General features: G+C 43.2%; 10 protein-coding genes, 2 long non-coding RNA genes and 2 pseudogenes across 16 annotated transcripts; 10 read left to right on the plus strand and 4 right to left on the minus strand.

Annotated features, from left to right (window-relative positions):
* Nucleotides 1-1,413: 1,413 nt before the first annotated feature.
* On the plus strand, nt 1,414-3,888 carry slc10a3 (solute carrier family 10 member 3). The gene has a single exon (XM_029696209.1). It carries the CDS (start codon nt 1,972-1,974, stop codon nt 3,370-3,372), a length of 1,401 nt encoding a protein of 466 aa, XP_029552069.1. The 5' UTR covers nt 1,414-1,971; the 3' UTR covers nt 3,373-3,888.
* A 5,632-nt stretch (nt 3,889-9,520) lies between these two features.
* Nucleotides 9,521-12,730, plus strand: LOC115151280 (Fanconi anemia group A protein-like). Its single transcript, XM_029695227.1, has 7 exons — nt 9,521-9,647; nt 9,759-9,822; nt 10,772-10,815; nt 12,147-12,194; nt 12,308-12,399; nt 12,552-12,612; nt 12,710-12,730. The coding sequence occupies exons 1-7, from the start codon at nt 9,633-9,635 to the stop codon at nt 12,728-12,730; spliced, it is 345 nt and encodes a 114-aa protein (XP_029551087.1). The 5' UTR covers nt 9,521-9,632.
* A 540-nt stretch (nt 12,731-13,270) lies between these two features.
* Nucleotides 13,271-15,135, plus strand: LOC115151301 (uncharacterized). The gene is made up of 3 exons (XR_003867262.1): nt 13,271-13,544; nt 14,162-14,261; nt 14,469-15,135. It is a non-coding gene; the product is annotated as an uncharacterized LOC115151301 (long non-coding RNA).
* Nucleotides 15,136-15,202: 67 nt separating this feature from the next.
* LOC115151302 (uncharacterized) lies at nt 15,203-18,905 on the plus strand. Its single transcript, XR_003867263.1, has 4 exons — nt 15,203-15,701; nt 16,162-16,335; nt 18,539-18,679; nt 18,817-18,905. It is a non-coding gene; the product is annotated as an uncharacterized LOC115151302 (long non-coding RNA).
* A 2,285-nt stretch (nt 18,906-21,190) lies between these two features.
* znf276 (zinc finger protein 276) lies at nt 21,191-33,783 on the minus strand. Its single transcript, XM_029696210.1, has 12 exons — nt 33,594-33,783; nt 33,186-33,467; nt 32,740-33,055; nt 32,577-32,623; nt 32,108-32,470; nt 31,849-31,930; nt 31,670-31,753; nt 31,354-31,470; nt 31,144-31,219; nt 30,918-31,035; nt 30,290-30,389; nt 21,191-22,003 (listed from the first exon to the last, which is right to left on the minus strand). Exons 2-12 carry the CDS (start codon nt 33,454-33,456, stop codon nt 21,736-21,738), a joined length of 1,842 nt encoding a protein of 613 aa, XP_029552070.1. The 5' UTR covers nt 33,457-33,467; nt 33,594-33,783; the 3' UTR covers nt 21,191-21,735.
* A 524-nt stretch (nt 33,784-34,307) lies between these two features.
* LOC115151889 (VPS9 domain-containing protein 1) lies at nt 34,308-64,731 on the plus strand. 2 transcript variants are annotated; one of them, XM_029696212.1, is made up of 16 exons: nt 34,308-34,496; nt 34,832-34,904; nt 35,606-35,791; nt 35,875-36,037; nt 36,374-36,488; nt 38,809-38,871; nt 39,256-39,308; nt 39,855-39,942; nt 40,047-40,132; nt 40,252-40,718; nt 40,816-40,945; nt 42,093-42,298; nt 45,754-45,832; nt 57,434-57,538; nt 61,201-61,317; nt 61,780-62,656. In XM_029696212.1, exons 1-15 carry the CDS (start codon nt 34,341-34,343, stop codon nt 61,310-61,312), a joined length of 2,082 nt encoding a protein of 693 aa, XP_029552072.1. In that variant the 5' UTR covers nt 34,308-34,340; the 3' UTR covers nt 61,313-61,317; nt 61,780-62,656. The 2 variants fall into 2 exon arrangements, with proteins under 2 accessions (XP_029552072.1, XP_029552071.1); XM_029696211.1 differs by lacking the exon at nt 61,780-62,656 and adding an exon at nt 62,794-64,731 and having other exon boundaries at nt 34,309-34,496.
* Nucleotides 64,732-68,397: 3,666 nt separating this feature from the next.
* Nucleotides 68,398-75,628, minus strand: LOC115151892 (uncharacterized). Of its 2 annotated transcripts, XM_029696217.1 has the most exons (7): nt 75,235-75,628; nt 74,243-74,350; nt 73,973-74,112; nt 73,641-73,737; nt 69,470-69,594; nt 69,074-69,239; nt 68,398-68,622 (listed from the first exon to the last, which is right to left on the minus strand). In XM_029696217.1, exons 1-7 carry the CDS (start codon nt 75,317-75,319, stop codon nt 68,555-68,557), a joined length of 789 nt encoding a protein of 262 aa, XP_029552077.1. In that variant the 5' UTR covers nt 75,320-75,628; the 3' UTR covers nt 68,398-68,554. The 2 variants fall into 2 exon arrangements, with proteins under 2 accessions (XP_029552077.1, XP_029552078.1); XM_029696218.1 differs by having other exon boundaries at nt 68,398-69,239; nt 75,235-75,627.
* A 1,152-nt stretch (nt 75,629-76,780) lies between these two features.
* Nucleotides 76,781-80,216, plus strand: spata2l (spermatogenesis associated 2-like). The gene is made up of 3 exons (XM_029696216.1): nt 76,781-76,942; nt 77,554-77,876; nt 78,531-80,216. Exons 2-3 carry the CDS (start codon nt 77,559-77,561, stop codon nt 79,776-79,778), a joined length of 1,566 nt encoding a protein of 521 aa, XP_029552076.1. The 5' UTR covers nt 76,781-76,942; nt 77,554-77,558; the 3' UTR covers nt 79,779-80,216.
* A 467-nt stretch (nt 80,217-80,683) lies between these two features.
* On the minus strand, nt 80,684-83,275 carry LOC115151893 (peptide deformylase, mitochondrial-like; annotated as a pseudogene).
* Nucleotides 83,276-83,780: 505 nt separating this feature from the next.
* LOC115151890 (uncharacterized) lies at nt 83,781-94,532 on the plus strand. Of its 2 annotated transcripts, none has more exons than XM_029696214.1 (7): nt 83,781-84,337; nt 88,562-88,785; nt 89,003-89,101; nt 89,204-89,305; nt 91,350-91,463; nt 91,584-91,692; nt 91,808-94,532. In XM_029696214.1, exons 1-7 carry the CDS (start codon nt 84,211-84,213, stop codon nt 92,866-92,868), a joined length of 1,836 nt encoding a protein of 611 aa, XP_029552074.1. In that variant the 5' UTR covers nt 83,781-84,210; the 3' UTR covers nt 92,869-94,532. The 2 variants fall into 2 exon arrangements, with proteins under 2 accessions (XP_029552074.1, XP_029552075.1); XM_029696215.1 differs by lacking the exon at nt 83,781-84,337 and adding an exon at nt 87,371-87,505.
* Nucleotides 94,533-96,312: 1,780 nt separating this feature from the next.
* LOC115151894 (tyrosine aminotransferase-like) lies at nt 96,313-107,694 on the plus strand. 2 transcript variants are annotated; one of them, XM_029696219.1, is made up of 12 exons: nt 96,313-96,427; nt 97,259-97,580; nt 97,696-97,800; nt 98,202-98,269; nt 98,426-98,584; nt 99,535-99,673; nt 99,804-99,856; nt 102,945-103,097; nt 103,255-103,383; nt 103,518-103,601; nt 106,037-106,135; nt 106,883-107,694. In XM_029696219.1, exons 2-12 carry the CDS (start codon nt 97,304-97,306, stop codon nt 107,021-107,023), a joined length of 1,407 nt encoding a protein of 468 aa, XP_029552079.1. In that variant the 5' UTR covers nt 96,313-96,427; nt 97,259-97,303; the 3' UTR covers nt 107,024-107,694. The 2 variants fall into 2 exon arrangements, with proteins under 2 accessions (XP_029552079.1, XP_029552081.1); XM_029696221.1 differs by having other exon boundaries at nt 96,327-96,427; nt 97,291-97,580.
* Nucleotides 107,695-117,217: 9,523 nt separating this feature from the next.
* Nucleotides 117,218-123,722, plus strand: zgc:56622 (aldo/keto reductase). The gene is made up of 10 exons (XM_029696222.1): nt 117,218-118,166; nt 118,368-118,541; nt 119,865-119,981; nt 121,720-121,797; nt 121,946-122,062; nt 122,496-122,608; nt 122,760-122,847; nt 122,951-123,034; nt 123,313-123,395; nt 123,495-123,722. The coding sequence occupies exons 1-10, from the start codon at nt 118,083-118,085 to the stop codon at nt 123,526-123,528; spliced, it is 972 nt and encodes a 323-aa protein (XP_029552082.1). The 5' UTR covers nt 117,218-118,082; the 3' UTR covers nt 123,529-123,722.
* Nucleotides 123,723-125,327: 1,605 nt separating this feature from the next.
* Nucleotides 125,328-127,763, minus strand: LOC115151281 (kelch-like protein 36; annotated as a pseudogene).
* Nucleotides 127,764-135,314: 7,551 nt separating this feature from the next.
* LOC115151899 (coactosin-like protein) lies at nt 135,315-140,067 on the plus strand. Its single transcript, XM_029696231.1, has 4 exons — nt 135,315-135,765; nt 136,290-136,372; nt 138,708-138,865; nt 139,042-140,067. Exons 1-4 carry the CDS (start codon nt 135,689-135,691, stop codon nt 139,150-139,152), a joined length of 429 nt encoding a protein of 142 aa, XP_029552091.1. The 5' UTR covers nt 135,315-135,688; the 3' UTR covers nt 139,153-140,067.
* Nucleotides 140,068-141,028: the final 961 nt, after the last annotated feature.

Here is a 141,028-nt window from a genome sequence, read left to right on the forward strand (position 1 = left end):
CACACACTATGCTGAACAAAAATATAAACGCAACATGTAAAGTTTTAGTCCCATGTTTTATGAGCTGAAATAAAAGATCCCAGAAATGTTCCATATGCAGAAGAAGCTTATTTCTCTCAAATTTTGTGCACATATTCTTTTACATCCCTGCTAGTGAGAATTTCTCCTTTGCCAAGAAAATCCATCCACCTGACAGATTAAACAGCATGATCATTACACAGGTGCACCTTGTGCTGGGAACAATAAAAGGCCACTCTAAAATGTGCAGTTTTGTCACACAACACAGTGCCACAGATGTCTAATGTTTTGAGGGAGTGTGCAATTGGCATACTGACTGCAGGAATGACCACCAGAGCTGTTGCCAGATAATTGAATGTTCATTTCTCTACCGTAAGCTGCCTCTAATATTGTTTTATAGAATTTGGCAGTACGTCCAACTGGCCTCATAACCGCAGACCACGTGTATGGTGTTGTGTGGGTGAGCAGTTTGTCAACTTAGTGAACAGAGTGTCCCATGGTGTGCACCATGGTGGTGGGGTTATGGTATGAGCAGGCATAAGCTACGGACAACGAACACAATTGCATTTTGTCGATGGCAATTTGAATGCATAGAGATACCGTGACGAGATCCTGAGGCCCATTCTCGTGCCATTCATCCGCCACAATCATGACAATGCATGGCCCCATGTCACAAGAATCTGTACACAATTACCTGGAAGCTGAAAATGTCCCAGTTCTTGATTGCATACTCACCAGAGCATTGAGCATGTGTGGGATGCTCTGGATTGACGCGTACGACAGCGTGTTGTCACGCCAGATACTGACTGGTTTTCTGATCCACGCCCCTACTTTTTTTTAAGGTGTCTGAACAACAGATGCATATCTGTATTTTCAGTCATGTAAAATCCATAGATTAGGGCCTAATTAATATATTTCAATTGACTGATTTCTTTATACGAACTGCAACTCAGTAAAGTATTTGAAATTGTTACATATTTTTGTATTTTTGTTCAGTATAAGAAAACAAGCCCCCCTGCCCCGCTTAAATGCATTATTTATTGCTTAAATCGTGTGTGATGCCACCCTTACAAAAAAGATTGCAGTAATTTTGAAGTCTAACTACAGTTACAGTGCAGTACACTGCAGTTATTCAGCAATTACTGCTTCCAAAATACCACAGTCGACTGCAGTTACTGCAGTTTTACTGCAGTTTCATAACGGCAATCTTTTTTTGTAAGGGCAGAATAACTAAATAAAGGAAAATACCTCCAGCCTCAATGAACTGCAGTTTATATGTTTTGGACTATGTTTATCTTATTCCACCATTTTCCTTTAGTCAACATAGCATGACCACAGCATTTTGCAGTGGGTCCTCCCCCATAAATAAACGGTGTATCCTCTATGATGCTGAGAATGCAGCCCACGCATGGAAGAAAGAACACCCCCGCAATTAGATTTTCTCAAGTGACGTTGGTGCTTATTTTGGTAAGGGACCTAGAGAGTTAACGCTAGGGGCTTCTCTGATTGGATTAAAATAAGTCTTAGCGAGTGAGTGAAATAAGAGAAGAAATCAGGGGGAAACGGCGGTGGTGACAGTTGGCATCAAACAGAGACAATTAAAACCGGAACGCGAGGCGACGGTTCGCCGAGGCAGATATTTCTTCTTAGCACGAAAAAATGAGTCGTGAATCGTCTGATATCGGTAAAATATGACAGCATTTTTTTTATTGGAATTTAAGCAGCGTTCAAGTCGGATGGGGCGGGGTGATGTTTAAATTCCGGTAGAAAGAGAGCAAGAACACGGGTGAAGCTAAATGGGTACCAGAAGGAATGTAGACCCCGCTACCTACGTAGCTATTGTATCAGGGGATCTGAGAAGTTTTTAACGCGTTCTGTAAAAGGGAGGCGGTTTAAGACGGACTGTGGAGATCGCAGGCTGGGGAGCAGCGTGTATTTGCGGCGCACCTAACAATGAGGACGCTATTTGCATTCTGTTGTCTCTTCTTGATAACGAGAGGAACAGATCCGCCGACGGAGGGCAGGTCCCTGAAAGACAACAACAACATGAACTTGACGGCCGACAGTAACAGAAGGTATATACAAATCGGGGACGGGACCTCCCAAGAATTTGAGTTTCCCGAAAACACTAAGGGCGTGATTGTAATCTCCAGTCAATACCGAAGCGCCGTAAGTACGAAGGGCCGCGAGAGCTGGAAGCAGACGGTCAATGTAAGCTCCTTGGACTCGGAGGTTCTTTCCATCCTGAATGTAAGTGACAGTCATGCGGGACCCGTGAAGAGTTTCATTATCAGCATAAGGTCTGGGTTGCCGGGTCGGGCACAACTGCTCATCCAGCTATTGGAGTTGGACCAGGATTCTTTCCCTGTTGTAATTGAAGAAAGGACAGACTACTGCATCAGGGTGGCGCCTGGAAGGGATGACCCAGCTGCCCGGCTCATACAGTCAGGCGTGCTGTCCCACTTTTCTGAGAACCCTGTCCTATTTGCCTTGCTGCCGCTCATCTTCATCAACAAGTGTGCCTTCGGGTGCAAGGTAGAGGTAGAGGTGCTGAGGGGTCTCCTGCGGAAGCCTGTGCCCCTCCTCTTGGGGGTCGCAGGGCAGTTCCTGGTCATGCCACTGTACGCCTATGGTCTGTCCCGGCTGGGCTCCCTGCCAAAGGCCCTCTCCCTGGGCCTGGTCATCACATGCTCTGCCCCGGGCGGCGGTGGAGGCTACCTCTACAGCCTGCTACTGGGCGGGGACGTCACCCTGGCCATCTCCATGACCCTGGTGTCCACAGTGGTAGCTGCAGCAGCCATGCCCCTGTCCTCCGCCCTGTACGGCAGGCTACTGGGTGTCCACGCTGCCCTCCACGTGCCATTTATCAAGATCCTGGGCACCCTTCTCTTCATTGCCATCCCCATCTCCCTGGGCATGCTGGTGAAGCTACGCCTGCCCAAACTGACCCGCGTGCTGCTGGCACTGATCCGGCCCTTCAGCTTCGTGCTCATCGTGGGCGGCATCTTCATGGCCTACCAGATGGGGGCGTCTATCCTGGCCAACGTGAGACCTCAGATAGTGGTCGCGGGGGTGACTGTGCCCCTGTTTGGGCTGCTGTTAGGGTTTGGGATGGGGAAGCTGGCAGGACTAGCAGTGCCACAGAGGAAGACGGTCAGTATTGAGGTGGGGGTGCAGAACAGCCTCCTGGCGCTGGCGGTTATGCAGCTGTCGTTCCGGCGGGCGGAGGCTGACTTTGCGTCCCAAGCGCCCTTCATAGTGGCGCTCAGCAGCACCTCTGAGATGCTCCTCATCGTCCTCGGTCACTTTGCCCATCGAAAGTTCTGTACCCCCACCACCCGGACTGAAACCTGATTGTAGACAGAGTTTCTGTTCTAAACCAAACCTGTGGAGGTCCCAGAGTGTTGGCTACAAACACACACAACAATATGAAAACAATCATTGACTTTGACACTGTGTACACAGGACAGCGAATGGACATTATAAGTATGTTTTTTTTTTAATCTTCTTGAAACCAAAGGCCTTTTCCCGCTAACCCCCTTTTTTTCTTTCTTTTTGTTAATGAGATTGTACTGAAGAGTACCTCATGTAAATAGGCCGAAGAAGAGAAATACCTATAAAAGAAATTATATTTTTCTATAAAACATTTTTGTAAATGAAATTATTGATTTGTATCATGTTTACAAGAGGTCTATGTGTCAAAGGAATGGGAATGGTTTTGAAAACTGATTGTTTGTCGGATGGAAATGTATGGTGTTTGAAAAGTACTGTTACTAAGTTTTTTTGTTCTGGATTCAAAGATGGTTTTCTAAGAGTCCATGTACTTTATAAAGAGGAGACATAAAAAAAATAAAAGCATTCCTAAAAGCAGTCTTGTTGTCCAAGGAGGATCTTTATTTAAAGAAGGAATCTTAACACTGAGACGTACTAAAGTAAAGATTGTGCTGCAGCACAGCTGAGCGATATAGCCAGTACCTTTGTTTCTGAGGGTGTTTCCGTGACAATATTTGCCTGTGCGTAATATTTGTGGACTGATTAACAGGTTTCTTTGTGTGTGCCAATGTGAGTACATTTGCATGTCTCTTTGCATTGTGTATTTGCATTTGTGTTAAAACAATCTCATAACACATCTATGTTTGCATGTTATGTGGTTACCTTTTTTAAGGTCTAATGTGTCTAATGTGCCTTTTTACTCCTGAAATGGAGGTTGTAGTTTTCAATCTATTTTTTTTGTGTAGTTCATAGGTCTTTGTGTGAGCGGGCATGTTATGACTGGAATGAATGTGATTTTTGGCAGGTGTTGGACTTGAAATATGCTCATACAGTCATAATAGCTGCCTACAGTGCTTTCAGAAAGTATTCAGACCCCTTGACTTTTCACCCATTTTGTAATGTTACGGCTTTATTCAAAAATGGATAAAACAATTTTAAAAACTCAGCAATCTACACACAATACCGCATAATGACAAAGCAAAAACAGGTTTTTAGAAAATGTTGCTAATTTATAAAAAATCCAAAACAGAAATACCTTATTTACATAAGTGTTCAGACCCTTTGCTATGAGACTCAAAATTGAGCTCAGGTACATCCTGTTTCCATTGATAATCCTTGAGCTGTTTCTACAACTTGATTGGAGTCCAGCTGTGGTAAATTCAATTGATTGGATATGATTTGGGAAGGCACACAGCTGTCTATATAAGGTCCCACAGTTGACAGTGCATGTCAGAGTAAAAACCAAGCCATGAGGTCGAAGGAATTGTCCATAGAGCTTCGAAACAGGATTGTGTTGAGGCATAGATCTGGGGAAGGGTACCAAAAAATGTCTGCAACATTGAAGGTCCCCAAGAACACAGTGGCCTCCATCATTTTTAAATGGAGGAAGGTTGGAACCACCAAGACTCTTCCTAGAGCTGGCCGCCCGGCCAAACTGGGGGAGAAGGGCCTTGGTCAGGGAGGTGACCAATAACCTGATGGTCACTCTGCACTTTGACAGACCTCCAGAGTTCCTCTGTGGAGATGGGAGAACCTTCCAGAAGGACAACCATCTCTGCAGCACTCCAACAATCAGGCCTTTATGGTAGTGTGGCCAGACAGAAGCCACTCCTCAGTAAAAGGCACATGACAGCCCACTTGGAGTTTGCCAAAAGGCACCTGAAGACTCTCAGATCATGAGAAACGAGATTCTCTGGTGTGATGAAACCAAGATTGAACTCTGGCCTGAATGCTAAGCGTCATGTCTGGAGGAAACCTGGCACCATCCCTACGTTCAAGCATGGGGGTGACTGCATCATGCTGTGGGGATGTTTTTCAGAGGCAGGGACTGGGAGACTAGTCAAGATCGAGGGAAAGATGAATGGAGCAAAGTACAGAGAGGTCCTTGATGAAAACCTGCTCCTAGAGCGCTCAGGACCTCAGACTGGGGTGAAGGTTCACCTTCCAACAGGACAATGCAGGAGTGGCTTCGGGACAAGTCTCCGAATGTCCTTGAGTGGCCCAGCCAGAGCCCGGACTTGAAGCCGATCGAACATCTCTGGAGAGACCTGAAAATAGCTGTGCAGCCACACTCCCCATCCAACCTGACAGAACTTGAGAGGATCTGCAGAGAAGAATGGGAGAAACTCTCCAAATACAGGGGTGCCAACCTTGTAGCGTCATACCCAAGAAGACTCAAGGCTGTAATCGCTGCTAAAGGTGTTTCAACAAAGTACTGAGTAAAAGACCTGAATACTTATGTAAATGTGATATTTGAGTTTATTTTTTGTGCAAAAATTTCTCAAAACCAGTTTTTGCTTTGTCGTTATGGGGTATTATGTGTAAAGTGATGGGAGAAAAAACAATTGATTCCATTTTAGAATAAGGCTATAACGTAACAGAATTTGGAAAAAGTCAAGGCGTCTGAATACTTTCCGAATGCACTGTATGTATTCATTTTCTGGCAAAAGCAAAACTGACACCTTAGGGGAGTGAACGTTTTGTAAAAGGCATTTTTGTACGTTTTTTTCCATTTTACACCACTCATGTATTTGAAATACTGTGTTTCTCTGCACATTTGTAGTGGGAAACGGCATTGGAGCTTGGTTTTGGCACAAGACGTGGGAGCTCAGGAAAGTAGCATGTCTGCTAAAGTCTATGGGCTGAACTCCGTTGTTTGAAGGGGTTTTTCAATATTCACATACTTCAACTGCTGTGCGAAGTGGGGAGCCACTGTATTTTGTTTTCCTGTAAATGAGACGTGATAGTTAAAACAGTCAATTAAGATAACTCAACTACCCCCAAAATCATTAACTGTTTCCTTATTCCTGTCAATTATTGACACTTTTCTATTGGAAAACAGGTAGGGGTTTATGGGTAAAGTTGTATTTTGGGAAACAATAGTAAAATCCTAGAATATTTTTGTGGCAAGTCCATCTTGTGTTAACGTTACAAATTGCCATATACTGAAAACCTGTTTTGTTTTCCAATCGCAACTAACCCTAATCTAAAACAAATGGATTAACACACATTGAAGCCGATGGGAAATGTTTACATGACTCTGCTTACATTGTGTTCTGGACCCTCCTGTACAGTGTCATAAGCCTTGCATATCAATTATACTCAGATGCACAACATATCGTCCATTTCATTAATATTCCTGCTGTTAGACCTATTTTTAGCCAAAGGTATTTTAAGGATTTGAAGCTTTGCATGAAAATGATGTAAATTCACATGGTGAGTTACAATCATGCCACTACCAATGGGAGTCATCAATTTTGTCAATGCATGCATGTCTCTTTCCCTCTCTCACTGCCATGCACCCCCTGTCTGTAATTTCAATGAAAGGCTCTACAGCTGCTCAGCCTCACTTGCAATGGTAATTTGACCTTTGATAACCACAGATTTCAGCCCATGCATTCCACCTCGTATTTGGCTGCACAGAGACAGACGGAGACATAGTGCCTAAGCTATTTCACAGATACACACTATATACTCTAATTTACCTGGTATGATATTTCTCTTCTTGGTGCTACAGAGCCATGAGGTTACCATATGAGCTGTGTGGTTTGTAAAATCCTACGCAAACTAAGCAACGTGCCTGTTTGTAAGTTGTACTTTGACGAAATGCCTAAAGTGTCACTTCCATTAGAGAAATGGGTGAAAGTACCAGCTGTGGGTGCAAGGACAGTGTCACGTCCACTTGAGCGACAGCTCAGATTGTTTCTCCCAGGTAACAGTGTCCACTGTACTTTATAGGTTGACAGGTGATTTCCTGACACTGTTCCAGCAGCTGCAGTATTTACACTTCCTATGTTGTGGTTTAGTGACACAATAGGAAAAAAACACTTAAAAATTCATGACACAGATGGGATTACATTTTAATGAGTTGTTTTCACCTTCTATGAGCAGGTTTCTTGCCGCAGTGCCAGGGTGTCCAGGAAATCCTCAAAAATATTCTCATTCATGTGTGCTTTTATCTCCAGTAGGCCTATTTACTGGAACGACAAACAAAGGAAGACTGTCTGAAGGGCATACAATTCTCTCATCTTATGTTCAAACTTTTGCATATGAGCCATTCTCACGCAAAATAGAGACAGATACAATTATGAACCAGGACTAGTCTCATCTGGTCCATCGACGGTATGGATGGATAGCTCATAGTCATAGCTGTACTGAAATTGCCTTCAAGTCGATGTTCTTGCAGCATTGGTGCTGTCAGGAACAACTTAACAGAGGAACATTCTGGTCAGTGACTAAACAATGTGTCTATTTAGAGTAATAAACTGTAGTACCTCACATTACTGCTGTCGCAGACACTTTCATCATCCCAGTGACAGTGTAGCTCTAATGGACTAGCTGGTGCCATTTACCTTCAATGGATCGATCAGCAAGATAGACAGAGACTGAAATGTTAGCCTTGCCAACCCTGATAATACATTGATCTGTTTGTCCCATGTCCTATCTGAGGAGATTGATCTTTAGATGGTCATTAAAATTGCCTCTGTTCATTGTGTTAAGATTAATTTAATAAAAATAATTTGCTATTAGTTTGATTTCATAAATACTTTTGGATGGATACATGTTGGATCGGTGCGGTTGGAGGGAATTTATTTTCCTGTTAATACTGAATGTATTATTAATTATTAAACTTTACGTATTTCTTACTGTATTTTTTTATTTTGAGTGGCAGCCTACAGGTTCTGTGAACTTCTAATGTGAAATGGAAATGTACCTGTAACATTATCCATTTTTCCCATTATTTTCTGCAGATCCTCTCAAGCTCTGTCAGGTTTAGATGTTGAGCGTCACTGCACAGCTATTTTCAGGTCTCCAGAGATGTTCGATCGGGTTCAAGTCCAGGCTCTGTCTGGGCCACTCAAGGACATTCAGAGACTTGTCCTGAAGCCACTCCTGCATTCTCTTGACTGTGTGTTTATGGTCGTTGTGCTGTTGGAAGGTGAACCTTCACCCCAGTCTGAGGTCCTGAGCGCTCTCGAGCAGGTTTTCATCAAGGCTCTCTCTGTACTTTACACCGTTCATCTTTCCCTCATTCCTGACCAATTTCCCAGTCTCCGCCACTGAAAAACATCCCCACAGCATGATGCTGCCACCACCATGCTTCACCGTAGGGATGGCGCCTGATTTTCTCCAGACGTGACGCTTGGCATTCAGGCCAAAGAGTTCAATCTTGGTTTCATCAGACCAGAGAATCTTGTTTTTCATGGTCTTAGAGTCCTTTAGGTGCCTTTGGCAAACTACAAGTGCGCTGTCATGTGCCTTTTACTGAGGAGTGGCTTCTGTCTGGCCACTCTACCATAAAGGCCTGATTTGGTGCAGTGCTGCAGAGATGGTTGTCCCTCTGGAAGGTTCTCCCATCTCCACAGAGGAACTCTGGTGCTCTGTCAGAGTGACCATCAGGTTCTTGGTCACCTCCCTGACCAAGGCCCTTCTCTCCCGATTGCTCAGTTTGGCTGGTTGGCCAGCTCTAGGAAGAGTCTTGGTAGTTCCAAACTTCTTCCATTTAAGAATGATGGAGGGCACTGTGTTCTTGGGGACCCTTCCCCAGATCTGTGCCTCGACACAATCCTGTCTCTGAGCTCTACGGATGATTCCTTCAACCTCATGGCTTGGTTTTTGCTTTGACATGCACTGTCAACTGTGGGACCTTATATAGACAGGGGTGTGCCTTTCCAAATAATTTCCAATCAATTGAATTTACTACAGGTGAATTCTATCAAGTTGTAGAAATATCTCAAGAATGATCAATGGAAACAGCATGCACCTGAGCTCAATTTTGAGTCACATAGCAAAGGGTCTGAATATTTATGTAAATAAGGTATTTTGTTTTTTATTGTTAATACATTAGCAAACATTTCTAAAAACCTGTTTTCACTTTGTCATCATGGGGTATTGTGTGTAGATTGAGGAAAAAGAATTATGTAATCAATTTTAGAAAAAAGGGAAGAGGTCTGAATACTTTCTGAATAAACTGTACATATATTATTATCTGCCATTCACCTCACATCAGTCTGTATACATCCAACTATGTATTGTGTTGCAGCTGTGGTAACGGTGTTGGTGCGAGCTGGTTTTGACGAGACCATGCAGGAGGCTCTCCCTGGTTTGCTGTTCAGTGCTGGATGACATGCTCTCCTGTGAGTTTGAATGTCTCCTCTCATTGCAGCTCGAAACTGCATTCAATAGACAGAGGCTTTATCTTATCCAACTGCTAATATTCATTTCTGAACCTGTGGTTTTTTTTTTAGGTGTGCTGGATACTTTGGATAGCAAGCAGACCCTGCAGTCTGGTGAAACAGAAGCTGAATGATGGTGAAGTGGAAAAGGCTGCTAATCAAAGAAAATTATAGAACATGCATAATAATCCATAATATTCACTCTTGTATGTATCTCTTTTTGTTGGAAAAGGGTACAGATGTTTGATGCTTCCTTGTGTGGTGTGTCTATCACCTGCACTGTGCTGTTTCTCCTCCCACTCTCTCTCATACACTCACCTACAGACTGAAAGTTGAAATCACAGAATATGTTATCATTGACATCTCTTTAATATAGGGCCTCTTGTAAAACAGCCATCTATATCATCTATCTCATCGCTGTTCTCCTCTACCTATATTCTACATAGTATCTGATGCCATTGCCATGCAACGAGAGTGGGGCTTTGCTAAAAACCTGCATACTGTTGACCTCCTTGTTTCGTAATGTAAATGGCTGGTGCTCTGCTCTGTTCTAAAGAAACATCTATAAATACCTTAGTACATCTATAAATACATTACCATGTCTGGTTAATGTGAGCTGCTCTTCCAAATATGTATTTTGTCATGTAGTTGTTTGTGAGGTATTGTGTGTATGTGTGTGACTGAGCACATACATCTGAAGTGAATGATGATGTACCTGTGGGTGTGAGTTATGACATTAGGGTGTTTTTACAGGACATTGAAATTACAGTAGTGTATGTTAAAACCGGTCTATAGAATAACAAGTGTGTTGGTAGAGCATGGTGTTTGCAACGCCAGCATGGTGTGTGCAACGCCAGGGTTGTGGGTTCGATTCCCACCGGGGGCCAGTACAAAAAAATATATATATTTTTTTTAAATGCATGAAATGAAATGTATGCATTCACTACTGTAAGTCGCTCTGGATAAGAGCGTCTGCTAAATGACTAAAATGTAAATGTAAATGTAAACCTTATAATAGAGCGTTTTGATGTGACTGTATCTGTGGTGTGATATAACATCTAGCCCTTTCTCTTTCTCTGTCCTAGTTGGCAGTGATATTCAAGGTAGAGGAGCTGCTGTCTCAACTGCAGTAAGTACTGGAGACTCATGAGGTTAACTGGAAGCATGTGCTCTTCCTGTCTCTCCACCCTGCTCGTGTACAATCCAAACACCCAGCCAAGCCTCAAAGGTACACACACACACACACACACACACACACACACACACACACACACACACACACACACACACACACACACACACACACTCACACACACACTCTCACACACACACAGACACTTAGTTATTTCCAACAATGCTCCAATGGGCTCCCGAGTGGCGCAGCGTTCTAAGGCACTGCATCTCAGTGCTAGAGGCGTCACTACAGACACCCTGGTTAGAATCCAGGCTGTATCACAACCGGCCGTGATTGGGAGTCCCACAGGGCGGTGCACAATTGGCCCAGCGTCGTCCAGGTTTGGCCGGTGTAGTCTGTCATTGTAAATAAGAATTTGTTCTTAACTGACTTGCCTAGTTAAATGAAAGTAAAATAAATCAATAAAAAATGACATTTCTCTTTGTACATCAGAGCTCCTGTCCAGGTTCCTGAGCTCAGCATTTGAGGGGTATTTGTTTTATTTAACCTTTATTTATCTATGCAAGTCCGTTAAGAACAAATTCTTATTTACAATGAGGGCCTACCCCCGTTCAAACCTTCCCCTAACCTGGACGATTCTGGGCCAATTGTGCGCCGCCCCATGGGACTCCCTCTAGCACTGCCATGCAGTGTCTTAGACCGCTGCAACACTTGGGAGCCCTTGACTTGGAGAACATGATCACTGCTTTCCTCCTGGCCCGTAAGGGTGCACTGGAAGGGCCTGGTGTTTTCCCCCTCGTACAGCGAGTGGTTTAAGGCTAGTCCGCTCAGAGTTTAGTTAGTGGCTACTAGAATACCAATATGTTGGTCCCCTCTCTTCTTATGTTTGGGCCTCTTAGACAAAGTTGACTTCTCTCCTGTCTTCCTGGATATGTTTTGGCGGTGCCAGCAGTTACCATTGGAACAGTAAGAAGTCTGTGGTTTTCCTGCTGAAGTTCCTGTCGGACATAGTGTCCTTTGACCCCTGCAGTACCTGAAGGTCAGGTGACAGATACTCTGGCTCTGCTTTAACACTTTACTGCTGGACTGGGCCTTTAGTCTGACTGGTTCCCTTGCCAAGACCAGACTGGCTGAGCTGAAGGTAGGGCCTAGAGAGTCACTGAACCAGTATGTGAGGCGTATATAGATCAGCTGAGACAATGCAGTTATTCCAATGTAACTAACTCTGACTGGTGACTTACCATACCACAAACCCTCTCATTCAGCAGCTCATTCATCTCCTCTCCTCCAGCTGTATAAACAGGGTCCCCTCTCTCTGTCTGCAGGAGATTGGCCTTTATGAGGATGTCGCTGGGGCAGGAGCTCTTGTGCAGGTTTGAGCGCCCTCTGCTGGTTGCATTTGTGTGCCATCTCTTCAATTCATGTTTTTCATGTGTTAATTATGTGTGTATCAGTCTGTGTGTTTGTGTGCAATCTGCCTTCTCAGCCCCAGTGTCAGGCGGGTCAGGATGTGGACAAGGCAGTCTCTTTGTTTGATAGCACAGGAAGGATATCTGCCACAGTCCTCATGGAGGCCTGGTAGGTACCCTAAAAGTATAGCATCAACATGCTACATAACGCTCACAAATCACCTATTGAGATCAATGTACTGATGACTTACATATCGTATTGTGTTCTGCACTGTGTCTTTTTTTATGTGTCGCCACACTTGCACTCTTTTCCTACTCCAGCATTTTCAGAAGGCCATATTTCCTGACTCGTTTTCTCCCTGCCCTCCTAACTCCACGTGTGGTAAGACTTATGCTCTCTTGCTTTGAAATGAATGGATTTTATTGAATGGTGTGTTCACATGCTCTGTCCAGGTATTGTATTCTTTGTTTCTGTCCAGTCAGCTGCATGTAAAGCCTGATATCAGGATGAATTTCATAGATTCACTCAAAAAGTCAGTTCTGGTATTCACACTCACAGCCATACAACTACTGACTGACCACACAGTTTTCTGTTATCGCTTTGAGTCTGATACAGATGTTTTGTGTATGTTGATTCCAGTTGTTTGTTCAAATAGTTCAACAAAAACACACATACAAATCAAACCAGTCTTATTATCTTTGACTTGACAGAGTTGTCTGGCCAGGATCTCCCACACGCTGAGTGTTGAGGAACTGGTCAGCCAGACAATCATCAAGCTTTATGTAGATGAGTCGACTTCCCCTGAGCTGCACAATGAAGTCGGAAGGAATGCCAGGAACCGCCGACTGTCCTCCTGTCTCTGCATTTCTCCCTCTCTTCTACTGTTTTTCTCCTCTGCTCCGTCTCAACTATTTAGTTTCCTACTCTATTTGTCTGTCGTTCTAGTTATTTCTAATGCCACACTCATGTTTCGGTCTGTCCTGTCTATGTTCAGGTGGAGAACATGATCCTCAGGAGGTTCTGCCAGAGACTTTTGGACGCCTCCGGAATAAGCCCACCAAATAATACAGAATTGTCACTACTTGATTTTCTTTCCAGTCCATCTGCATATAGTTGTGTATATTATGTTCTTCTTAGCCTCCACAAGTGTAACTGCAAGTCAGTTTAAAACTGCACTTCTCTCCTTTGAGCTTAATGTGCTCTGTGACCCAAGACCGAGCCCCTGGGTGTCTCAGTTTGTCAACATCCTGCTGGGACCCAGACAGCTGCTCACTGCCCTCCTGCACCGCATGTGGGACCTGCTCCACAACAAGGTGTCCTTATATTTTTTTATCTGTCTCGCTCTCCATCTAATTTTCCCTCTCTCTCGCTCTCTCCATCTCATTTTCCTGCTCTCTCTCTCTTTCTTAACCCCCTCTCCTTTTTCTTATAGCCTCTTATAGTCTTATTTTTTTCTTCCCTATGGGGGGGTCATTGAATTGTGCACCTTCATGCCTCCCAGGCCCAGTGCCCCCTCGTGCAGCTGTGCCCACCCCTGCTGCCCGGCCCAGTGTCTGTTCCGGAGGCACTGGTCACTGCCCTGCCCTGCCCTGCCCTGCACTGCCCTGCCCTGCCCTGCACTGCACTGCACTGCCCTGTCCTGCCCTGCCCTGCACTGCCCTGCCCTGCCCTGCACTGTCCTGTCCTGTCCTGCCCTGTCCTGTCCTGCCCTGCACTGCACTGCCCTGTCCTGTCCTGTCCTGCCCCACCCAAACCAACATGCTCTCCTGTGTTAGGTGGGTGAGACTGGAGAGGGACCCTCAGCAACTAGGATGACATGATACTAATTATACAGTATATTGTAAATCAAAAGGCACAGTTAACTTTAGCTCAATACGACAGTGCTATCATAATATGTATTTATGTGGACTGCTTTGTTTTTGTTGGCCAGATTCTGCGTGGCTGCAGTGTACTATGGGCTCTGCAGGATTGATTCACAGTTTGAACCTCAGCAGTAGTATAATCCCTGCATCCACAATAAAAAGCTACCGGTATGCACATCCTTTTCCCAGTGTCTCTGAAATGATTGTTATCACCCAGCCACACTCTGAGATGCCCGTTATGCAAGCAGCAGGGGGCTGCTGTTTTAGCAGAATGTCACATACGCCTACAGTTGTACCTCTCTGCTTGACTGCACAGAGACATGTCCTGCCTAGCCCTGAATTGGTGTGTGTGCATGTGCGCGTGTGTATTTGCAGATGCTGTACCTAATTTCCAGACTAATGCCAGATACGAGGAGGTTGCCGATTTGAAGTGAGTGGGGAATCTGAGCATGTGGAGGCAGACAGACAGGGTGAGCAGGAGAATCATGGGTTGTGGAAGAGTGTTTCTGACACAAATACGACTAGGAGGAAATCTGACTCGGCGCTATGGAAACACGCCCCCCTTCCGTCTCCTAGTAAAACTCCCAGAATACCAGGTGAGGCAACAGATTAAAACCTGCACAGTCTAAAACCTTGCCGTAAAGCATAGACTTCCTCAAAGTTGTCCGTGCCCCTTTGGAACACATTGGCTGATATTGATGATACATTTTATAGCCATTTGTTGTCTTTGTCAAGTTGTCATTTTCAGAGTGGCTTGCAGCTGAACTCAGAGTGCAAAGGAGTGAGGATGCCCTGTCTGACCCAGATAAGTGAAGCACATGCCTTAATAAGCAACACACAGATTCATTTTGGTATATGTTGATGTGTTGAATATGTAACAGAGCCTGTGTGCAGACGGGGTCAGTATTGGACTGATCTCTAATCCAGATCATTCTAATTATCCAATAGACATTTTTGAAGTCAGTTCAGTATCAGTATTGTTTTGAAATCAGAGTGAAGAGGACTCTGGACTGTGAGACCATCATGGAATATATCAACTAGTATCAGGTGTGTCCATATGGGGGTTAAGAGAGGGAGGGAGGGACTATAACAGAGCAGGATGATTCAGTTAGCTACAGTCTGAATACATGTGTGAATCCATAGTTCAATTCTCATCTTGACCAAACCTGTCGAAATCAAGACCCTTATTTATTTTTACAGAAATACTATGATGTGTTTCCAGATTTGATTATTATTGTTATTCTGCGTTTCTTTGTGTATCAGAAGAAGGGCAGCTTCCAAGCTGGCCTGCTGCACTACCATCTCACAGCACACTTCTTAACAGTAAATTGGTTCCATTCTTAGATTATTAACTGTACTGCTATAGACATGGGTAGGCCGTCTTAACAACATATTGTGATATTTATCATAAAAAATTGGAATATCTTCCCTCTTTTTATTTTTCATAGGCTGTGCTCATGGCAGGGGCTGTCCCCTGAGCTGTAACTGTCCATCAGGAGAAGTGAACAAAACCAAATCCCTGATCAGTCTTCACTGTCCACTGCTCCTCGTCTCTGCTAGTGTACAGTACATTATACTACCAGGAACACATCTGATTGTTAGTCTGAGGTGAAGTACACCTTAATCTGAGAGTTTTAATATATGATGCTGACTGAGTGTAATTTGTGTGTGTGTGTGTGTGTGTGTGTGTGTGTGTGTGTGTGTGTGTGTGTGTGTGTGTGTGTGTGTGTGTGTGTGTGTGTGTGTGTGTGTGTGTGTGTGTGTGTGTGTGTGTGTGTGTGTGTGTGTGTGTGTGTGTGTGTGTGTGTGTGGACAGCCCTAGTGGGGCCGTCTCTCCCCTGTGTTGGTGTCTCTGGTGTCGCCTTACTGACGGACAGCCCCTGCCTCAGCAGCTGCAGGTCCTGGCTGAAAATCACTTGTGGGCCTACAGATAAAACAGGATCATGTGTACATGCCTGTGTATATAGAACATTTACTGATAATACTCCTATACAAACTAAATGTTTACTTTTATTTCAATGTTATTTTTGAGAGTGATGATTGAGTTCATGTGCTGTCTCTTTGGCAGTTCAAAGAAGGGGTGTCATGCCCTGTTCCCTCTGCCCCGCCCCTCCTCCTGGCAGCCTGTCTGCACTGTGTATGGGCGGGCCAAGGGAGTGGCCAGGGGAGTGGCCAGGGGAGTGGCCAGGGCATCAGGACAAGCCTGGAGGTGTTGGGACAGCTGGCAGAACAGCACAGACAGGTGAGGACACTTCTTTACCTATCATAAAGTTTTTCAAACTCAACCTAGATGTTTTTTCAATAGATTCACTAGCCATGTTTGTAAGCTTTGACGGAGTGGACACGTAACACAGCCAATTGAGAAAATCTTTTTCACACCACCTAAAGGACACAGGTCAACGTGCAAAGAAAAAGAAACCCACACATACGTAGGTTTCTTAATATATACAGTTGTGGCAAAATATATTGGCACCCTAGTACTTTGTTAAAATTATTCCTTATTTCTTCTAAAATAAGTTGACATTTAAAAAAAAGTTTGGTCTTCACACCTTATTGAATTTTCAACATTGCAATTAGCAACCCAAAGCTAGCACTTGGTTGCACAGCTTTTAGCCAAGATAACGGCTAACAAATGCTTATTGTGGCCATCAATGAGCTTACTGCACCTTTCTACTGGCACTTTGGTCCACTCACAGCAAACTGCTGAAGAGGGGTGGCCTCCACCAACTGCTGTTTTCAGATTTTGCCATAGGTTATGGATGTGATTCAGATCTGGACTCTTCGCTCACCACTCCAGATCAGTCCAGTGCTTCTTCTTGAACCATTCCAGGGTGCGTTTTATGTGTTTTTGGGGTAGTTGTCCTACTGGAAGACCCACAACCTTGATCAGAGACAGTTTTTGAACACTGGGTTGAACATTGCAATCCAAAACACCTTCATAATCTGCTGATTTGTATTTATTATGGATCCCCATTAGCTGCTGCCAAGGGACTGGCAAAATTAAGGCAGTTATACAATTTTAAAAACATTAAAATAAAAACATCAGGCCCATACTCCACTACCACATATCTACAATGCAAATTCCATGTGTACGTGTGTGTATAGTGCATAGTGCATATGTTATCATGTGTTTGTATGCATGTGTCTGTGCCTATGTTTGTGTTACTTCACAGTCCCTGCTGTTCCATAAGGTGAATTTTCACCTGCTTTTTAAATCTGATTCTCCTGCTTGCATCAGTTACCTGATGTGGAATAGAGTTCCATGTAGTCATGGCTCTATGTAGTACTGTGCACCTCCCATAGTCTGTTCTGGACTTGGGGATTTGGATGGACTCTGTCATTCCTGTAGAGTATCTTCTGTTTCCAGGAGGTGTCAAAGTTAACAATAAAAGTGACTCCAGCAGAGCTCCAATAATTTCAAGACGTCTTGCACACTTTCAAGGCCCCCAGTACCAGAGGCAGCAAAGAAACCCCACAGCAATATCGAACATCCTCCATAATTGATTGTAGGGAGGGTGTTCTTTTCTTTGAATGCTTCATTTTAAAGAAATTGGGAATTATTTAAGAAAAGTGAAAAGGTGTCCATATATTTGGCTGCAACTGTAGGATTCTTGGAATATATTATTGGCTCTCACATGCTCTGCACTAAACTTTGGCTTCACACAAACACAGTTTCTGATTTATCATTCAGGAGCAGAGACACTCAAATGAAAAGGGAAACGACTCGAGTTTTCTATCAGAGACATGTAATCATTGTCACGAGACTCGCTTTTAAGTAATTAATTGGGGAAACTGGCATGTAGGCTCACATCGCCCTTCTGCTGCCATTTCTCCCCAGCTGCTGGTGTTTCTGCTGTTCCTCTGTGTGATTGACCTCCTCACAATTTATCTCACACCCTAGGTACACTTACACATTTTTGGCATATAGCAGATGCTCTTATCCAGAGCATTTGTCAGTGCCATCATCTTAAGATAACTAGATGGGACAACCACATATCACGTTATAGTAAGTACATTTTCCTCAAAGTCAGTGCTAGTAGGGTTGGAGGGAAAGGTGGGGGCGCTGTGGGATTTAGTCAATGCCAGGAGTTTTTCCTGGTTAGGTTACTCCTAGCCCTACATACTAAACAATGTAATGGTAATGTATTCAACAGACTAAAACACCTTTTACACTAACAAAACACCACATAACTGTAATGTTTATCATACAACATTTTGTGTCTCTGATGCTATATTGGGTATTTATATATTGTTTTTTAAAATCAAGAACAAGGCCCATACCAGCCTGTAGCCATGGTAACATTAGAGGAATACACAAGACTGATGCCTTTATCATTTTACAGGTATATTTACTTGGTCAAACTGTCAGTGCTGTCCTCAGTGTCATCCATTTTCTTGTTTATATGAGAGTTCTGTATGTGTATTGTGTTCTGTTTCCCTTCCAGCCTGGTCCCCCATCTTAACTCTGAGATGTTGGAGAGGACATTGAAGGTCCCAGGGTTCCTGTGCTCTGCTACTCATCCCTTATCAAGCTCTTTATGGATGGCCAGACGTCTTTCCCTGTGACCGAGCACCCAACTGATGAGGTGAGCTTACTTTGATTTGCAAAGAAAGCACAGATAATCATGTTTAATAATCATACATCTACACTATGGTTGACTGGTATGTGGTCAACAAACTACTGACAGTAGCATTTTTCTGAATCTGTGTTTTGGTCTCACAGATGGACCCCTCCCAGATTCTGACCCGGGCCCAGTAGGTGCTTCTGAAGACTCTCTGACATCCCCAACCTCACTGTCTCAACATCAGCTGAACCAGGTAACACATTAGTGCACTGACCACCCAGCGCAAGGCTGATCTTAGTTTGTGCAGTGGCGGTTCTAGACCATTTCAACTGGGGGGGCCAAGCTGGGGCCAGTTGTACTGTTAAAGGGGCCAGTTACATTAGACGTTATTGTTGTCATATCGCTTTCTTCACTGCATTGCAGGCATTAGCAGGCAAAAGACCATGTTCATTATGCAGATGCATGTTGTACAATACTGTTGTGTTCCGCCTAAAGCAGTCCCTCTAGAAAATGTGTGAGTTAAATTAGTGTTCCGCGTTGCCACTGTCTAATAACGGATGTAAAAAAAGAACGATAGGAAAAATTTGTTATGTAAAAATGATTTCATACTCCACATTTAGGAGGGCCACAAGGGGGTCCAAAATTGTTGTCACAGGGGCACCGGCCCCCCTGCCCCCCCCCAGAACTGCTAGTGAGTCTGTGGCCCATAGAGTAGGACTGGGTTGAAATCAGCTGGATATGACATAATGATACATTTATTAAGATTTCACAAACATCAAACATTACACAAATACAGCCTATGATAACTTTCTGTGCTTCACCTCATGTCAGACTCTGCTTTTTACCAATGGCTCTCAAAACACAGCAGATTGATATACCATTGTACTTTCTTTGGCCCACATAATACCCTATTGAGTGACCCTCTCTCTGTCCCGTTCCTTAGCTGGAGGTCTTATGTGTTGACCTGGACCTGGCAGCAGCTCTGGTCTTTCAACTCAGCCCTTCCAGCCTCAGCCAAGAGTTGGACTTCTTCTGCGTTAGGAAAGTATTCAGTCCCCTTGACTTTTTTCATATTTTGTTACGTTACAGCCTTATTCTAAAATTGATTCGTTTTTCCCCTTCAATCTACACACAATAGCCCATAATGACAAAGCAAAAAATATATATCACATTTACATAAGTATTCAGACCCTTTACTCAGTACTTTGTTGAAGCACCTTTGGCAGCGATTACAGCCTTGAGTCTTCTTGGGTATGACGTTACAAGCCTGTATTTGGGGAGTTTCTCCCATTCTTCTCTGCAGATCCTCTCAAGCTCTGTCAGGTTGGATGGGGAACTTTGCTGCAAATCTAGTTTCGGGTCTCTCCAGAGATGTTCGATCGGGTTCAAGTCCGGGCTCTGGCTCTGCCACTCAAGGACATTCTGAGACTTGTCCCGAAGCCACTCCTGCGTTGTCCTGGCTGTGTGCTTAGGGTCGTTGTCCTGTTGAAGGGTGAACCTTCACCCTAGTCTGAGGTCCTGAGCACTCTGGAGCAGGTTTTCATCAAGGACCTCTCTGTACTTTCCTCCGTACATATTTCCCTCGATCCTGACTAGTCTCCCAGTCCAGTCACTGAAAAACATCCCCACAGAATGAATCTACCACCACCATGCTTCACCGTAGGGATGGTGCCAGGTTTTCTCCAGACGTGACGCTTGGCATTCAGGCCAAAGAGTTCCACCAGAAAATGTTGTTTCTCATGGTCTGAGAGTATTTAGGTGCCTTTTGGCAAACTACAAGCGGGCTCTCATGTGCCTTTTACTGAGGAGTGGCTTCCATCTGGCCACTCTACCATAAAGGCCTGATTGGTGGAGTTCTACAGAGATGGTTGTCCTTCTGGAAGCTTCTCCACAGAGGAACTCTGAAGCTCTGTCAGAGACCAGCAGGTTCTTGGTCACCTCCCTGACCATGTCCCTTCTCCCCGAATTGCTCAGTTTGGCTGGGCGGCCAGCTCAAGGAAGAGTCTTGGTGGTTCCAAATTTCTTCCATTTAAGAATGACGGAGGCCACTGTGTTCTTGGGGACCATCAATGCTGCAGAAATGTGTTGGTACCCTTCCCCAGATCTGTCTCTTGACACAATCCTGTCTCAGAGCTCTACGGACAATTCCTTCAACCTAGTTGTAGAAATATCTCAAGGATGATCAATGGAAACAGGATGAACCTGAGCTCAATTTCGATTCTCATAGCAAAGGGCCTGAATACTTATGTAAATAAGGTATGTTATGTATATTTAATACATAGACTAACATTTTAAAAACCTTTTTTCGCTTTTCGGGTATTGTGTGTAGATTGATGAGGATTTGTATTTATTTAATCCATTTTAGAATAAGGCTGTAACGTAACAAAATGTGGAAAAGGGGAAGGGGTCTGAATACTTTCTGAATGGACTGTGTGTGTGTGTGTGAGAGAAATATATATGGGGCTACAGGCACACCCGTGGACTGTTACTGACGTTTGGCTTCCTTGAATCATGACAACTTGCCTTCCTTAATGAACAATATATATAAAGATGTATGGGGGAGTTTGAAAACTTGGTCTTTGTCCTCCCATGAAGAATATACTTGGCTAGCTACATGATAATGTTGCCTTAAGGACATAATTATAGAGCAGTACAACACTAAAGTAAGTATCACACAGCTTACCTGGCTTTGAAAGAGGATCTGCTAGCTGTGCTCCTTTTAGAAGTACTGTCATTTATACACAGTGCACGTATAACTTATATTAACCTTATTCTCTACCTCAAGTTAATTAGTCACATTAGCCATGACCATTCTACACCAGACTCCTTATAGAGTAGGGGTCGGCAACAGGCGGCTGGCGGGCCAAAACCGTCCCGCAAGTGATTTTTTTGCCTTAGTTGTGGTCAATTTGCAGGTGTTCAAAGTTATTAGAATTATGTACTGGCTCTCTGACCATCCGCTCAGACAGAAATCGTCCTGCAGCTGAATTTAGTTCCCTAGCCCTGTTATACTTTGTGGTTTAGGGGACTTTGTGGTTGGTATATCTCCTTGAGGGTCACAGGCCTAATCAAGTCGGTCAACTGGTGTAAGGGTTCAGTTCCCCAGTCTCTGTGATGGTCTCTATGTTGGTGATAGCAGGGTTGGAGGGGCTGTCGATGTTTCCTCCGGCAGCTGCTAGTGTGAGGGGATGCACCATGGACATGTGGACGTTGAGGTTGTGGGCCTTCTCAAAGCGCTTTCCACACAGTTTGCATGCAAATTCCAGATCAGCTTCTGCCTTGTGTTTAGTCATGTGGTACTTTAGCGATGCTCTCTGGCGGCACTGGAAACCACACACTTCGCACCTGAAATTGAAGATAAAAAAGTTTAGTGAGGCCATAACCAAACAAGAAAATGCTCACCCAGAAGCCGCGCTCCTAGTGGCCGGGGACTTTAATGCAGGAAAACTTAAATCCGTTTCACCTCATTTCTATCAGCATGTCACATGTGCAACCAGAGGAAATAAACTCTAGACCACCTTTACTCCACACACAGACATGCATACAAAGCTCTTCCTCGGCCTCCATTTGACAAATCTGACCATAATTCTATTCTCCTGATTACAAGCAAAAACTAAAGCAGGAAGTACTAGTGACGCGCTTAATACGGAAGTGGTAAGATGATGCATATGCTAAGCTACAGGACTGTTTTGCTAGCACAGACTGGAATATGTTCCGGGATTCAGCCAATGGCATTGAGGAGTATACCACATCAGTCACCAACTTCATCAATAAGTGCATCGATGACGTCGTCCCCACGGAAATCGTACGCACGTATCCCAACCAGAAGCCATGGATTACAGGCAACATCCGCACTGAGATAAAGGCTTGGGCTGCCGCTTTCAAGGAGCGGGACACTAATCCGGACACCTTTAAGAAATCCCGCTATGCCCTCCGATGAACCATCAAACAGACAAAGTGTTAATACAGGACTAAGATTGAGTCCTACTACACCGGCTCTGATACTCATCGGATGTGGCGGGGCTTGCAAACTATTACGGATTACAAATAGGTGTGTCCAAACTTTTGACTGGTACTATATATGATGTGGATATAGTACATGTTGGATTGTACATGTGGATAATATGTTGGATTATGAATAAGGTGACTTAATTATCTGACTGATTTTCATGCAGTGGACCATAAGTTTAAAAAAATAGTGTAGATGAGCTAATTGACTTCTATGCGCGCTTCAAAGCAAGCAACACTGAAGCATGCATGACAGCACCAGCTGTTCCGGACGACTGTGTGATCACGCTCTCCGTAGCCGATGTGAGCAAGACCTTTAAACAGGTCAACATTCACAAGGCTGCAGGGATTACCAGGACATGTACTCCGAGCATGTGCTGACCAACTGGCAAGTGTCTTCACTGACATTTTCAACATCTCCCTGACCGAGTCTCTAATATCTACATGTTTCAAGCAGACCACCATGGTCCCTGTGCCCAAGAACGCCAAGGTGCTTTAAAAGGCAGAGATGGTTGTGGAATCATGTAGTAACCAAAAAAGTGTTAGACAAATCAAAATATATTTTGTATTCTTCAAAGTAGCCACCCTTTGCCTTGCGGACAGCTTTGCACACACTTGGCATTCTCTCAACCAGTGAGACATCTAGAATGTTTGAAGGAGTAGCCCACATACAGTATTCTGAGCACTTGTCGTCTGCTTTTCCTTCACTCTGCAGTCCAACTCATCCCAAGCCATCTCATTTGGGTAGAGGTCGGGTGATTGTGGAGGCCAGGTCATCTGATGCAGCACTCCATCAGTCTCCTTGGTCAAATAGCCCTTACACAGCCTGGAGGTGTGTTTTGGGTCATTATCAGGTTGAAAAACAAAAGATAGGGGGACTAAGCGCCAACCAGATGTGATGGGGTATCACTGCAGAATGCTTGGCCCAAACAAGTCTCTTCTTCTGATTGGTGTCCTATAATAGTGGTTTCTTTGCAGCAATTCGACCATGAAGGCCTGATTCACTCAGTGTCTGAACAGTTGATGTGTCTGTTACTTTTATTTGGGCTGCAATCTGAGGTGCATTTAACGCTAATGAACTTATCCTCTGCAGCAGAGGTAACTCTGGGTCTTCCTTTGGTGTGAGAGCCAGTTTCATCATAGCGCTTGATGGTTTTTGCAACTGCACTTGAAGGAACTTTCAAAGTTCTTGAAATGTTCCGTATTGACTGACCTTCATGTCTTAAAGTAATGATGGACTGTAGTTTCTCTTTGCTTATTTGAGCTGTTCTTACCATAATATGGACTTGGTCTTTTACCAAATAGGGCTATCTTCTGTATACCACCCCTACCTTGTCACAACACAATTGATTGGCTCAAACTCATTAAAAAAGGAAAGAAATTCCACAATTGAACTTTTAACAAGGCACACCTGTTAATTGAAATGCATTCCAGGAGACTACCTCATGATGCTGGTTTGAGAGAATGCCAAGCGTGTGCAAAGCTGTCAAGGCAAAGGGTGACTACTTTGAAGAATATTAAATAGATTTTGATTTGTTTAACACTTTTTTGGTTACTACATGATTCCATATGTGTTATTTCATAGTTTTGATGTCTTCAATATTATTCTACAATGTAGAAAATAGTAAAAATAAAGAAAAACCCTGGAATGAGTAAGTGTGTACAAACTTTTGACTGGTACTGTACGTGAGAATGCTGTTCATTGACTACAGCTCAGCGTTCAACACCATAGTGCCCTCAAAGCTCATCACTCAGCTAAGGACCCTGGGACTAAACACCTCCCTCTGCAACTGGATCCTAGACTTCCTGATGGGCTGCCCCCAGGTGGTAAGGGCAGGCAACAACACATCTGCCATGCTGATTGTCAACACGGGGCCCCTTAGGGGTGCCTGCTCAGTCCCCTCCTGTATACTATGTTCACCAACGACTGTGTGGCCAAGCACGACTCCAACACCATCATTAAGTTTTCTGACGACACAACGGTGGCAGGCCTGATCACTGACAACGTTGCGACAGCCTATAGGGAGGTCAGAGATCTGGCAGTGTGGTGCCAGGACAACAACTTCTCCCTCAACGTGAGCAAGACAAAGGAGCTGATCATGGACAACAGGAAAAGGAGGGCCGAGCACACCCCCGTTCACATCATCAACGGGGCTGTAGTGGAGCGGGTCGATAGCTTCAAGTTCCTTGGTGTCCACATCACCAACAAACCATCATGGTCCAAACACACCAAGAGAGTAGTGAAGAGGGCACGACAACAACTATTCCCCCTCAGGAAACTGAAAAGAATTTGCATGGGTCCTCAGATCCTAATAAAGTTATACAGCTGCACCATCGAGAGCACCGCCTGTTATGGCAACTGCCCGACCGCAAGGCGCTACAGAGGGTAGTGCGTACGGGCCAAGCTTCATGCCATCCAGGACCTCTATACCAGGCGGTGTCAGAGGAAGGCCCTAAAAATTGTCAAAGACTCCAGCAACCCATGTTATAGACTGTTTTCTCTGCTACCGCACAGCAAGTGGTACCCGGAGTCTAAGTCCAAAAGTCTAAGTCCAAAAGGCTCCTTCATAGCTTCTAGCCCCAAGCCATATGAATGCTGAACAGTTAATCAAATGGCTACCCGTACTATTTACATTGACCACCTTTTTTACGCTGCTGCTACTCGCTGTTTATTATCTATGCAGTCACTTTACCCCTACCTACATATACATATGACCTCAAATAATCCGTACCCCTGCACATTAACTCGGTACCGATACCTCCTGTATATAGCCTCGTAATTGTTATGTTTTTATTTTTATTTTTTTACTTTAGTTTATTTAGCAAATATTTTTCACTAGAGGTCGACCGATTTATAATTTTTTAATATATATATAAATAATGACAATTACAACAATACTGAATAAACACGTTTATTTTAACTTAATATAATACAAATAAAATCTATTTAGTCTCAAATAAATGAAACATGCTCAATTTGGTTTAAATAATGCAAAAACACAGTGTTGGAGAAGTAAGTAAAAGCGCAATATATGCCATGTAAAAAAAGCTAACGTTTAAGTTCCTTGCTCAGAACATATGGAAGCTGGTGGTTAACTATTCCCAGTTCTTTAATATTCTCAGTTAAGAGGTTTTAGGTTGTAGTTATTATAGGAATCATGACACGTCAACTATTTCTCTCTATACCATTTGTATTTCTTTGACTATTGGAAGTTCTAATAGGAACTTTAGTATTGCCAGCCTAATCTCAGGAGTTGATAGGCTTGAAGTCATAAACAGCGCTGTGCATCAAGCATTGCTACGAGCTGCTGGCAAACGCAGTAAAGTTTGAATGAATGCTTACAAGCCTGCTGCTGCCTACCACCGCTCAGTCAGACTGCTCTATCAAATACAAGCCTTTGGTCATTAATATGGTCAAATCCGGAAACTATCATTTCGAAAACAAAACGTTTATTCTTTCAGTGAAATACGGAACCGTTCCGAATTTTATGGAACGGGTGGCAACCCTAAGTCTAAATATTGCTTTTACATTGCACAACCTTCAATGTAATGTAAACTAGTTCGCAACGAGCCAGGCGGCCAAAACTGTTGCATATACCCTGACTCTGCTTGCACTGAATGCAAGAGAAGTGACACAATTTCCCTAGTTAATAATGCCTGCTAACATGAATTTATTTTAACTAAATATGCAAGTTAAAATATAAACAGTTGAAGTCAGAAGTTTATATACACCTTAGCCAAATACATTTAAAAACTCAGTTTCACAATTCCTGACATTTAATCCTAGTAAAAATTCCCTGTCTTAGGTCAGTTAGGATCACGACTTTATTTTAAGAATGTGAAATGTCAGAATAATAGTAGAGAAGGATTTATTTCAGCTTTTATTTCTTTCATCACATTCCCAGTGGGTCAGAAGTTTACATACACTCAATTAGTATTTGGTAGCATTGCCTTTAAAATTGTGTCAAATGTTTCTGGTAGCCTTCCAAAAGCTTCCCACAATAAGTTGGGTGAATTTTGGCACATTCCTCCAGACAGAGCTGGTGTAACTGAGTCAGGTTTGTAGGCCTTCTTGCTCGCACACGCTTTTTCAGTTCTGCCCACAAATTCTCTATGGGATTGAGGTCAGGGCTTTGTGATGGCCACTCCAATAGCTTGACTTTGTTGTCCTTAAGCCATTTTGCCACAACTTTGGAAGTATGCTTGGGGTCATTGTCCATTTGGAAGACCCACTTGCGACCAAGCTTTAACTTCCTGACTGATGTCTTGAGATGTTGCTTCAATATATCCACATAATTTAATTTCCTCATGATGCCATCTATTTTGTGAAGTGCACCAGTCCCTCCTGCAGCAAAGCACCCCCACAACATGATGCTGCCACCCCCGTGCTTCACAGTTGGGATGGTGTTCTTCGGCTTGCAAGCCTCCCCCTTTTTCCTCCAAACATAACGATGGTCATTATGGCCAAACGGTTGTATTTATCTTTCATCAGACCAGAGGACATTTCTCCAAAAAGTATGCTCTTTGTCACCATGTGCAGTTGCAAACCGTAGTCTGGCTTTTTTATGGCGGTTTTGGAGCAGTGGCTTCTACCTTGCTGAGCGGCCTTTCAGGTTATGTCGATATAGGACTCGTTTTACTGTGGATATATATACTTTTGTACCCGTTTCCTCCAGCATCTTCACAAGGTCCTTTGCTGTTCTGGGATTGATTTGCACTTTTCATACCAAAGTACGTTCATCTCTAGGAGACAGAACGCGTCTTCTTCCTGAGCGGTATGACGGCTGCATGGTCCCATGGTGTTTATACTTGCGTATTATTGTTTGTACAGATGAACGTGGTACCTTCACGTTTGGAAATTGCTCCCAAGGATGAACCAGACATGTGGAGGTCTACAATTATTTTTGAAGTCTTGGCTGATTTCTTTTGATTTTCCCATGATGTCAAGCAAAGAGGCACTGAGTTTGAAGGTAGGCCTTGAAATACATCTACAGGTAAATCTCCAATTGACTCAAATTATGTCAATTAGCCTATCAGAATCTTCTAAAGCAATGACATCATTTTCTGGAATTTTCCAAGCTGTTTAAAAGCACAGTCAACTTAGTGTATATAAACTTCTGACCTACTGGAATTGTGATACAGTGAATTATAAGTGAAATAATCTGTCTGTAAACAAATTACTTGTGTGGAGTGGTTTAAAAACAAGTTTTAATGACTCCAACCTAAGTGTTTGTAAACTGACTTCAACTGTACTTCTGTGTATTGATTTTAAGAAAGGCATTGATGTTTATGGTTAGGTATATTTGTGCAAAGATTGTGCTTTTTCGGGCAATGCGCTTTTGTTAAATCACCCGTTTGGCGAAATTGAAGTAGGCTGTGATTCGATGATAAATTAACAGCCACCGCATTGATTATATGCAACGCAAGACAAGCAAGTTAACCTAGTAATATCATCAACCATGTGTAGTTAACTAGTGAATGTGAAGATTGATTGTTTTTTATAAGATAAGTTTAATGCTAGCTAGCAACTTACCTCGGCTCCTTGCTGCACTCGCGAACAGGTGGTCAGCCTGCCACGCAGTTTCCTCGTGGATTGCAATGTAATTGGCCATAATCGGCGCCCAAAAATGCTAATTACCGATTTGTTATGAAAACTTGAAATCGGCCCTAATTAAATCAGCCATGCCGATTAAATCGGTCGACCTCAACTACCTACACCTGCAGTATTTGGCGCATGTGACAAATAACATTTCATTTGAGGGTGTCACAAATCAAAAGAGTACCACGCGCTCTCCCAAAAGCTTGGATGGTGTGTAAAACCCGCAAATTCAGACAAACAGAGGTAATGGATTGCATTCAAATATGTCAAAGTTTACTTCATATTCAATGTTTTACTGCATCAGGGATTTCGGCACAGAGGTATCGGCTTTACAGCTACATATGTCCTTATCCAGTCCCAATTCCTCCTTCCATTAATTCTTATTAACCCAAATCATACCACATACAGTGCATTCGTAAAGAATTCTGACCCCTTGACTTTTTCACATTTTGTTACGTTAGCCTTATTCTAAAATTGATTAAATTGTTTTCTTTCATCAATCTACACACAATACCCCATAATGACAAAGCAAAAACAGTTTCTTTGAAATTTGTGCACATTTATTTTAAAAACAAATTCACTGAAATGTCACATTTACATGAGTATTCAGGACCTTTACTCAGTACTTTGTTATAGCACCTTTGGCAGTGATTTACAGCCTCGAGTCTTCTTGGGTATGACGCTACAAGCTTGGCACACCTGTAATTGGAGTTTCTCCCATTCAAATCCTCTCAAGCTCTGTCAGGTTAGATGGTGAGCATCGCTGCACAGCCATTTTCAATCGTGTTCACTTCTGCATTGTCTTGGCTGTGTGCTTAGGGTTGTTGTCCTGTTGGAAGGTGAACCTTCGTCCCAGTCTGAGGTCCTGATCGCTCTGGAGCAGGTTTTCATCAAGGATCTCTGTACTTTGCTCCGTTCATCTTTCCCTCGATCCTGACTAGTCTCACAGTCCCTGCCGCTGAAAAACATCCCCACAGCATGATTCAGTCACCGCCATGCTTCACCGTAGGGATGGTGCCAGGTTTCCCCCAGACATGACGCTTGGCATTCAGGCAAAGGAGTTCAATCTTGGTTTCATCAGACCAGAGAATCTTGTTACTCATGGTCTGAGAGTCCTTTAGGTGGCTTTTGGCAAACTCCAAGCGAGCGGTTACTGAGGGGTGGCTTCTGTTCGGCCATTCTACCATAAAGGCCTGATTAGTGGAGTGCTGCAGAGATGGTTGTCCTTCTGGAAGATTCTTCCATCTCCGCAGAGGAACTCTGTAGCTCTGTCAGTGACCATCGGGTTTTGGTCACCTCCCTGATCAAGGCCCTTCTCCCTCGATTGCTCAGTTTGGTTGGGCGGCCAGCTCAAGGAAGAGTCTTGGTGGTTCCAAACTTCTTCCATTTAAGAATGATGGAGGCCACTGTGTTCTTGGACTTTCAATGCTGCAGAAATGTGGTACCCCTCCCCATATCTGTGCCTCGACACAATCCTGTCTCGAGCTCTACGGGTTATTCCTTCAACCTCATTCCTTGATTTTTGCTTTGACATGCACTGTCAACTGTGCGACCTTATATAGACAGGTGTGTGCCTTTCCAAATTATGTCCAATCAATTGAATTTACCACAGGTGGACTCCAATCAAGTTGGAGAAACATTTCAAGGATGATCAATGGAAGCAGGATGCACCTGAGCTCAATTTCGAGTCTCATAGCAAAGGGTCTGAATACTTATGTAAATAAGGTATCCGTTTTTTTATTTTTAATAGATTTGCAAAAATGTCTAAACCTGTTTTCGCTTTGTCATTATGGGGTATTGTATGTAGATTGATGAGTATTTGTATTTATTCAATCCATTTTAAAATAAGGCTGTAACGTAACAAAATGTGGAAAAAGGGAAGGGGGTCTAAAGACTTTCCGAATGCACTGTAATCAAAGGCTTGGCTACAGTATGACAGACTCATCAGTGCTTGAACCCCTCATAACACATAAACCAGCAGAACCTTGCCTCCTGATATGAGCTTTATGTCCCTCTGTACTTACTGTAGTGGCTTGACCCCTGAGTGGCGCATCTGGTGCACAGACAGGTGCTTCCTCTGCTTGAAGGTCTGACCACACTGGTCACAGATGTAGTTCCTCACCTCTGGAAAAGGGTGAAACTTAAAGGTCCAATGCAGCTGTTTTTATCTCAATATCAAATAATTTCTGGGTAGCAATTAAGTACCTTACTGTGATTGTTTCAACTAACATTGTCGCAAAGAGCAATTTCTCAAGCAATAATTTTGCTTGGACTGTTTGGGAGTGGTCTGAGTGGGGAGGGGAAAACCGAAAACTATCTTACTGTCAGACAGGTTTGAAACTCTATTAAATAATTCACTGGCTGGTGATGTCACTAGGCAAGCCAAAACTCCATCCCACCAAAACAGGCAGTCTTTTCAAACAGCTCTTACACTAAAAGGGCATCATCATTTTCACAATTTCACAGTATTATTATATAAAACAGGGAAATCACATTTTTGACTGCACTGGGCCTTTAATACAAGCACACAAACATCTCTCAGGTTGTGCCCAAATGGCACCCTAATCCCTATATTGTACAATATGTTTGACCAGGGCACAAAGAGATCAGCCTTAGTCCTCAGTATTAGCCCCGTCTGCAGTCCAAACCTACCTGTGTGGATGAGTTTCACGTGTCGCTGCAGGTAGCGGTCAATCATGAAGACCTTGTTGCAGCCAGGGTGAGGGCAGGGTCGCTCACGGATCTCTTCATGGTGCTCCTTAATGTGTTTCTGTACCCCACAGATAAAAAACGGCCCTCAGAAAACACTTATGCATTAATAGAAATGTTCATGGCCATAACTGGAAAAGCAGTGCCGTAAGGATGACTTGTATCTGACCTTCATGCCGTCTGCTCCTCGGTACACAGCTGAGCAGCCCTGGTACGGACATTTGTAGATATTGGGCAGCTCCTCTCTGAAAACAAAAAACAAACATGGATATTTCACATTCATTACTCTCCACTACCAGCTACACTCCAATTCAAGATTTTAACATCTGTTCTACTACAAAGATCTGGTGCTTTGGCCCCCAGACAGCTTCTATTGTACCTTTCTGACTTGATTGGCTTCTTCCAGCCAGGCTTGGGACCTGGCTTCTTTCTAACTTTAGGCTCCTTGGGAGTTTTTGCTTCTTTTCTTCTGGTTCTCTTCTTCGGGGAGGCAACTCTGCGAGCCGTGGGAAAGGGGAGAAAACACTCATGCATTTGATGCCCTTTTTTCCGCTACCAATGTTGCTCTGATAAGTGCTCATACTGCCCACTTATGTGTTACTATGTTATTACTGTGTGTATCAATACGAATTGTTCCATGTACATTATTTTGCTTTGATATGCAAAATAGCTAGAACCCACATCAATCCACTCACTTCTTTTCTGGGTATGGTTCAAATAATTCATCAGAGGATCCACTTTTCCTTTTATCTTCCAACTCATCCTCACTGGACATGTTCCTAAGGTTTCACATGAACACACACAGCCTATAGTTTAACCAATCTTAACTTCCCAGAACTGTAGAACTGAACCATGTGTGTCATTGTTGACTCACCGGTCATATAGGTCAATGTCACCTGTCCTGTCCATGAGTGGGGCTGGTGCAAGGGAGGGTGTCCCCTTACCAAAGAGAAATTCTAGGGACAAGAGGGTCAAACAAATTAATTTGGACTGGCTCCAGACCATAAGATGGTAACCACCTACAAAGAGTCACATTTCAATGCAGTCAAGACTATACTTAATTGAATACTGAAATGAAATACGGTGTGTTCCCGTTTCTCAGCATAACTTTGAGGCACCAAAAGCCGTCTCACCATCTGCACTGGTGGTAGTAGCATCAGTGTTGATGGAGCTCTGAGTCTGTGGGGTAGCAGCTGGACTGGCCTGGGGCATGGTGGTGTTGACAGGGATTCGGTTCCCTCTGGGCTGCTCCTCAGCTTCCAGTAGGGGATCACACCCAATGTGTCCAGGATTTGCTCTGGTCTGTGTGTCCATCATGTAACTATGTCCATCCATACACCCCCAGACAGCCCTTACTGAGCCCCAGCACTGCCCCTCCAGCACTTCTTTCAGGTCAGGGCAGGAGCGGCAGTCCTCTGCATGGTGGTGGGCCCAGGACACCAGGCTGTGGAGACACTTGGGATCGGAGGGGATGGAGAATGCTGGGAGAGGGAGTGCTGGTTGTCAGGTTGGAGGAAAGAGAAATGGGACATTTAGTAAGTGGTTATCTCTGCGAATCAAAATCTGGTAATCATCTTGTCCTGGTGGAATGTATCTACTTACACAACAAGCTGGGATGCACTGTTGATTGAGAGCACTCTGAACTTTTCCTGAAACCAAAATCAACATCATGTTTTGGTTTCACTGCTCATTACTGACCCTCCTATAGGTTTACAATCGCCGCTCTCTACCCTGTGACATTACAGTTGCTCGCATTTGTCCTCACCTGTCTCTGGTGTGCACATTCACAGATGGCAAGAGGTTTACTCTCTGCAGAAATGTGAGCAGGATAGTGTGGCACTTGTAGAATTTTGTGTGGCAGTTCTTGCAGACAAATTGTGAGAGACGTGGGTCTCGGTTCAGTGGCACTCCCACTAGGCGCTGAAAGTCTGTGTAGAAAAGCAGGGGTGACTGGGCTGGCTCTGTCTGGTCAGGGACCCCCTCCAGCTCTCCTGGCCACTTGTCAAAGGCATGCCGCAGCCTCCGAGGTGAGAACTTTCCATGACAGAGTCGACAGAATGCAGTGCTGAGTCTCTCCATACCTGTAGGAAGAGTCAAGGAGGTTGCATTTGAGAAAGTGTAAGAGCTGATCCTTTACATTGTGGAAATTAAAACACATGGTCATTGACCTCAATCTAGACTGATCTGTCAAGAATTTTGCAGGGGACTCACCTGATTTCTTTGATCTATTCTCTAAATGCTCCTCCCCTTCAATCTCCACAACTGACACAGTTGTGCTCAATTGTAATCTTGCAGATCTGTCACTTGGACCAACATCCTCGAAACCCCCATCACATACAACTGATGGTGGAGTTGTTTTCACAGCATTCTTTGGTCTTTCTCGCCGCCCAGCAGGTTTCTTGACCCCAGCCACTGACTGAGTCTGGCTTCTCTGTCCTGCTTCCACATCGGGTAGCCGCGCTCTTCTCCCTCTCTTCTTCATTACACAGAGTCCTAAAGAGGATCCGAAAGAAAAGTCCTGTCAATATAATGTGGCAGTAGCTTTCAAAGTAACTGGAGTCTTACATGGGGAGCACTGTTATCAGTATAGCTGTTTAAAACCCAAAGTTGGTTTGAAACCTGCAGCTGCTATTTCCAACGAGGAGAACACGATTCGCCTCAAATTCTAGCAGTCATTTGTAGTTTTAACATTTAGTTGGTTGGTGGTTTAGTAAAATATACATTGTCGATTTAACAGTAACACAATATCGTAAAGCACGAACAGGAAGCGGTTTCTATCGAAACACGAAACCCGGAAGTAGTAAAAAATAATAATAACGCAGATAGAACAATAAGACAGATATTTCACCAGATGTATAAATGTGAAGCATCCGGTTGGCGTTTCCACTCACTACCAAATATGGTAACGAGAGGAAGGCCAGTGGCCGGCAGTGGGAGAAGATGAACGAGATGGATTTTGACCGACATTCTGCAAATGTTCTCATCAATGAAATATTTGATCTCAATACAGTTTTATGTTACCAAAACTAAAATCGGTTACGAAAAGAGTGGACAATTCTTTGTAGACTTTACCCTTTGCCAAAGTATTGAAAAATCGCTATGTTTAGGAGTTCGAAGGGCGATTTGAGTTATTGCACACGCGCACTTCAGAGTAGGCGTTCCCTATCAATAATAGTATCCGTTCTGAAACACAGCAATAGGATCTTGGTAGCTCATGCTTGGCTCTGCCCACTCCTTGCTTGTTCTTCCCACTATGACTACTTGTTTCCCCATTGGATCCGACAGGCTGTGGTTTATCTTGGGTTAGTTATAAAAAAATCTGTAGCGCCATCTTGCGGCTGTTGAACTATATACTTCCGTTCGTTCATGCAGAGTTTACATCCGGAACGATTGGTCACAACAATAACAACAACAACCACCACCATCATCATGGCAGCAGCTGGCGCTGACATGAAGCCCCTTCAAAATGCCATGAAAATAGCTAAAGTAGCTATACAATTGGACGCAGGGAACCGACATAAGGTATTCTAATGTCAAGCTTTCAATACCCTTACGAAAAAGGACAGAGTCCGAGTGCAGTATAACTTCACTATGCTGCAAATCCTGCCTCCAACATATATATTTTTTACTGCAATATGTTTTATGTGTGACTGCAGTTATGCGTCCAAAATACCAAAAATGTTTGTAAGGTTTGATTTAGAATTACAGCGGTGAACGAGTTTTATAGCCACGAGATAGGCTTCGTTGATGACGCAAACAATGCAACATCTTGTTACAGTAGCTAGTTGGCATAATGTTCTATCTCTGTTGTAATGCTATTATGTTTCTACAGTAGCCACCTTTCTTTTTTTCTCTAGGAAGCTTACTGTGAATATTTGAGGAGTATCAACTTCATCTCCCACTCACTTCTGGAGGATGCTGTATCGAGGCGTAAGATGAGACGTGGACAATATTCCATTATGCAAAACTAAATAAATCTAATTTCATTCAAGAAGTGCTCTGTAGAGAAGAGCTGTTATGGTGCTTTCAGGATGGGACTGCAACTACATCTTTATGCCTGGCAGTCACTGAGCATAAAGACATCTAAGCTCAATCAAGATACTATGACGTTTGTCATCTCTTTCTCTACTCCACTCAACACTGCTATGGCAGGTCTAGAAGTCATTTTAGAACAGTATTTCCCAACCCTGGTCCTTGAGTACCGCCAACAGTAAGCAGATTCATTGTAGCCCTGGACAAACACACCTCATTCAACTCATTGAGGGCTTGATGATTAGTTGAATCAGGTGTGCTTGTCCAGGGTTACAATAAACATGTGTCCTTTTGGGGGTACTTGAGGACCAGGTTTGGGAAACACTGTTTTAGAAGGTAGAAAATAAACAATTGAACAAGTCCTGGAGTAAGTCGTTGACTGTTTGTTTGTAGACAAGCACAGTATTACCTCACACATTGATTCATTTTCTCCCTCCTGAAATAATCAACAACACTGAAGGATGACTGTATCAACCTTGATGTAGATACTGGGATTTAATCAGTTCTTAGCATCGATTGTTTTAATTTAGTTGTAGTGGTTACCAGTTGTAAAATGTTGCTTTTCTCTTCTGCTATTTTGATTTTCTTTACTCATCCAGAGGGAGAGATAGTAGCAGTAGAGGTGGAAAAGATGTTGAGGCTGGCTGAGCAGTGTTTGGAGAGAGCCAAGTCCTCCTTCATAGGAAGGAGAGATGAACCCGCAACCCCTACCTCCTACACCACACCTATTAACTTGGCAGCACTCAGCCTGACCACAACCTTAGCAGTAAGCCCTGGAAAGATTGGTAAATATATTTAGCCCCAAATTTTGCAATGTTTTTCAAATGACTTTTCCCCGAAACGTGTCAACCTCCTGTCCCTCCTCCAGTTTCGCCACAACCACAAGAACCAGTTATTTACTCGGGGCCTAAACATAACCCCAGGCCTGGACAGCGCAGAGTTCTCTCTGAGGGTGGAGGGGAGGTCACCACCTTCCTGCCCCCAGAAGTCTTCCAGAGTTTGCAGATAGTGGAGTCACAGGATACCAGGAAGTGAGTTGTCAGAGAAACTGGGGACTAAACAATCAAGGGACAAAAAGGAGAGTTCTAGAAATAGCCACTCAGTGAAATAGAAGGACTCTCTCTGGTTACAGTATTCATGAGATGCCTACATCAGAAGTCACTCTTATCAGTGAATGGTTATCACTGTAGAACTTTCTTAAATTGTTGAAGAGGTCGATGATTAATACAGAGTTGATTTAATACAGAGTATCAAATAGTGCAGAACTGAAATTCACATTGTAAGCCACCGCAGTCATAGACTTGATACATTTTATACCTTTGGTAGCATGTGACTAAACATTTTGTATGTTTTTGTGTGTATTAAAGGGGGCTTACACCCATAGAGGAGGCCTCGCGGTTGAACCAGAAGTTGAAAGAAAATTATGAAGCTCGTCTGGCCCGACTCCCCCCTGCTCAGGCCCGTACACAGAAGACTTCCCTGGTCAGTCTTTGTGTTTGTGTGTTATTCACTTATACCAAAAATACACCACATTCAGTTTGGCTAAACTTTACATTGAAACCATGATTTTAGAATATCCCCAAAGTTGGATAAATTGAGGGATCTTGTAAATTAACTGGCTGCTATTTTAATTCACAGTTGTGTGTCAGATTACAGTAGAACACCGAAGCAAAGCAGAAAGGTTGTGAGATTCACACAGCTGTTATATCCACTACATATGAGTTGGACACACACACATGAGTACCATCTGATGTTGGTATGAGGCAGAGTTGGACCCAACAAGAACTCAGCATCATGTTTCTTCTACATGAATTATGTCCATCAGTTCTGGGACCCTGCTATGGTGGGTATATAGAGCAGTAGACTTGCAGAAAACAGCTTCGAATGAAGTAGACTGATAACATGCAAATAAGAAATGATTCATGCACGAAGCAAGTGTACTCATTGATTTATCTATTTCATATTTATTTTTAAATATAATACTCTGGGTTTTGCATTGAAGTACAATCGCATGCATGCACGAGACTAGTGGCATGTGAATCCATAGACGGTTCACGCCCCTTCAAGGTGATTAGGGAATCGATTTGTTTGGACTTTATTTGGCGCGCCACACGCTCTTGTTGGATTCGAGTTTTAGTTGAGAAATCAACTGATTAGTGACTCACTCTAAGGTTAGAGATTGAGGCGAAATACGGTCAGAATACAAACTACAGCGGGCAGTTTTTTTTCTTCCTCGTGTCCATTCATCATATTCATGATCGCGTTGTCGTGTCCTTCAAGGAATACAAGTTTTACTTCTCCACGCGTTTTATTCGGTTGGAACAAAAAAAAACATTTGAAATCCCACGATTTAGGTGCCAAGAATGTTTCGGCGACATAACGGCCAAATGGATCTGCGGGCTCAATGGGAAAAACTGAAGGAATTTGTGAAGGTACTTTTTATGTCCATGTAGTTTCATTGTTTCAATTATGCTTTACCCACACACTACTATACAAGATGTATGCCGCGTTTAAAGCAACTGGGAACTCGGAAATCTCAGACTAGTGCGTTCAAGACAACTCTTTTCGAGGTTCTCAGTTGTCTTGAAAGCACCAGTAGCACAGACTACTGCACATGTGCTCACAGGGTGACTAGTAATCGTTTCACAGTAAGGGCTACACCAGTTGTATTCTGCGCACGTGACAAATAAACTTGATTTGATTTAGTAGTAGGATCGTTCCCAATGAGAGCGATATATACACTATACATACAGAAGTATGTGGACATCCCTTCAAATGAGTGGATTCGGTCATTTCAGCCACACCTGTTATAGACAGGTATAAAATCGAACGCACATCCATGCAATCTCCATAGACAAACATTGGCAGTAGAATGACCTTACTGAAGAGCGCAGTGACTTTCAACGTGGCACCGTCATAGGATGGTCTTGGACTTTTGACCATTTCTTTGGATTCCTCATGTCTAACTCATTGTTAGAAAAAGTTTGGTCCAGATCAGATGTTGGGTACTTTATTTATTTATTTATTTATTTATATATTTATGAGGTATTATACACTGAGTGTACAAAACATTAAGAAGACCTGTTCTTTCCATGACTTAGCTTTCACCTGGATTCACCTGGTCAGTCTATGAACCCTTATTGATGTCACTTGTTAAATCTGATCAAATTAGTGTAGCTCAATGGGAGGAGACAGGTTAAATAAGGATTTTTTTTTAAAGCCTTGAGACAATTGAGACATGGATTGTGTATGTGTGCCATTGAGGTTGAACGGGCAAGACAAAATATTTAAGTTCCTTTTGAACAGGGTATGGTAGTAGGTGCCAGGCGCACCGGTATGTGTCAAGAACTGCAACGCTGCTGGGTTTTTCACGCTCAACAGTATCCTGTGTGTATCAAGAATGGTCTACCACCCAAAGGACATCCAGCCAACATGACACAACGCGGGGGGGTCAATCATTTCTTGTGCTTTTTGTGGTGGAACGACCCAGTAGAAGTGACCTCTCCAGGAGCTTACTCAAGTGCAATCAATGACAAGCCTTAACCTATGAAGTTTTTTTGTTCAGACCCTGATGAGCCATATAATGCAATCGGCCAACAGTCAGCCTACCTCAGGCAATTACAGGTTGTAGTGTTGAGGCGATAACATTTTATGTTTACCTTTCAACAAGAGTTCTTCCTCCTGGAAAATATGACTTGTCTTATCTCTCACACAATGTAATTAGGACATTTCTGACATGCATGTAACATCTCTAGAAATAGTCTGGAAATGTAAAATATTAATCCATTTTCTTTCAACGCAGACTCTCTCTCTTCAGAGGCAGATGATGGAGAACCTGATCATTGCCAAGGCCAGGCAAGATGCTGTATCCTTCTGTTAATGTGGCCTTTCGTGGTCAGTTTGATATTATATACGTCTAGGGGTCAAATGGGTAAGAAAGTCCACTTGATTAAGTTACACCAGGATCCAAATTATGGCATGGCTGAATGAGCCTTACCTGTGATCCTTGGTAAACACATTCCAGTCACCCCATGTTATGTCTCCTGTAACTGAGTCATAAGAGGACGCTTAAGAGTTACATCATCTATTATAGTGACTGACCTGTTAGTGTTGTTTGAAAGTAGCTGCCTTCTGAGAGAATTTATGCTATTGGTTATCCATGGGGATAGGCATGTAGCTTTGGGGTGAGCTGCTGTTTTATGTTTAGATCCAGTGGACATTTGGGAAGGGTTCCTTAATACGAGTGAAGCTCCAAAGGAAGATGGAGGAGAGGAGACTGCGGCTGCAGGAGGAGGCCAACAGGTGAGCATTTGTCCCCTCTGACAGTAGAACTCGGTACACATCACATTACACCACAGTTCGTCTGTTGTATGGCTTTACAGGCTAACCGCATCAGTAATGTCTGTAGTATAAGTGCTGCTACTTTGTAGGAATTGGAATAATAACAGAAACCTGACACTTGTGTATTTGCAGTTAAGTTTAGAATACTTCAGAACCATCTCCCCTCATTAACCACTCAATCCACCCTTAATTTAAGTCTTCTGATATGTAGTATGAAAGTAATTGAAATGGTGCTTGGAGCTGAGCTCCAGTTGCATCCATGTATCTGAGTAAGGGCTCCTGAGTGGCACAGGGGTCTAAGGCACTGCATCTTGAGTGCTTGAGGCGTCACTACAGACACCCTGGTTCGATTCCAGGCTGTATCACAACCGGCCGTGATAGGAAGTCCCGTAGGGTCCAGCGTTGGCCGGTGTAGGCCGTCATTATAAATAAGAATCTGTTCTTAACTGACTTGCCGAGTTAAATAAAGGTTCAATAAAAAACTCAATGTGTCTGTGCTGTATGCAGGAGGTTTGCAGCGTCTGGAACAATTACTGCAGAAGAACAGGAGCAACGTATTCTGTACACAAATGTTTTGGAATATGAACAAGATCATGTGAGTTCAAAGTGCAGTGACAACTTGACAAGTCATTGTGTTGATAAGTGAACTTTAGTGTTTGCTGTCGAGTTGTCCTCATCCTGTGTATGTTTGACTTATAGGACTGGCCCAAGCTATGGAAAGCCAACATTAAGAAAAATCCTGATGATGCCACATTGGTGTCCGGCCTTGTTTCATGTCTTCTCAGGTACTAAACACGAGGCCGCACAAGGCAGTCCTAGTCCTATATTTTGCCATACATAATGTGGCTTAATTTCCTTTTGAATAGAGGAGTAATTTTGATTGTGTGCTTTGTGTGTATCCTAGCTGTCCAGACCATCCTGTTATGATGCTACTGAAAAGGCTCCAGTACAGAGTTTACAACAGGCTCTACCCAATCGTGAGTAAGAGTCTCCCTGCAAGTCCTGCCCTGCCCATGAAACCCTCCCACAGCGCTCAGAGCCTGTTGATGTCAGACTCTCATCAGAACGCGTCAAAATCAGAAGTGGGCCACAGTATGTCCTCCGATGCCTCTCTCAATATTTCCTTCTCCCATGACCATATTGCTAACGAGGAGGATGGGGATGGGCCTCATACACTGGACAGGGAGAATTCGTTTGAGGATCTGGAGCAGTTTCTGACACAGCTGGACTGGGCTCCATCACATGGGGACCCTGATGTGACCTTTGAACAGTCACAGTTGGATCAGGAGGAGTCTCTCGTTCAAGACTTGGAGATGCGTGATCTCAAAGAACACCTCAAGGCTATTGTGAAGGACATCCATATTGCCATTGGTTAGTATGAGTGTTAAAATGTACTATGTAGTAGACCTCATGTTTTGCAGTGTTTTCTCATTGTTGAGGGAAATGTATGAAAATAACTTTGTTGCAGATCAACTGCTGTCGCTATGTCTGCTCTCCTTTGAGTGTCTGAACACAGCCAGTTCTAAGGACCTGTGTGTGGCCAGCATAGAAGAAGCCTTCTTCACTCCCCTCTGGAGCTCTTTGTTGGCTCTCTTCAGGTAATCTTGTCGTCTTTTTTTTTTTTCCAGCTATGATCACTTGCCCATATTTTGTGGCAAAAACTAGTGATTGGGGTTTTGAAATAATTTCACTATTCGAATAGTATCATACATTTCTGTAGGATATTCGAATTACAGGTGTGTTTTTTTAATACAACTTAGTTTTAACCTAAGGACTACTGGCACTATATTGGTTAAGCTGCGGAGGGGGCAGTGTGTGTGAGGGAGAACAGATGGAGGGAGAGGCGCCAAGGCAACTCGGTGACAGCCAAGACTAGCTAACTTGTAGCAGCTACAATATTATTTATCATCCCATATATCAGTGCCTGCCTTGACTAGAGTAGCCTAGAGAAGCTAGCCAGCTATAGCTATCTAGGCTAATTGAGGCCACATGCTGCTTTCTCCCCAACTCCATTCAGATAAAACGACCGCTTACCTGTTGGTTGCTCAGTGATAGCCTACTCCTTCTCATTTCGCTAACTTTTCATTCTGTGATTTTATTCCATCTTGCATTGCGTTAGTGAACTATCACTCCACTTGCTACACTTTAAGCCTCTGCTGAATTTAATTAGCTAACATAAACAACAAGCTACACATGTGAAGGTTACCAGTTGGCTACCAGTCTTTTTTTATGGGATGCACGTCATAAAACCTACATTGAAAAGTTTGTTTTATTAAATTAATAATTTTAAATGTCATGGTATATCCTATATGTAACAATGTCACATGGATATCTTATTTACGTTTAGAAAAAGCATTTTCACTGTTAAAATAGGCCTATAAAAACAACACAAGAATTCGAATACTAACGTCCGTTCGGATATTTGATATTCGAATAACTGTGCACATCCCTAGTAAAAGCTTCTTGTTTGCAAAATGAGTTGGATGTCAGGCAGTGGTCGGTAGATGGCGTCAGTATGCTACAACTAGAAACTCTCTCTTCTCCTATTAGCCTGCTGCATGGTTGATTATGCGTATCAGTGTAGTGAGATGATTAACTGACCTGTGATTCAACCATTCCTTGACGTATTGAATCTAATGTCCGTTTAGAAAGGTAGTTCAGTGTGAAAGCTGGTGTCAGTCATGTCACAATACTTGTTGATTTGGCATGGTTACCTCTTGTATCTTTGTGTCCTGGACTATGAAGGAAGGTCCACAGAGAGAGGGAGCTGTCCTTTGAGTCCAGTATGAGGCTGTATCGAGATGCCTCACCTGGTGATGTTGGTGTCGCATCGAAACTGTACCCCCAGGACCCTGTCGTGCTGCGTGGTTCCTACCCCTATGACTCGGCAGTGCAGGAGCTTCGCTTGCTGTGCAGAGATTGCTGTCCCCAGAGAAAGCTGGAGTGCATTGGTGAGTGAGACCCTCACTGGACAATGATGGTGTGGGAACTGTTCTTTACATTGCTCATACCGCGGAAGCTTTTAATTGGGGGGAAAACCCATGTTTCTCTGCTCCAATAACATCCAATACACAATGTTCCTTTATTTCAGACAGGCTGGAATCTGTTTTGACTTGTTTGTGTGATGTTATTGATGTTTTCCATATGCCTACAGTTGAAGTTGGAAGTTTACATACACCTTAGCCAAATACATTTAAACTAAGTTTTTCACAATTCCTGACATTTAATCCTAGTAATAATTCCCTGTTTTAGGTCAGTTAGGATCACCACTTTATTTTAAGAATTTGAAATCTCAGAATAATAGCAGAGTGATTTATTTCAGCTTTTATTTCTTTCATCACATTCCCAGTGGGTCAGAAGTTTACATACACTCAATTAATATTTGGTAGCATTGCCTTTAAATTGTTTAACTTGGGTCAAACGTTTCAGGTAGCCTTCCACAAGCTTCCCACAATAACTTGGGGGAATTTTGGCCCATTCCTCGTGACAGAGCTGGTGTAACTGAGTCAGGTTTGAAGGCCTCCTTGCTCGCACACGCTTTTTTAGTTCTGCCCACAAATGTTCTATAGGATTGAGGTCAGGGCTTTGTGATGGCCACTCCAATACCTTGACTTTGTTGTCCTTAAGCCATTTTGCCACAACTTTGGAAGTATGCTTGGGGTCAATGTCCATTTGGAAGATCCATTTGCGACCAAGCTTTAACTTCCTGACTGATGTCTTGAGATGTTGCTTCAATATATCCACATAATTTTCTTTCCTCATGATGCCATCTATTTTGTGAAGAGCACCAGTCCCTCCTGCAGCAAAGCACCCCCACAACATGATGCTGCGACCCCCGTGCTTCAGTTGGGATGGTGTTCTTTGGCTTGCAAGCCGCCTCCTTTTTCCTCCAAACATAACGATGGTCATTATGGCCAAACAGTTCTATTTTTGCATCATCAGACCAGAGGACATTTCTCCAAAAAGTACAATCTTTGTCCCCATGTGCAGTTGCAAACCGTAGTCTGGCTTTCTTTTTATGGCGGTTTTGGAGCAGTGGCTTCTTCCTTGCTGAGCGGCCTTTCAGGTTATGTGAATATAGGACTAGTTTTATTGTGGATATAGATACTTTTGTACCTGTTTCCTCCAGCATCTTCTCAAGGTCCTTTGCTGTTATTCTGGGATTGATTTGCACTTTTCGCACCAAAGTATGTTCATCTCTAGGAGACAGAACGCGTCTCCTTCCTGAGTGGTATGACGGCTGCGCGGTCCCATGGTGTTTATGCTTGCGTACTATTCGTACAGATGAACGTGGTACCTTCAGGCGTTTTTGGAAATTGCTCCCAAGGATGAACCAAACTTGTGGAGGTCTACATTTTTTTTTTCTGAGGTCTTGGCTGATTTTATTTTGATTTTTCCCATGATGTCAAGCAAAGAGGCACTGAGTTTGATGGTAGGCCTTGAAATACATCCACAGGTACACCTCCAATTGACTCAAATGATGTCAATTAGCTTAACAGAAGCTTCTAAAACCATGACATAATTTTCTGGAAATTTCCGAGCTGTTTAAAGGCACAGTTAACTTAATGTATGTTACCTTCTGACCCACTAGAATTGTAATGCAGTGAATTATAAGTGAAATAATCTCTGTGAACAATTGTTGGAAAAATACTTGTCATGCACAAAGTAGATGTCCTAACCGACTTGCCAAAACGATTTTTTGTTATCAATAAATTTGTGGAGTGGTTGAAAAACGACTTTTAATGACTCCAACCTACAGTGGAGGAAAAAAGTATTTGATCCCCTGCTGATTTTGTACGTTTGCCCACTTACAAAGAAATGATCAGTCTATAACTTTAATGGTAGGTTTATAGGAACAGTGAGAGACAGAATAACAACAAAAATATCCAGAAAAACTCATGTAAAAAATGTTATAAATTGATTAGCATTTTAATGAGGGAAATAAGTATTTGACCCCCTCTCAATCAGAAAGATTTCTGGCTCCCAGGTGTCTTTTTATACAGGTAACGAGCTGAGATTAGGAGCACACTCTTAAAGGGAGTGCTCCTAACTGGAGCATGTTACCTGTAAAAAAGACACCTGTCCACAGAAGCAATCAATCAGATTCCAAACTCCCCACCATGGCCAAGACCAAAGAGCTCTCCAAGGATGTCAGGGACAAGATTGTAGACCTACACAAGGCTGGAATGGGCTACAAGACCATGGCCAAGCAGCTTGGTGACAACATTTGGTGCGATTATTTGCAAATAGAAGAAACACAAAAGAACTGTCAATATCCCTCGGCCTAGGGGCTCCATGCAAGATCTCACCTCGTGGAGTTGCAATGATCATGAGAACGGTGAGGAATCAGCCCAGAACTACACGGGAGGATCTTGTCAATGATCAAGGCAGCTGGGACCATAGCCACCAAGAAAACAATTGGTAACACACTACGCTGTGAAGGACTGAAATCCTGCAGCGCCCGCAAGGTCCCCCTGTTCAAGAAAACATATACATGCCCGTCTAAAGTTTGCCGATGAACATCTGAATGATTCAGAGGACAACTGGTGAAAGTGTTGTGGTCAGATGAGACCAAAATGGAGCTCTTTGACATCAACTCAACTCGCTGCGTTTGGAGGAGGAGGAATGCTGCCTATGACCCCAAGAACACCATCTCCACTGTCAAACATGGGGGTGGAAACATTATGCTTTGGGGGTGTTTTTCTGTTAAGGGGACAGGACAACTTCACCGCATCAAAGGGACGGGGCCATGTACCATGAAATCTTGGGTGGGAACCTCCTTCCCTCAGCCAGGGCATTGAAAATGGGTCGTGGATCGGTATTCCAGCATGACAATGACCCAAAACACACAGCCAAGGCAACAAAGGAGTGGCTCAAGAAGAAGCACATTAAGGTCCTGGAGTGGCCTAGCCAGTCTCCAGACCTTAATCCCATAGAAAATCTGTGGAGGGAGCTGAAGATTCGAGTTGCCAAACGTCAGCCTCAACCTTAATGACTTGGAGAAGATCTGCAAAGAGGAGTGGGACAAAATCCCTCCTGAGATGTGTGCAAACCTGGTGGCCAACTACAAGAAACGTCAGACCTCTGTGATTGCCAACAAGGGTTTTGCCACTAGGTACTAAGTCATGTTTTGCAGAGGGGTCAAATACTTATTTCCCTCATTAAAATGCAAATGATTTAATAACATTTTTGACATGTGTTTTTCTGGATGTTCTTTGTTATTCTGTGTCTCACTGTTCAAATAAAACTACCATTAAAATTATAGACTGATCATTGCTTTATAAGTGGGCAAAGGTACAAAATCAGCAGGGGATCAAATACTTATTCCCCCCACTGTAAGTGTATGTAAACTTCCGCCTTCAACTGTTTGTTAGTCACCTTTGTTTTGCTTCCTGTTCTGTTGCAGTTCGGACGTTGCGTCTGATCTGTGCTTGTGCTGAGGACTACTCCTGCCTTCATGAGGCAGAATCCAAAACCGCAGCCATGTGAGTGTAATGCTACAACATTGCTATTATGGATATGAACATGCTGAACCATGCTCGTTTCCCCTCAAATCTCTCACACACAGTGCAAACAGTGTTATTTACAGTGCCTTCAGAAAGTATTCACACCTTGACTTTTTCCACATTTTGCTTCAATGTAAATTTAAAATGGACTAAATATATATTTTTTTGTCACTGGCCTACAAACAAATATCCCATTATGTCAAAGTAGAAATGTTTTTACATTGTTTACAAATTAACATAATAAAAAAAAAAAAAAACTACCTCATCACTTTACCCCACACACATTCAACCACAAAAACCAGGGAGGTTTTCCAATGTCTCACAAAGAAGGGCACCTATTGGTAAAAAAAAGGCCAAGGAAACAGTTAGTTTAATGGCTGTGATAGAAAACTGATGATGCATCAACAATATTGTAGTTACTCCACAATACTAACCTAATTGACAGTGAAAAGAAGGAAGCCTGTACAGAATACAAATATTCCAAAACATGCATCCTGTTTGCTATAAGGCATTAAAGTAAAACTGCAAAAAATGTGACAATGTTTGGGGCAAATGCAACACATTACTGAGTACCACTCTCCATATTTTCAAGCACAGTGATGACTGGATCGTGTTATGGGTGTACTTGTCAGTGTTAAGGACTAGGGTGTTTTTCAGGATAAAAAAAACTGAATAGAGCTAAGCACAGGCAAAATCCTGGAGGAAAACCTGGTTGTCTGCTTTCCACCAGAAACTGGGAGATGAATTTCCCTTTCAGCAGGACAATATCCTAAAACACAATGTCAAATCTATGCTGGAGTTGCTTACCAAGATGACATTGAATGTTCTTGAGTGGCCTAGTTACAGTTTTGACTTAAATATACTTGAAAATCTATGGCAAGACCTGAAAATGGTTGTCTAGCAATGATCAACAACCAATTTGACTGAGCTTGAGGGATTTTGAAAAGAATAATGGGCCGATGTTGCATAATCCAGATGTGGAAAGCTCTTAGACTTGCCCAGAAAGACTCAGTTGTAATCTCTGCCAAAGGTGCTTAAATAAAGTATTGACTCACAGGCTGACTACAAAATACATTTAGAAATCTATATTATTAAATTATTGCACCCACACTGCTCACACATGCCAACGAGCGTCTGCGTTGCCAAGGGCTTTAATAGAAGTCAGTTCTATTTCTGACTCAGATCGAGCTGCAAGTCCTGACTCTCCCATCTCCTCATTGGTTTATAGAAGCAGGTACCCACGTGCCATCTCCTCATTGGTTATACCCACATGGGTGACTGAAAGACGAAATAGGTCGGTGACGGTAACACGGAACCCAAACCGGCTGTTTGCATGCGCAATCGTGCATAAATGTATTTTGTCCCCCCCACACCAAATGCGATCACGACACGCAGGTTAAAATATCAAAACAAAATCTCAACCAATTATATTAATTTGAGAAACAGGTCAAAAAGCATTAAACATTTATGGCAATTTAGCTAGTTATCTTGCACTTGCTAGCAAATTTGTCCTATTTATCTAGCTTGCTATTGCTAGCTAATTTGTCCTGGGATATAAACATTGAGTTGTTATTTTTACCTGAAATGCACAAGGTCCTCTACTCCGCCAATTAATCCACACATAAAATGGTCAACCGAATCGTTTCTAGTGAACTCTCTTCCTTCCAGGCTTTTTCTTCTCTTGATTTTATATTGCAATTTATAAGTAGCTCGCAACAGCAAGCTAGCTAAATTGGGCAAATTAGCTAGCAAGTGCAAGCTAGCTAAAATGCCATAAATGTTTAATGCTTTTCGACCTGTCCCCAAATTAATATAATTGGTTCAGAGTTTGTTTTGATATTTTAACCTGCGTGTCGTGATCACGTTTGGTGTGGGGGGACAAAATAAATGTATGCACGATGGTGCACGCACGCAGCTGGTTTGGGTTCTGTGTTAGTGGTGTGAATACTTATGTAAATTAGATTTCTGTATTTAATTTTCAATAAATGTTATAACTTGTCCAAAAACCTATTTTCACTTTGTCATTATGGGGTATTGTGTGTAGGGGGATATATATATTTAATCCATTTTGAATTCAGGCTGTAACAACAAAATGTGGACTAAGTCAAGGGGTATGAATACTTTCTGAAGGCACTGTTTATTAAAAAAAATATAAAAAAATATGCACTATTCTGTGTTTGTGCTTTATACAGACTTACTGTACAGATATTTTGGGGGGAGTATCCAAATATAATTTAGGACCTCCTGCCTCGGTCAGTGGTTGCCTTGTCAGACTTCATCAGAGATCACTAAGGCCAGACACAGCAGGGGTCTGGCCAAGGATCACTGCCCCCTGCAGAGTGCCCCATCCTGGCCGACCCTCAAAGTGGGTCGCCTTGTCTGGAACATAGGCAGGGCCCAGCTAGCCTAGGAGCTGTGGATGGGAAAGCGGCTCTACTGGGCAGCAGAAAGAGCTATAGGTCAGAGACCATGTAATGGGTATGCAGAGTGTAGACGTTAAGTCATTTGAGGTTGGGGTGGGGGAGTAATGTAGTGAGAAAGTTTACTGGGTTGTTTGCTTGATTAAGTAGTCTACTACTAGAAGAGCATTTAATGAGGTTTGCTAGTGTAGTCAGGAAACTGATGGGGTAGATCAAACGTTTAAGAGCCAGTCCACACGCACCTAAATGACACCCAGTAAACGTCTGTCTGCATAAAATTCTAATTGGACTGAAGTCCTATTCACACGGGACCAGTGTTACTAGAGAACGTCGGTTATGTAATTATTACCCCAGCATGTCTGTTTTTTCCAGTGGATGATTCAGACGGGTTTTGTTTTAGCAAACTGCCCTGTAATACGTTTTTCACTCATTCACAATTGACCGTTATGACGGAAGCCTGGAGGCTCTTCTATGCGTGATGATATTTCAAATGTCTAGGGATAGCCTAATGTTGGCCTAATGGCCTTGAGTTCGGAGGAAGTCAAAATAATAATGCATATCAATAAGAACTATGAAATGTAACCTACGCAGACATTTAATTACCTGATGGATTTATCAATTCATTGCACTGTATATTGTCCACTTCATCTTTTAAGCGAAGTATGGCACTGGGAAAGTGCCATACAGTCATCTGTAGGCTACATGCATAGCACTTTGTTTTAAGCATCAATTTGTTCCCATGTTCTTACCCAAACTAAGATGCAGCACCTGTTAAACCCTGTAATATCCTTCAGAACACAGGGATGTATATTCACACAGGATTAGTATTATCAGAGGACCTTCGTGTTTGCTGAAAAACAGTAGGTTTTTAGGGCTGTGATGACCTTCCTTCCAAGTAAAAATTACTGACATGGCAGATTCGGACAGAACTAAAATGACAGATATGGGGAAGTTGTGCTCGTGCACATAATTACATGACCTTAGCTCCCCCAGTAGAACTTATCCCATCCGAATAGGGCTTAACAGTGAAATGCTTACTTACTGGCTTTTCCCAACAATGAAGAGAAATAATATTAAAAAAATAATACAAGGAATAAATACACAATGAGTATTAACTTGGCTGTACAGTATACATGGGGTACCAGTACTGAGTCGATGTGCAGAGGTACGAGGTAATTGCAAGCGTTTCGCCACACCTGCAATAACATTTGCTAAACGTGTATGTGACCAATAAAATTAGATTTGAGTTAGATATGTACATATAGGTAGGTATAAAGTGACTAGGCAACAGGATAGATAATTAACAGTAGCAGCAGCGTATGTGATGAGTCCAGAGTTAGCCCGGGTAGCTATTGATTAACTATTAAGCAGTCTCATGGCTTGAGGGTAGAAGCTGTTCAGGGTCCTGTTTGTTCCAGACATGGTGCATCGCTGTCGCTTGCCATGCGGTAGCAGAGAGAACAGTCTATGACTTGGGTGGCACCAGTCTTTGACTCCAGCCACCCATAGGCCCATTGCACGAGCTTATATCAAATCATATGTATTTCTAAAGCCCTTCTTACATCAGCTGATATTGCAAAGTGCTGTACAGAAACCCAGCCTAAAACCCCAAACAGCAAGCAATGCAGGTGTAGAAGCACGATGGCTAGGAAAAACTCCCTAGAAAGGCCAGAACCTAGGAAGAAACCTGGAGAGGAACCATGCTATGAGGGTGGTCAGTCGTCTTCTGGCTGTGCCGGATGGAGATTATAACAGAACATGGCCAAGATGTTCAAATGCTCATAGATGACCAACAGGGTCAAATAATAATGATCACAGTGGTTGTTGAGGGTGCAACAGGTCAGCACCTCAGGAGTAAATGTCAGTTGGCTTTTCGCAGCCGATCACATTGAGTATCTCTACCGCTCCTCCTGTCTCTAGAGAGTTGAGAACAGCAGGTCTGGGACAGGTAGAATGTCTGGTCAGGGTTCCATAGCCGCAAAGCAGGAAGTAAAAGCAGGAAGTGTACCCATCAATATGTGTTTGAACCACATCAGTTAACGTAGCAACGCGCATGTCCCACATATCTGAGGATCTGTCTTTTTCAGCCATCTTTTTTTTGAGGGGTGCAAAATCCACGTGTCACTAGGGTTGTTGTGGTGAAGTCATGAAGATAGTCAAATTCCACGTGACCGTTTAGTTATGGTAATTAGGTTTCTCCAAGCTCTGAAGCTGCTGATGGTCATTAGTAGCCTTCCAAACTGCCTGGTACTCAGCACTCTATTGTCCTTCTAATCACTATGACATCAATGCCAATGTATTAGAAAATCTAATCAAACACTTCATGAGAGCCCATGTGCTCATGTTGCTAAAAATGTCTATAGGCTATGCAATTGCGAGAGAGAACTGAGTAATGGCCTCTCTTACAGAGGATCCCATCAGTTTTCTATAGGCTAGGCTTGCTATATTTATTTCTCAACCTTCCTAATATTAAGCACATTGCTTCTCTTTAAAACAGGAGTATAGCCTACCTGGCTGGCATGAAAATAAACCATGGGGAAAGGCGTCCTCCATTTGTTATTTAAATGCATAGATTACGTTTTTTCCCCCCCCCTGTTTCGATACAGTGCATAATGGTCCATTGTAAATCAAAACAAATTGAGTGATAACCTAATATTATCACTTGTGAATGATGCCCAGCATAAGAAACAATGGCTGTTATTTTTTAAATGTTATTTATTATTTGTATGTATTTTTTCGAAGCAGTCGCACACCTCTTGTAGCCTAGCCCATGGGCCTGTATCTTTTAATAAGGTTTGTATCACAACTAAAGTGGCCAAATAACTTCTTTAAAATGAAGCAAGTTAATCTGCGTTACAATGGTCTTAGCGCCTAACTGACATACATAAGGGCACAACGGCCACTGGCCGTAAAAGACATGGATTTTTTTTTTAGGGTGCATTACGGCCCCACAAAGGGGATGCCACCGTAAAATTGCTTGTCAAATTGTGAATGAGTGACTGATATAGTGTGTACAGCCTGTGCAAAAAAACTAAGCAGAGCTCATGCCTTTCAAGTGTTTTATTTTTTTTTTTATTTTATTTTTTTTCAAATCCTCATTAGTTGCATCATGCAGCTTTACAATGTATTAAAAATAAAAACATAGCCCAATGTTTGGAACCACTGAAGTTACATGAACTCTAAATGAAGCATATAGGAGTACCTATTTCTTTGTTAGCCGCTCAATACACTGTGCACTCCCTGAAAATGTTTGGAGAAAATATCCTTTCTGTTTTATTCAGCTTTGTTCAATTGTATTCATGCTATAAAATAATGTCAAGGAATTCTAAGCAAATCTTGTCTGAAAAATGAACTAGGGTAGCCCACAGCCATTTGGCATAGCCAGATCAGGACCTAACATAAGGACAACTGAGTATTCTGTTCTTCTGAAATGGACTACATTTTCTTCATATTATGCTTCTTTAGACCTGTCTAAAATAATGGATTTATTAGACTTTTTAAATGTAGGTTTCCAAAGGTCTGTGTCAGTGGCTTGTAGGAAGCCAGGAGATGCTAAATGTGTTTGTTAATTAACGGGCAATTACCGTGAGACACAGTTATTTGCTTGACAATCACCGGCTGATGAAATGTTGTGACCGCAGAACCCTACTTGTCACTTAAATCATGCTGGATTGATTGCTTTCATTGTACTCCTGCGACTTTTTCATACTCTTGCTTGTGCCTGTCGCTTTTTCACGTTAACGTTACGACTGCGGAAATGTTTGTAATGACTTGTCAAAGCCCGATAATAGCTGAAGAGGGCTCAATGGAATACATTGTCTTTAGCGTTCTGCATCGTCTCGAGAGTTACACCACAAAAACATAAGAAATAACTATTTTGATGGGTATCAATTTGTGAAATGTATCATTTTAAAACAATTCAATTTTTTACAAATTATATGCACTAAAATGAAAGCTACATCTGAAAATAAACACTGATTAGTGATGTCTGATCTCACGAATAATGTAAAGTATGTATAAATGTGTGTAATCTAGAGCCAAGCGTGTTGATTTTAAACCGAGGCTATCCTGTTATTGACACACTTGTTGAATTATGCAACAGAACGTGACAACAGTAATTGAGGCAGTCTGGATGGCACAGGTGAGTGTATGTAGGCCTAGACATGGCAAGTGTTTAGTGGTTGCAGCCCTATGCCACCCCTTTGTTAAGCTATTCATATACACTGAATAAACACAACTTTAACACCTGCTCTTTCCATGACTGACGAGGTGAATGCTATGATCCCTTATTGATGTCACTTGTTAAATCCGATTCGATCAGTGTAGATGAAGAGAAGGGTTAAATAAGGATTTTTTTTAAAGCCTTGAGACAACTGAGACATGGATTGTGTATGTATGCCATTCAGAGGGTGAGTGGGCAAAACAGAAGATTTAAGTGCCTTTGAACGGGGTATGATATTAGGTGCCAGGCGTACCGGTTTGTGTCAAGAACTGCAAAGCTGCTGGGTTTTTCACTCTAAACAGTTTCCTGTGTGTATCAAGAATGATCCACCACCCAAAGGACATCCAGCCAACTTGACACAACTGTGGGAAGCATTGGAGTCAACATAGGACAGCATCCCTGTGGAGCGCTTTCGATGCCTTGTAGTCCATGCCCCGACGAATTGACTGTTCTGAGGGCAAAAGGCGGTGCAACTAAATATTAGGAAGGTGTTCCTAATGTTTTGTACACTTGGTGTATATGAGTGCATTCTAAGAAACCAAAAGAGATATTTGACAAATTGAATACCTGAATTCCCACATCCCAAAACTTTTTTTGTCGGTGCCAGTAAAATGTTTTATGTGCTATAATTTAGTAAATATCTGATGGATTTTAACAAATGTAAAAGCTTAGAATATCTTCATCCATTGTCCAACTTGCATTTATAAGAATACTTTTTCAAACCTTTTAATCATTTTGATGACCATTGCTAGCTAAAGACCCAGTGCTGTCAATTTTTTCCCCCCCTGCATCATATTGTATAAAAGCTGATGAAACTAATGCTGTAAAAGTGTAAAAACATTTGATCAGTGTTGCACTAAATTACCAAAAGTGGACACTCCTTCAAATTAGTGGATTCTGCTATTTCAGCCACACCCGTTGCTGACGTGTATAAAATCGAGCACACAGAGGCAAATATTTGCTTTACTGAAGTGCTCAGTGACTTTCAACGTGGCACCATCCTAGGATGCCACCTTTCCAACAAGTCAGTCAAATTTCTGCCCTAGTAGAGTGGCCCCGGTCAACTGTGATGTTATTGTGAAGTGAAAACTACTACGAGCAACAACGGCTTAGCCGCAAAGTGTTAGGCTACACAAGCTCACAGAATGGGACCGCCGACTGCTGAAGCATGTAGTGCGTAAAAATCATCTGTCCTCGGTTGCAACATTCACTACAGAGTTCCAAACTGCCTCTGGAAGCAACGTCAACACGAGCTGTTCATCAGGAGATTCATGAAATGAGTTTCCATGGCCGACCAACTGCACACAAGCGTAAGATCACCATGCGCAATGCCAAGCGTTGGCTGGAGTGGTGTAAAGCTCGCCGCCATTGGATTCTGGAGCAGTGGAAAAGCGTTCACTGGATTGATGAATCACGCTTCACCATCTGGCAGTCCAATGGATGAATCTGGGTTTGACGGAAGCCAGGAGAACGCTACCTGCCCGGATGCATAGTGCCAACTGTTTAATTTTGGAGGAGGAGTAATGGTCTGGGACTTTTTTTCGTAGTTCGGGCTAGGCCCCTTAGTTCCAGTGAAGGGTAATCAAAATGCTACAGCATACAATGACATTCTGTAGCTGACTGTGCTTCCAACTTTATGGCAACAGTTTGGGAAGGCCCTTTCCTGTTTCAGCATGACAATGCCCACATGCACAAAGCGAGGTCTATACAGAAATGGTTTGTCGAGATCTGTGTGGAAGAACTTGACTGGCCTGCACAGAGCCCTGACCTCCACCCTATCGTACACCTTTGGGATGAATTGGAACACCGACTGTGAGCCAGGCCTAATCGCCCAACATCAGTGCCTGACCTCACTAATGCTCTTGTGGCTGAATGGAAGTAAGTCCCCGCAGCAGTTCCAACATCTAGTGGAAAGCCTTCCCAGAAGAGTGGAGGCTGTTATAGAAGTAAAGGGGGGACCAACTCCATATTACTGCCCATGATTTTGGAATGAGATGTTCGACGAGCAGGTGTCCACATACTTTTGGTCATGTAGTGTATTTCCTGATAGTTGCTGGTGGAAATCTACACAGGACCTTTTTAACACCAGGTTTGCATGGGTGGGAGATTCGGCATTCCATGGTGACCTCATCTTGTTGTAAGTTGGTTAATAGACCAATAACAAAGAGTTCCAAACCTCTCAGACAATGGTTTGTTTTCTCCTTGCCACTCAGACCACTCCCAGACAGTCATAGGAAAATTATTGCTTGAGAAATTCTTTGCTAAAAACAATTTTAGCTATATATTTTATTTATTTATATTTTTTACTTCACTAGGGTAGGGGGCAGTATTCGGAATTGTGGATGAAAGCGTGCCCAAATTAAGCTGCCTGCTACTCAGGCCCAGAAGCTAGGATATGCATATAATTGGTAGATTTGGATAGAAAACACTCTAAAGTTTCAAACTGTTAAAATAATGTCTGTGTATAACAGAACTGACATGGCAGGCGAAAACCTGAGGAAAATCCATCCAGGAAGTACTATTATTTTGAAAGCCTATCCACCATACAAAGACTTAGGACCCAGTTCACGATCTCTATGGCTTCTTCTACATGTGACCAGTCTTAAGGCATTGTTTCAGGCTTTTACTCTGAAAAATTAGGGAGATGCAGCACTTTCAATGAGTGGACAGTGGAAATTTCCAGACATGAGTCCAGCGCGTGATTGGGAGTGCGCCTTTCTTCTTTCTCCTTTTCTATTGACGAAGCTTTTGTCTGGTTGAAATATTATTGATTATTTATGACAAAAACAACTTGGGGATTGATTTTAAACATCGTTTGACGTGTTTCTACGAACTTTTATTGTACTTTTTTGTCTTTTCATCTGGATGTTAAGGGCGCTTTGTGCCTTTGGTTACTGAACTAAACACACCAACAAAACGGAGGTTTTTGGACATAAAGAGGGACATTATCAAACAAAACTAAAAAAAATGTTGTGTCGCATGGAGTCCTGGGAGTGCCACCAGATGAAGATCAAAGGTAAGTGATTAATTGAATCGCTATTTCTGACTTTTGTGAGTCCTCTCCTTGGCTGGAAAATGTCTGTATGGTGTTTTGTGGCTAGGCGCTGTCCTAACATAATCGCATGGTGTGCTTTCGCCGTAAAGCCTTTTTGAAATCGGACACTGTGGTTGGATTAACAAGAAGTTTATCTTTAAAATGGTGTATAATACTTGTATGTTTGAGGAATTTTAATTATGGGGTTTCTGTTTTGAATTTGGCGCCCTGCAATTTCACTGGCTGTTGTCTATGTGGGACGCTAGCGTCCCAATGATACCAGAGAGGTTAATATGGAAGTCTATTACAGTAAGGTAAAGTTACCCAGAAATTATTTTGATATTGATATAAAAAAAGGTTGTATTGGGCCTTTAATCATTTGAATTAACATTCTACATTACCAATGAAAGGTAGTCATTGTGAGTGTACCCATTAGTTTACCAGACAAATTGACAGGGTTATCTGTTCGAAGCCGCTTCTATTCATTTTATTTCTATGGCAGCACATGCAGTCAGGAGAGGAGAAAATGTGTGTTTTTAAAAACAATAAATATAATTTATTTTTGATGCTTTTCGAATGGTTATTAGGGAGACCGCGGTCATAAGGCTGACCGATTACGGCCACAGCCCTAAGCTCATGCTCTATATTTGTCTCCTTGTATTGGAGTGTGCAGAGCAGTCAGACTTTGGATGTGGTTTGCTGGATACCACTTCTTAGCTCTGGCGGATGTAGCTTATTTTTGGGAGCCCCATAATCTAGTGGCTGCTGGTGACTGTTATGCAATGGAATATGAGTTCAGAAACTTCCCTTTTCGGTCTTACACTAGATACAATTTGGGTATAGTCAATATATTTTAGTGTGTGTGTGTGATGTTTTGTTTTTGGACATGGCAATGGCGTACTGCCATTTCTATTATTGCTTCATCAGTGTGTTTCACTAAGAGTTTACCCATAGTATTTAAAGAAAGGCTTCTATTCCGAAGAGTCGGCTTGATAACTGCAGAAGAAATGTTAATGCATTAAATGTGATCATTATTCTCACAAATTACTTTGTGTGCACAAGAAAGTATGAATGAATATAGTACGCATGTTTGCACATTAACCCACTATCCGTTTTCCCTGTCACCGAGCTAGGCAAATCTGCTTTTAGTTTTAATGCACTGTATTGCTCTAACAAACTTCGAAATGCATTTCATCTTCATGTTCTGGTGCTATTTAGGCAATTTAAAGTGTTGTTTTGGGGGCTTATTTGTGAATGAATACAACTGGTTTTCTGGGTGATTAGTGATTTATTTGTTTCCCATGACTATTTGTATTTTAAAGTGGCAAAATGTAACTTTTGGGGTAACCTGGCCAAATTCACATAGACATGTGAGTCATAGATCTATTATACTTGAAATCAAGTCTAAGAAGCGGTATATCGATTCTATGTACACAATTTCTATGCTTCCCGTTAAATTTTGTTTTTGCATCTTTTACTTTCAAAAATACTTTTGGTTATGGGAAATATATTTCACAGCTGTTAAGATGGTACAGTGATTTCTCCCTCACACTACTTCACTTCAATATCTCCTTTTCCTCTTCAAATTGTCCAGTTCACTTGTTATTTCAATCAGAACTTTCAGATCAACAACCCTGTAATGCCTTTTCAATTATGTCAAAATCGTTGCATTATGTTGCTCCAAGTTTGACCCTGAATTTGATATTCATGTTAACACTGGAGTTTATAGACTAATTTGAAGTTTATAGTAATGTTTGTGTATTGACGGGTAATGAGGGTGTGATTTTTGTTGTGATTGAGTGTGAACACTTTATTATAGCACAACTATTAAAAAAATTATTTGATTTGGTTTTTAAGTAATTTCTTGCCTTTCTGTTAAACAAACCCTCTTCTCTGTTTGTCAGCGGGGCAGATGACTTGTTGCCCATCCTCTCCTATGTGGCTCTGCGCTGTGAGCTGCCTCAGCTGGTGTCAGAGTGTGCTGCCCTGGAGGAGTTCATTCATGAAGGGTAGGTCTCCAACTCACACAGACTTAAATCCCAGCTCACCTCACAGAAAACATGTCCCCTAACTCCATTCCACCTGCGACACGCTACTTTCCCCTTTTCAAGCTCAACTCCTGACTCTAGAGATTGTCTCCCCCTCTGGCTCAGTCTCTATCAGAGTTTCCTTGCGCGTCTGCTCAGACCACACCTGAGGGGTCTATTTATCTCAGTAAAAACAGCCTTTAACAGACTGGTTAGATTGGCAGTAATGAAGGCATGTGGGCATATTCTAGTTTGGGTTTCCTTCCCTACAAAAAGACAAATTAAAAGCTTACTTGATGTTTATGCAGCTCAGTGGTTTGGAAGCAGAAGAGTATAGGCAAGGTGGGGCTCACTGGGGACCAAGGCCCTACAGAGGTGGGCCCTACATGTAGGAATTTTTGCTGTGATTTGCAAAATGTCTAGTCAAAAAAGTAAATAGGAAGGGGTGATGTTATTTACATGCTTATTATTGATAGAAAAGCATCAAGCCCCTCCCTACCCCCATCATAGAAGCATAGTGATAGACAGCTTTCCATCGCTTTCTCTCTGACACACACACACACACACACACACACACAAGCCCTGGCTTGAGTTGCTCTCATATCTTAGTCTCATTAGCTTAAGATCACCCAGAGTTGACGAGGCTCCGGCCTTGCACCGCTCCCTTAAGGAAAACCCACCCTGCTTACTGTCTTGCCTTTTCACCCTCCACGTATGTTCTTCCCTCCCCCTTTTATATCCAAATGGGCCAGGAATGTTCTTAAATAAAAAAAATTAAACTCTTGCTTCACTGGACCATTTCCTATTGTTTAGTCACGGTATGGTTGGATATAGTCTTTATGATAATCTTCACAAAGAAATTTAGTTGATTTGTTTTTGTGTTTAGGACGAAATAAAATGAATAAAATATGAGGTGCTGGTATTCATCACTTAATCTGCTGTGACGATTACCAAGATGTGGTTAGGCAGATTTGTATTTTTATTGATCTATCTGTAAATTGTACAACAGTGGTCACCAACCGATCTTCAAGGAATTCCTACTTGATCAACAAACATTTCTTTAGCCTTGCGCTGCTGGTGGAAAGTGCACTTGATTCAAAGCCCTGCTTGCCGGGTAGACAGGGTTCACATTCTGAAGGGACTAGAGGTCGACCGATTAATCGGAATGGCCGATTTTTAATTAGGGCCGATTTCAAGTTTTCATAATAATCGGTATTTTTGGGCACCAATTTGCCAATAAAAAAAAATATATATTTTTTTAAACTATCAATCTTAACATAATCACTAGTTAACTACACATGGTTGATATTACTAGTTTATCTAGCGTGTCCTGCGTTGCATATAATCGATGCGGTGCCTGTTAATTTCTCATTGAATCACAGCCTACTTCGACAAACGGGTGATGATTTAACAAGCGCATTTGCGAAAAAAGCACTGTCATTGCACCAATGTACCCAACCATAAACATCAATGCCTTTCTTTAAAATCAATACACAAGTATATATTTATAAACCTGCATGTTTAGTTAATATTGCCTGCTAACATGAATTTCTTATAACTAGGGAAATTGTGTCACTTCTCTTGCGTTCCCTGCAAGCAGTCAGGGTATATGCAGCAGTTTGGGCCGCCTGGATCATTGCGAACTGTGTGAAGTCCATTTATTCCTAACAAAGGCCGTAATTAATTATGACATAACATTGAAGGTTGTACAATGTAACAGCAATATTTGGACTTAGGGATGCCATCTGTTAGATAAAATACAGAACGGTTCCGTATTTCACTGAAAGAATAAACGTTTTGTTTTCGAACTGATAGTTTCCGGATTCAACCATATTAATGACCAAAGGCTCATATTCCTGTGTATTATTGTTATAATTAAGTCTATGATTTGATAGAGCAGTCTGACTGAGCGATGGTAGGCACCAGCAGGCTCGTAAGCATTCATTCAAACAGCACTTTCGTGCGTTTGCCAGCAGCTCTTCGCAATGCTTCAAGCATTGTGCTGTTTATGATTTCAAGCCTATCAACTCCCGAGATTAGGCTGGTGTAACCGATATGAAATAGCTAGCTAGTTAGCGGGGTGCGCGCTAATAGCGTTTCAAACGTCACTCGTTCTGAGACTTGGAGTAGTTGTTCCCCTTGCTCTGCATGGGTAACGCTGCTTCGAGGGTGGCTGTTGTTGATGTGTTCCTGGTTCGAGCCCAGGTAGGAGCGAGGAGAGGGACGGAAGCTATACTGTTACACTGGCAATACTAAAGTGCCTATAAGAACATCCAATAGTCAAAGGTATATGAAATACAAATCGTATAGAGAGAAATAGTCCTATAATTCCTATAATAACTACAACCTAAAACTTCTGACCTGGGAATTTTGAAGACTCATGTTAAAAGGAACCACCAGCTTTCATATGTTCTCATGTTCTGAGCAAGGAAATTAAACGTTAGCTTTTTTACATGGCACATATTGCACTTTTACTTTCTTCTCCAATACTTTTTTTTTGCATTATTTAAACCAAATTTAACATGTTTCATTATTTATTTGAGGCTAAATTGATTTTGATGTATTATATTAAGGTAAAATAAGTGTTCATTCAGTATTGTTGTAATTGTCATTATTATAAATAAAAGAAATCGGACGATTTTAATCGCTATTGGCGTTAAAATCATAATCGGTCGACCTCTAGAAGGGACATACTGCCTACATGGTGGACCAGGACAGCTGTGACTAAATCAAGTGTGCCTACTGTGCTGGCCAATCGGAAAACTGAAATCACCGTTCCTATATTGCCGGTGTACCATGACCTACAGCAAAATGTTATACTAGCCTACATGAGATTTCATGACGTTTAAAACCATGGCCAGAAACTCAAAGAATACAGCAAAGAGCATAGCTGCAGGAAGTAGGGGTTTTGAGGTTCTTTTTTGGGGGGTATAAAAGTAGTGCGCTGGTTCTCTGGTCATTGGAACAATATTAATTTGTGCATGAGGCAGAAATAATGCGAAGCGACTAGAGTTTCACCATCAGGTGGAAGACTGTCCCCTTTCTCTGGTCAGGGGTGTATTTATTCAGACTATACTGTTCCAAAAGTTTCTTTAACAGAACTAAACAGGGATGGACCTACCTGCATTTGTCCAATAAAAAATCTTGTTTTAGTTGAAAAACTAAACGTTTTGCAACTGTTTGGCGGAATGAATACTCCCAAGTCTCACTGGAGGAAAGGAGAGAGCAGGGACGGTGAGAGGCGGACCCTCTGCTGCTTTCTCCCTCTGCTCACACTGACCATCAGATTCAGGTACCACCAGTCCAGTAAAATAAAAAAGCAAATGATTTCAATTTATGCTCTGCTTCGCAAGTAATACAACCACTGATCTATTTTGTTATCAAAACTTTTTATTTTTTTATCTAATATGGTCTAAGAACAATATTGGCAGGCCACGCATGCTATGTATTAGGCCAACTGTATAATTAGGTTAATGTTGCATAGGCTTACATTTGTAAAGTTATGTAAAACTAAATAATAATAATTATCTGAGCATTAGATCTCTGCCTGCTTTTTGACTGCGACTGTGATCTTGACTCGGAAAAGGTTGGTGACTACTGTTGTACAACGATGGTACGGAGTTCTAACTGTTCTTCTGTCTAAGGTATCTGATTGGAGAGGAGGGCTACTGCTTGACCTCCATGCAAAGTGCTCTGCAATATGTGGAGTCATTGCACACAGGAGGATTTCAGCTGCACAACACTAAATTCACCTGATACAGGTAATGTACAGCCAACATGATTAAACATTTCACTGAGTGCAAATTAGGTCTTTCTCAAATGCATCCCGTTTAGAGGCAACTCTTCAATCTTAATTCGTTTTTAATCTACATAATTTGTCTTACCCGTAACAATGGTAAAATGAAGTGAAATGTTAAGTGCACAGTGCTATGATACCATTGAGAAAGTGCCCAAACTAGAAGTTATTGAACTGATTGGGGTTGGAGGGTTTGCAGTTGGATGAATCGAATAATATAGTGGGCCCTTGAGCAATGTTTCCAGAGCGGGAGAATTTACACAGGGATTAACTATATGTGACATCATTAAACAGATCCACTTAAACTCCATGTGACATAATTAATCCATGCTAACTAAACATTTGATTTAAAAGTGTGCTCTTGTCTGAGAGATGTCAGTTATGCAAGGCTGTTCAGTTATGAGGCCTCCTCTGTTCTACATTTCAGCTGGAATAACAGATTTGGTTTAAACGTCAGTCCGACCACCTCCCGATTCTTGCATCCAAAATTGAACAGTCCGTCGTCACCATGGATATAAAGGGGGGTGGATTGTCGTGATTTGGGGTTTCTCTGTTTCCTTTGTCATTGAGTGGAAAATCAATGTTTTACAGAATTTAATCTTATTTTATTGGAATTTGGGTATTATTTGCATTCTTAGTTCAGCTCCTATTGATCTGAAATTCTTCTGTATAACCACACGGGTTCGGTACTACACTTCAACATAACATGGAGGTGCAGGCTAGTGCTGCAGTCCAATTCTCTACCCTTCTCTCAAGTGTGCACTCGTTCAACCCTCATGGATATCACAAGGATTGATGTAAAAGGGAAACTCCCTAACCCATGCTTATGCTAATCCTATGTTTTTAACTCCATGAGGGGGTGTGAACAAGTGTACACTGGTTAGAGGAGTAAAGGATCGGAATGCAACCTAGGAGCAAGTGAATAGCATCTTTTCTACACCAAAGAACATTGAAGTTCTTTGATTGGAAGGGCGTCCTTTAAATGCGGTAGCGGGACACATTGTAGCTCTCACTAGTCTACAGCAAGTGTACTGAAATAATACTATTTGAAAGGTCCGGTCACACAAACTTCCTAGGTGGCAAAGGTCTGGATGTATATGGTCATTTATCGGCATTGTAACAAACCCCCACCTTGCAATCCAATCGACCCCAAACTGTTCACTCCTCTTGTTGGCAGAGAGAGAAATGTGCAGTTTTAAAGCTAATTTCCTGCAATTCTACACATTTTACATGTCTGTTTGTTCATATGATACCAGGAGTTGAATCCCAACCAAATTCCTCCCCCCCCCCATTTAAAAAAAAAATGTATTTTAAGCCTGGACCCACGGTCTGTATTGACCCCGTTCTGGGTCCGGATCTGGCCTGCAGACTACCTTGAGTATGGCTGGTGTATAGGGTGTTGTGTACCGATTAATTGAGCGCTTATTGTTTGCTATTTCAGGCTGCTGCTTTGAAATGGAAACCAGTATTCCCTGTGTTGCAGTGCTCTGAAGTGGCAGTGCCTGTTAGCTGCAGACTGGACCACGGTTCAACTTAATTCAGTGTTCTGAGCAAGAAATGACTTTGGCTGTCAAATAATTTTTCTTATTTAATTTATGCAACAATGGTTCTGATGGGCTGGACCTGGTTTCCAAGTTCTGTTTCTGTTCACCCAGGTGATTTGACAAAGCCTGATTGTTACCTGGACTAGCTGCAATGTGGAATTTCTTTGCTTATGACTGCCATTGAGGGGCATTTAGGTCAAGTGCTTGAAGCTTTGTCATACGCCAACCTAAACTCTGCAAAATATTTTATTGCTATTGTCCAATATTGCTCAGTTTTATTGCTTTCATTTAGGAACTCACCCTGTCATTTTATTAAATGAATGTCTGAAAGATGACTATGTACTAACATAGAGCAACATGTCTCTCTTTGAAACTAAAAGAAAAAGCATGGATTGATAAATTATTGTGTGGCTGCTTACAGAATATTATAAGAATAATTTATTTTAGATGTCAGGATTCCAGTTGAATTTGAATGCTTGCATTCAGGATATGTTTTAAGGTAATGCACACGTTGCTAAAGAACTAGGTTGGTGTGAGTGATTGAAACTATGCTAAGTATTGTGTTTCCTGAGAATGTGTTCATGCAAGAATTTCTGGGGACAATGCCTCTGAAAAAGTGCATGCAAAATTGAGATATGGGCCCCCCAACAGAACATTTTGGGGCCATGATTAGAACTTATTTAGTGTCAAATTAGTTTGTAATGTATCTAAGTATTTTGTGCATTTGGGTGGATGGAGTTCTAGGGGGGATTCTCACAGGGTTATGGTTAATCGCTCTCTTGGAGTATCTTAGAGCACAGGGAAAAAATGGCAATACTTTTTTAAATTCAATTCTGACTTCACTTCTGAAAGACTCATCAGTTAAACTAATTCACTGTAATAGTGTGCACGCCAGCATGCACTTGCAGATAAAATGTTAAAGCCACAGGGACTGCAAAGATATTCATTGTTTTGCTACTGTGGTTGAACATTGTTTTATACTTACAGAATATATCATGAGCTGGTGTCAGTACAGTATTAGGTTGAGGTTTAAAGTGGGATGGGGATGGATTTAGGGGAGAGTTTGTGTTTAGGTGACATTGCGTTCCAGTCTGACGACATTGCAGACGCATGTCAGATCTCACAACACCAAGATGGGTGTTTTAATATATCCGCTAACCACATCGTATGATATTGCAATCTGATGCCAAACTGCACAGTTTGACGAAGCGCGCCACCATTTGTTGATGCAATGCAACGGCTGTGACATAGTCGGCCTGTGTCTCACAGCTATATGAAAACAGAGCACGGGCAACTCTTAATACCTGGTTTATTGACTCAATTTATCATTTTTATTCATACTGTTTTATGCTATTTGTTTTCTATTTAATACTTTTTATTTGGTCTGTTAATGAAATGAATGGGTCCAAAAGATGTAAAAAATGTTTTTGACATCCTAAAATAATTGTACCACCTGCTGTCAGCATTGTCTTTTTACACATCTGTGAAAATTGTAACCAAAAATGTGCTAATATGTACTGTGTATATTTATGTAAGAAGTATATAAATAATAATATAATGGACATGATGGAATGTAATGAATGCTGTTGTATTTCACACAGTACGTGAACCACTACATTGACTCAACTAATTCTGACCTGTTTTGGTTTTTTTTTGCTCTTGAAGCCTTATGAACATGTATGTTGATTAGAGACTCAGATTCAATATGCTAATTTATTGGAGAACCCCCCATAGACATTAATCTGTGTGGAGGGTCTTAGTCTGGGTGGTTGTTATGAATATCTGTGTGTGTTGTCCTGGAGGTTTATAACAATAAAGAAGTTGAGGAAAAAGTGTCCCTCTGAGAATTTGTTCATTATCATTCAAACTCTCTTCAGCTGAAGATATGCCCACTCCAAAAATGTGAAACATTCAGCCAACTCCTTATATAGCCCTGCTGCATGCCCCTCCCCTCTGCACTCAGTTGACTGACACTAGAATCTAATGCATTGTTTTGCTGTTTATTTAGGATGAAGATTTGTTTAGAACAGACATAGAGAGCGGTTGGGGCAGTGTTGACCTGATGGGTCTGTGTGCTGGAGGCCTGGCAGGGAGGAGGGGAGATAGACATTGACGGGCATATGGCTGGATTGTTCAGAGTGTTTCCGGACCAGAGGAGAAAACATGCCAATGCGAATCAGGAGGAGTCCAGACAACCGCAGAGGACTTTAACTTTAATGCATAACTCGCGCTCACTGTGTGTCCCCTTGAATCCCTTCAAGTCCACTTACCTTGTCACCCACATGCAAGCTGAAATCTCAGTCAGAGCTCGGATTCTATCAGGACCCATTATGCCGTAACAGACTACTCAGTCCCAGCCTCCTTGGCAGGATACACTGCTTCATTCCCAGACAGATCCTCGCAACCCCTCTTCCACTTCCCCTCATAACAGCCTATTACACGTACACACCCCATGTGGTGCTGACATCCATTATACACGGAGTCTATGAAACAAGAACACCTGAGTGGGCTCCCAAATGGTGCAATCAAGGGTCTGGAATCAAACCGGACCCTGGTTTGATTCCAGGCTGTATCACAATTGGCCCAGTGTCGTCCGGGATCGGCTGGGGTAAGTCGTCATTGTAAATAAGAATTTGTTCTGACTTGCCTAGTTAAATAAAAAAATAAAACCTGCTCTTTCCATGACATGGACTGACCAGGTGAATCTACAGTACACAGATTCGTTGTAACCCTTGACACAAACACCTCATTCAACTCATTGAGGGCTTGATTAGTTGAAGTTGAATCAGGTGTGCTTCTCCAGGGTTACAATTCAAATGTGTAATGTTGGTGTTACTGGAGGACCAGGGGTGGGAACACTGGTGTACGGTACAGGAGGAGCTGGAGGTGAAGCAGCGGGATGCACCTCTGGTGGCCAGAGCTGGGTTCAAATACTATTTCAATTTCTTTTCAATAGATTTCAAAACAAGTATTCAGATAACCTTTATTTGAAGAAGAAAAAAACAAGTAGTTGAATATTGGAATGTATTTGTAAATGCGCTGGGCGCGTTTAGAGCGGATTACTTTTGCCTTTCAAAGTTTGTTGCATTATGGGGATAGAAATTGTTTGACTTACGCCTACATGTTGACTGCAAACATCAACTGATCAAAGGTCATGAAATTTTGACTGCAGGTTTATGCAGTTGATCAGTACCAGCTTTATCCTGCAGCCATCGCCTGCATTGTTGACTGTTGTCAGCTAATCATTTGGGTGTTTTTGTTTGACCCAGAACAAATGTGACCAACGACATTAAACAGGAACCAACTTTGTATACAGTGGGGTACAGTGTACTGGCTCTAGAGTGTGATCTATACCAGCCTATAACCCTGTGTGGGGTACAGTGTACTGGCTCAGAGTGTGATCTATACCAGCCTATAACCCTGTGTGGGGTACAGTGTACTGGCTCAGAGTGTGATCTATACCAGCCTATAACCCTGTGTGGGGTACAGTGTACTGGCTCAGAGTGTGATCTATACCAGCCTATAACCCTGTGTGGGGTACAGTGTACTGGCTCAGAGTGTGATCTATACCAGAGGGTGCAGCAATAGGAAGACCTAGGTCGAGATAGTTGGGCTGAACTTGACAACAGCTGTTAGGTGGGTTCGTCCTCACCAAAGGACCATGCCAGGCGGCCTGGAAAGTATGAATGACAGCTACCCAGTGCATTTGTCTGCTGACATTACTGTTCATGTCAACATTGGAAACTAATCATCTGATAAAATGTAGTGTGTGTGAGGCCATGCCCTGATGATGCTGGCGTGAGATCAAACTGTCCTCTCCTTCTCTCTCTGACCTCAGAGCTGGCCACACATTTGATTAAAGTCTGTGGAGTGTGTAAGCCTGCAGAAAGGTCTCCAAAAACACCAAATAACCATCCTTTTTTTAAATAGATACAGCATTAAACAGACAAATCCCTCTGCTCTCTCTTTCGTCACACCACTCCAAGAGTTGTTTCCCTGTCTGTCGTATGTGGACCGGACCACACACACACCCACCCACATTATTGTAACTAAGATTCATTGTAACAAAGAAACACAAATACTTGCAGGTGTTTGTTCAAAATGTTATTTTCAGAGTTTCCCAGAATGTATCAAGTAAATCTGTTGCCTGCCAGTCTGTCTCTCAGCCTGACTGTATGTTGTGGTGTATTTTGGCCTGTGAATGTGAGGCATGTGGGTTTTTTTAATTGAAAACTTAAGCTTTGGTAAGCACTTGCTACAAGGGGAGCATGATACTGCCATGGTCTCATATTTGTTTTTCCGTCTGTTTTAATATTTCAATCCCTTAACTGATTCACGTGTTTTAAAGTGGGATGGGTCAGTCCAATGTTTTATGAAACCAGAAAAGAAATGTGATGCCTACTTCTTAACTGTTCTACCTTGCTTGTTACCATGACATCAGGTATAGGCCCAGCCCAGGCAATAATATCTTAAACTTAACTAGTGCAATTCATCATTTGCATTTAAATTTTTTACAGTACTTATTCAATTACTTTAATTATATATAAAGACAGCTGTATTTCTGTCTGCTCTGGTTCCTTTTATTTAATGCAGAACTACACTATTTTCTACAACAGCTTCAGTGCCTCTTAGTGATATGTCAAATGAGGTCAGGTGCCATACAACCTGCATAGTGCTCTTTGTGAGGAGGGAGACCCTCCTATTTGACTGATCTGTGACCCACTGAACACTTAAAATACTGATGTTACATCTCTCTGTAATTTTGTAATACATTTTTTAAATCCCTTCTCACCCTTCTTCCTCCTCCCTTTGTCCTCTTTTAGAAGCTGATTCATGATATGATCTGCCTTGTCCTCTTTTAGAAGCTGATTCATGATATGATCTGCCTTGTCCTCTTTTAGAAGCTGATTCATGATATGATCTGCCTTGTCCTCTTTTAGAAGCTGATTCATGATATGATCTGCCTTGTCCTCTTTTAGAAGCTGATTCATGATATGATCTGCCTTGTCCTCTTTTAGAAGCTGATTCATGATATGATCTGCCTTGTAAGAATTAGTAAGTCCACCACCGTCCTTCCTCTCCCTACAAAAGACAGTTATTTTTTCCTATTAGAATAAGAAAAGGCATCATACAGGAGGGTATATCGGCATGAATGTGTGTAAACAGTGCTCGACTTGGGCAGAAGCTCACTGGAGCGGAGTACTGGCACCTCAAGTGTTCTACTGCTTGAGCTCCTGTACCTCTATAGAATACTAGATCAAAAGTATTGTGGAGTTCCTAAATATAAACAGTACTGGCACCAAGTCAAGCACTGTGTGTTAATGTGTTTGTGTGTGGGTGATGGAGAGAGAGAGACCGGCAGATTCTCACCCGCTGCTCATTAAAAGTTGGCCTAATTGAGCTGTCAGCCAACATGGTCAAAACAAAACCACGGCCAACAACCTCTGACCTAACTGCATAAGCCCCCCCCACCTCCCTCCCCCCACTCAGTGTTGCCTCGACACAATTCAGGTTTCTTTATTAGCATGACAAATATACATTATTGTTGCTAAAGCATGCATGCCATTAACAGAACAGTAGACAAAGACAACAATGCACTCGGTGATATTTCTTTACCTCCGGGGGACCTCCCACCTCCTCATCCCCTGCATTGTTTATTTAAGGATGTGCCATCCCAGATAATTGGACCCAGATAAAGGGGAGGGAAGGGGGTGGGTGGAGGGCGCCTGTGAACAGGACAGAGAGTCACGCTACGGGACACAAATGTTCCAAGCCCCTGTACTGCCATCTTTTGCTGCCTCACATTTTATTTGTCACATGCTTCGTAAACAACAGGCGTAGACTAACAGTGAAATGCTTACATCTTAGAGTCATTCTGCACTTTCCCAACAGAGTGCATATAGATAATCTACACTTGTAAACACTTGCACAGTTCCATTGGAGCATTATGTTCTTGTTATTAGTGTATGAACACTGGAACAGTGCACTGGACTGTGCAGAAGCTGGTATGAAGTCACATAAAGATTGACATTTTCCTTACAGATATATAATTTGACATGCAAAGAAAACAACCACATGAACTGACTATAGAATAAAATGGATGTGGAATGACTCAAGCACTATAGTATTGATAATCTGCAGAGATTTATGGCAGAGAGGGGCAGCGTTGAAGGTTACCCTCTAGAATGACGGTTTTTAAGTCCGCCGGGCAGTTGACAGGGAACACGGTGTGGGTGGTGTTCTTTCTCTCCACCAATGTGGCCACGGCCTCACCAAGGTCCAGGTGGTTCAGGTAACCAGGAGCCACGCGCTCTGGAGGGGCCACACCTGTGTTGATCTTTACCTAAAAGAGCAAGAGAATGGAAGCCAGTTGGCATTGATTAATGATAGTCAATTTATGGTATATGAAACAGCAAACAAGGCAAGGGAATGTTGTATTCACGATCGCAATGTTGCAGACAACTTTTATCAACAATTGCTATTTGGGCAGTTTGAGACAAGTACTGCAACTGATACCCCAGCTAACTATCTAACCAAACAATGGGAGTTTTATGTTATGGATCTTGGCCAAACCTGGTTGAGTTTGCAGGGCACTTCTGGGTACTCCTCTCGTAATACCTGACAGAATGCCAGGGTGCTGGCGGCGCCAACAGTCAGGAACCCTGTACCTGGCATCAACAGCTTCTCCCCAGCACCACCTGCGGCACAGCACACATCACTGCCAAATAACACTCAAGTCATACTCAGCAAGTGCAAAGAGAAAAACCTTATTATATCAAGTGGAAAAGAAGGTTGTTCCTCAAAACAAGGTGTTGCACATCTCACTCAAACTTGGCAAAAGGTCCAATCACTTTCACAGAATGTTCAGAAGGACATATACTACTGTACTGGCTGCTTTTTTGGGGGCCCTAAGCGAGATTTGGTTGAGGGCCCCCTACCTCGAGGCAAAATATTTGAGTGCCCCCCCTTTTGACAGTGGAGAATTTAAGTTAATTTCCTGCAATTCTACACATTTTGTGATGGGGAGTACATAAGATTTTACGGTTTTAAAGGCCCATTGCAGTCAAAAACATGATTTTCCTGTGTTTTATATATTCAGTGCATTCGGAAAATATTCAGACCCCTTCCCTTTTTCCACATTTTGTTACGTTACAGCCTTATTCTAAAACGGATTAAATAAAACATGTCCCTCAATCTACACACAATACTCCATAATGACAAAGTGAAAACAGGTTCTGAAATGTTTTTAAATGTATAAAAAATAAACAAATACCTTGTTTACATAAGTATTTGCACCCTTCGAAATTGAGCTCGGATGCATCCCGTTTCCATTGATCATCATTAAATGTTACTACAACTTGATTGGAGTCCACCTGTGATACATTCAATGGATTGGACATGAGGTGGAAAGGCACACACCTGTCTATATAAGGTCTGAATGTTGTCATTGCATGTTAAAGCAAAACCCAAGCCATGAGGTGGAAGGAATTGTCTGTAGAGCTCCGAGACAGGATTGTGTCGAGGCACAGAACTGGGGAAGGGTACCAAAACATGTCTGCAGCATTGAAGGTCCCCAAGAACACAGTGGCCTCAATCATTCTTAAATGGAAGAAATTTGGAACTACCAAGACTCTTCCAAGAGCTGGCCGCCCGGCCAAACTGAGCAATCGTGGAAGGGCCTTGGTCAGCGAGTTGACCAAGAACCCGGTGGTCACTCTGACAGAGCTCCAGAGTTCCTCTGTGGAGATGGGACAACCTTCCAGAAGGACAATCATCTCTGCAGCACTCCACCAATCAGGCATTTATGGTAGAGTGGCAAGACGGAAGCAACTCCAGTAAAAGGCACATGACAGCCTGCTTGTTGTTTGCCAAAAGGCACCTAAAGGACTCTCAGACCATGAGAAACAAGATTCTTTGGTCTGATGAAACCAAGATTGAACTCTTTGGCCTGAATGCCAAGCGTCAGGTCTGGAGGAAACCTGGCACCATCCCCACTGTGAAGCATGGTGGTGGCAGCATCATGCTGTGGGGCTGTTTTTCAGCGGCAGGGACTGGGAGACTAGTCAGGATCGAGTGAAAGATGAACGGAGAAAAGTACAGAGAGATACTTGATGAAAACCTGCTCCAGAGCACTGAAGACCTCAGACTGGGGCGAAGGTTCACCTTCCAACATGACAACGCAGGAGTGGCTATGGGAAAAGTCTCTGAATGTCCTTGAGAGGCCCGGCCAGAGCCCAGACTTTAACCAGATCGTACATCTCTGGAGAGATCTGAAAATAGCTGTGCAGCGACACTCCCCATCCAACCTGACAGAGCTTGAGAAGATCTGCAGAGAAGAATGGGAGAAACTCTCCAAATACAGGGGTGCCAACCTTGTAGCGTCATATCCAAGAAGACTCAAGGCTGTAATCGCTGCTAAAGGTGTTTCAACAAAGTACTGAGTAAAGGGGTCTGAATACTTATGTAAATATAATATTTCTGTTTTTTATATAGTTGAAAACATTTGAAAAAACTGCAATTGCTTTGTCATTATGGGTATTTTGTGTAGATTGACGAGAGATAAAAACTATTTACTCTATTTTAGAATAAGGCTGTAACAACAAAATGTGGCAAAAGTCAAGAGGTCTGAATGCACTGTACACTATATATACAAAAGTATGTTGACAACTTAAAATTAGTTGATTCAGCTATTTTAGCCACACTCGTTGCTGACAAGTGTATACAATCGAGCCCCTCGCCATGCAATCTCCATAGACAAACATTGGCAGTAGAGTGGCCTTACTGAAGAGCTCAGTGACTTTCAACGTGGCACCGTCATATGCCACCTTTCCAACAAGTCAGTTCGTCACATTTCTGCCCTGCTAGAGCTGCCCTGGTCAACTGTAAGTGCTGTTATTGTGAAGTGGAAACATCTAGGAGCAACAGAGGCTCAGCCGCGAAGTGGTAGGCCACACAAGCTCACAGAATGGGACCGCTGAAGTGCGTAGTGCATAAAGCACCATTCACTACCGATTTCCAAACTGCCTCTGGAAGCAACATCAGCACAATAAGTGTTTGTCAGGAGCTACATAAAATGGGTTTCCATGGCCGAGCAGCCACACAAGCCTAAGATCACCATGCGCAATGCCAAGCATCAGTTGGTGTGGAGTAAAGCTCGCCGCCATTGGATTCTGGAGCAGTGGAAACGCATTCTCTGGAGTGCTGAATCACGCTTCATCATCTGGCAGTCTGACAGACAAATCTGGGTTTGGCGGATGCCAGGAGAATGCTACCTGCCCCAATGCATAGTGCCAACTGAAAGGTTTGGTGGAGGAGGAATAATGGTCTGGAACTGTTTTTCATGGTTTGGGCTAGGCCCCTTAGTTCCAGTGAAGGGAAATCTTGACGCTACAGCATACAATTACATTTTAGACGATTCTGTGCTTCCAACTTTGTGGCAACCGTTTGGGAAAGGCCCTTTCCTGTTTCAGCATGACAATGCCACCGTGCATAATGAGAGGTCCATACAAAAATGGTTTTTCGAGATCGGTGTGGAAGAACTTGACTGGCCAGTACAGAACCCTGACCTCAACCCTATCGAACGCCTTTGGGATGAATTGAAACACCGACTGCGAGCCTAATTGCCCAACCTCACTAATGCTTTTGAAGCTGAATGGAAGTAAGTCCCAGCAGCAATGTTCCAACATCTAGCAGAAAGCCTTCCCAGAAGAGTGGAGGCTGTTAAAGCAGCAAAGGGGGGGACAAACTCCATATTAATGCCCATAATTTTGGAATGAGATGTTTGACGAGCAGGTGTCCACATACTTTTGGTCATGTAGTGTATTTATACATGAGGTTGGAATAATACTGTGAAATTGTGAACATGATGATGATGCCCTTTTAGTGTAAGAGCTGTTTGAAAAGACTGCCTGTTTTGGTGGGATGGAGTTTTGGCTTTCTATGGTGACATCACCACGCAGTGAACTAGTTTTTTGACCAATAAGAAAGAGAGTTACAAACCTCTGCCAATAACAGCTAATTTTCAGTTTTCCCTTCCCCACTTAGACCACTCCCAGACAGTCCTAGCAAAATTCTTTCTTGAGAAATTGCTTTTTGCTAAGAAGCTATGCGTTTATTTTTTACCATTTTAATTTAAATCAATCACAGTAAGGTACTTAATTGTTACCAGAAATGATTTGATACTGAGATAAAAACAACTGAATTGGACTGCTAAAGCACATTTTCCACAATTCTACATATTTTGCCATGGGGCGGAGAGAAAACGTTGCAACTTTATAACACATTTTATGCAATTCTACTCATTTTGCAATGGGGCAGAGAGATTGTTTGCCGTTTTAAAGCTAATTTCCTACAATTCAACACATTTTGCCATGACTTATGCCATGTTAATATGATATCTGAGTGAGAATGACAAACAAATCAATGGGGGCCCCCCGGAGGTTAGGGCCCCTTAGCAAGTGCCCTGGGTGCCCAGTCGGAATTTGGCCATAAATACTACAAGTTTAGATAGCTGGTTAGACTAACTACCAATCTAAAAATTGTAAGCTGACATGGCTAATTGAGTGACTGTCAGTGACTGACGTAACTGAAAAACTGCTAATGCACAACCACATTTCAAAATTGCACCTGGTGTATTCTACTAATCTTACTCTCACTAATAAATTGAGACACCGACTGAGTTCCCCGGGGGACATAAGCGACCGCTTATGTCGCTTGTTGGGAGGGGCCCAGGTGGGAGACTCACCTGTGATAAAGGTGTAAGTGCAGTTGGGGTCATCTCTCACCAGTGGAAAGAAAACCTTCCATGATACAAAGGTGCTGAACAGCAATGTCTCAATCACCTATGGGTGGATGAGAAGAATGAGGAAAATAATAGATTAATACGGAGAAGAAAGGAGGGAGAGAGATGGCGAATTCAATACGAGAGGAAAATCGAGAAAGATGTGGAACTGACAGCAAAGAGAGGAAGACTGGGGTGAGGCTTAAAAACAAGGAAGTCATGGCAGCTTAAAAGATAATGGTGATGATATCAACTCTGGATCATGGATTAGTCAGTGAGTTGTGTTGAGGACTCACCCAGTGTAGTTCTTTCAGAGTCTGGCTATGTGGAGGTCCACCCTGCCACCAGCTGAAACCCAGAGATGACACAATGTCTGTCACCTTGCCAACAGACTTCAGAAGGGCCTGCTTGACCACCTCTGCCCCCTCCTCTGAACCTAAGAAAAAGAGTAACAGAGTTTGAGAGGTATTTCCGTACACTACCTTTTGGGGATATGGGATTCCTTCAACAATACTCTCACTTGTAAAATGTGTCTATGTAAAATTGTTTCTGACAAGACGTATTACCAACATTCCCCACTAGGGTTGTGAGGTTGTCTCTGGTGGAGGGAGAAACAAACCCCCTGAGTTTATCCAACCTGCTGTTGTCTCTGGAGATGACAGCCACCTTGAAACCTTAAAACGAGTACAGTACACAGTCACAATCAGGACATGTCATTATCAAATGTGACTGACACATGGCAAACAAAAGGGCAATTTTACTGCAGAAGATGGTTTTTCTTATTTTTAACTCATATAACATTGTAGAATGTCATGTTACTATACTATAAAAAATAAATAAAAAACTTGTCACTTGAGGAATGACTGTGTGTTTAGACAAATTCATGATTGAAATTATGATACCCTCTAACAAAAAGTACATTCAAAAGGGCAATACCAATCAATTAACTCAGCGTCGTGACATTTTGATCCAAACCATACATTTATTATCTATTGCTTCCCGACGAACCTGTGCCTAGCCTAAGCCTTTTTACCAGCACTATTGACGAGAAAAAAACTATATATTAACATTATTCTTGATGTTAACTGCTAGTTGGATTTCAATTTCTAAGACCTCAAGATGACGTCAAGTTTTCAGATATTCTTAAGAGAATCACACCTTGAATTATGTGCGTAAAGGGGATGCCGGTTGTTTTACGCGCAGATGCACTCATCACAACCACCTTGACACCGCCATAATCCTTATTTTCCGCGCAGTCTCAATTACTAACATGTTTCTTTCATATATTACCCAACAATATACCTTGAGAGACGCACAAATCAACTAACTTCCCAGCAGAGCCATGCTGATCCAGCCGACATCCATGCGTAAAATGGCACATAGCATACAATTTAACCTCTTCATATATAGCCTATTTTACATATTTTGCACGCAGGACCTTTTAGATTAATTGCACCACTTAATCCGGCCCATTGATCGTGGGCAGAGGCATTGTCTTGGCGCAGGTGTATCGGTTCCCAGACTCCAAATGCTCCCTAACTCAATGAGGACATCTTACCTTTGTCAAGGAGTGCTTTAACTATTCCAGAGCCCACTGTTCCTGCTCCACCGAGAGCTAACACAACTCTGTCAGCGTTTGACATGCTGGATAGGTCCACAGGACTGAACAAATTAACAGTGTTAATGAGGCTGACAGTCTGAGTCTATGGAGAGCATTTTGTACCGCCCGGGACCTTTAATAAACAAATCATAGCGGCCACAGTTACGCCCTTCTACCAGTGTCACTGAAGCCACGCCCGTATCAGGTGAAAGAACAACCCACAAAACCTAACTAATTTGGTCTCTCTCTCAGAACGACAGTGACTACATTTACATGCAAACAGTATTCCGGATAGTAGCTCATATCCCGCTTAGGGTCTTATTCGGAATAAACTGTTTACATGCACCTTTGATATCCCGTTCAGGATTATCGCTCTATCCTTGAATAAACATAATATTCCTAAATTAAGTTCATATGAGTTAAATTAAATAGTAACTGAAATCTGGACACTGACTGTAGACCTACGACCTCTGACGTGTAGCGTAATATTATATCCAGCAGAAGTATGAATGTCTTGCTGTAAAATGATACAACAAATGTTAATTTTGTCTCGGGAACAGGAGTGGAGAAATATGATTTCTTTCTTTCAGCATCTCTTGAGAAAATGTGAAGGAGCATGTAATGTTATCTTTGACACTGTCATGGAAGCAGACAGTATTTCAACCACATAACATATGCGCCCAAGATGAACTTAAGTCTTATCAGAAACGTGTTTCATCGTTTTCTCAGCTTTTCGTTCCCTTAATTAAAACCGGTCAAACTGATGACATTGGACATTTTACACAGGACCAATCTTTACACTGTTTTGGAGTTATTGCGTTCCCCCCCGTCCCTAAACGAAACAGACAACTTTACCGGTGTTAACTAGGTTCATGTATTCATTCTATCGAAGTAAGACGTTAAGAAGGTAAGAACTACTTTATTTAGTCTTCCAGCGCAACAAGTTATGACAGAAGAGAAGATATATTTAACTATGGTTGACAAACAAATGGCCTACCAAATGTCGGAAATTATAAGCAGAAACGTGTCTAAAAAAGTATCCAGTATGCTATACGGTCCAGTAAGAGTATCAGCAAAATAAATTATTATGGAATTATTATGGTGGATCGAACTGCGCAGGTAGCCTACTTTCTGAAGTGATTTGTTTGAAAATCAGATGAAAACATGACATAACACCATAGACTGCACAACACCCATGATATACCCAACTAAGCCTGCACAGACCGTGAAAAACCACAGTAAATAGTATACATGTCAATGTGGTCAGTGAATAAATGATAACATCGATAGAATATCGCGCCCTCTGGTGGAGGAAAACAGATTTAGGATGAGCTCAAAGCAGCCTGTTGAATTCGTAGATGTATATTCATAGTCACAGACTCCTCACTCTCTTGCTGTATTTTGAATATTTATATTGCTGTATATTAAGAAAAAATAAATACGCAATTGAATGGTTTGGTAATTTGAATGTTCTTATTTTGTCAAACCATACGCCGGGCTGGCGGGCGAGCTAAATCGAAGGCCCCAACACTTTTAGTGTGACACGTGACGGGGTTTATTTTTCAGAACTAAGGGTTTGGTTCAAATCACGCTCGTCAATTTTTATAGCAGTGTTCCTTGCATTTGTGATGGTTTAGGGAAAGGTCCCACCACATAGAAAGTGTTGGTGAGTTTTTTTTGTTTGTTAGCAACTGGGTTTCATATGTTTGCATTATTTAGCTACTTAGCTAGTAAGCTATATTACTTAGCGTATAGCTAGCTGTCTGGCTAGCTAACGTAGTTGCCAAAACGCGCCAGTAAGTGGACGATGGAGTCGTGTGCTTGAATTTCATAGCTAAAATTATTTCTTTAAACATAGTGTCAGCAAAATTGTACGGGCGTGCTGGTGTCATTGACCGAGCCCAGCAAGGTGCGCAAAAGCTAGCTAGCTAAGTAGCTAGTTAACTGGCTTTGTTTTTTTAGTTTTGTTTTTTAACACAGTTTTTTTTTTACGTTAACGTTACTGCTGACTTGTAACGCAAGTAAAAGTTGTAACATTTGGTCGAATATTTATAACGCGCTGTCTTCAGGTCACTTTCGCTTTCACTTTAGGGAGGGCGACATTTTCATCCCTAATGTAATGACTGAATGTTATGGGACCATTCTTCTGGGATGTATATGTGATAATCAGACTTAATTTCTAAAAACAATAGCTAGGTCAAATGATTCCAGTTGCAGTAGAGTTCAGTCAAGGCCTTTCATTGATTATTTTGTCTTTGTTGTTTTTTTTCTATGTAGCTGAGATGACTGTCCCTGGGAAGAAAGCCAGGGATCTGGTGGAACTGTACCGGGTCAGTTTGGAGCACCGGATTGAGCAGGGTGACTGGAACCTAGTATGCAGAGATGAGGAACTGATTAAGGAGGTAGAGGGACTGCTGATGGGGGACTGTGCCCAGGACACACATTCCTTGGGACTGGACCCCCTCAGTGTAATGGAGGACTCGCTTCAGACAGCACAAGGAGTCGGATTGAAGGGGCTGGCTAGAGCCTTTGAAGTGCTGGAACTGGCATCCCTCAACCTGTACTTGTGTCCCTGGAGAAAGGAATACAGAGTGGTAAAGGTATGCTAATTTGGGGAATATACTGGTAACTGTGAAAATGAAGGAAATGCCAACATAGTGTGTTGATGGGGCATTGGGCCTCCATGAGCTGCCAGAACAGCTTCAATGCACCTTGGCACAGATTCTACAAGTGTTTGGAACTATACTGGAGGGATGCGACACCATTCTTCCATGAGAAATTCCATAATTGGGTGTTTTGTTGACTCCAGGCAGTGCTCCAGCTGTGATAAATTGGGTTGTGTTCAATTGGGTTGAGATCTGGTGACCGAGACACACATACAACCCTTTTAAACTCCATATGCTCCTTTGAGACCCCTCTTTCTAAGTCACTGAGTTCTCTTCTAGCATGCTAGCCAAAATAATGGGCAACTGGTAATTTTTATACATGACCCTTAGCATGATGGGATGTTTTAATTGCTTAATTAACTCAGGAACCACACCTGTGTGGAAGCACCTGCTTTCAATATACTTTGTATAATTTACTCAAGTGTTCCCTTTATTTAGGAAATTACCTGTATATTGGTGGAGTGCTCATCAGCAATGTATAATCTCATCATGAATGCTGTTTTGGCTTCAAATGTGTGACTTTGTCCAGAAATATAATTTGTTCTGTTCCTACATTTCAATAACAATACAACCTTCCTCCTTTTATAGATGTTCTCAGGCATGTTCACACATTACATCAAGCCGGCGCTGTCCATGCAGCAGGTGGCCGATTTGTTTGGGTTGCTTGGGTACCAGGCTTCAGAGGCCAGACTATGTGAAGAGCTTAGGCTGTGTTCCCCAGCCCTCCCAGTGGACACCCTTCTCCGCCTGTCCTGTGCTTTCTTCGCTGCACGTTGTGAGTGTCGCTTACTGCTGTCTGCCATAGGACCCCAGGGCAGAGGGGTGGAGTGGGAGATCAACCTGGTACAGGAGAGGCAGAAAGGTCACAGCCTGCAGATAGCACTGGACAACAGCAAGAGAAGGTTGGAGACTATACCACAGGAAGAGGATTTTCTGGAGTCATCTACTATAGAGGCAGACTTGGATTTGTACACAGATGATGAGTTTAATGGGTATAAAGAAGTTGGGTTAGTCAGAGATCCTCTCTATTCACCAAGAAGGGTGTACACGAGAGAGCTTTCCTCTCAAAGAGAGAATATCTGTGTCTCCTCACTGAACTGCCAGTTGATTAAGACCCCATCATTAGCACCAACCAGAAACACCCCAACCCACAAGCAAAGGGAAAGTCCAAATAAAGAGTTGGCCATGTCAGGGTCAGATAAGGGGGATTCACACTTGCTGTCTGCAAAAGCATCAGGGAATGCCCCCCCTGTGTCTCGAGGGGGCAGTCGGTTCTGCAGCTGCATCAAGTGCTACCCTAGCCCTTGCATCCATCATTGCAAGAATTGCAATATCTTACGTAGCTTGAACTGCCGCATATTGGAGAGGTGCAAAGACGAGGGTCATGAAGTAAAACATATTGATGGTGATGAAATCCTACAGGAGCAGAGAGAGAGCAGTGGATTATCACCACGGCTAGGAAGTCCTGGCGAGGGAGGTGTGTTACTCTATGAGGATAAGAGAGAGTTCTGCCCTCCACTTGATGTTTTTGAAGCAAGAAGCCTTACCCCTCAGCCCATTCCTTTTCATGACTGTTGCAACACTGCCAATCCAGACCCTGAGGTTACCTGCCTCACCTGCAAGGTCTTCCACACTAGAGCCTGTAAAATGTTGGAGATGTGCCAGAGAAAGCACAAGATGCTCATGTTGGATGTCTGCTCAAGTGGGTTGGGGTGCCCAAGGCCCCCTTGCAAACTATGCAGGTACTGCGGTGTTGTGTATTGTAAAGACTGTTGGTATAGAACACCACTTCAATGTGTTTGTGGCTACCCTTTTGATGAGTCCTCTGAGGTTTGAATTTAGGAACCATTTTAAAGGCACTTGATGAAATTGGGAAAAGCACTGATAAAAAAAAATTAAAAAAGCCTATAAATCACTTACACGTTGCCTTAAATTCACAATATTCTTAATTTGTAATACGATTGTATAAATTAGCCTTATCCCACCCAGGGTTAAAAGTGAAATGCCAAACTATTATATTTTTCTACTTTTGTCAACTCAGTAGACCTTAAATTGCCCTGAAAGTGTTTTTCATGATAATTCATCCAGTCTCATTGATTGTTGGGATCTGAAGCCTTATACTTATGTTCGAAGTCTAAAGCCAGTGATACATGTTGCAGCGCAAGAGTTAAGATAATACTGCCAAATGTGGGTTGAGGTTAAGTTGCTTGTTTTCATTATTTGTTCTGTTGTCAGAAAGTTATTTGAATAAAAATGGGATTTAAAATTGGAAAAGATGTCTCGTGCATTTTAGATGTTGATGTGGCGCACAATTGGCCCAGCGTCGTTTGGGCAGGGTAGGCCATCATTGTAAATAAGAATTTGTTCTTAACTGACTTGCCTAGTTAAATAATAAATTGTTGAATTGCAGGACAATGCAGCATATAAAAAGCTATTCAGTTTTTTCTTTACTTCAACATTCAGCAAGATTTTCTCTGCGGTCAGCTATCGGAGCCCTATACTACAAATCAGGTTTGAGTAGTGAGGTAACTTTGGTCAACTCCGAGTTCAACTCGCGATAACTGATCACAAGTCTCACCTTTTAGCCAGGTACAGTTAAATGGCAATGAATTATTCAGAACTGACCTGCTCCGTGGCAGGCTAACTCCACTTCTCCTGAATGAAGTGTCTGAGCTGTGAGTTGAGGACCAAATAAATAAGATTCCCTCCCTCTCACAAATATTGCGTCATCATCCCTTTCATTTGAGGGAAACCACTGATTACTATTTTATTATTAATCAAATGCTTTTTTGTCAAGAATAATTAAAATACCTATAACATACATTTAGTAAAGACAGGATGCATTTGAAACTTCATGCACAGTAAAACTTGTATGACTTCATACAATTATTTAAAGGTGCTTGTGCACACCAATGATGGCATAAAAGACAGAACTTCTAATTGCCTATTTCACACCATAGACTGCTAAATTTAAGAAAATTTTGATTTCAGAAAAAATGAAAACGCCCAAGGATGGACGTTTCAGTATTGTCTCAATGATGAGTACAGTGTGTGACATGCACACGCCGGATGACCAATATCCACTGTCGTAATACAGGTGAAGCCTGAGCTGTAATGTGAAGCTAGCTAGCTTTAGAAAACCTAGCGTCGTAGTATACCACTCAGGTGACAGTCCACAGTTGAGTCAATATTTCAGCTCCTTAATGTTTGTGGACATTTGAAACAACTTGCAAGATAATTCAATATTCATTCAGACTACAAAACTGCCTTCATAAATACATTTATTAATAAAGAATAATCAGTAAGAAAGGTTTCTTCATGGTCTGTTGCTATATTATGTCCAATAAATTGTCTTAGTGCTCAATCAGGGTGACAAGGTTAGTTTGAAACTGCTACTCGTTCTGTGCTGCCCATTTGACGTTGAAGGTTTTACTGTCAATGTACCAGACTCCATCCAAGTGATCCATCTCATGCTGTAGGTTGCGTACGGGCCATCCACTCACTTGCCAGGTCACAGGCTCTGCCTTCTCATTCAGGCCTTTGAAACAAACATGAAAACCTTATTAATAAAAGCAGTCACACACACATGCATAATTAATTTAATATTGACCTGCCATGGCTCCAGTGATTGAAGTCAGATAGCAGGTTTGGGTAGATTAAATCTGGACAAGTTGATTTCAATTTGTCAATTTAGCTGCTCTGTGGAAGTAGCTACCCATTAGAACGGCGATATGTGAATTCTTCCATAGTAGCTGTTATACCTTGGCTAGTAGAAAGGGTCGGAACCAATTTTCAACTAATTTACTTTCTTCGTTCTCGATTCGAAAGAAAAGTGTATCTTATAAATGTCCGTGTTCAGTTGCAAGTGGTTCTCCAAATAACCAGAATAATTCAAAACATGGATTTTATTATTGAGTGAGAAATGCCTCTTGCATGTGTGTAGATCTTTGTTCAGGTTGCACTGTTTGATGCACTGTCATCTACATAAAAACAACTAGTTCCTGCAAAGATGTTGGGAAATGCAAGATGTTTGGCAGCTAAAATGGCGAGGATTTTACTATCTTTCTGAATATTCTCTGGTTTTGGAGAAGCAACTGAACACGGATTTTTAAGATAAACTTTTCTTCCGAATCGAGAATGAAGAAAGTAGCGTCAAGAACAGGTTAGTTGAAAAATTGCTTTCTACTAGCCAAGGTATATTGGCTACTATGGAAGAATTCACATATGGCCGTTTTAATGTATAGCTATTGTGCAACATGTTACATATCTCACCCGAGACTTCCACAGAGAGGTAGTGTGGAACAGTGGCTGAGAACCCTGAGATGCTCTCGCATGCCTCCTGGAACTTAACAGTGCGCCCATCCAGGACCCGCAGCTGGTGGTTGATGAAGATCTGCAGAGGCACAGTGGTGAGACCGCGGACTTCACGTGCAGCAGGCAAGCTGTGATCCAACATGCGCTCTCCAGAGCTAAGATACGAAGTGACACTCCAACTTGAGACACACACATTCGAACTTCTGCATCACCTTCACCATGGTGCGGATCACCTCCTGAACCTCCGGACCCTGGGCGGTCCCAGGGTCCACCACTGCAGCCTGGACTCGTAGCACCGGGTCACCCACCTGGCAGACATGGGGGTATGACTATGGAGGACTTGGCGGGGGCTGGATCTTCCGCTTCATATACTGTAGGTATGAACAAACCTTGACGCTTGTAGAGACCGGGAAGGGGCCACAGATGAGACGGGGATTACCCAGCCAATGGAGACAGTGAAATGGGGCCATGGGGCTTTTGAAACACACATTCTGTAGGCCCTAGTCGACAGTGCTGAAGTACAGAGATATTCATGGCTGGGTCCAGTCCTGGCAGCACAGTCAGCCAGCTAACTTACAGCCCACCTACAAGAGACAAGCAAATAACTGTCAAGAAGTAATTCATCAATTGTAAATATGGTCAACAACATAGTGGTGAAAGAGAAAGGTTGATATGTACATGAAAGATGGCCTGCTTACCAAATCAGTATTTCTGGCCCGGGTATGAGCAAAATCCTTTCACATTATCACATAACTGAGAAGCTAGCTAGCAAGCAAATAGCTACAGCAGCTAGCTAAATTAGCTCACTGCGCACTAGACTAGATGACATTGAACCAACACTAAAGTCTATGACTAACACGAGTATCTATGCCATGCAAGTGCTACACGTTTTCATAACATAATTACGTTTCCCTTAAATGTACATATTACTATATTGATTGGTGTATGGACAGTGATGCCATTGTTATACTGTAGTTAACATTTTTTTTAGGAAAATACACACAAGCATGTCATTCCTACTACAGTTTAACCCGAGAATCACTTCCCGAGTCAACTATTTTGTCAGGCCTTCACAATAGGTCCTCTATGTGACGGTGGAAACGGGAATTATTTGAAAGGATTGCATAAAGGGGTTACTACATACATTTTTGGACTTATAAATATCCATAGATTTGTTTTACTATAATTTATAACTTATACATATCACATTAGCTTAGTTTAACTGCCATACCCCATCATAATTTGTAAGTCGCTCTGGATAAGAGCGTCTGCTAAATGACTTAAATGTAAATGTAATAACCCAAAATATAAGCTTGTTTTACTCCCAATGTTTGTAAACAAAGTATATGTAAACAAACACTGTATAGGTATAGCCTCAAAACATGGCTAAAACTATGATTCTTGATATCAGGGATGGTCAGCTCTGTCTATGAATTTGAGAGTGATTACATTTCTCTAGCCCCATCCCTCAGGTTTTTTCACTTTATTGTTTCAACTACTGATTGGCCCTTTAAATGGTTGATAAACAGGGAATAGTTTGTGCTGTATATACCTCTAGCTATTATGTTTTATACATAGTTAGTTCAGATGGTTCCCAGTTGACGAATAGTGCTACCCTAACCATAAACCTTACCTAACCGTAACCATTTTACATATAAACTTCAATAGGGCAAGGACGTCCCAAGGATCCCGGATAGCAAAGACCAGTTCGTGACAGTCTGACCCGGAAATATTTTGGAAACGTTTCCGCTAACGAGCGAATTCTGAACTTGTCCGTACATGTCCAACCCGCCAGACATGCATATTCATTGCGAACCAATGACAGGCTTTGTTTTTCTGCTTTTAAACCAAAGCCCCCCCTTCTCCAAAAAAAGAAGTAGATGGACTAAAATGACACTAATCTAATCTGGCACCTGATTCCGCTGCTGGGGACGTTTTGCATCAGTTCAAATAGATGGAGGGAAGAGGCCTTGAGAATCATTTCAATCCGTCTGAGATTAAATGTTTGGAGATCATCCCAACGCTGCCAATGTGGATCATTGAATATGCCTGGGCTCACAGAATGATGGACACACTGGATGGTAAGCAAAACATTTTTTCAATTTGTTCAAATCCGCGTTTGGGTGAAAATGCAACAACGGGCACTTCCATGTCCTCGGGTCAATTTTTTGGGGATTTTATAAAAAATAAAACAAATACAAATATTTGTATGTTAAATTCACACTGGAATCACCCCATACTTTTTAACCACCTCTCTATCAAGTATTATAGCTACTTTTCAGGTGCATTTTATATCTCAAATTTCACTATTTTGCCCTTGTCCCTGACCGACTTTTAAGCTTCTACTATGTTTTTCTAAGAGAAAACATTAATAATTACACATTATATAATGTTATGTACTACAGAAAGAGTCAATTAAATAAAATCTATATCAATATTTATTTTGAGTATGCCCTTTACGTTTATTTTTTTACCCAAAATATACCTGTCCTTTGGGAGTGGTGTCATTTCCACCACTGAGGACAAATTCCTCATTAATAAAGTTTTTTCAAGAGAATGTTAATTTAGTTACCATGGAAATATATTGTGACACTGAAGCACATGGCTGCAGTGGACAGTTGTTCCAGATGTGATGTCCAGAAGTTGAAGAAAAATCGAGAGAAATATTGCTTGTGTAGAGAATATTTTAATTGTCAGTCATTTCCAAACAGGCTATCATTTTTTTATTTGTGGTAGAACTTTATATATATATATTTTATGTATTTAAGGTAAACAATATGCTAGCTGTAATACTAATCAAAGCATGCTAAGCTGTCTGTCAATTTTCTCCAGAAACTGTAGAAATGTCATTTCCATCACAGTCATTTCCATCACAAACTTAAGTGTGGAGGAAATGACAGAAAGTGGTGGAAATGACACAAATTCATTATCTTATTCGTTTTTACTTTACTTTTTTTAAACTTTAGGTTTATTTAATCATGATTTAAATTAATTGAATCTAGAAAATGCTCCAAGGTGTGCACATGTTGAAAACTAAGTAGTATTTGTCTTTATTTTTAGAAGATGCCACATAAAACAGCACAGAGGTCACAGACATATAGAAACAAAATAAAAAACGATCCTATACGATACCAGGAACATCTGCAAAAAGACAGGGAGAGATACTGGAAGAAAAAAGAGAAAGGAGAAGTGAAATCTGGGGGGAAAACTAGATGGAAATGAAAATGTAACCAACGGAATAGAAGACAGACTTAAAGAGAACAGTTGAAATGGAGACCTACCTATCAGGCACCACACCACCTCAGTCACCAGATGGAGACCTACCTATCAGGCACCACACCACCTCAGTCACCAGATGGAGACCTACCTATCAGGCACCACACCAACTCAGTCACCAGATGGAGACCTACCTATCAGGCACCACACCACCTCAGTCACCAGATGGAGACCTACCTATCAGGCAACACACCACCTCAGTCACCAGATGGAGACCTACCTATCAGGCAACATACCACCTCAGTCACCAGATGGAGACCTACCTATCAGGCAACACACCACCTCAGTCACCAGATGGAGACCTGCCTATCAGGCAACACACCACCTCAGTCACCAGATGGAGACCTGCCTATCAGGCAACACACCACCTCAGTCACCAGATGGAGACCTGCCTATCAGGCAACACACCACCTCAGTCACCAGATGGAGACCTACCTATCAGGCAACATACCACCTCAGTCACCAGATGGAGACCTGCCTATCAGGCAACACACCACCTCAGTCACCAGATGACTTGCAGCCAGAACATGAGGCCATCATACCTGCCCCTGATGCACACCCTGTCACCCCTTCCTCATCATCTGCAACATGAATGAGAAGTCGAATACTTGCTGGAAGGAAAAAGGTTGGAAGAGGTCGCTCAAAAACATACAGAGATCTTAGTATGACAAATGTCAAACTTGATAATGCTTTACGGAAAGCTGAGAAATACAAAAAAAGGTATGATCGACTGATAAACAAAATGAAGAGACAAGATTCCCCAAAGACAAAACAGCAAATGAAGGGAACTCCGAAGAACTTGAGAAGGATTTTATTGTTTCAAAATGCCATCATTGCAGAGTTAAAACAAAAGTATAAAAAAATGTGTGGTGCCAAAGACAAACAAGTGGCTTCAAAAATGCTCAGAGGCAACATCTTGAGAAAGTATGGGCTGGTCAAAGCCGCAAACAGAGAATTTGGATTTTCAGCAAAAGCAATGAGTGCAAATGAAAACAGGCCATCAAGTCTTCAATACTCAAGGAAAAATCAGTGTAACAGAATTAGCACTGCCACAGAAGAGAAAATCACTAGATTCTATGAACATGATGACAACAGCAGAGCAGCAACAGGGAAAAAGGACACACTAACGAGGAACAAGAAGAAAAAGCAGAAGCGCTTCTTGAATGGCACAACTCAGAACCTTTATCAGAAGTTTAAGAGGGAATATTCAGAAATTCAAATTTCTTACTGTGAATTCTGCAAAATACATCCTTTTTGGGATGTCAAGCCAACAGTCCAGGATAGGGACACATGCCTCTGCAAAACACACGCCAACCTCCAGTTCATGGTGGACAAACTACAGCATCACAAAGTGATCAGCTGCAACAACAATGAGAACCTTATTGAGTCTTTGTGCTGTGAGAACCTGAAGAAAGAGTGCATGTATAGAGAGTGCTCCCTTTGTCAAGCAAAAGAGCTTAAAACATCTGACTTTAATGCTGGTGAGCAGACATGGTGGTTTGAGTGTAAAAACAAAGCTGGAGAGAGAGAAGAAAAACAAAGAGGGAAACATGGAGAAGTTCACTGTCCATTTGACAGTAAAAGAAAAGGTATGTGGCACACTGCAGATTCTATTGGATGACTTCTCCAAAGGATTGAAAGAGAAGTTGGGAAACACGTGTACAACATTCGACACCAATACTCCAAACTGAGAGAATTAAGAGAATCTGGGGAAAGAGGAGATCATTGTGCATATTGACTTTGCAGAGAACTACCTGTGTAAATACACCAGTGAAATCCAGGCAGTTCACTGTGGTGATTCTCACAAGCAGGTGACCCTCCCCACCTGTGTTGGATATACCACAAACGATACGGTTTCACTTTGCTCACTGAGCTCTTCTATGCAGCATGACCCCTCTGTTATCTGGGCCCATCTCTTAAAAACACTGGCCTACTTCCTTGAGCTCTGCCCATCGGCTACTGCTGTACACTTTGTGAGTGATGGGCCAACAACCCAGTATAGGTCTGAAATGTTTACCAATGGTTGTTGTTCAAAATGTTTGCAATAAAATATATTGTTTTCATATGTTTTTTTTTTTTACATAGATGTCATTTCCACCACACCTTGTCATTTCCACCACACCTTGTCATTTCCACCACACCTTGTCATTTCCACCCCACCTTGTCATTTCCACCCCACCTTGTCATTTCCACCCCACCTTGTCATTTCCACCCCACCTTGTCATTTCCACCCCACCTTGTCATTTCCACCCCACCTTGTCATTTCCACCCCAACCCATATTTTGAGGTAAATGCGTATATTATGTATAATTTACATACATTTATTTGTTTTAGATATGGAAATCATATGGTTGTTATCATAATCTCACAAAAAGGTTGGGTGGAAATATTTTATTTTTCATGATAAATAAATGTTTTCAGCTGTCACCAAGGCAAGTTTATACATTCAGGCGTCATGTTGAATTATTAATATTAGGAAAACCTTAGAAATCACTTTAAATAATATTCAATACAAGTTCATGTACAAATGTATAAGAAATATTTTTTAAATCAATTGTATTTTCAACTAAAATTGATGTTTAATGACGTGATGGAAATGACATTTGTGTATGGCTGTCTGGGAAACATGACAAAAATATATAAACTCCTGAATAGTGCGATCGCAGCCATTATCAGATATAGTTTCTAGACAAATCAAAGACAAGTACAATACTGGTAAAATGGTGTTTGAATAAGTTTTCATTTCTGAAAGTTTGCACGGCCAAAGTGCCCGAAGTTGCATAATCACCCGTTTATAAACAGAATATATTATTTTAAATAGTTGACACTAATTCAATTATATTATTAGACCTTTATGGGCTAATATAGGACATGCAAAACATAATTAAGTTACATTTAGTTAATAAGATGGTAAAAATGGAATTGAAACATGGTTTTTATAACCCCAAGCTGATAAATTGACATGATAGGTGAAATTCCTTTAAAAGTATTACCTATTTGTTATATCCCTGTTTGTGTGTGTTCTCTAGGTCTGGACCCCAGCAGATGGCCAGAGGATGACCTACAATCTGTCACCCTAGATGAGCCATGGAGGTTACGGGTGGCAGCTGCCCAGGCGTATTCTATAATGAAGACAAGAGATATCAAGAGCTTTGAGAGGGTGATGGAGTTCATGGATGTCACCTATACACTGCTGCCACGACTGGTGCCCCCTATCAAACACATGAAAATCATGTTTGGCCTCAAGACCAAGGTATGTAGAGGTTTCAAATAAGGTAGAGAACAGTTACAGGAAAGGGGTGGGGAATCGCAATATGTGGATGCATAGAGAGGTTTCCAAGGCCATGTATGCCTACTAATAAGTTGGGCTGACTTGTTCAGGTACACTTATTTTGACTATGCTGTGTTTGTTGATTTGAGTTTTGGTGGAACAAAATGAGCAGCTGTGTTTGATTTGTATTCTGGTACAGATAATTATGTGGATGCTTCGGGAAGACCAAGGTATTGTCAACACTGTTGTGAAGATCATTAAGTTTTTTCCAAGTAGACTACCTCAGTACCATGAATGTGTAAGTAACTATGCCTTATTGTTGACTAAACTGAATCAATTGTATATCAGAGTATCAGCAGGGTTGCTGAGCTAAATGTCCTCTTTCTTTGCTCCTCTTCAGAGCCGACAGGAGATGCACCTAATGAGGAAGAACCACCAGGACTTTAAGGCTTTGGCCCAGACTCTTGCAATGGACATGTCCATGCGCAACTCTTATATCAAGGTTAGCTAAATCCCCATCGTCTGTTTAATGCTCCCTTTCTATTCCCCTCTTTGTCTCACACGATTCAGTGTTAAATTCCTCAACAAAAATAGTGACAAATATTCATCAAATCCCTATTTTTCAGTGGCAATTGACGAGACTATAACTGACTAAATAGACCAAGAAATAACTATAACAAAGCAAATTCTTTTTTTATTTCAGTTGACTAAGTCTAGACGAGTTGAAATTATCTTTGACTAAAATCTGACTACTAAGTGGACTGAGAAAGAGTTTTTGGAGAGATTGAGAGCTTTTCAGTGGTAAGCACAATTTTAATATTAGCAGCACAGATTGCACAGTTCTGTTAAGCAGTGGGAAGGACACAACAGTCTATGTTTTTATCCCTGTTGACTATAGAAACATTTTTGAATTTGTAGTCTCGCTCAACCCTTGCACTTTCCCCACTGAATTTCATAGCCAGGTTATGTAGCCAACATACTAGCCAAGTCTTTCCTCAGAGAAAACAGTTTGATTCTAGCCATTACCGTTCAAAAGATATGACCCATAATACCGGTGTTATTTTATTTCTTTTTTCTATCGTGCATTGGCGCCGAATTTTACATTCATAAAGCATATCGCGGACCATTCTACAACTAGGCTGCTTGCAGACCGGACCGTTAAACATTTGTTTAGGCTACACCTTGTTCAGTCATGTTACCTCATTGCCTAGCTATATACAGTGCATTGGGAAAGTATTCAGACCCCTTGACTAGTTCCACATTTTGTTACAGACTTATTCTAAAATTGATTCAATATTTTTTTTTCATCTTCCATCTAAACATAATACCCCATAATGACAAAGTGAAAACGGATACCTTATTTACATAAGTATTCAGACCCTTTTCTCTGAAACTTGAAATTGAGCTCAGGTGCCTCCTGTTTCCATTGATCATCCTTGAGATGTTTCTACAACTTGATTGGAGTCCACCTGTGGTAAATTAAATTGATTGGACATGATCTGGAAAGGCACACACCTGTCTATATAAGGTCCCGCAGTTGACAGTGCATGTCAGAGCAAAAACCGAGCCATGATGTCGAAGGAATTGTTCATAGAGCTCCGAGAGAAGATTGTGTCGAGCCACGGATCTGGGGAAGGGTACCAAAAAATATCTCCGTTCTACTTTTGGACATCAATGTGGCTGCGGCATCTGTGGAATGTTGCTAACATTGGCAGTGACGAGACGAGTTACGGCGGTGCAACCCATAATACTTGAGGTGATTGAGCTACTCTCTCTCTGCGATTGGGCGTCTTTTTTTTGTATGTAATGTACAATATCTATGTTGGCTGAATTAGGAATTTATATGGCCAGATAATTCTTATACAGTATACGTTTGTCATATTCCTGCTGTTGGGAAGAGAATAGGATTGTATGCAGAAAAATATGTTGGTAAGACAAGGCTATTTATGTTTGTGCACATGGAAGACAGTCATTTGTTTTTACTTTACTATAGGTTAATGGTGCAATGTGATTTGACTAAAATAAAAGTTTAGTTTACTAAAATGGCCCACTGTTTTTGTCATTTTGACAATAACTAGACAAAATCATTATTCAAATGACAAAAATGTGACTTAAGACTTAATGATATTATATAAAATGACTAAGACTAGACTAAGTCTAAAAGAGTGCCAGAATGAACACTGGCATGATTACATAGGTGTAATTGACATCTTTATGCCTTGTGACCTTCAACTATGTGAAGTGTGACCTTCAACTATTCCTGGATTCAGTGGTTCCTGAAGAAAACGTACAATGATGAATACATAAAAGGCTGGTCTGAGATGATAGTGCCATTATAAAGTCTGGGTAGTGGTTCCTTTGCTGTCCAGTAGGGGATGCTATATACCCAGCCTCTTGCTATACGCAGCCTTTAGTTGCTTGTGATGGAACTCCAAAACAATGGAGATGGTTTGATGGAGCAATGCCTGTCGCCTCCACTAGGGTTGAGGTGTTGTGTGTAGGATGGAGTATATAGTATATGTATTGATCTGCAGGTTCTCTTTCAGGATTTGATGGAGGACCAATATGGAGAATGCTATGCCCAGAAACTGGAGGACAGGTTGCTGCATTACCTTCAGGAACTGGAGTCGACGCTGCAGAGTGATACATATTTTGACCAGGTGTGTGTACATACAATAATTATTGAGATTGTTTGAGAATTCAATCAAATAGAGAACGTATGTTCTCATGCTATTACATAACTGTCAATGTCCTTGTTATCCATGTGAATGTGCCTATAGCTGTTGAAGCAGGAGGGTCCAATGGCATACGAAGAGGAGTTACTATTGCCATTAATTACCTGTGACCCCACCTCCCTTGCTGCGTCCTTGAAGAGGCTATTCCACTCTGGTCAACAAACTCAGCATATTAACTATGACATACAGATGTAAACACAGTACAGTATGTAAGACCACCAGGAACCTACAGTACTGTAGATAAATATTTTGTCTTTCTATTCCTTCAGCCGAGTCTTCTTCAAGATGCCATCCCAGCCACGGTGCCCATAAGGTACCAGCACAGGAGTGGGGAATAGGCCGGGAGCTGGAGGGTCCTGGGACCTCGAACGTTGCGCTAAGGTCGCCCAAGGAGAGAACACACAAAGGCAGGCAGTCACAGCTTGACAGGACAAGTCTCTACGCATTCCAGGGTATCTGTCAAGATAACCGAGAGGAGAGATCCAAGTCATTGGGGTTGGGTCCACACCATGCTTGTGCAGCTGAGCAAAGTTTAGAGCCACAGGCGCTTATCGTGGAGCTGGGGGTGGATCTGTCCAAAGACAGTCCACCCCTCCTGGAGGAGGAAGTCTCTGATGGGGAGGAGGAGAGCCGAGACAGGACGGAGGTGGAGGACAGGCAGAACAATGATGAGGTGCCTGAGGCCTCCCCACTGCAGCTGTGCTCTAAACACCAGAAATGGGTTAGGAGCATTCTGCAGGAGTGCTCTGAGGAACTGCTGTGTGAAAAGAGTGATACCCCAGTGCACTGTCAGGGGTCCTCTTCCACCTCATCACAGGACTTGACCCCATCCCTCCTCACCCTTTGTCAACCCCAACATCTAACTCTGGCCACACAGAACCCTTACCCTCCTCAAACAGTGGCTGTATCCCAACCTACGGCCCTCGATGACAGAGCCCATTCTGAACAGGCTGGAGAACCAGCAGACAGCCCAGAGGCCAGTAGAACACATAGGGTCAAGCTGAGACTGTCTATGGAGAGTCAGGCTCTTCTGCTTATGTCAAAGTTTCTACAGCCGTTTGTGCGGCTCCGAAAACTGACCCAGCAGGAGTGTAGCATGGCTGCAGAGCTAAGAGGGACCAAGACCCCTGAGGACGAAGACAGTGATGATGGCGAAGAGGAGGAGGATGATGAAGAACATGTGGGAAAAACTCCAGTGTATTCTTATTATGATTTAAACATGCTCTATTCTAGTTTTGAGTCAAGCTCTGATGAAGATCCCGAAACACAGGATTCAGATTCTGACTATGTTCCTGGATATGGAAAGAGAATGTACAACCAAAGTGTGTGATGGAGGAAGAAGCATGATCCTGGGGTTGACAACGAGGTATGGGGTTAGATTGAGGCATCAGGGTGGTGTCCACCATTTGCCGTGGTGAAATGTATAGCTGAGGTTAAACGAACTGCTACATAATTATTCAGCATCAGAATTCAGGTTAAATTTCAGTAAAACAGTATTCAATATGCCCAGTTCAACCAGGTGTAATGTTGGTATAATAACCCTTTACATACCATAATACACAGCACCAGTTTCTTACTGACCTAGGTTCTTGGGCTGACGATACCAGTATCTCTATTTTTTCCATGGCAAAAATGAAAATACGAGGCATACCAAACTCTGTAGAATATAGCTTGGATAATGAACATGACTGGATGACATGGTGGTTTTAATTCCCAACTTTAGGGTTATTTTTTCCTAAATAAGTTAAATTATTTTTGTGGATTTGTTTCCTAGCCACGATATTATACTGGTATCGTCCCCGATATTTCATGTTGACTCAGAGGGGTCTGTTTGATGGTGTGACATGGGTTAAATATTACTCAGATATTCTGAGTGGACTGCTACTGTCCATAACATGCGACCACAATCCGCTGACCAGTCATTGTGCACCTCCTTTTGTTGACAAATCAATGATGATGACGTCATTGGAAATTGCGTACATCACTGTACAAATGGAAAAGCTTGTGAATCATTCCTGGCTGTGTGTCATAGGCAGCTCAGCTTGTGACGTGAGGGTTCAGGGTCATCGTGCTGTCAGTGTAAGCCACCTATGCATCTGTGCTTCCACACTACCTTTGTTAGTTAATCCATATATTAGTTAGTCCACAGCAATTTTGGGGGTAGGTCAAGTGAGGACACAGTTTCAGGGTATGTGGGCCAATGAGAAGACAGATGTTAGATGACTCAGCAACATATTCATAGGATGGGATTCATGAGAAGATAGCAGAGGGCTTCCATAGAGAGAGAAGATGCCAGGGATTCTCCTTTACCCAGAAGAGGGTCATTGGGCCAAAGGCCTACAAATAGGGTCATACATATTATTAACACCTCATCATTAAGAGACATATGTGAATCATGATGTAGCAGTCTGTGTTTACTTCAGTTTTAAAATCATGTGTGGGAAATGGATCGGTGGGCAGCAAGGTGTTGAGGTAAATGACGGTTGTTGTGAAGTGAGAAGGTACTTGACTCACATACGAGTCACTTTTAGGTAGGTGAGCTTGAGTTCCGTGACATGTTTTATTTATTAAGAATGTATATGTGGACAGGTACGTGGTCAACAGGGGGACATGGAGTGACAGGGTCTTTAACTGACTCAACCCCATCATGCCTGCTGGCGATAGGGCACAGGGTCCTTAGCCAGATGATAAGGGGATGGTGGGGTACAAAGTTCCAGGGGATTTTTGTGTGTGTTGGACCACTGCATAAGGTTTTATTAGGATGTCTATTTATTTATCTACATTCTTCTGTAAATTTTTCAGGACACAGTGGCTCTACCAATATTGCATAATGAGTGGTTCAGTCTCTGTTCACTGAGTTACCCATCATGAGAGTAAACAACCCAAGAGTGAAGCAGAAGTTATACTGTCGGCTACCTGTTACATTACTGTGTTCAATAAACTTTTTGTGTGAAATGACATGTATAAATTAAAACTATATTTTACACACATGAAGCAATTGCGCTGTATCATATGCTACTTATCTGTATTTGACTGTATATACCTATTTAGCTTTTATGTATTACTGTGCACATACTGTACATTATGCTGTGGGTATTTGGGACAGTTGCCAGAAATCCCTATCATAATTCCTCTCAGCAACTGGATTGCAAAATCACCCAATGCATGGAGCACTGAAACACCACTGGAGCACTAAACACTGCTGCACTGTCAAAACAAGCTCTGGAAGGACTATTTTAGTTGTTCCATAGATTGGGATCTACTTACACTACATGACAAAAAAATATGTGGACACCTGCTTGTCAAACATCTTATTACAAAATAATTTGCATTAATATGGAGTTGGTCCCCCCCATTGCTGCTATAACAGCCTCCACTCTTCTGGGAAGGCTTTCCACTAGATGTTGGAACACTGCTGCGGGGACTTGCTTCCATTCAGCCACAAGAGCATTAGTGAAGTAGGGCACTGATGCATTCCAATTCATCCTAAAGGTGTTTGATGGGGTTGAGGTCAGGGCTCTGTGCAGGCCAGTCAAGTTCTTCCACACCGATCTCAAACAAACCATTTCTGTATGGACCTCGCTTTGTGCACAGGGACATTGTCATGCTGAAACAGTAAAGGGCCTTCCCCAAACTGTTTCCACAAAGTTGAAAGCACAGAATCGTCTAGAATGTAATTCTATGCTGGAGCGTTAAGATTTCCCTTCACTGGAACTAAGGGGCCTAGCCTGAACTATGAAAAACAGCCCCAGACCATTATTCCTCCTCCACCAAACTTTACAGTTGGCAATATGCCAACTGTAAAGTCACTGAGCTTTTCAGTATAGCCATTCTACTGTTAATGTTTGTCTATGGAGATTGCATGGCTGTGTGCTCGATTTTATACACCTGTCAGCAATGGGTGTGGCTGAAATAGCCGAATCCACTAATTTGAAGGGGTGTCCACATACTTTTGTATATATAGTGTACCTCCACTTTTTACGTTTTGCTTGCTTTTACTGAAGAAGAAGCATGCTCATCCTAAACCACACTCAAGCTGATTGAGCCTATGGAGTTTCAAAAGGTTTCAAACGGTTTCTTGGAGACCCTATTACTTTTATAAATATAAACTGATTTATGCTTCATTAGAATTTAAAAAAGTTTTTCCCCATTCATGAAAGGTAGGAAAATCAGAGGCCATCTATCCATGACTTGGTCAATGATGTTGTATAGGCTATAGGCTTCACAGGAGGTTGGTGGCACCTTAATTGGGGAGGACGAGCTCGTGGTAATGGCTGGAGCAGAATACGTGGAATGGTATCAAAAACATCAAACACACAGTTTCCATGTATTTGATGCCATTCCGTTGACTCGGTTTCAGCCATTATTATGAGCCGTCCTCCCCTCAGCAGCCTCCGCTGATAGGCTTACATATTGATTTGACTTGAGGCGACCGGATGTGCCTTTGTGATTTTGCAAACATAAATGGGAAACTAATAACATGTTATGGCCAGACATATTCACACATTTTTCATTCTACTTTTTCTGCTTAGTAATTGTTGTGCGGGGCATTGGATGTGAGCGTCTCTCCTGTGCGCATTACGCACGAGGACAGCTGAGGTCCCATGCATCTCCTCTCATGAGTCTGGTATCTGTCTTTTGGAAAGAGTTAATGCCGTTTAACCCAAACCTTGCAGTGTTTTACATTTTTTGGAATGATGTAACGGGGGTGTATGGCACAACCCTCAGTCTCCACCAATGAAAATACGGGCAGGGCTCAACAGCTCTCATTCTCGGGGGGCTTGCTATAAAGCCGGTTATAACGGACTTATCAGTCAGTCTTTGTTCATATTCAGTATTCTACCTGAATTCCTTCATTTGCAGTGTGAAATTCTTTTGAGATTGTAAAGGTATTTAAAAGGCTATTGTTATTTAAATTTCTGATAACGCATTTAACTACCTCTAGCAAGTAGCCTAAGTGTCCAATTTATTTAGAGGCAATTTAAAATAAGCTACGCCTGGTAAATGTATTATAGCTTTTTATTTGAGGTATAGATCCCATGTTTATTATTATGCATGCACAAACAAATATTACCTTATTCCAAAGAGATGCCTATTATATGTAGTTTTAGAATATTTGTTGTTTCTGTCTTATTTTCAATTGTCTAGTTTGTATATTTTTTCAGGCTGTATCAGATCAGACTTGTTTAGATTACATTTTATTAGGTTAGATTTGAGTTGATTAGGATAGATTTTCTGTATTGTTTTTGCATTATATACATAGTTTTCATTGCTAATGGACTATACGCTGCATTTATACTGCTATTTATACGGCGTTGTGATAAGATAGCCATTAATAAGATCATATCAATAACTTGAGGTGTCCCAGTCTGATCGGTATATCGCTCTTCATTACTCAGATGTTCAACTACCTGCTCACATAGTTTAATTAGTTCAGAACAGTCCGTGCAGCGCTTTTGATCTCAAACTGGATTATATAAACATCGCACCTGTTGAGTTTTCATGGGTAATTTAACACCTGGGCTAGCCTACTTCTCTGCACTGATGTTTTTTTTTATCCAACAAGTTTATTTTCAGTTTTCCAATTGATTATTAGGCTAGTCATTTGTATATTAACGAATAATCCTAATATATATTATTTGTATGATATTTTACAACAATTTATAATGCAGGAATTCTTCATGAAAATCTATTTGTTTGTCCTATCTTTCTTCCCCTAGCCTTTTTTTCTTCCTATCTCTCCCATCTTCAGCTGCAGTTGCAACATGGAGAACCAGTCCTATGAGGTGAAAATGAATGGGAGTGGTATCCATGAGAAGAATGCTCTCATTGGTGTCAATGGAAAAGGTCTTAATGGAAACGGTAACCATCATAAGGCTGTGAAAAGCATTGTTTGTCTGGCCAAGCAGAAGAGCTGCAGGCAGCGATGGAACATCCGGCCCTCAGAGATGTCAATCAACACCTTGAATCCCATCCGTGCCATTGTGGATGGGATGAAGCTCACACCCAACCCCGAGAAGCCCATGATTGCTCTGTCCATTGGTGAGATGCTACACCACTATCTCATTTGCATATGCTCAGTGTTTTCACTTGTGAAGTGCAGTTGTTCAGAATTATGTTTCTTATGTACTCTTTTATGTACTCTTTTGTCCATCAGGGGACCCTACTGTGTTCGGGAACCTGCCTACTGATGACAAAGTTCTCCAGGCCATGAAGGACGCCATTGACTCACAGAAATACAACGGCTATGCTCCGTCTGTTGGTAAGACTCACGCAAGCACTTTCTCACCACAGCACCAACATTTCAAAAAGCTTGTCAAGTGCAAAAAAACTAAGGATGAAGTGATTTTTTTGTATTTTATTTAAATGGGAATTTGAGAGGATATGAGATGAGACACAGCTATAGGGGAGTTAGGTGGCTTGCAAGGGGAAGAGAAGTTGGAGGCTAAAGTCATTTCAGTCAGGGAAGTTGAGGGAGCTATGTAAAATAGGGCCAATTAACTGTCTGCAGATGAACTGAAAGGGTTCCCCTCTATGATTAATGATGATTGTAGCTCTAAGGACGGATGCAGGCGAAATCTCCCTTTCTCCCAGCAGACTACCGAGTACAGTATACAGTACTACAGTACAAAATATAAGATGTTGTCTTCTACTCATCAACAGGTTATCAGAAGAGCAGAGAGGTGGTGGCAAACTTCTACAGTTGCCCCGAGGCCCCCTTGGAGGCAGAGGTGTGTTTACCTCTCATCGTTTACCTGCTTTAACTCGTTCAAATTCTCTTTTTTTCTTCATCATATATTCACCTGTCTCGCTACTGTAATTTTCTTTCTTCCAAAACTAGAGGACATAAAAAAATCTCTTGTTATCTTCCTCTCTCTTCCATGCAGGATGTGCTTCTGACCAGTGGCTGCAGTCAGGCTATAGATTTGGCCATCACAGTGCTGTGTAACCCTGGAGACAACATCCTAGTCCCCTGCCCTGGATTCTCCCTCTACAAGACTCTGGCTGTGTCTCTTGGCATCCAGGTCAAACTGTACAACCTGCTGGTGGGTGTTGGACACGGGGGAGGAGCAAAATAGAGGGAAAATAAATCAAAGAGAAAAACTGGATGTTAGCAAGAGAGAGCGTAGAAGGGGGGGAAATAGATTGTTGAAAGGGAAAGAGTGGGGGAAATAGATTGTTGAAAGGGAAAGAGTGGGGGAAATGCAGAGCTCTTCCTCATTGACACACATCTGGCACTTGTAAATCATGTTGGATGGCTTTCTTTCCTCTAGGCTTACACACACACACACACACACACACACACACACACACACACACACACACACACACACACACACACACACACACACACACACACACACACACACACACACAAACAAACAAATACACAAACAAATACAGATAAATACTTGTAGCTACATAACATTTTAGTTGAATTACATCCATAAAAAACATGAGGTCACTCAGGCACACAGTGGAATGTCGTGACTCTTGAGGTCATGATGTGTATATGACAACTGCACACAGTGTTAAGAGCTGCTATTGATTCACCTATACAATCCACTTATACATTTTTAGAACTCTTACAGAGCTTCCTCCTAATGCCAGGACAGCTGAGTTCCTGCCCATCTTCTGAAAACATCTGAAAACCTACATCTTCACAAAGTATCCTGACTAAGTTCTGATATTTTTTCCACTAATTGGTCTTCTGACCAATCACATCAGATCTTTTCACATCAGATATTTTTCAGAGCTGATCTGATTTGTCAGAAGACGAATTAATGGAAAAAAGATCAGAATTGGACTGCCTGTGTAAATGCAGCCTATGAGATCAAAGGTCAGTTAAGACAGGACAGTGCAGAATCTGCAGATGTGTCTGTTTTCCAGTGTCTGTGTAGTGCATGTACTGTACAGACACTGGAAAACAGACAAATCTGCAGATTCTGCCTTATGTCTGCTCTCTGACTCGTGGTGATTTTGTCTATCTTTGCAGCCAGAGAAGTCTTGGGAGATCGATCTCCAACACATGGAAAGCCTGATAGATGACAGGACAACCTGCCTGATTGTCAACAATCCCTCCAACCCTTGTGGCTCCGTCTACAGTAAAGAGCATCTACAGAACATCCTTTCTGGTGAGCCCTGTTCCTTCACCCCCCTGGCCACAGTGGTCCCTCTCACTATAACACAATATAAGCATTTGGTTCTTATAATGAATCCACTTCTAATTGTAATATATTTGAATGTGTCTATTCCCTTGTCCAGTTGCCTCCAAACATTGCGTCCCAATCCTGGCTGATGAGATCTATGGTGACATGGTGAGTTCATACACACAGAAGCACTCTCAGAAACAAACACAACAGAGACAGACACTCATACAGACTAATACAGAAACTGGCATTGAGCCTATTGCATAATAGGAGACTAAGGAGAGGAATCTATATTGGATTGTCTTCTGGCATGGAGGAAGATTGGTCTATGGAGGTGTACAATACAGTAGTAGACTGGTCATGCGTCCAGGAGTGGGCTGCTGGTTCTGGAGTATAGCCTACATCCTGGCCACTAGGCCCCATGTAATACATAATGCCAGCGAGGCACATTCTTTAACATTCTGTAGCAGTTACAGGGAGGTTTTCTCTGGCTTAGCTCTGCTGGGTATCCAAGAAGACCTGTCTGACAAGTCCACATCAGCACTGGGGTGATTAGGGGTGTTACAGGCTGAATGGGGGGCTGGCAGAGGCGGGGCAGCAGTGCTGGGTTTAGGTCAGCCAGGGCAAGTGAAGGATGAGCCACAGAGGTAAACTGTAGACAAGAGGCGCTCCTCTGCTCTGTAATTTCTGAGAGCTGTGTTGAGAATTTCTTTTGGATAGCTTAAAGGGAAATTCGCAGTTGCTACCTATTTTTGTACTTATAAATGAATGATATACTGTATACTCATTGATTCTTGAAGAATATAACATATAAATGCCTCATGAGCTTAGCTCAACTGTCGTAGCCCATCGGAAACCAAAATATAAGCTTGTTTACTCCAATGTTTGTAAACATTGTAAATGCATCAATAGCTCTGTCTATGAATTTAAAAGAGCAGTATGAAGATATGTCCTTCTTGCTAAAATTCTATGGGGGGGGGTGATTGGTGCTATGGGGTCAGAATTCACCAATGTCTCGCTCAGTACAAAAAACGAAACAATAATATGTTGTATTGTCACACACAGTGGACAGGTGCAGTGAAATGTTTCTGTTTACAGGGTCAGCCATAGTAGTACGTCGCCCCTGGAGCAAATGAGGGTTAAGTGTCTTGCGCAAGGGTACATCGACAGATTTTTCACAATGTCGGCTCAAAACAAGTCCCTTTCAGTTACTAGCCCAACACTCTAACCGCTAGAACAGAAGTACTCAGAATGACTGTGCACTTTTCGCCGGCATGTGTTTGCGATTAATGCAGATGTGAGGGTAATATAGTGCGAGAGCGGAGGAGAAGATGTGGGTGGGGGTGGGAGGGCCCCTTTTTTAACGACAAGGTGCCTGTTTAGGGGCTGTGTGGAGGGGGGCCTGTTTAGGGGCTGCGTGGAGGGGTGCCTGTTTAGGGGCTGCGTGGAGGGGTGCCTGTTTAGGGGCTGCGTGGAGGGGTGCCTGTTTAGGGGCTGTGTGGAGGGGTGCCTGTTTAGGGGCTGTGTGGAGGGGTGCCTGTTTAGGGGCTGCGTGGAGGGGTGCCTGTTTAGGGGCTGTGTGGAGGGGTGCCTGTTTAGGGGCTGTGTGGAGGGGTGCCTGTTTAGGGGCTGCGTGGAGGGGTGCCTGTTTAGGGGCTGTGTGGAGGGGTGCCTGTTTAGGGGCTGTGTGGAGGGGTGCCTGTTTAGGGGCTGTGTGGAGGGGGGCCTGTTTAGGGGCTGTGTGGAGGGGGGCCTGTTTAGGGGCTGTGTGGAGGGGTGCCTGTTTAGGGGCTGTGTGGAGGGGGGCCTGTTTAGGGGCTGTGTGGAGGGATGCCTGTTTAGGGGCTGTGTGGAGGGGTGCCTGTTTAGGGGCTGTGTGGAGGGGTGCCTGTTTAGGGGCTGTGTGGAGGGGTGCCTGTTTAGGGGCTGTGTGGAGGCATTATGTGTCTGGGCAGCATCAGTTCCATCTCATGGTTAGAGGGGAATGTTTGGCAAGCACCAGCCTTATGGGCCCCTATGGGCTCCTCTCTGTGAAAAAAACCCACAGCTGACGAGAGCTTAGAGTGGAGCCATAAATGCTCTGTTTGTAAATTAGATCTGAGGTGAGGTTTGGGATGTTCTTTTTCTGAACTGTCAGTCATTTTGCTCTGACCAATAGCACGCGGGGCGGATCTCCCACCCGTCATCAAGGCCTCAGCTCTAATGAAAGCCAGCTTGCTACGGTTACCATACCACCACTTTTTTTTCTCTGCTCTCTCTCTCTCCTTTTCTCCTTCCATCTTTTTTTCTTTTTTTCTTAGACGAGCAGTGCATAACAACACATTTGCATTACATCAAGTTATGAAATCCCTCACAAACTTTGTTATGGTCAAATGAGTTTAATAATTCTTAACTATTGATATACATTTTGGCATGTTGTTGTCTTTGATGGTGTTGTTTGTATTGATTGATTAAGTTGAATTGCTTTATTTTTCAATGGGTGAAGAAAGACCATACTTGCACTGTACTGTAGTCAAAGTTAGGTACATCTGGAGTTATCTAACTTCTTTAAAAAGTTGTAATTGGATTACAGTTACATACTTAAAAACAGCTGAATACATTTTGAATTACTTGATCTAAAATCACGATGTGGGCTGCAAGTGTTTGCCTCAAACACACTGAAATGGCAGATTTATTTTACCATCATTGAAAGCTGTGCTGATCCACACAGCTCAGAAGTCTCCTTTAGGTAGGAATGGAAGCTCTGTTCTAATTTATTTGAAATCTCCAAAACTTCCAAATTAGCTCTCCTTGGTTGCTTTCCACAGAAACTTATTTTAACCAAAAAAGTCAGATCCCCAATTTCACTTTGGAACTGAAACATGAGGGTCTTTGTGTCAATAGGACATCTTTGGTTAGTCAACACAGCTCCACCCAGTTCACTGCCCAAGCAGTTAGATGGCATATAATCATATTTCTCTTGCATCCGTCGCATCTGTCTATTGCCGTCTTTATCGTACCAGACAGTTACCTTAAGGGAGGGTCAGACATTTAAATGACCGTTTTCATTTTTTACTGGCCACGTTCTGCTTGGTGGCTGGGTGTATTTTTCAAGTAATTCGCCCAACCCTGAGTGTAATGCTCTGTATTGTGAATAGAATCAATACAGTATATTAAAACATTTCCCCTTTAGTGTAAACTAACCTTGATTATTTTACATTGTCTTCTATAGTATGTTTTGTATTGATGCGAGTGTGTACTGTATCTTCATGATCAGGTGTTTCCGGGTTGCACATACCAATCTACGGCGTCCCTCGCCAGTGATGTGCCCATCCTAGCGTGTGGTGGTCTGGCCAAGCGATGGCTAGTCCCTGGCTGGAGGCTTGGTTGGATCCTCATCCACGACAAGAATCAAATCTTCGGAAAAGAGGTAAGTCCTTCAGCCTCTCACTACTCACATACTGAATGTGAAGCAGTTTATCTATACACATACACTACACCTATACACATACGGTAAGATTAATCTGTGTCCTCTGGGGTTCGGAATCACTTCTAATGTACCTAATCTGTCCCTCTTCTGCTTTCAGATTCGTCAGGGTCTGGTTAAGCTTAGCCAGAGGATTCTGGGTGCCTGCACCATTGTCCAGGGTGCGATAGAGAGCATCCTGAACAACACACCCCAGGAGTTTTACCACAGAACCATCCGTTTCCTCGAGGTGAGTCCCCCTCCCTTGAACCTTCCCCAATTATTTATATGCAGATGGTAGTAGTCTAACATATTGATTTATCTGGATATCTGTCTTACTGTCCGACTGACTGTCTACTGACTTGTTTCCTGCTTCTTTCTCAGTCAAACTCCGAGATCTGTTTCTCTGAACTGTCCACTGTTCCTGGGCTGACCCCCGTGATGCCATCAGGAGCCATGTACCTCATGGTGAGTCTTATGTGTCCAGAGTTGTAGGTGGGGAGATAACAGAACAGACCAGGATCCCCATAAGGAAAATAACGTATTTTCCAGATGTTGTCGTCAGGTGCATTTTAGGTGCTGAATGACAGGCAAAAAAAAAAAATCTGGATGTTGAAAACACATCTTTTCCAGACATTGAAAATACATATTTTCTGACGTTAAAATCAGGTGCATTTTATGTGCTGAATAAAAGGCGAAAAGATGGCTTTTCTGGATGTTGAAAATACATAATTTAGAGACTTTGAAAATACAGTTGAAGTCAGAAGTTTACATGCACCTTAGCCAAATACATTTAAACTCCGTTTTTCACAATTCCTGACATTTAATCTTAGTAAAAATTCCTTGTCTTAGGTCAGTTAGGATCACCACTTTATTTTAAGAATGTGAAATGTCAGAATAATAGTAGAGAGAATTATTTATTTCAGCTTTGATTTCAGAAGTTTACATACACTCAATTAGTATTTGATAGCATTGCCTTTAAATTGTTTAACTTGGGTCAAATGTTTCGGGTAGCCTTCCACAAGCTTCCCACAATAAGTTGAGTGAATTTTGTCCCATTCCTCCTGACAGAACTGGTGTAACTGAGTCAGGTTTGTAGGCCTCCTTGCTCGCACACGCTTTTTCAGTTCTGCCCACAAATGTTCTATAAGATTGAGGTCAGGGCTTTGTGATGGCCACTCCAATACCTTGACTTTGTTGTCCTTAAGCCGTTTTGCCACAACTTTGGAAGTATGCTTGGGGTCATTGTCCATTTGGAAGACCCATTTGCGACCAAGCTTTAACTTCCTGACTGATGTCTTGAGATGTTGCTTCAATATATCCACATCATTTTCCATCCTCATGATGCCATCTATTTTGTGAAGTGCACGTTTGGGATGATATTCTTCAACTTGCAAGCCTCCCCCTTTTTCCTCCAAACATAGCAATGGTCATTATGGCCAAACAGTTCTATTTTTGTTTCATTAGACCAGAGGACATTTCTCCAAAAAGTACAATCTTTGTCCCCATGTGCAGTTGCAAACCGTAGTCTAGCTTTTTTATGGCGGTTTTGGAGCAGTGTCTTCTTCCTTGCTGAGCGGACTTTCAGGTTATGTCGATATAGGACTCGTTTTACTGTGGATATAGATACTTTTGTACCTGTTTCCTCCAGCATCTTCACAAGGTCCTTTGCTGTTATTCTGGGATTGATTTGCACTTTTCGCACCAAAGTACGTTCATCTCTAGGAGACAGAACGCGTCTCCTTCCTAAGTGGTATGACGGCTGCATGGTCCCATGGTGTTTATACATGCATACTATTGTTTGTACAGATGAACGTGGTACCTTCAGGTGTTTGGAAATTGCTCTCAAGGATGAATTAGACTTGTGGAGGTCTACAATTTCTTTTCTGAGGTCTTGGCTGATTTCTATTGATTTTCCCATGATGTCAAGCAAAGAGGCACTGAGTTTGAACGTAGGCCTTGAAATACGTCCAGAGGTTCACCTCCAATTGACTCAAATGATGTCAATTAGCCTATCAGAAGCTTCTAAAGCCATGACGTCATTTTCTGGAATTTTCCAAGCTGTTTAAAGGCACAGTCAACTTAGTGTATGCAAACTTCTGACCCACAGGAATTGTGATACAGTGAATTATAAGTGAAATAATCTGTCTGCAAACAATTGTTGGAAAAATTACTTGTCATGCAGAGAGTAGATGTCCTAACCGACTTGCCAAAACTATAGTTGTTAACAAGACATTTGTGGAGGGGATGAAAAACTAGTTTTAATGACTCCAACCTTAGTGTATTTTAAACTTCCGACTTCAACTGTACGTATTTTTCGTTTATTGATTCTATAACCAAATTTCAACTGCACATACTGTACATTCTCAATGACATAAGCATTATATCACAATAATACTTTTAAAAACTTAATATAGGAAAAAGGAAACAACTGAAGATTGCAACAGAATATTTTATTATTGCACCCATCTGTCACATGCACTTATGATAGATTTTTCAAAGCTTTAAAACAGGAAGCAATAATGTTGAAACTACTCCAATATACAGAATAAACCAACAGACCACTTCAACTAAAATAACATTCTCAATAACGGTTACTCATTTTTTTATATTCTTGCTATGACTGTGATATGTTTATCTACCTTAGTTGAATGCACTGACTGTAAGTCCCTCTGGATAAGACAATCTGCTAAATGACCTAAATGTAAAAACAAATACTTGCAAAGCATGCTGGGTATTATTCGAATGTTTGGGCCAAATCAAAGCCGGTCTGGACCGGACCAAATCTTAACGAATTATAGGTTGGCTGTGGATGTTCAAATCAAGGCGGCCAGGACCAAAAAAAGACGTTGCTGTCGTTAAATGCTTAGTAGGATACTTAATGTGTGTCTTGGTATTTCTAGGTGGGAATTGAGATGGAACACTTCCCAGAGTTCCAGAACGATGTGCAGTTCACTGAGCGTTTGGTAACTGAGCAGTCCGTCTTCTGCCTGCCTGCTACGGTAAAACACCAGACACACACATCTATCTATCTATCTATCTATCTATCTATCTATCTATCTATCTATCTATCTATCTATCTATCTATCTATCTATCTATCTATCTATCTATCTATCTATCTATCGACGCATTGGCTGATAACGTCACAAAAATTATGCATGCCTATCGATGTGAGTGGAAGCCATAATTTGTTATGATTCTGAACAGTCAGAAAGCTAGCAACACCCCGACAAAAAAATATTGCAATTTTGAAACTGCAGTAAAAGTGCAATAACTGCAGTCGATTGTGGTATTTTAAACGCAGTAATTCCAGAATAACTGCACTGTGGTATTTTGGATGCAGTATTTGAAACATACTGCAATTATACTGCACTCTAACTGCAATCTGTTTTTGTAAGGGCAATGACAAGAAGCTGCCATGTAGGGAATTGTAGGTGGCTCGTTTCAGCTAGTTTGATCTTGTTCTTGATACCTTGTCTTGTTCTAAGCTGTTTTGACTGATTTCATGTCAATGCTAATGTGGCAAAAATCACTAGCTAGCTAACTAATAACTGCAACGATGTATTTGAGAGACAACAAGAGCTCATTGTGCAAATATATTGATGTTTCAATAAACATTTGAACTAAATATAGTTTACATGTTGTTATCTATCTATCCATCCATCTAATGGACTCATCCATCCTCTCTGTCTACCATGGGTAGAGAAATTACCTTGTTTTGTCGTTTACAATTCTCTTCTCCCTGCAGGCATTTGAGTACCCAAATTACTTCCGGATCGTGGTGACCGTACCAGAGGAGATGATGGTGGAGGCGTGTACACGGATTCGGGAGTTCTGCCAGTGCCACTACAGAACCTGCAGCCGAGACAGCAACGAGCTAGACCAATAATGAGAGACACAGCCTGAGAGAGGGGGAGACCAAAGATTATGGGCACAGAAGGTGACAAAAGTAAATGTGAAAAAAGAGAACGGGAAGAGGGTGAGAGAAAAATAAAATAAATTAGGGAAGAGGAGGAGAGAGAAGATGGGTCAAAATATTGTGTTGCACTGCGGGAACAAAGGTTTTTGCAATGTCATTGGTAGTGGTCCATCTTTGGTACCCCAACTTATGAGCAGACCTGATATTTATATTTTGTATGACCATCTTATGTTAACCTCACTTTGTCTAACTATTTGAATTCTTAATGTTATTCTATATGTTGGGTTGACCAGAAAACCATTGGGCGTATAGAACCAGGGACCGGGGGTCCTCCCCTTTGTTCAAACCATGATGGGGTTCATGGTTGGGTTGATCCCACCACGGAAACAGATAGAACTGAAGCACCAGCATGGATCAGATGATCTACAGAGCTTTCCATAGTCAGCGTTACATACTCTTTCTTGCATGTGTTAGAATTATGATGACACTCAGTATACATTCTGATATATTGCATGCTTAACCAACACTTTTCCTATGTATATAATCTATTTGTTATGTTGATGTAATATTGATTTTTTGTTTTCTTTTTCACTTTCATATAAAAAAGTTATTTAAACCAAATTAAAGCTATAAAATACTTATTTGTTTGTTATAACCAGTTGCGATTTTAGCATGTAAATGTTGGTGGGGCAAAAGAAAAAGAAGTGGGATACAGTCCCAACACATTACCACTGCTACACCTGGCTATCAGCAGAGCCTTGTCTGTCAGCAAAACAGTTCATTCAGCCTCATTAACTGCCTTTAAAAAAACATAACTGATATGGCTGACTTGCTTAAACAAATGTGGCATATGGGGACGACAAACGGATAAGAGGCAATCCGTAATTTTGATTAAGACATTAACCTGTTATGGTATAGGGGGCAGTATTTTCACGGCTGGATAAAAAAATGTACCCGATTTAATCTGGTTACTAATCCTACCCAGTAACTAGAATATGCATATACTTATTATATATGGATAGAAAACACCCTAAAGTTTCTAAAACTGTTTGAATGGTGTCTGTGAGTATAACAGAACTCATTTGGCAGGCAAAACCCTGAGAAAGATTCTGACAGGAAGTGGATACCTGATGTGTTGAATTGACTTTAAGCCTATGCCATTGAAAAACAAAGGGGCTGAGGAATGTTTTGGAACTTCCTATTGCTTCCACTAGATGTCACCAGCCTTTACAAAGTGTTTTGAGTCTTATACTGTGAGATCTGACCGAACAAGAGCCTTGGAACGGTGATGGCCCATTAGACACCTGGCGTGCGAGTTGATGTTGGGTACTCTCGTTCCAATACGTTTTAAAAGAGAACCCAACCGTCCGCCTTGAATTTTATTCATGTTCTGGTTAAAAAAGGCACTAATGATTTATGCGATACAACGTTTGACATGTTTGAACGAACGTAAATATATTTTTTCCGTTCGTGAAGTGAAGTCCGGCTGGCTTAGATCATGTGCTAACAACACAGAGCTTTTTGGACATAAATGATGAGCTTTTTTGAACAAAACTACATTCGTTATGGACCTGGGATTCCTGGAAGTGACATCTGATGAAGACAATCAAAAGGTAATGGATTATTTACATAGTATTTTCGATCTCTCCAACATGGCGGTTAGTCTGTATCGCAAAGCGTATTTTTCTGGGCGCAGTGCTCAGATTATTGCAAAGTGTGATTTCCCAGTAAGGTTATTTTTAAATCTGGCAAGTCGATTGCGTTCAAGAGATGTAAATCTATAATTCTTTGAATGACAATATAATATTTTACCAATGTTTTCTAATATTAATTAATTATTTTGTTGTCATGACTTGACTGCCGGTTATTGGAGGGAAACGATTTCCTGAACATCAACGCCATAGTAAAACGCTGTTTTTGGATATAAATATGAACTTGATAGAACTAAAAATGCATGCATTGTCTAACATAATGTCCTAGGAGTGTCATCTGATGGAGATTGTAAAAGGTTAGTGCATAATGTTAGCTGATTTTATGGTTTTGGTGACGCCTGTCTTTGAATTGACAATACATTACACACAGCTATTGTCAATGTACTCTCCTAACATAACCCAACTTTATGCTTTCGCCGTAAAACCTTTTTGAAATCGGACAACGTGGTTAGATTAAGGAGATGTTTATCTTTCAAAGGGTGTAAGTTAGTTGTATGTTTGAGAAATTTGAATTTTGACATTTATTTGGTTTCAAATTTGCCGCTCTTGAAATGCACCTGCTGTTGATAGGGTGCGCCACGGGTGGCACGCTAGCGTCCCACATAGCCCCAAGAAGTTAATGAGCGAGCTAGGACGGACGTAGTCAATATAACTATTTGTTCAGCACTTTTGAAATGTACAGCAACAGAATTGAGAACATGGGCCGTTCTTACAGTATTCTCCCTGTAAACCAAGTCAGAACCATAGGATAAATAAAGGGGGCATATAAGCAGACACTGAAAGCTCTTACAATAGTCTATGATTCAATTTCTCAAAAACAGGTTATAGGCTACATGTGCACCAACAAGTCAGAACAGTAGGTGAAATTAAGAGGTGAAAATAGACCAAATTATTAGGGTGAGGCATGTGGGCTACTAACAGCTTACTACACAACATACACTTAGTATTACTTTCTTAGCTACAGTTTACATGTTTCCTTGGAATATTACATCATTTATGCAGCAACATACAAGACATTTTTTGACTCACCTTGTTGTGCTGTGCTCACAGGAAGGTGGTGCGGCGGTCCTTCGTGGGCATATTTTGTCATCAAACTTTATCATCAAAGTCTGGCATTCTCTGGATTTATGATGCTTTCAAGAAACCTGGGAACTCTGAAGAAATAAAAAGGTTGAATCATGATGACGTCAGTGATCTTCAGTTCGTAGCTCTAGAAAGAGGCACGACTTCCCGATTTACAATTCCGATATGGATGAAAGTTCAAAACGTAGCTTGTTTTTCCCCAGTTCCCAGTTGTCTTGAACTCACTAAAGTCAGATTTTGCAGTTCCGAGTTAACAGCTGGTTTGCGCGAGGCACAACTCATGCTTCATTGACAGCATGGCCAATGTTGAATGTTTATAATTTTAAACTAGGAAAAGAGACCCTTAGACTTGGGACCACACAGCCACTCCATTGAATAGCAGGCTAATGATTGCTTTGCAATGCTTGCAGTTAGCCACATATATTCCTTCCAAACCACTCATTGTTGAATTTGCGATTTCCAACTTCTTGTGTAATGTTTATGTCCATAGCCGATGAGCACTGATACGTTTTATCTATAATTTCTCTTCATTATTTCTCTTCATATTAGTCCAATCAAAGCTACTGTAGACATAACGTGATTTACATTTACATTTACATTTAAGTCGTTTAGCAGACGCTCTTATCCAGAGCGACTTACAAATTGGTGCATTCACCTTAAGATATCCAGTGGAACAACCACTTTACAATAGTGCATCTAAATCTTTTGGGGGGGGGGGGTTAGAAGGATTACTTTATCCTATCCCAGGTATTCCTTAAAGAGGTGGGGTTTCAGGTGTCTCCGGAAGGTGGTGATTGACTCCGCTGTCCTGGCGTCGTGAGGGAGCTTGTTCCACCATTGGGGTGCCAGAGCAGCGAACAGTTTTGACTGGGCTGAGCGGGAACTGTGCTTCCTCATAGGTAGGGAGGCGAGCAGGCCAGAGGTGGATGAACGCAGTGCCCTTGTTTGGGTGTAGGGACTGATCAGAGCCTGAAGGTACGGAGGTGCCGTTCCCCTCACAGCTCCGTAGGCAAGCACCATGGACTTGTAGCGGATGCGAGCTTCAACTGGAAGCCAGTGGAGAGAGCGGAGGAGCGGGGTGACGTGAGAGAACTTGGGAAGGTTGAACACCAGACGGGCTGCGGCGTTCTGGATGAGTTGTAGGGGTTTAATGGCACAGGCAGGGAGCCCAGCCAACAGCGAGTTGCAGTAATCCAGACGGGAGATGACAAGTGCCTGGACTAGGACCTGCGCCGCTTACTGTGTGAGGCAGGGTCGTACTCTGCGAATGTTGTAGAGCATGAACCTACAGGATCGGGTCACCGCCTTGATGTTAGTGGAGAACGACAGGGTGTTGTCCAGGGTCACGCCAAGGTTCTTAGCACTCTGGGAGGAGGACACAAGGGAGTTGTCAACCGTGATGGTGAGATCATGGAACGGGCAGTCCTTCCCCGGGAGGAGGAGCAGCTCCGTCTTGCCGAGGTTCAGCTTGAGGTGGTGAGCCGTCATCCACACTGATATGTCTGCCAGACATGCAGAGATGCGATTCGCCACCTGGTTATCAGAAGGGGGAAAGGAGAAGATTAATTGTGTGTCGTCTGCGTAGCAATGATAGGAGAGACCATGTGAGGATATGACCGAGCCAAGTGACTTGGTGTATAGTGAGAATAGGAGAGGGCCTAGAACAGAGCCCTGGGGGACACCAGTGGTGAGAGCACGTGGTGCGGAGACAGATTCTCGCCACGCCACCTGGTAGGAGCGACCTGTCAGGTAGGACGCAATCCAAGCGTGGGCCGCGCCGGAGATGCCCAGCCCGAGCTGGGTGGAGAGGAGGATCTGATGGTTCACGGTATCAAAGGCAGCAGATAGGTCTAGAAGGATGAGAGCAGAGGAGAGAGAGTTAGCTTTAGCAGTGCGGAGAGCCTCCGTGACACAGAGAAGAGCAGTCTCAGTTGAATGCCCAGTCTTGAAACCTGACTGATTAGGATCAAGAAGGTCATTCTGAGAGAGATAGCAGGAGAGCTGGCCAAGGACGGCACGTTCAAGAGATTTGGAGAGAAAAGAAAGAAGGGATACTGGTCTGTAGTTGTTGATATCGGAGGGATCGAGTGTAGGTTTTTTCAGAAGGGGTGCAACTCTCGCTCTCTTGAAGACGGAAGGGACGTAGCCAGCGGTCAAGGATGAGTTGATGAGCGAGGTGAGGTAGGGGAGAAGGTCTCCGGAAATGGTCTGGAGAAGAGAGGAGGGGATAGGGTCAAGTGGGCAGGTTGTTGGGCGGCCGGCCGTCACGAGACGTGAGATTTCATCTGGAGAGAGAGGGGAGAAAGAGGTCAAAGCACAGGGTAGGGCAGTGTGAGCAGGACCAGCGGTGTCGTTTGGCTTAGCAAACGAGGATCGGATGTCATCAGCCTTCTTTTCAAAATGGTTGACGAAGTCATCCGCAGAGAGAGAGGAGGGGGGGGAGGGGGAGGAGGATTCAGGAGGGAGGAGAAGGTAGCAAAGAGCTTCCTAGGGTTAGAGGCAGATGCTTGGAATTTAGAGTGGTAGAAAGTGGTTTTAGCAGCAGAGACAGAAGAGGAAAATGTAGAGAGGAGGGCGTGAAAGGATGCCAGGTCCGCAGGGAGGCGAGTTTTCCTCCATTTCCGCTCGGCTGCCCGGAGCCCTGTTCTGTGAGCTCAGAGTGAGTCGTCGAGCCACGGCGCAGGAGTGGAGGACCGAGCCGGCCTGGAGGATAGGGGACAGAGAAAATCGAAGGATGCAGAAAGGGAGGAGAGGAGGGTTGAGGAGGCAGAATCAGGAGATAGGTTGGAGAAGGTTTGAGCAGAGGGAAGAGATGATACGATGGAAGAGGAGAGAGTAGCAGGAGAGAGGGAGCGAAGGTTGGGACGGCGCAATACCATCTGAGTAGGGGCAGAGTGAGAAGTGTTGGATGAGAGCGAGAGGGAAAAGGATACAAGGTAGTGGTCGGAGACTTGGAGGGGAGTTGCAATGAGATTAGTGGAAGAACAGCATCTAGTAAAGATGAGGTCAAGCGTATTGCCTGCCTTGTGAGTAGGGGGGGAAGGTGAGAGGGTGAGGTCAAAGGAGGAGAGGAGTGGAAAGAAGGAGGCAGAGAGGAATGAGTCAAAGGTAGACGTGGGGAGGTTAAAGTCACCCAGTACTGTGAGAGGTGAGCCATCCTCAGTGAAGGAACTTATCAAGGCATCAAGCTCATTGATGAACTCTCCAAGGGAACCTGGAGGGCGATAAATGATAAGGATGTTAAGCTTGAAAGGGCTGGTAACTGTGACAGCATGGAATTCAAATGAGGAGATAGACAGATGGGTCAGGGGAGAAAGAGAGAATGTCCACTTGGGAGAGATGAGGATTCCAGTGCCACCACCCCGCTGGCTCAATGCTCTAGGGGTATGCGAGAACACGTAGGCAGACGAGGAGAGAGCAGTAGGAGTAGCAGTGTTATCTGTGGTAATCCATGTTTCCGTCAGCGCCAGGAAGTCTAGGGACTGGAGGGTAGCATAGGCTGAGATGAACTCAGCCTTGTTGGCCGCAGACCGGCAGTTCCAGAGGCTGCCGGAGACCTGGAACTCCACGTGGGTCGTGCGCGCTGGGACCACCAGGTTAGAGTGGCAGCGGCCACGCGGTGTGAAGTGTTTGTATGGCCTGTGCAGAGGGGAGAGAACAGGGATAGCCAGACACATAGTTGACAAGCTACAGAAGAGGCTACGCTAATGCAAAGGAGATTGGAATGACAAGTGGACTACACGTCTCGAATGTTCAGAAAGTTAAGCTTACGTTGCGAAAATCTTCTTGACTAAAATTACGAAAATGCTAGCTAACTAACACTAACACTACACTAATCAAGTCGTTCCGTTGTAATGTAATAGTTTCTACAGTGCTGCTAGTCGGTAGAGGTTGGCTATTATACAAAAGCAACTTTGTAGCTAGCTAACATAACATAACACTAATCAAGACGTTCCTTTGTAATGTATTTAGTTTCTACAATGCTGCTCGTCGGTAATAGTTGGCTGGGTATGGAACAATGGCGTCGCGGGGGACGGAAATAGCTGGCTAGCTAACCTAGCTAGCCTCGATAATTACTAAACTAAACAATTATCAAGCTATGACAAAGACAGCTATGTAGCAAGCTAGCTAACACTGCACTAGTCAAATCGTTCCGTTGTAATGTATTAGTATCTACAGCGCTGCTAGTCGGTAACGGTTGGCTAGCTAGCGATGTTGACTAGCTAGCAGCTAGCAGCCAGCAGTGTTGACTACGTTAGGAGGACGGAAAAAAAATAGCTGGCCTCGATAATTACTCTAATTACTCTAAACTACACAATTATCTTTGATAGCTAAGAAAAAATTGTTCAGATCAAACAAACCAAACCGTTGTAATGTAAAGAAGTGTAATATTACCTGTGGAGCGAAGCGAAGTGCGACTGCTCGCTCCGGACCGGAAGTAAATTTTATCTGTGGCCAATGACCTTGAGCCTTCTTGGATGGACACGTCTAACGTAACTCTATGGCAGCACCCAAGGGGCTTGAATCTTCGAGCTCTACCCTTAGAATTGGCAGTGACGTAGTGTGCCCATGAGTGACAGAACAATGAGCCAATCACGGCGCAACGCTCCGTATTTTCTTCTGACTTGCCCCACAACCTCAGAAAGCACTGAGCTAGGCTGAAACACCTGTATTTTGGAGTGCCCTTACTCAAGAAAACAAAAAAAGAAACCATGTGTGTATGCGACTTAACTAACTCAATGATATACAGTACCAGTCAAAAGTTTGGACACACCTACTCATTCAGGGGTTTTTCTTTTTTTGTACTATATTCTACATTGTAGAATAATAGTGAAGACATCAAAACTATGAAATAACACATATGGAATCATGTAGTAACCAAAAAAGTGTTAAACGAATCAAAATATATTTTATATGAGATTCTTCAAAGTATTCACCCTTAGCCTTGATGACAACTTTGCACACTCTTGGCATTCTCTCAACCAGCTTCACCTGGAATGCTTTTCCATCAGGTGTAAATCTTCTGCTAAACAGTCTCAATATAATTAAAATATATATTTATTTTTAAACACAGTATTGAACAATATTATTCAGTCTTGAGCTGTTGTCATCTCTAATTCATGTATAATGTTTTGTAAATGCTTTATGTCAGTATATTCAGGACACTTTTATTGATTTTCAGCAAGAACTTTATCATACTAAAATGTTATTCTAGCATTGAGACTGCACTTGTGAAGTTGGTAAATGACCTTTTAATGGCATCAGACCGAGGCTCTGCATCTGTCCTTGTGCTCCTAGACCTTAGTGCTGCTTTTGGTACCATCGATCACCACATTCTTTTGGAGAGATTGGAAACCCAAATTGGTCTACACGGACAAGTTCTGGCCTGGTTAAGATCTTATCTGTCGAAAATATATGTTTGTCTCTGTGAATGGTTTGTCCTCTGACAAATCAACTGTACATTTCAGTGTTCCTCAAGGTTCCGTTTTAGGACCACTATTGTTTTTACTATATATTTTACCTCTTGGGGATGTCATTCGAAAACATAATGTTAACTTTCACTGCTATGCAGATGACACACAGCTGTACATTTCAATGAAACATGGAGAAGCCCCAAAATTGCCCTCACTGGAAGCCTGTGTTTCAGACATAAGGAAGTGGATGGCTGCAAACTTTCTACTTTTAAACTTGGACAAAACAGAGATGCTTGTTCTATGTCCCAAGAAACAAAGAGATCTTCTGTTGAATCTGACAATTAATCTTGATGGTTGTACAGTCGTCTCAAATAAAACTGTGAAGGACCTCGGCGTTACTCTGGATCCTGATCTCTCTTTTGAAGAACATATCAAGACTGTTTCAAGGACAGCTTTTTTCCATTTACGTAACATTGCAAAAATCAGCATTTTCTGTCCAAAAATGATGCAGAAAAATTAAATCATGCTTTTGTTACTTCTAGGTTAGACTACTGCAATGCTCTACTTTCCGGCTACCCGGATAAAGCACAAAATAAACTTCAGTTAGTGCTAAATACGGCTGCGAGAATCCTGACAAGAACCAAAACATTTGATCATATTACTCCAGTGCTAGCCTCCCTACACTGGCTTCCTGTTAAGGCAAGGGCTGATTTCAAGGTTTTACTGCTAACCTACAAAGCATTACATGGGCTTGCTCCTACCTATCTTTCCGATTTGGTCCTGCCGTACATACCTACACGTACGCTACGGTCACAAGACGCAGGCCTCCTAATTGTCCCTAGAATTTCTAAGCAAACATCTGGAGGCAGGGCTTTCTCCTATAGAGCTTCATTTTTATGGAATGGTCTGCCTACCCATGTGAGAGATGCAGACTCGGTCTCAACCTTTAAGTCTTTATTGAAGACTCATCTCTTCAGTAGGTCCTATGATTGAGTGTAGTCTGGCCCAGGAGTGTGAAGGTGAACGGAAAGGCACTGGAGCAACGAACCGCCCTTGCTGTCTCTGCCTGGCCGGTTCCCCTCTCTCCACTGGGATTCTCTGCCTCTAAACCCTATTACAGGGGCAGAGTCACTGGCTTACTGGTGCTCTTCCATGCCGTCCCTAGGAGGGGCTCGTCACTTGAGTGGGTTGAGTCACTGACGTGGTCTTCCTGTCGGTTGGCGCCCCCCTTGTGTTGTGCCGTGGCAGAGATCTTTGTGGGCTATACTCGGCCTTGTCTCAGTATGGTAAGTTGGTGGATGAAGATATCCCTCTAGTGGTGTGGGGGCTGTGCTTTGGCAAAGTGGGTGGGGTTATATCCTGCCTGTTTGGCCCTGTCCGGGGGTATCATTGGATGGGGCCACAGTGTCTCCTGACCCCTCCTGTCTCAGCCTCCAGTATTTATGCTGCAGTAGTTTATGTGTCGGGGGGCTAGGGTCAGTCTGTTATATCTGGAGTATTTCTCCTGTCTTATCCGGTATCCTGTGTGAATTTAAGTATGCTCTCTCTAATTCTCTCTTTCTCTCTTTCTTTCTTTCTCTCTCTCTCTCAGAGGACCAGAGCCCTAGGACCATGCCTCAGGACTACCTGGCATGATGACTCCGTGTTGTCCCCAGTCCACCTGGCCGTGCTGCTGCTCCAGTTTCAACTGTTCTGCCTGCGGCTATGGAACCCTGACCTATTCACTGTGATTACTATTATTTGACCATGCTGGTCATTTATGAAGATTTGAACATCTTGGCCATGTTCTGTTATAATCTCCACACGGCACAGCCAGAAGAGGACTGGCCACCCCTCATAGCCTGGTTCCTCTCTAGGTTTCTTCCATGTTTTGGCCTTTCTAGGGAGTTTTTCCTAGCCACCGTGCTTCTACACCTGCATTGCTTGCTGTTTGGGGTTTTAGGCTGGGTTTCTGTACAGCACTTTGATATATCAGCTGATGTAAGAAGGGCTATATAAACACATTTGATTTGATTTGATTATTCCCTAGGGCCTAGACACACTTTGAGTGACCTTCAGTTTCAAATCCCTATGAAGGCTCTCTTGGTTTTAAAGAAAGAAAACAAATGTCCCGACAAATAATGAATATTACAATGAAATACTTTTACTCATACTACACACAGATACATTTATCATTCTAACTCCACACAGCTGTGGTTCAATGGTATGCTTCTTCAGCTCATTTGTAAAAAAAAAAAAATGTTTTGATGACTGACTGTAGCATGAAATCATTCATTGCTGATACTATAGCACATCCTACTGTTGGATGTGTGTATTGCAGTCTGGGATGTTGCTGAGCAGATTCAACAAGGACACATTATTTGGCCTGCATCCAGGACTTGCATGTCTGAATGTATTTGCATTGCATCCCCAAACACTTTAAATTTAAAATGTACACTTTGGTACAATATCACATATATCTCACAGTGCATAGGCCACACTTTTCCAACCACATATTGTGCACATGAGGACCCTGTTGTCTAGGCCTACAGTATTTCCTGTCTGAAGAAAGTGACCTTTACAACATTCTCCTTCCTCTCCTGAGTCTTTACAACAGCCCTCAGTTACTGAGTGTACACATAAATACACATTTGTGGTGAAGTACTTCTTACATAGTTCAATGATTAACTAGAAAGATAAGGAAGGACGCAAGAGAGAGAGAGAGAGAGAGAGAGATACAAAGAGAAGGGTATGCGGGTAACAAAGTAGTTGGTAAAGAGGAAGTCACAAGTCCCTGTCACAAGGCTCTTCCTGTCTTTCTATGCTGTTTTAACCCACCACATGGAGGCAAGCACCAGTGTTGTTCGGACAGTAGAGCTGAATGATGGCACACGCATGCCCCTGCTGGGCTTTGGAACATGGAAGGTACTCTCTCTCTCTTTCTTGCTCTCTCTTTCTCTCTCTCCCACTCCCTACCTCAACCACACATTGAAGGTTATCTCAAAATCTCAGTATATATAATGTCTATGTATTATTCTCTAAGTATGAAAGGTGTATGTTATTACAGTGGTTGTTGTTATTACACAGTGGGTTAAATGGTCATTACGGTGTCTTTGTGTTGTTCAGTCAAGCAGTTCAGCAGCAGTGTGTCAAAGTGCGGTGGAAGCTGCCATAGCTGCTGGTTACCGTCACATAGACACAGCATACAGCTACCGCAATGAGGTCGAGATCAGCAAGGCTCTCCGCTCCAAGATGCAGCAAGGCATCATCCGACGACAAGACATGTACGTCGTCAGTAAGGTGGGTGCTGCGGCTGCAACCAAGAGGTGGAGTCTGAGTGTTTATGTGGGCTGGCTGTTACTGTTCCAGGTGGACATGAACTTGCCCTTTGATCTTTTGGTCCAATACAAAGTTCAAATACATATCATCTGATATGAATATTGCCTGTAGAGTAGAGATCTTCTTGGGTCCAAAAAGTGGACCCGTGTAAGGCTTGGGCGTAGTAGGTGAGGAATCAAACGCAGGAAGCAGCGATACAGGGTAAAGGCTTTTAATGAGCCCAACGGCAAAAACACAAGCCACCCCAAACAGCGATCAGAGCGCACACAAAACAAAGTGCCCCAAACACAGGGGAGAAACACAGTCGGTGCAAAACCACTCACTAGCGCAAAAACACAATCAGCGTGTACACAAGTAACACATACAGAGAAACAATCCCGCACAAAGAGCAGGCGGGCCTACTGGCTAATATATCCCCGCTAATCAACCCAACACAGAACAGGTGCAAACAATAACGGAAAGGGGGAAAACAAAAGGGAATCAGTGGCAGCTAGTAGGCCGGTGACGACGACCGCCGAGCGCCACCCGAGCAGGAGGGGGAGCCACCTTCGGTGGGAGTCGTGACAACCCGGAGCCGAATGAACCCGGGGACAATCAGACCAGGACCTGAACGGACCCGATCATAAAGTAAATGGGGGACTCAGACCCGAACCCATATGGACCCGACAACAACCAACCTAGACCAGAACCGATTGGACCCTAGTGACAAGAAAATTATGTTTATCAGCCAAGTTGCTCTTCTGGTTAATGAATAGGTATTTATATGTTGGCTAGGCCTTCTATAAGTCAATAAATTCACCTTATTAGCGTAAAGTTAACATGCTATATGCTGTGGAGAGCCGTTGTCGGGTCCATTCGGGTTCACTCGGGTCTATCAGCTGTAGTGACAGACCTGAGAACCGATGACAATCAAACAGGACCTGACCCAGACCCGAGGGAAAAGTATACATTTTGGACCCAGACCCGCTCGGGTCCCGGGGCTGGTCTCTGGTATTTGGGTTCGGGTGGACCCGTGAAGACCTCTACTGTAGAGTATTTGTTGATATATCCACTAGTTTTATTGGTCGATGTCTATTACGTAACACTAAAAAGGTTAAGGCATATTGACTAAGGGATTTTTCAGAAAACCTCCCAATAACAAGCAGGACCTCAGTTGACATATGTACTGATTGGAAGCAGAACTGGTTTCTATCTCTGGGCTCTTGTTGTCTGTATTCATGGTTAATTTACTACATCATTGTGTTGTGTTGCTGAATAGACCTGTGACCACTTCTTTGTGTGTAGTTGTGGAGTACACACCATGCCACCCATGACATCCCATTGTGTCTAAACAAGTCCCTGAGTGACCTGCAGCTGGACTATCTGGACCTGTACCTGATGCACTTCCCTATAGGACTGAAGGTGGGATTACAGTTCACACTGACACTGGCACAAATAGTCACATGGATGATACAGGGACTAATGGACTCTTCTGATACAGTTCTTGACATTTCAACAACAAATCTCGGTTTACTTTCACATACAGTGCATTTGGAAAGTATTCAGATCCCTTCCCTTTATCCACATTTTGTTATGTTGCAGCCTTATTCTAAAATTGATCAAATAATTTTTTTCCCTCATCAATACCCCATACTGACAAAGCGAAAACAGGTTATTTTTTATTTTTTGCAAATGTATTTAAAATAAAAAACAGAAATAGCTTATTTACATAAGTATTCAGACCCTTTGATATGAGACTCGAAAAATGAGCTCAGGTGCATCCTGTTTCCATTGATCATTCTTGAGATGTTTCTACAAATTTATTGGCGTCCACCTGTGGTAAATTCAATTGATTGGACATGATTTGGAAAGGCACACACCTGTCTATATAAGGTCCCACAGTTGACAGTGCATGTCAGAGTAAAAACCAAGCCATGAGGTCGAAGGGATTGTCCATAGAGCTCTGAGAAAGGATTGTGTCGAGGCACAGATCTGGGGAAGGGTACCAAAACATTTCTGCAGCATTGAAGGTCCCCAACAACACAGTGGCCTCCATCATTCTTAAATGGAAGAAGTTTTGAACCACCAAGACTCTTTCTAGAGCTGGCCGCCCGGCCAAACTGAGCAATCGGGGTGACAGCGAGGTGACCAAGAACCCGATGCTCACTCTGAAAGAGCTCCAGAGTTCCTCTGTGGAGATGGGAGAACCTTCCATAAGGACAACCATCTCTGCAGCACTCCACCAATCAGGCCTTTATGGTAGAGTGGCCAGATGGAAGCCACTCCTCAGTAAAAGGCACATGACAGCCCACTTGGAGTTTGCCAAAAGGCACCTAAAGGACTCTCAGACAATGAGAAAAAAGATTCTCTGTGTTGATGAAACCAAGATTGAACTCTTTGGCCTGAATGCCAAGCGTCACATCTGGAGGAAACATGGCATCATCCCTACAGTGAAGCATGGTTGTGGCAGCATCATGCTGTGGGGATGTTTTTCAGCGGCAGGGACTGGGATACTTGTCAGGATCGAGGGAAAGATGAACGGAGCAAAATACAGAGAGATCCTTGATGAAAACCTTCTCCAGAGCCCTCAGGACCTCAGACTGGGGCGTAGGTTCACATTCCAACAGGGCAACAACCGTAAGCACACAGCCAAGTAAACGCAAGAGTGGCTTCAGAACAAGTCTCTGAATGTCCTTGAGTGGCCCAGCCAGAGCCCGGACTTGAACCCAATCGAACATTCCTGGAGAGACCTGAAAATAGCTGTGCAGCAACGCTCCCCATCCAACCTGACAGAGCTTGAGAGGATCTGCAGAGAAGAATGGGAGAAACTCCCCAAATACAGGCGTACCAACCTTGTAGCGTCAAACCCAATAAGACTCAAGGCTGTAATCGCTGCCAAAGGTGCTTCAACAAAGTACTGAGTAAAGGGTCTGATTACTTATGTAAATGTGAAATTTCAGTTTTTTCTTTTTTATACATTTGCTAAAATTTCGAAAAACCTGTTTTTGCTTTGTCATTATGGGGTATTGTGTGTAGATTGATGAGGGGGAAAAAACATTTCAATCCCTTTTAGAATAAGGCCGTAACGTAACAAAATGTGGAAAAAGTCAAGGGGTCTAAATTCTTTCTGAATGCACTGTATCTTTTTCATTCCTTCCAGAAAGTGGATGATGAGCTCTTCCCTATGAGAGATGGAGAAATGCTCACCACTGACATTGACTATCTGGACGTGTGGAAGGTTAAAACACTATCATCTCCTCTTCATCAACATCATTATACTGTCTCCTAATAACAAAATTATTTGTATTTTTTTGTGGTCTATTTTTGGTATCTTGAAGTGTGGTGTATTACTGTGCCTGTGCTGTAATGTCTGCTATGTGATGTAGGGGATGGAGGCCTTGCAGGCTTCAGGGAAAGTGAAGAGCATTGGCGTGTCCAACTTCAACGTCCTCCAGCTGGAGAGACTGCTCTCTGTGGCCAAGGTTCCCCCTGCAGTCAACCAGGTGCTTCAAGGCTTTACACTGCAACTTTAGCTATTTCAAATACACTATTATGAAACACTGAGTACCTCACAAACCACAGGAGGCTACTGAGGGAAGGACAGCTCATAGTAATGGCTGGAATGGAGTTCATGGAACGTGTTTGATGAATTCGATACCATTCCATTCATTTCGTTCCAGCCAGTACGATTAATGTGCCACCAACCTCCTGTGTCACAAACATATTTCACCCCTTTAACCAGCTCAACCAGTGCAATACACAGTTAACTGTGTTTATGCATGGTCACTACATGTGCAAACGGGCGTGTTTACCATTCTGAAAGTGTGTGTGGGTGTCGCTACTGGGTCAGAGGGTAGGAGACAAGAATGGATAACAGCCGAAAGAGCGTTCTGACAGCTCTGTAATCTCATTATCTCTCTCCCTCCGCTCCTGCAGGTGGAGCTGCATCCCTACCTGGTCCAGTCTGACTTGGTGGAGTTCTGCAAGTCTCGCAACATCACCCTCACTGCCTACAGCCCCTTAGGTTCCCCTGGAAGACCCAAAGAATTGTGAGTCCTCCTGACAACAACATGTATACATTAGCGACTGGACTATGATCCTGCACTATATTGCTCTGTCCTGCACTATTGACCCCACTGTTGGCCGAGTAAACATCCCTCCCTATGTTCCAAAAGTTGACTGTGTCAATATTTCCTACAGTCACCGTGGAGACACTGATCCTGAGAGGCTGCTGGAAGACCCTGTGGTAGGAGACGTGGCTAAGAAGCACCGACGGAGCCCTGCTCAGGTTAGACTAGATAGTTCAGTAGAAACACACATCTAGTGTGTGTGTGTGTGTGTGTGCGCATCTGGGCTCTGCATCTAAGGACTATGTGTGTGTGTTGTTTCAGGTGCTGCTGAGGTACCATGTGCAGCAGGGTATTGCAGTGATCCCCAAAAGTGTGAAACCCAATCACATTCTGGAAAACACAAAGGTGAACTCTCTCTGACCCAATATAGATTATATTTACTCATTTTTACTACATGTAGCTCTTGCTCAATCAAACCATGAGTTCATATCAAGTTCAGTTTGAGCAATATGACTTTGACTGATATAGTATTCAGTCTTAGTGCTAGTTTGATCAATGTCAGATCAATGTCTTGGTTTAAACATTTAGTTATTAACTGAACTTTCACATATATTACTCACTAACATAAATCAAATGTGTCAATGGTACAATAAACACTCAAAAAGAAAGTGTGTTGTCTGCAGATCTTTGACTTCTCTCTGACTGAGGAGGACATGTCGGCACTGAGAGGACTGAATAGAGGTTGGAAGAGCTGCATCATCGACTCGTAAGACAGGCTCAACGCTTCCTTATACAAATACATAATACATCAATAATTCCATGTAGAGAACAACTACTCCTACCCTGACATGTTTCTGTTCTTCAGCTTGAAGTCTCATCCATACTACCCCTTTGAATGAGAGTCCCTGGGGATCAGAAACAAGAGACAGAGAAGTCACTTGGGAGAATAGGATAACTGTTTCTCAACCTGAGATCAAGGCCAGATTACTATCCACCTCCTCAACATCGGCCTGCAAATGGTCTTCAACCAGTGTTTATTGTTTACCTATAATGTGAAATTGTGATGATAAATAGAAATGTGGATCTGAAGGTATGGATGGATGGTAGTTTTTTTGTTGCCATGTTTTGAATAGATATACAGTATGCCCTCTGTGCCAACATTGTGCCCTGTCTGCCTGATTCTGAAGGGACGCAATGTTTTTTCTTATCATCATAACTCAAACAAAACGTTCAGTTTAAAACACATATACTGAACAAAAATATAAACATGTAAAGTGGCGGCAGGTAGCCTAGTGGTTAGAGCGTTGAACTTGTTACCGAATGGTTGCAAAATCGAATCCCCGAGCTGACAAAGTAAAAATCTGTTGTTCTGCCCCTGAACAAGGCAGTTAACCCACTGTTCCTAGGCCGTCATTGAAAATAAGAATTTGTTCTTAACTGACTTGCCTAGTTAAATAAATGTAAAATAACAAAAAAAAGTGTTGGTCTGAAGCTGATTAAACAGCATGATCATTACACAGGTGCACTTATCCTTCCTCTTTACCAACGTCGTTTTTATAGAATTTGGCAGTACATCCAACTGGCCTCACAACTGCAGACCACGTGTAACTACACCAGCCCAGGACCTCCACATCCAGCTTCTTCACCTGCGGGATCGTTAGAGGAGGGGGAAGGGGGGTGCGGAGGAGTATTTTTGCCTGTTATAAAGCCCTTTTGTGGGGAAAAACAAATTCTGATTAGCTGGGCCTGGCTCCCCAGTGGGTGGGCCTATGCCCTCCCAGGCCCACCCATGGCTGTGCCCCTGTAACTTAAGTCGTACAAAGGGGACCAAGGCGCGGCGTGTAAAGTGCTCATATTTTACTTTAATGAAAACACTAAATGAAAACAACAAAAAAGACCGTCAACAGTTCCGTCAGGTTACAAGGAACAAAACAGAAAACAACTACCCACAAAACCCAAAGAAAAAACAGGCTGCCTAAGTATGGTTCCCAATCAGAGACAACAATAGACAGCTGCCTCTGGTTAGGAACCATACTCGGCCCAACACAAAGAAATACAACACATAGAATGCCCACCCCACACCCTGACCTAACCACATAGAGAAACAAACCCTCTCTCTCGGGTCAGGGCGTGACAGCCCCTGCCAATCATTTGAAATTCATAGATTAGGGCCTAATGAATTCATTTCAATTGACTGATTTCTTTCTATGAACTCTAACTCAGTAAAATCCTTGAAATTGTTACATGTGCATTTACATTTTTGTTCAGTATAGATTATGCTTCAATTGTAATACGAAGCACATCAAAGTAAAACTTTTCACATAGTCCCCAATGTTAAGCATGTTGGAAGTCTTCACAAACTAGCTGAAACAGAACTAGTCCTTTTGTGAGCTTTTGTGCTTTTAGAGATGATGTGAAATGATATAGGTCGTTCTGTCATCCACTGTGTTCCATTGGCAGCTACACAGCTCTTTTCCTCTGCCTGTAATGTTTTTGGGAAGGTCTGGGTCCCGCACACACTGGCATTTTCAGGGTCAAACCCCTGTGTGGCCTGTGAGAAAACCATGCTCTCCCAGCTGTAGACCCCCAGCACGTAGATTGTCTCGTTCATCCCCCCTCCTCTCCCCTGTAACTATTCCCCAGGACGTTGCTGTAAATGAGAATGTGTTCTCAGTCAACTTACCTGGTAAAATAAGAGTCAAATATATATTTTGTTAAAGATCTTATCCCCCCAGACCACCTTACTGTTAGGCTGGAGGAGGGGGGCTATACGGATCCATTGTTCACTCTGGAGGTCAAAGGCCTCCACCACCAGGATGTTAATGCTCTCCTCGTGGTCATTGCTGCCCCCGATTACATAGATGAGGTGGTGAAGTGACGTCATGCAGTGCCACCCCCGTGCAGATGACATGGCCTGGCGCTCCACCCAGACGTCTCCTCCTCTGGGGTCATAGCTCAACACGACTCGCCGGTACGGCCCGATCTGGTAGACATGGCCGCCTGAGATGTAGACCAATCCTTTATGAGATGTGCCTGTATTGCCATAGGTGAATCTGCAGAGAGATGGAGTACAGAGGGACAAGTGAGAGAAAGGGCTTTGATGTGAGCTGTGCCAGCCTGCCAGGCAAAGAGGCACAATACTTATAGTATGTGTATTGGGAACCATGAAAACAGAGAGCTTCCCCTTAGGCAGAGTGTTGTTCTCCTTACTCTGTTGTCTTGCTGCTTAACAAGGGGAAGTAATGTCAGAGACAGGAGTACAGGTGACGCTTTGGGAGACCATTGAGGAGTAGTGTGACTGTGAGTCAGGGTGAGTTGAATTCTCCCCTGGGCAGTCCTGCAACATATGTACAGCAGTCGTCTGTAGCACTGTAAATCTCCACTGACAACAGAGCCCGTTATTATTACGCCCTCCAACAGCAATCAGACACTCCCCAATGGCTCCCAGGTAGAAATCCACACGTCACTGGTTCATTGGGGCACTCTAGAGAAGAGATTAAACATAATTGGAGTCATTTTGGAAATGTTAGGTTGGGTTGCAGCGTAAGAGCAGAGCTTTACCTTGATCAACTGGTTGTCTCAGAGTTTGTAGCAGTACAGCAGGTTCCTGGCAGCATCACCTCCATTAACTTGTGATGAGTTGCATGATGAACTCCCCCAGTACAGTGACACGGTGGTAGCTCCTCTGGGCTGGGATCTGGGTCTCCACCATCCACCCACCAGAGTCTAAATCTAGCAAGCGAACATCTGCAGTCAGCTCCTCCCCCATGCTCTGACACCTCCCCACCCACAAGTAGGAACTGCTCCTCCCCTCCCCGCCGCCTGTCTGCAAAACGGCTTAGGCACTGGCCCTTGTGTGGTAGTTCAGAGCCTCCTCCACCAGCACCTCACAGCTGGCCTCCTGGGGCAGCAGAGCCTATACAGCAGGGAGGACGCGGATGTGGGAGAGGAGCTGGCGGGCGTGTGCAGGGCGGTCTGGCGTGTGGCTCAGCCACTGGAGAGAAGCCTGGAGCAGGGCCTGCTCACTCTCATGCTGGACCTGCCTGCTGGCCAGGTAGGAGCTTGGGCAGCCAGACATCACACAGGAAGCCTGGGGTGAAGGAGAGGGTGGCGAAGTGTTCCAGGATGAAGTGGTCGATGTAGGCATCTAGTCTCTCCAGGCTGTAGAGCAGAGCCAGCTCCTGCAGTTACAGGTAGTTCTCCTCACTCACCTCTTTCTCCAGGTACTGGCAGCTGTAATGGGTCCTAGGTGTAGCTGGTGTAGAGAGTCAGGCGCAGGACAGCAGATATCAGTAATCAACGTATTTTTACAAAAAATGTAAAATATACAAAGTAACAAATACACACACACCATGACAGACCGAAAATACAAATAACAATCACTCACAAAAAAACATGGGGGAACAGAGGGTTAAATAATGAACAAGTAATTGTGGGATTGAAATCAGGTGTGTAAAACAGACAAAACAAATGAAAATGAAAAGGGGATCGGCGGTGGCTAGAAGGTCGGTGACGTCGACCGCCGAACGCCGCCCTAACAAGGAGAGGGACCAACTTCGGCGGAAGTCGTGACAGTCCCCCTCCCCTTGACGCCCGGATCCAGCAGCGCGCCGACACCGACCTCGAGGACGACCCGGAAAACGAGGCACAGGGCGATCCAGATGGAGACGGTGGAAATCCCGCAGCAATGAAGGGTCCAGGACGTCCTCCACTGGCACCCAGCATCTCTCCTCCAGACCGTACCCCCCCCCAATCCACGAAGTACTGAAGGCCCCTCGCCCGACGCCTCGGGTCCAGGATAGCTCGAACAGCATACGCCGGTGCCCCCTCGATGTCCAGAGGGGGCGGAGGAACCTCCCGTACCTCAGCTTCCTGGAGTGGACCAGCCACCACCGGCCTGAGGAGAGACACATGGAACGAGGGATTAATACGATAATCTAGGGGAAGCTGTAACCTGTAGCATACCTTGTTCAGTCTCCTCAGGACTTTAAATGGCCCCACAAACCACGGACCCAGCTTCCAGGCAGGGCAGGCGGAGGGGCAGGTTTCGGGTCGAGAGCCAGACCCGGTACCCCGGTGCGAACACCGGGGCCTCACTGCGGTGGCGGTCAGCGCCCTCTTTTTGCCGCCTCATGGCCCGTTGTAGGTGCACATGGGCAGCGTCCCAGGTCTCCTCCGAGTGCTTGAACCATTCGTCCACCTCAGGAGCTTCGATCTGGCTCTGATGCCAAGGTGCCAGAACCGGCTGATACCCCAGTACGCACTGGAAAGGAGAGAGGTTAGTGGAGGAGTGGCGGAGTGAGTTTTGTGCCATCTCTGCCCAGGGGATGAACGCCGCCCATTCCCCCGGCCGGTCCTGGCAATATGACCGCAGAAACCTACCCACATCCTGGTTTACTCTCTCCACCCGCCCATTACTCTCGGGGTGAAAACCTGAGGTGAGGCTGACCGAGACCCCCAGACGCTCCATGAACGCTCTCCAGACACTGGACGTGAACTGGGGACCTCGATCAGAGACTATGTCCTCAGGCACCCTGTAGTGCCGGAAGACATGAGTGAACAGGGCCTCCGCAGTCTGTAGGGCCGTCGGGAGACCAGGCAAAGGGAGGAGACGGCAGGACTTAGAAAACCGATCCACAACGACCAGGATCGTGGTGTTGCCCTGTGAGGGAGGAAGATCCATCAGGAAGTCCACCGACAGGTGCGACCACGGCCGTTGTGGAACGGGTAGGGGTTGTAATTTACCTCTGGGCAGGTGCCTGGGAGCCTTGCACTGGGCGCACACCGAGCAGGAGGAAACATAAACCCTCACGTCCTTGGCCAAGGTGGGCCACCAGTACTTCTCACTAAGGCAACGCACTGTCCGCCCGATGCCAGGATGACCAGAGGAGGGTGACGTATGGGCCCAATAGATCAAATGGTCATGGACAGCAGACGGAAAGTACAGGCGCCCAGCTGGACACTGGGGGGAGTGGGCTCTGTGCGTAACGTCTGCTCGATGTCCGCGTCCAGCTCCCACACCACCGGTGCCACCAGGCAAGAAGCCGGAAGTATGGGAGTGTGATCCATGGACCGCACAGAGGATAGGGTGAAAACAAAAAGGGTAAAGAACATAGCCCACCTTGCATGGCGAGGGTTCAGTCTTCTCGCCTCCCGGATGTACTCCAGATTGCGCTGGTCAGTCCAGATGAGAAAGGGTGTTTAGCCCCCTCAAGCCAATGTCTCCACGCCTTCAGAGCCTTGACAACAGCCAACAACTCCCGGTCCCCCACATCATAGTTTCACTCCGCCGGGCTGAGCTTCTTCGAAAAGAAGGCACAGGGGCGGAACTTTGGTGGTGTGCCCGAGCGCTGAGAGAGCACGGCTCCTATCCCAGTCTCGGACGCGTCCACCTCCACTATCAATGCCAAAGAGGGATCCGGATGAGCCAGCACGGGAGCCGAGGTAAACAGAGCCTTCAGGTGACCAAAAGCTCTGTCCGCCTCAGCCGACCACTGCAGCCGCACCGGTCCTCCCTTCAGCAGTGAGGTAATGGGAGCTGCTACCTGACCAAACCCCCAGATAAACCTCCGGTAGTAGTTGGCAAACCCCAGAAACCGCTGCACTTCCTTTACCATGGTGGGAGTCGGCCAATTACGCACGGCTGAAATGCGGTCACTCTACATCTCCACCCCCGACGTGGAAATGCGGTACCCTAAGAAGGAGATGGACTGTTGGAAGAACAGATATTTCTCAGCCTTGACGTACAGGTCATGCTCCAACAGTCGACCAAGCACCCTGCGCACCAGGGACACATGCTCGGCACGTGTAACGGAGTATATCAGAATGTCATCAATATACACCACTACACCCTGCCCGTGCAGGTCCCGGAAAATCTCGTCAACAAAGGCCTGGAAGACTGATGGAGCATTCATCAACCCGTACGGCATGACGAGGTACTCATAGTGCCCTGAGGTTGTACTAAATGCCGCCTTCCACTCGTCCCCCTCACGTATAAACACCAGGTTGTAAGCGCTCCTGAGATCCAATTTTGTGAAGAAGCGCGCCCCGTGCATTGACTCGATCGCACTGGCGATGAGAGGCAGCGGGTAGCTGTACCTCACCGTGATCTGATTGATCCCTCGATAGTCAATACACGGGCACAGACCCCCATCCTTCTTCTTCACAAAAAAGAAACTCGAGGAGGCAGGTGAAGTGGAAGGCCGAATGTATCCCTGCCCCAGGGATTCGGAGACATATGTTTCCATAGCCACCGTCTCCTCCTGTAACAGAGGATACACGTGACTCCTGGGAAGTGCTGCGTCTACCAGGAGATTTATTGCACAATCCCCCCATCGATGAGGTGGTAATTTAGTCGCCCTCTTCTTACAGAAGGCGAGAGCCAAATCGTCATATTCTGAGGGGATGTGCTCGGTGGAGACCTGGTCTGGATGGAAACCCCCACACACCTCCCTGAGCACTCTCGTGACCACCCTGTGAGAGCCCTCTGTTGCCACAAAATAGTGGGGTCATGATAGGCCAACCAGGGTAAGCCCAGCACCACGGGAAACGCAGGAGAATCAATCAGGAAGAGACTGATTCTCTCCTCATGACCCTCCTGCGTAACCATGTCAAGTGGAGCGGTGGCTTCCCTAATCAGCCCTGACCCTAATGGCGACTATCTAGGGCGTGCACAGGGAAAGGCATATCCACAGGAACAAGGGGAACCCCGAAACTATGAGCAAATGAACGGTCAATAAAATTCCCAGCTGCACCTGAATCTACTAGTGCCTTATGCTGGGAATGTGGGGTAAACTCAGGAAATGAAATAAACACATACATGTGAGCAACAGGGGGCTCTGGGTGAGCCTGGTGCCGACTCACCTGGGGTGACACGATAGTGCCCTGCCTGCTGCCTCGACTCCCTCCAGCACCAACCAGCAGTGTGCCCTCTGCGGCCACAGATGGTGTAGGGAATGGCCCCTCCTCCGGCCGCCCTAAGTGCAGCACCTCCCAGCTCCATGGGCATTGGAGCGGAGGTGCTGGTGGATGGAACTGACAAGTCCCGATCAGGACACCCGCGGGCAGTCAGCAGGTTGTCCAGCCGAATGGACAGGTCCACCAGCTGGTCCAATGTGAGGGTGGTGTCTCGGCAGGCCAACTCCCGACGGACGTCCTCGCGCAGACTGCACCTGTAGTGATCGATCAGGGCCCTGTTGTTCCATCCCGTGCTGGCGGCCAGGGTCCGGAAGTCCAAGGCGAAATCCTGCGCACTCCTCGTCCCCTGCCTCAGGTGGAACAGACGTTCACCCGCCGCTTGACTCTCAGGCGGGTGGTCGAACACTGGGATTAAAAATACAAATGGGATTAAAAATACAAATATAGGACAAAACACACATGACGACAAGAGAGACCACAACACTACGTAAAGAGAGACCTAAGACAACAACATAGCATGGCAGCAACACTACATGACAACAACATGGAAGCAACACAACATGGCAGCAGCACAACATGGTAGCAGCACAAAACATTGTACAAACATTATTGGACACCGACAACAGCACAAAGGCAAGAAGGTAGAGACAACAATACGTCACGTGAAGCAGCCACAACTGTCAGTAAGAGTGTCCACGATTGAGTCTTTGAATGATAAAACTGTCCAGTTTGAGTGTTTTTTGCAGCTCGTTTCAGTCACTAGCTGCAGCAAACTCAAAAGAGGAGCGACCCAGGAATGTGTGTGCTTTGGGGACCATTAACAGAATGTGACTGGCAGAATGGGTGTTGTATGTGGAGGATGAGGGCTGCAATAGTTATGTTAGATGGGGGGAGTGAGGCCTAAGAGGGTTTTATAAATAAGCATCAACCAGTGGATCTTGCGATGGGTATACAGAGATTGTCACGTCCTGACCAGTAAAAGGGGTTATTTGTTATTGTAGTTTGGTCAGGACGTGGCAGGGGTGTGTTTGTTTAGTGTGTTTCAGGGTTTTTGGTTTATGTTCTATGTTTTCTATTTCTATGTGGGTTTTCTAGTTTGTCTATTTCTATGTTAGTTTTGGGAACGACCTCCAATTAGATGCAGCTGGTTATCGTTGCTTCTAATTGGAGGCCATATTTAAGTGGGTTTATTTTCTCTTGTGTTTGTGGGTGGTTGTTTCTATGTATAGCTGTGTAGCCTTACAGGACTGTTTTTGTCATTGTTTGTTATTTTTGTTAAGTGTTCACGTTTATTAAAATAAAAGAAGAAGATGAGCACTGCACCCGCTGCGTTTTGGTCCCATCATTACGACGCATATGACAGAACCACCCACCATAAGAGGACCAAGCAGCGGAGGAAGGAGCAGTAGGAGGAGTATAAGGAGTCATGTACCTGGGATTAGATCCTAGCTGCAGAAGGACCATGGAGGAAGGCTGGAGAGGACCGGGAACGTTATGCGGGAACACGGCTGGCAAAGAAGCCTGAGAGGCAGCCCCCCGCACACGGGAAGATTGGCTAGGTCAGGCAATAGACCTGAGCCAACTCCCCGTGCTTATTATGGGGAGGGTTTGGCGGTGAGAGCACCGTTCTATGCGGAAGTGCGCAAGGTCTCGCCCATCCGCACGCACAGTCTGGTGCGAGCGATACCAGCCCCCCGCAAGTGCCGTGCTAGAGTGGGCATCCAGCCAGGGAGAAGTATGCCTGCGCAATACATCTGGCCACCAGTGCGTCTCCTGGGCCCAGGCTACCCTGCGCCTGCGCTACGCACGGCAGCCATCTTGCCTCAGCACAGCCCAGTTTGCCCTGTGCCAGCACTCCGCCCGTGCCGGGCTACAGTACCAATCCAGCCAGGACGGGTTGTGCAGGCTGTGCGCTCCAGACCTCCAGTGCATAGTCAAGGCCTAGTGTATCCAGTTCCTGCTCCTCGCACTAGCCCTGTGGTGCGCGTCCCTAGTCTGGTGCCTCCAAAGCCAGCCCCACGCACCAGGCCTTTAGTGCGCCTGCCCAGTCCAGTACGTCCTGTTCCTGCTCCTCGCACTAGCCCTGTGGTGCGTGTCACTAGTTTGGCGCCTCCAAAGCCAGTCCCACGCATCAGGCCTTCAGTGCGCAGTCCCCGTCTAGAGCTTCCGGCGACAGTGACCAAGTCTAGAGCTTCCGGCGACAGTGCCCGGTCTAGAGCTTCCGGCGACAGTGCCCGGTCTAGAGCTTCCGGCAACAGTGCCCGGTCTAGAGCTTCCGGTGACAGTGCCCGGTCTAGAGCTTCCGGCGACAGTGCTCCGTCTAGAGCTTCCGGCGACAGTGCTCCGTCTAGAGCTTCCGGCGACAGTGCTCCGTCTAGAGCTTCCGGCGACAGTGCCCCGTCTAGAGCTTGTGGCGACAGTTCCCCGTCCACAGTCCGGAACCGACAGAGACGGCCCACAGTCCGGAACCGACAGAGACGGCCCACAGTTCCGGAACCGACAGATGGCACGCAAGTCCGGCGTAGCCAGAGTCGCCCGCCAGTCCGGCGCAGCCAGAGTCGCCCGCCAGTCCGGCGCAGCCAGAGTCGCCCGCCAGTCCGGCGCAGCCAGAGTCGCCCCTCAGCCCAGAGCCTTCAGCGTTGGGCTACAGCCCTGAGCCTTCAGCAGGGGTGGACAGGTTAGAGTGGGGATTAAGCCCACCTTGGGGGGGGGGGGGGGGGGGGGGGGGGGGGGGTACTGTCACGTCCTGACCAGTAAAAGGGGTTATTTGTTATTGTAGTTTGGTCAGAACTTGGCAGGGGTGTGTTTGTTTAGTGTGTTTCGGGGATTTTGGGTTTTCTAGTTTGTCTATTTCTATGTTAGTTTTGGGAACGACCTCCAATTAGAAGCAGCTGGTTATCGTTGCTTCTAATTGGAGGCCATATTTAAGTGGGTTTATTTTCTCTTGTGTTTGCGGGTGGTTGTTTCTATGTATAGCTGTGTAGCATTACAGGACTGTTTTTGTCGTTGTTTGTTATTTTTGTTAAGTGTTCACGTTTATTAAAATAAAAGAAGAAGATGAGCACTGCACCCGCTGCGTTTTGGTCCCATCATTACGACGCATATGACAGAGATGTCCAGTTTACAGAAGAGTATAGAGTGCAGTGATGTGTCCTATAAGGAGCATTGGTGGCAAATCTGATAGCCGAATGGTAAAGAACATCTAGCCGCTCGAGAGCACCCTTACCTGCCGATCTATAAATTATAAATCTCTGTAATCTAGCATGGGTAGAATGGTCATCTGAATCAGGGTTAGTTTGGCAGCTAGGGAGAAAGAGGAGCGATTACGATAGAGGAAACCAAGTCTGGATTTATCCTTAGCCTGCAGCTTTGATATGTGCTGAGAGAAGGGCAGTGTACCTAGCTAGACACCCAAATACTTGTATGAGGTGGCTACCTCAAGCTTTAAACCCTCAGAGGTAGTAATTACACTGATGGGGAGAGGGGCATTCTTCTTACCAAACCACATGACCTTTGTTTTGTAGGTGTTGTGAACAAGGTTAAGGGCAGAGAAAGCTTGATGGAGCCTAAAAAAGCTTGTTGTAGAGCGTTTCACACAAAATCCAGGGAGGGCCTAGTTGAGTATAAGACTGTATCGTCTGCATATAAATGGATGAGAGAGCTTCCTACTGTCTGAGCTATGTTGTTGATGGGGATCAAGGATCAAGCCTTTGGGTACTCCCTTGGTGGCAGGCAGTGGCTGAGACAGCAGATGTTCTGACTTTATACACTGCACTCTTTGAGAGAAGTAGTCAGCAAACCAAGCCAAAGACCCCTCAGACACCAATACACCTTAGCCGGCCCACAAGAATGGAATGGTCTACCGTATCAAAATCTTTGGCCAAGTCAATAAAAATAGCAGCACAACATTGCTTAGAATCAAGGGCAATGGTGACATAATTTAGGACCTTTAAGGTTGCAGTGGCACATCCATAACCTGAATGGAAACCAGATTGCATACCAGAGAGAATACTATACACATAAAGGAAGACAGTCAGTTGATTATTGACACGTTTTTCCAACACTTTTGATAAACAGGGCAAAAAGCATAATCCATTGTTACATCATGCTTGATCAAAAGCAGTTTGAAAATGTATTATTTTGTTGTTTAGCCTCAGTCATGATCTAATCCAGGAAGTAGCCATGGACTGTATGTGAATCCAACCAATCATATGGCGAGTGCATGAGCCCACTTAGGATGCATTCAGAAACGGCAATTAGGCCTACCATGCACTGCTGAAAACGTAAAGCTATTGGACATAGATCTAAAAGGTTAGTTTGAGCATTGCACTGCTAATCGTATCTCCACGCAATCATATCCCTCAGTGTAGAAACTTTTAGTTTGCATGTTGATTTTATTCTAGATATTTTCGGCTCATCAATGCATGGGGGATGTGGTCATGCAGGTACAGCCATTGGAAAATAACTAACACACACAATCTCTCTATCTATTTATCTATTTATTTATTTATCCTTCTCTCGCTTGGTCCCCTCAAATAGCTTGAAATAAATGACCTAAATCTCTGTGTTTTCTAGTTATACTTTCCATGGTTTATTATTTTTTATGAATGTTTAATTGTCTCTTGGGCTATAATCACACTGTGGCTATTGTTTGGGAAACTGTTTGCTGCGGGCTATTGTTCTCCAGCATCGATCACATTAACAGACCACAAGATGGCAGGATAGCGCAGTAAAACGGCAACAATAGAAAAAGGGTGGATTTAATTTGACTGAATACCTCAGTTAACCATTGGGAGGTGAATACTGCGTCTGGGGGACTTCGCCGCACTAGTACGGCAACCTGATTGACAAACATCACCAACGCCCATAAACTCGCTATAGGAAATGAATCAAGTCGTGGAAAGAGTCGCTTTCTCAGATAATTGAGAAAAGATACACCCTGTTCAGCGAGCTCCTCGTGTAATAGCACAGACTGGACTGCTCAGTAGGGGCTGCTGATTTCAGACTAGAGGTGTCTCTATTGTATAACTCTCGTTCTGCTCCTTTTTGATTTTTCTTTTCGCCTCGCTTTTTTCACTTTGACTACTGGTAGCATATCTGTTCTGCGTTCTCATTTCTACTGTCCATTTGCGTCCATCCAAAATGGCAACACGAATCGATAAAGAGGCTTGCAGGGAAGCTTATAACCTCGTCAGAGACGATAACACAGAGATAAACTGGTGAGTGTGGTGAATTTTTTGTGCATAGGCAATTGTGGGAATCTGATATTTTACACAGCATCCTAAAAATGTATTTGAGTCTGGATTTATAAAATCAATAACAATGGACGAATAATCAAACTGCGCACTTCTCATTCATTCATCCAGTGTTTCATTTGATTAAAATTGTTTCTCTCCTCCCCATAAATTACCTCTCTTGGTCTAATAAGTCAGGGTACCGGGGCATGACTCATTTATTTTGCCTATCCGAGAGATACAGGGATAATGACACGTATATGTTGACACAAAACCTGACAAGTCTGCCCCTCATTTGACACACCGGTTTTTGAATGAATAGCAGACGCAGCCTGGTATCGACTAGATAGATACATTGTAATCCCATCCGATATATGTCGGATGATGGACGTGGTCATGGATTATTACTGATTTTATTGACAGACAGGGTCTGAATACTCCATTTGAGATGACTGTAAGGTTAGTGCATTTTAATTCATTCATTTACTGTGCCTTTTATGTTCTTTTAGGGCCGCGTTTAAATATGAGGGTCATATGATTGTGCCGGCGGGCCAGGGGACTGATTATGAAGAATTCAAGAGTCAGTGCACAGGTAAGGCCGGGATTTCATTCATTTTTGCGTTTATGCGGTTATTTCAAATTGTCCGCAATGGTCCTGCGTAATGGCAACAGCGCTGTAATAATCTATAGACCACACACATTTTCACGACTTGTTGCCATGTCAGTCAATAGGGATCATTGAGTTGTTGGAAATGTATATTATCTGAAATTGTGTTGCTTGTAAAGAATTAAATAATGTCAGCGCTTGAAGGAACTTCCGATTTGTGACGCCCTGTAGCCTACCAGAGCAATAATCTTATAAAATTCTATTGGCCGTCAATAGGCTACTTAATGCAGAAGTACTGCGACCCAGTGACCATTTAATAGCCTATCTGTCCCGTGACTTCATACAGAAGTAGGCATTTCTGGGTTCTTGAAAAGTGTGAAATATAAAGCCTTATAATATTAGTAACATTGAAAGTGTTACCACTGTTTCTTGTGCACAGTGCAGGGTCTTTATCCCACTATGTAGGACATAGTATAAATGTGCCCACCCCTAGTGAGCAAATCATGCTGTCACCCCCCTATCAGCACCCTTTCCTGACACTCTCTCACCACCCTAATTAGATATGGAGTGTTGGGCGTGGCGGGTAAATACTCCAGCGCTGGTGCGCCTGTATGGCCCTTGGCTGTAGGCTGCTCCGGTTTATTTATGTTTCAGGGCATGCATTCCAGTGATGTAATTCGGATTTATTACGATCTAAGCCTATTACTGATGTATTTATTACCCTTTTTAAATAGGAGAACTGATGTATTGCTATACTAACTACCCAAATAGTACCTCTGGCTGTCCCATACTACCACCGTCTCTCCTCACTTTGAACCTTGTCTTTGCCCAGTGAATGTTGATGCTCTAATCCTACTGTATAAGACGTTTCATACATTCTGATGAGTCTGCTTTAACAGAAACTGTAAAAGTCTCATCCTGTATTTGAGGGCCACAGACTGTTGCAGTCAAAAGTAGTGGATACTTATATGGGAAGGCTCAGTTATTGCATCTGTTGTTTAGATAGACATAGTGTGCTAAAATAAACATCTGTCTTTCTTATCAATTAAAGGGCTAAACTAAAGCGTTCTATTTGCCTTTTTGCTACATCATCATAGTTTCAGTAGTACAGCAGTTTTCTGGGCACTTGTGTTAATAGCATTGTCAGCACAACTAGAATGGATGGCTTAGAGAGGGAAGAGATATTGAGCTTAGTATGACAAACCGGAAAGTTTACAACAGGGGAGGTCAGGCTTGATACTCAGTTAGCACAATTAGTGTTTTCTTTCAAAAGTGGTATATGCTTATTCATTACTTGTCTGCCACAATGTGACAAATATAGAAATAAGCACAAATGTGACAAATATAGAAATAAGCACAAAAAATCTGACCTTTTTAAGAATTTCAGTGCTAGAAACATCCAATTGTGGTTTGTTATACAGAGAAACAGCATAGTGTGTGTGTGGTCTGGTGGAGATCATGGCTAAGTCATGTGACATGTAGGGGACATGCAGGGTAGGTGTTGAAATTAACAATGGCCTTTGTAACCATGCTGATAACAGTTTGAACACTGATTATTGTTCATGCACAACAAAAGCCTTTAGATGTGTGCTGCTTGTGAAGCTCTGCCAGGAAAATCTCTATCAGCAAGGCACAGGTAAACACAGATATCACGCCGAGATGGTACCGATCAGTACAGAGGGAACCAATGGAGCATTATTAATGGTAAGGAAGGTAAGGAAGGGCCAGGGCCCAGACCAGAGCAGAATCATGTCATAAATGTGTTATTACCTTTACTATAATCTATTTAGAGAAGTGATTTAGCACATATTTGGTGTGTTGGACTATACAGAAAAAAACCAGCTCTATTCCAAGCCAATGCAGCTGGTGATGTAGGGCTAACATGTGATGTGTGTGTTTTAGTGTGTTTGTGTGATACAGAGCGTGAAAGAGTGAACCCAGAATCACTGCCTCCCCAGTCCCCTCGGTATTGCTCACAACTCCAGCCCCTTTTTATTTAGTCTGTTGACCTGAATACCTTCCCCTGTCTCTCGTACTCACAGATTTATCGCACTTTTGGATTTGGTGCTTGGCCAAGGTAGTGTCACCATAACAAGCCAAAACTCCCCGTCTGTATTCATACTTCTTATAGCGGCATAGAAACACTCTCACAAAGCTCAATCAACTCACAGTTCACAGGAATCAGGCCTTGCCAACATGGACATGGAGACAAATCCATTTCTCTAACAACTATACTGTAATTACCTGTCATCATCAGCCTCTCTGCATGTTTCTGCTTGTCTGACGGTCAGTCTAATTTATGACTCTCTCTCTCTCTCAGATGATGTGCGTCTCTTTGGCTTTGTGCGGATCACGACGGGTGACGCCATGAGCAAGCGTGCCAAGTTCACCCTCATCACCTGGATAGGCGAAAACGTGAGCGGCCTGCAGCGTGCCAAGATCAGCACTGACAAGACGTTGGTGAAAGATATTGTCCAGGTTAGGGACTCTGTTCTCACACATACTCACATGATTCCTTCACAAATATCAAATATTAATGTTCTGTTAAAATACAGTACATTAAATGGCACATAAAGTATAAAAATGTACCTTCGTTTGTCTATCTTTTTTCAACACTTTTTCTCTTAAATTCCTCCTCTGTTTGTCTCCCGCAGAACTTTGCCAAGGAGTTCATGATCAGTGATCCTCGTGAGCTGGAGGAGGACTACATTCGCACCGAGCTGAAGAAGGCAGGCGGGGCCAACTATGACGCCCAGGGAGAGTAGAGGAGAGTCCACCAGGGCGGGGCAGGGGAGGGGCTGCTACCTTTTGGGAGAGGGAGGGGTCTTCATGCCTGGATGAGAGAGAGAGGGGGATATATATATACACACACACATGTACAAACACTCACACACAGATACACACTTTAACACACAGCAACACACACACTCTCACAAAAAAGCATGTTGAGACACACTCAGACATATATATGGCTATAGTTCTATCCTCAGCCCTCTCACCTGTCAGGTCATGGATGATTATCTACTGTACTGTGCATCATCTCACTATCATCTCAGCTGCGGCGCAACGTTAAGAACTCTCTCAATCTGGTGGGCTGTGTTTGTGTTACAACTGGAAAAGACACATTACTGTACTGTTTGTCAGAACAAGGGCAAGGGCCTCTATCTGATTTGACTTCTCATCATCGTGATTTTACTGTATTCTTCTGTGGTTGTAGTCCAAACATGCATCCTTGGCAATAGAGGTCTTTCCTGACCAGCTTTTCTCATCTCCCAATCCACCCGCAAGGTATACCCCACTGTGTTAACTGCCTTAATCTCCCATGGAGAGAGGGGCATCATGGGAGGTGTGTGTGTTTGTGGACACTACACTGTGATTGGCTATCCTCCACTCATGGGGGTGAGACTATGATTTGCCTATGGCCCACAAACCAATGGGACAGGGCTGTAGCACTTTAAGTCAGCCCAACCCAGGAGCCGCCATTTCTCTAGTGTAGCCTCTCTTTTTATTTGGATTAAACCCCAAAAAAGTTTTTTTTTTTTTAAAGATTACTTTTATTTTCTATAACCTTTGATTTATTCTTGAGAGCAAAGTTATCTAGGAGATTTGAGGAGACTTTTAAAAACTGAACTTGGGCACATGATCAATCATTTCAGAATAAAAAAAATGTTTTTTCAAGCTCTCTGGTCTCTTTGTTTGTGTCTAAAGCTCTCATTTACATGGACAGGAATGCTCTTTGGGTGATGTGAGAATAAGGTAAATTAGTTTTGAGGTGGTGGTGAGACTCAGGGGGGCAGTGATGTAATGGAAGCTCTTGGCATTGTGCCAACGTAGTCCAGAGTACACAGTAACTGGGCTCGTTTGAGTGGTAAAGTGAAAGCAACTGACTGTAGACAAATTTGAGGAGTGAAGTCGGGGGAGGTGCATCTGCTACAGCTGAAAGTCAGACACTGATATGGTTTTCCAACAGCAAGGCTCAGTGCAACATGGCAGTGTTGCCATTGTTTATAAAAGTTGTTCTTTATAATGTCGAAATATACATGTCTCCAACCCCCATATCACACACTGTAAATAATGTGTGTACATTGTACAATCAATTGGTGAGAGAGCCTTAAATATCACATTCATTTGTACATATCCACTGTATACATGAATTGCGGCGAAGTTGGTTCCTGTTTCAGTCACGTCTTTGGTCACGTTTGCATGGGTCAAACAAAAACACCCTAATGATCGGTGGACAATAGAGCCACCCACAATGCAGGCGATGCTGCAGGATGAAGTTGGTGAAGAGCAAGTGTAGAAACTTGCAGTCAAAACTTCATGACCTTTGATGACATGATTTTTGTTAAGTTCATGCAATCAACATGTAGGCGCAAGTCGGACAATTCTGATCCCCATAATGCAACACGCTTTGAAAGGCGGTCACCAACTTGATAAAAGTGATCCGCTCGAACGCGCCCACTGTCTCTGGGGGCTTATGGGAGTAGCATGCGTTGTCACGGTCACCACTTCTGTAAATTTCAGCCAATCACAGCCTCAGAGTGAGCTGTTCTGTTCTAAAGCTTGTCAATAAGAACCCCTCCCTACTCCCACTCTCTCAATCCCTCTGTTGACTAACCCATCTTCTCCTCTCTCTCTCCA

Source organism: Salmo trutta, chromosome 17 (genome assembly GCF_901001165.1).
Source record: "Salmo trutta chromosome 17, fSalTru1.1, whole genome shotgun sequence".
NCBI lineage: Eukaryota > Metazoa > Chordata > Actinopteri > Salmoniformes > Salmonidae > Salmo > Salmo trutta.

What these genes read in the sequence shown, in the direction of transcription:
- slc10a3 (XM_029696209.1), top strand. Translation starts at nt 1,972, where the DNA reads ATGAGGACGCTATTTGCATTCTGTTGTCTCTTCTTGATAACGAGAGGA.
- LOC115151280 (XM_029695227.1), top strand. An exon ending in GAAACAGAAGCTGAATGATG is followed by an intron (nt 9,823 to 10,771) that starts GTGAAGTGGAAA and finishes TCTCTGTCCTAG; the next exon opens with TTGGCAGTGATATTCAAGGT. An exon ending in GAGCTGCTGTCTCAACTGCA is followed by an intron (nt 10,816 to 12,146) that starts GTAAGTACTGGA and finishes CTCTGTCTGCAG; the next exon opens with GAGATTGGCCTTTATGAGGA.
- znf276 (XM_029696210.1), bottom strand. Translation starts at nt 33,456, where the DNA reads ATGAAGAAGAGAGGGAGAAGAGCGCGGCTACCCGATGTGGAAGCAGGA. An exon ending in AGTGCATCCCAGCTTGTTGT is followed by an intron (nt 32,471 to 32,576) that starts GTAAGTAGATAC and finishes CCTGACAACCAG; the next exon opens with CACTCCCTCTCCCAGCATTC. An exon ending in GACATTGACCTATATGACCG is followed by an intron (nt 31,754 to 31,848) that starts GTGAGTCAACAA and finishes GTGAAACCTTAG; the next exon opens with GAACATGTCCAGTGAGGATG.
- LOC115151889 (XM_029696212.1), top strand. Translation starts at nt 34,341, where the DNA reads ATGCAGAGTTTACATCCGGAACGATTGGTCACAACAATAACAACAACA. An exon ending in ACGCAGGGAACCGACATAAG is followed by an intron (nt 34,497 to 34,831) that starts GTATTCTAATGT and finishes TTTTTTCTCTAG; the next exon opens with GAAGCTTACTGTGAATATTT. An exon ending in GAGGAGTTCATTCATGAAGG is followed by an intron (nt 57,539 to 61,200) that starts GTAGGTCTCCAA and finishes CTTCTGTCTAAG; the next exon opens with GTATCTGATTGGAGAGGAGG.
- LOC115151892 (XM_029696217.1), bottom strand. Translation starts at nt 75,319, where the DNA reads ATGTCAAACGCTGACAGAGTTGTGTTAGCTCTCGGTGGAGCAGGAACA. An exon ending in CACTTACACCTTTATCACAG is followed by an intron (nt 69,595 to 73,640) that starts GTGAGTCTCCCA and finishes GCTGTGCCGCAG; the next exon opens with GTGGTGCTGGGGAGAAGCTG. An exon ending in TGCCCTGCAAACTCAACCAG is followed by an intron (nt 69,240 to 69,469) that starts GTTTGGCCAAGA and finishes TTGCTCTTTTAG; the next exon opens with GTAAAGATCAACACAGGTGT.
- spata2l (XM_029696216.1), top strand. Translation starts at nt 77,559, where the DNA reads ATGACTGTCCCTGGGAAGAAAGCCAGGGATCTGGTGGAACTGTACCGG. An exon ending in AGGAATACAGAGTGGTAAAG is followed by an intron (nt 77,877 to 78,530) that starts GTATGCTAATTT and finishes CTCCTTTTATAG; the next exon opens with ATGTTCTCAGGCATGTTCAC.
- LOC115151890 (XM_029696214.1), top strand. Translation starts at nt 84,211, where the DNA reads ATGGAGGGAAGAGGCCTTGAGAATCATTTCAATCCGTCTGAGATTAAA. An exon ending in TACCTCAGTACCATGAATGT is followed by an intron (nt 89,102 to 89,203) that starts GTAAGTAACTAT and finishes GCTCCTCTTCAG; the next exon opens with AGCCGACAGGAGATGCACCT. An exon ending in GAAGAGGCTATTCCACTCTG is followed by an intron (nt 91,693 to 91,807) that starts GTCAACAAACTC and finishes CTATTCCTTCAG; the next exon opens with CCGAGTCTTCTTCAAGATGC.
- LOC115151894 (XM_029696219.1), top strand. Translation starts at nt 97,304, where the DNA reads ATGGAGAACCAGTCCTATGAGGTGAAAATGAATGGGAGTGGTATCCAT. An exon ending in TCTACAGAACATCCTTTCTG is followed by an intron (nt 99,674 to 99,803) that starts GTGAGCCCTGTT and finishes TCCCTTGTCCAG; the next exon opens with TTGCCTCCAAACATTGCGTC. An exon ending in ATGAGATCTATGGTGACATG is followed by an intron (nt 99,857 to 102,944) that starts GTGAGTTCATAC and finishes CTTCATGATCAG; the next exon opens with GTGTTTCCGGGTTGCACATA.
- zgc:56622 (XM_029696222.1), top strand. Translation starts at nt 118,083, where the DNA reads ATGGAGGCAAGCACCAGTGTTGTTCGGACAGTAGAGCTGAATGATGGC. An exon ending in ACTTCCCTATAGGACTGAAG is followed by an intron (nt 119,982 to 121,719) that starts GTGGGATTACAG and finishes CATTCCTTCCAG; the next exon opens with AAAGTGGATGATGAGCTCTT. An exon ending in ACTATCTGGACGTGTGGAAG is followed by an intron (nt 121,798 to 121,945) that starts GTTAAAACACTA and finishes TATGTGATGTAG; the next exon opens with GGGATGGAGGCCTTGCAGGC.
- LOC115151899 (XM_029696231.1), top strand. Translation starts at nt 135,689, where the DNA reads ATGGCAACACGAATCGATAAAGAGGCTTGCAGGGAAGCTTATAACCTC. An exon ending in GATAACACAGAGATAAACTG is followed by an intron (nt 135,766 to 136,289) that starts GTGAGTGTGGTG and finishes ATGTTCTTTTAG; the next exon opens with GGCCGCGTTTAAATATGAGG. An exon ending in TGGTGAAAGATATTGTCCAG is followed by an intron (nt 138,866 to 139,041) that starts GTTAGGGACTCT and finishes TGTCTCCCGCAG; the next exon opens with AACTTTGCCAAGGAGTTCAT.